General features: G+C 39.9%; 1 protein-coding gene across 2 annotated transcripts; it reads right to left on the reverse strand.

Annotated features, from left to right (window-relative positions):
* Window positions 1-18,961: 18,961 nt before the first annotated feature.
* On the reverse strand, window positions 18,962-116,610 carry LRGUK (leucine rich repeats and guanylate kinase domain containing). Of its 2 annotated transcripts, XM_019750963.2 has the most exons (20): window positions 116,319-116,610; window positions 109,297-109,404; window positions 104,960-105,041; window positions 101,808-101,908; window positions 98,171-98,252; window positions 90,372-90,496; window positions 86,005-86,148; window positions 80,896-80,976; window positions 79,148-79,234; window positions 77,700-77,806; window positions 72,679-72,798; window positions 66,477-66,573; window positions 62,519-62,632; window positions 60,234-60,435; window positions 59,802-59,897; window positions 40,084-40,223; window positions 30,530-30,618; window positions 29,225-29,347; window positions 23,542-23,690; window positions 18,962-19,218 (listed from the first exon to the last, which is right to left on the reverse strand). In XM_019750963.2, the coding sequence occupies exons 1-20, from the start codon at window positions 116,607-116,609 to the stop codon at window positions 19,076-19,078; spliced, it is 2,481 nt and encodes an 826-aa protein (XP_019606522.2). In that variant the 5' UTR covers window position 116,610; the 3' UTR covers window positions 18,962-19,075. The 2 variants fall into 2 exon arrangements, with proteins under 2 accessions (XP_019606522.2, XP_074171454.1); XM_074315353.1 differs by lacking the exons at window positions 18,962-19,218; window positions 23,542-23,690; window positions 29,225-29,347; window positions 30,530-30,618; window positions 40,084-40,223 and adding an exon at window positions 46,274-53,772.
* Window positions 116,611-126,069: the final 9,459 nt, after the last annotated feature.

Genomic DNA, 126,069 nt, shown 5'->3' on the forward strand with positions numbered 1-126,069 from the left:
AGGACACTAAAGAGGAAAAAAAAAAAAAAATAGAGGGAGAGGTTTTGCACTAAATATAACATAATTAAAATTCATCTCTTTAAAAATCGCAGCACAGCTTTATCGGTGTCCAACTCAAAAATGCTAAGAACCACATACCTAAACAAAGGAAAGGACCCTTTGGGAGACTAAGTCATGGTTTAGCTGAACTCTTTAGCGAATTGTATAACCTCATCAGTGAAGCAGTTTTCTACACGGTGCCCTGTGACTCCAGGGTTAGCTGCAAAACACAACTGCAGACAGCAGCATCTCGCCTGAGCTATCCCTCATTGATAAGGGCTCAATGTGGACATCAGAAACTACCCGCTTTCTTTGTCCCTGTCTTCCATTCAGCATTCAAGCAGTGATCAGACATGAGTACAGATCAGGGAATTGCGTGCGTATTAATGTCGCAAGTTCCCCTTAAATGAAAAAGGAACGCACATCTGGCTATGCAAGCATGTGTTAATAGTCAAAGCTTCGCAGTGATGTTCTTTATCGGCAAATTAACTTAATACAATCATCCCATCGTTAAAAGTATGTTATGTGCATGTCTGATTGTTTCTTAATCAGCACTTCAAGGATTTAGCATCTGGCTTCATTACTGCATGTGACTCCACGGGGCACAGATGCTTCCTAAAGCCAAGGAAGCTTAGATGGTAATGACTGGAGGTTTATTATGTCCTGTAATAGCTCCAAATGAAGTTGCCTGCATGCATCCATTCCTCTCATGAAGGCCACACCTCTGTATCGATTTCCCAGAATTTTTAACATTGTTAAAATTATTGCTTTCATTCCGGTAATTAAATGGAGAGGCATAGTAGTAATGGTGAACACATATTTACCATGGGTGAAACACTTTGCACGACTTATATATTCACGTATTTAATCCATAGGACAAATCAAAGTTGGAAAATTATCGTTCCACTGGTAAGGTGTTGGAACTGGGATTTGAACCCGTGGAGATGAAGACTGACTCCAGAATCTACACTCTCTTAATCACTGCACTTGGCTACCTCTGCAGTTTCAGTAAGAGACTGTACAATCTTCCTTTCCTCTGTCTCCCTGTTTGGAGTAGATCTCTGTATGCGAAATGTCAACAATTACTCTTGAATCTGTTTTTTTTCTATCATTATGTTAACCATGTGTCTTTGAATTCATACCATATTCTGTACCTTTCCTCTAAGAACTTAGGATCTGGTCTGTAGTACAGTACGAACAAGAAGAAAATGAAATCCAGAAAGTAGCAAACGGGACTCAGGAATAGTCCTGGTTCTTAAATGTTCACATCAGAACGTACCCATTATTCCTGGTATGTAAAGCACTTGACCTTCAGGTTAATGAACAGTAGCAAACATGCAGTTAATTAAATCACAAAGCCTTTAGGCAATTAAATCACAAAGCCTTTATCAGTGATTTGCTTAAGTAGCTGGGGTTTACAGAACGTTTAATGTATATGTTACGTTAACTGTTCTTTTTAGTTTCTGGATGATCTGGCTTAGAAAGCATTTAAATGACATTATCTCCTCTACCTGGATAAATGCCATCCCTGAATTATACTTTGATAAGAAACCTGCAACCATTATGCAAAGATCATTACAAGAGTTGTCGTTTTGAATGATTCAGTATCTGGCACAAATGGAATTTCATGCATTATCCATTATCCCCTGGATCTCCTCCTGATAGCCAGTGTATAATTGCCTGATGTCCCCCTTTCAAGCAAGAATCAATGCTATGGTGTTGCTCAAACTTTAGTTCTAGAAAATAGTTGTCTCTGCAGATTTGTTTACCTGTGTAATTTTGTCAGAAAATGAAAACGTAACTGTCGTCCCTTTGATACAAATTCATTAGGATTAGGTGTAACTGCATGTAATAGAAACCCAAACTACAGTAACTAAACCTAATGGTTTATTTTTCACAAGCGGTAGGCAGATTGGGGCTGGGTCAGCCATTCAAGGAAGTGATCCAGGAAAGTGAAAGCTGCTATGAATGGACACATCTGCAAAAGGCAACATGTCTGCCCACTGTCGCCAGAGGAGCAATTATATGGCTTCTGTTTCATTTCTACCTTCCATATCACATGAGTATGAGTCGTTAGAAGAAGCTATCCCTGAACGCTGGTGGAGAAGATTCTGGGGATTATAGATTCCAGGACTCAGAACTCTTTGGACTACTCAACAACAATATTTAACTCTCAAACAATTGGAGTTGAGGATTCTGACATAATTCTGTGACCAAATGTGTAGACCCTTCTGCCTTCTGCACTTTGGTGTCTGACCTATTCCAGTGACTAGGCTGTTTTGGATGTTAAACGCTGACTCTTATGTACTTGATGAACTATGGTCCCTATTTCACCACAAAACTTGTTTTACTAGTGTATTTTGCAGAATCCAAGGGAAACGGAGGTATTGGCCCCGGCCTTGTGACATCCCCTCTGCTGCTGACCATGTCTTATGACTGCAACTGTTGGCCATATCCTGTGACTACCTAGTAAGACAGTCAACCCAAATGAGCCATTGTTCTTATTTCAAAACCCCCTTGCCAACCCGAAAGTCCAGTTGCCCTCTCCAATCAGGAAATTAATGGTGTAAGTTATGGTCTTGTTTTCCTAGCAACCCATCCCTTTGATCATCAGCTCCTTACATCTTAGGTTTTTAAAACCCTAACCCAATAAAATCTTAAAAAACAAACAAACAAACAAACAAAACCCTTGCCTAATTGTTCCCACCTCAGAGCCCATTTTTGGTTCATTGCCGAAGGCTTCGTTCTCTGATTTGCAAATCATATCAGAATAAAATTCCCTTTAATTCCTCAGAAGAGTCCTGTGGAACTTTTGTTTACAGAGTAAAGCAGCAGCATGTTTCTGCCTCATACCATGTGATGTGACTGTTCGTCATGTAAATGAACATGCTACCATTCTTTCCCCTTAAGTCACCATATCCATCCCAAGTTCAATGGCAATTCCCCTTCGATATCCTGTAACCTGAAGCCAAAAATGAAAAGTTAACTACCACACATCTTATATAAAATGAAAAGGGCTGGGGGCGGGGGGGATTTGTTGCTGATAATCAAATTAATTTGCTAATGTTAATACACGAATACATTCATAACAATGCAAGGAGCAAAATATGTAGGCTTCTTGTAGCCCTCACTTTAGGGGCTGTTCATGAGGCCACAGTTGGTACTGATAACTTGCTTACTTTACTCCTCATGGTATGTTCCCTTTGCCCTCTGCCAGCTACTTGGCTGGTCAGGGTTCTTTACCTTGCAGGATAACCCAAACCTTATTCCTGAAGTACCTGAGCCTATTCCTGCCTGCACTGGTGCTGTGTCTTCCATTCACTTGGACCTGTGGACATGTGACTACTGAGAAATGTTCCCAGGGAAGGCTTTGAGTTTCACACACTCCTCGGGCCCTCGGCGTGGCAGGATCCCCGTTTCTCACTGATAATCAGGATCAGATGCCCCCATGACAGCAGAAGCAGCGATCCTTTTCTTGGCCTATTGCTTCAGTGGCACAAGGAGTCAAAAGTGACCAGGTGGCTGTCTCAGCTTCCTCCTCCGCTGAACTTTTGTTGCATTCCTTGGTGAAAGCCTTCCTCCCCTGGAATCTAACACTTCTAGACCAGCAGCATTTACAGTTGTAGGAACTAGGAACAAAATTTTGGCAATTGGGCTTTAGGGTTAATGGTATGAATCACTTCACATGTACCTCCGAATTCTTGGCCCCCTATTTTCTGGCTGTCGGTGAAAAGGGACTGTGCATTGGTTGCTGGTTCAAACAGGTCCTGCATCTTGTAGGACAGCAGATTTTAGCTGCTTTTCCAGTGCATGGCGACTGTGTCCATTTCCCCAGATCCTTTATTTCTGGCTGCCACACAAGCAGCCACTTCTCAGGGGTTTGTTACTGGTTTAGACCAATGTGAAACACGAAGAGTTGGCCCAGCTTCATGTATCTCTTCCGTCTTCCTGACACACATGCAAGCAAAACACACACACACATTTGCTGTGTTTCTGGTATAAACACTGAAAGCTCCTTCTTTTTTTTTTTCTTTTGAAGGCCCCCTAGTTCCTGCTGCCTCCACTCTCGTTCTTTAATGGGCCAATTTTAAATGTGTTAAATCTAGGGAAAGATGTCATCAAAAGGAGAAAAACAGGTGGGGGAAAAGAGATGAAAGCCCTCTTTGACAGCTCACTTCTGTTTTGCAGCTGTGAGGGACGCAGATTTGAATTGTTACCGCCCTCGACAAGCTAATTCATTCTTTTTTATGAAAAAAACAAAAAACAAAAAAACATACACACAGAAAAAGCTACATTTCCTTCCTTCAATCAGTGTCAACAGCCAATTACAACCTTTCATCACCCAAAGTGGAATAACACAAATGTTACTGAGGAAGAAAACAGTTGGACTGACAAGATTAGCAATTCACTTCTTCTTTCTTAATCTTGTAATCACATGATATACAGCAGTTTATAATAATACACACCCAAGTTTGCCAGGAAATTACCCCATAAGGGCCGTGTGTAAATGCCCCATCATGCCATGTCTACTTCTGGCACAGAAGCACGTGTCTTCCTGCAGGAAACACAGGATAAATTAAGATCTACTCCTTAGAGAGCTTTTTCCTCATCCATTAACCACTGCAGAAGGTTGGTAATTATGTAAGGAGGGGTGTACTTGGTAGAATATACAACCATGACTGGCATTTGGGGGCAACAGAAAACTGAGGCAGCTGCCAGTGCCAGAAGGTATTTCGCCAGCGCTAAGATTAGCACTTTGCTGTCATGTGCTGGAAGACAAATTCTTGCTTTATGGGCATCAAATATTTGTTGATATGATCTGAATTTTTTCCCTAATGTCTTTGGGAAGCTCAACTTTCTTATCAGTGCTCTAAAACCATACCCCCCACACCTCAGAGGGTGTGCGTGTAATGGGTATGACTTTTAGACCACGAACTGGATTGTGAAAGGAATGTCACATATAACGGATTTAAAAACAAACATGATTTAAAGGACTGATTCCCAGCCCCCACCTGCTGGGGCTCTCAAGCTCTGTCTTTGCCACCACTCCTGCCTTGCCCTGGGGTCAAACAAAGATCCAGGAGTCGTATGTGATGTTTAGAAAATGAATGAGGGGTTCTGCTTTTTTGTCCATTCTTGGTTATTGGGGTTCCTGAAGCCTGGTGACCCTGCAGCTCCAGTGTCTGCCCTGGAAACACTGTCTTGGTTTCCTCTTTGGTATGTTAGTCTTAGCATTTCCCTGGGTCCAAGTGCCTGGCTTAGCTCAGGGTCGGGAGCACAGAGGGCCTGGGGCGGTGGTGGGTGGCGGCGGGGGAGGAGACTTAAATCCAGGCAAAGGCTTTTAATGATGAGAAAGAAGAGGCTGATCCCTGCTCAGTGAAGCTGTAGATCTCATTTCTCCTGCCTTGGGGGGGAGGAAGGACTGGGGGCTTGGATTAGAGCCTCCTGCCTGCCTCGTATTCTTCTAGCTTCCAGGAGGACGTAACACCCCCATCACCTCCAGTCACACCCTTTACATACAAGATCAGATCTTGGCAGTCACTAGGTGATAGGACAAGCTCAGAATAGTTCTTCATGAAAACATGTCCCAAATTCCCGAATCATCCTTTTAAAAAAAATCTTTTTTATCTTCAGATGGGATTATTCTATTTTCTTTGTTTAAATAGTTTTATTAAATTTATTGGGGTAACATTGGTTAATAACACTATATAAATTTCAGGTGTACAACTTTATAATATGGCATCTGTATACTCTATTGTGTGCTCACCACCCAAAGTCTAGTCTCCTTCCGTCACCATGTACTTGACCCTTTCATCCTTCCCCTCCCCCTTTCCTCTCTGGTAACAAAGCTCACATCCAAGATATATAAAGAGTTCATATAATTCAACAACAATAGAAATCTGATAAAAAAATTGGGCAGAGGACCTGAATAGATACTTTTTCAAGGAAAACATACAGATGGCCAACAGATATATGAAAAGATGCTCAACGTCACTGTTATAAGGGAAATGCAAATCAAAACCACAATGAGATACCACCTCAGACCTGTTAGAATGGTTGTTATCAATAAGACAAGTAATAACAAGTGTTGATGAGGTTGCAAAGAAAACAGAACCCTGAAACACTGCTGTTGGGGATGTAAACTGGTGCAGCCATTATGGAAAACAGTATGGAGGTTCTGCAAACAATTAAGAATAGAATTACCACATGACCTAGTTACCCCTCTTCTGGAAGTATCTACCCCCAAATTTTGAAAACACTTATTCATAAAGATACATGTACCCCTATGTTCACTGCAGCATTATTCACAGTAGCTGAGACATGGAAACAATTTAAGTATTCTTAAAAAAATGATTGGATAAAGAAGATGTGGTACATATATACAATGGAATGCCACTCAGCCATAAAACATATTGTCATTTGTGACAACATGGATGGATCTTCAGAATATCATGTTAAGTGAAATAAGTCAGACAGAAAAGGACAAGAACCATATGATTTCACTCATATATGGGATATAAAACAGCAACAAATGAACAAACAAAACAATCAAAAAATAAATTCAGAAGTACAGACAACAAAATGGTGAATCATCCTTAATTAGCCAAAACGTAACAACCATAGGTCATTTATGGAAGACATTCGAAGCTCTGCAATGCTTAGTGCTTTGTACTTGACCACTCCCACCAAGAGTGAATAAAAATGTTTCAAATCAAACATAGACACTCTGCTGTAGACACTGCATATTGAGTTCATTTCACACATCTAAGGCATAGATTCCACAAATACATTTCATTGTGACAGGCTTCGGGCATTCAAAGGTACTGGTGAAAAGTATCATATGTGCCTCTGCCATTTCCAGTACCCAGAATGCCTTTGGCAGTTGTGGCTGGTGTGGGGTGCCAACCACCTGTTTTGTGAGCAGGAATATATGATAATAAATGAACTTTTAGAGTACATGATCAATAACAAGTGGTTGATAACAGGCTATGAAGCATTAGAATTCTTACTATGTTTAAGTATTTTTAAATTAATTCTAATTAATCATTGAGTATTACAATTCATAAGCACTGAGCGAAACTATACACATATCAAGCTAAAAAATCTTGGTACCAGTTTCAAGGTACTTACAGTTTAATGTGGTAAACATACTCATTGGTGATTCCTACCACCCAAAGACAACTACTGAAAAATCTTGGTGTATTTCTTTCCAGTTTTCTTGACGCCTACAAACTGTATACCAAAATTAGGATCAGGCTAAATATACAGTTCCATGTTCTGTTTTATTTACTGAACACTGTTTTGTATGCATTTCTTATATTCTTTGAAAACGTGAGTTTTAATGACTTCATGACATTCTATTCTGTGGATGTTCAATAATTGTTTGCACAAATTCATTATCGCTAAACATTTAACATTGAATGTTTCCAAACTTACTTTATTATAAACAGTGATCCTTGCATATAAACCTGTCTACGTTGATCAGATTTCTTTCTTAGAATACATCCCAAGAAGTAGATTTATTGGTCCATAGGCTATGAACAGTTTTAGATCCTTAAAGATATATGACCAATTTTTGTGGATCTATACTTCACACAATTCATTAGGAAAGTATTTTTTCATTCATTAGGCAAATATTTCAATTCATTAGGCAAGCTACGTTGTACTGAGTATGGTGCTCCAGCATTAGGAATAGTGGTGAGCAAAATCGACAAGGTCTCTATCTTTACAGAAGTTGTGGTCGACTAAAAGAGAATCTAGATCTAACCTGAGAATGGGAATCTTTGTAGATTTAATGTTAAATTTCATGCAGCGTTAAGAGCTTGGAGGGGGGAAAAATAAAATGAAGACTTTGACTCTCAGAATACCATTTAAACGAATAATTCCAAAAAATGGTATTAAAATTTGCTAAGCATTACAGCAGCTGTCAAAGTACCCATAAATTATGCAATTATCCATCAATTATATGTTCAGTTAGTTAAGGTTATGGAATATTAGAAATTGGTTTAACTCCAAATGGTACTCAGAGGGAAAAATAAAACAAAATAATTGTCTTATTTCCATAACTTAAAAATAAACAACTCAAATGTCAAAGCAGTTGCCTACTTTTTTCCCCCAAAAACTTACCTAGGAAAAAAATGCCAAAAATGCTAGAAATGGGAAAAAGTATGAGGAAGAGTTGATTGGGAATTTCTGTACAGTAATGTGATGATAGGTTGGGCTGAGGATGGATGGGTCCCCATCCTGTTCCAAACCCATAGATATCCTAGGGAGGGAGGGAGGAAGGAAGGCCAAAGGAGAAAAATTAAGCTACAAACTAGGAGAATGTATTTTAATATCCTGATAAAGAATTAATATCCAGCTTTTATAAAGAACTCCTAAAATCAATCAGGAAAATATAAACGACTGACTAGAACAGGCAAAAAAGACATGAACGGTATTTCACATAATAAAAACCACCCAACAGCTATGAGACATGAAGAATGCACAATCTCATTAATAATTCAGGAAATGAATGCTAAAACCACAGTGATGCATCATGTTACATGCATCAGCTAGGCCAACGTAAAAACTCAGAAAACAGCAAGCGTGCAGCACAAGGACGGTATGAACAGGAACTTTTTAAAAATACCTTTCTGGGGTGCAAACTAATACAGCCGATTTGGATGATAATTGGACATTATCTTTTAAAGCTGAAAACGTACCTATCCTGTGACCAGAAACCCCACTCCTGGCTAAACCCAAAGAGCAACTCTTGTCCATGTGTGGCAGCCGACATACCCAAGACTGTTCATAGAGTGCTGCTTGCTTTGGGAAAAACAAAAAATGGAAACGATCAAAACTGCCGTTGACAAGAAAATAGAAAAATGGAGAAGCAAGGAATGAACTATAGCGTCACCTGTCAACAAAGACACATCTCAAAAACCCTCTTGCTGAGTGTAAAAACTAAGTCTCAGAAGACAACAAACAGAATGACAGCATTTTCATAAAGCTCAAAAATGGTCACCATCAAATAATAATGTACTACTGAAAACACACACGGTAATGGCAAACTGAAAATTCAGAATTGCGTTGATCCCTGCCCTCCCTGGGCTTCCATTTTAATAAAGGGAAATACACAGTGAGCAGGGCAAATACTTAAAATAAATGCTAGATGGTGAAATGTGCTCTGGAGACCAATGAAGCAGGGAAAGGGGATGAGTATTGGGTAGAGTGCGATGGGTCTCTAGACAGATTTTAAATAGGATGATTAGGGAAGACCTGCGAGAGTGATGGAAAGCAAAGCCCTGGAAAGGTGAGGAAGTGAGCCATGTGTTATCTAGGGGCCAGAGTGTCTGGGACAGAGTTATAGGAAGTGGACATACTCTCACTGTAGCTTAATTTCGTATGTGAAAGTCACCTTAATAATGCTGGTGCATTGGGACCAACCAACATCCTTCAACTTCAAGTTACCTTGCATTTGTTTTTCTTTTTCCTTCTTTCATCTGACTTTCTGAATCATATATGAATTGGGTTTTCAAAGACTTGCCCCAAGTACAAGCAAGTGGAGTTATTATTTAGGTAAATGTAGTGGCCCAAGCAAATTCTTTATTTGGCAGAATTTCTAGTTAGATCAGGAATTTGGCTATAATTTCAAGCATCACAATTTCAGGAAAAATAGACTGTACCTCTGTTCCAAAGCTCAACGAGCCTGTAAATACCAAATTTAAATATTGCACAGTGGCAACTGAGAACATTTTTTACTTTACAATAGGTAGAAAGTATTATTTCCTGTTGGAGTTACACAATTAGAAGCGTGCATTAGGATAACAGAATTTTCAAGAGAACCTTATAAATTAAGACGAAAATGAGATTTGGGGCTTTAGTGTTGCGGATTCTAATTTAACATGTGGTGGAATTCACTTCATCAAATTACTAAACTCAACTATGGCATGCCATCAATTTTGAAATGTGCCCTGATTTTAAAGATATTAAAATGTGACTCTTAGAATTGATAAAATACTTTCTTTTTTCCCTTAAAATTTCCACCACTTATTAATTTTCTTCCAAGACCCACCATTGGGGGTTGGAGATGTGAGGCTGGAGACCTGCCAGCTACTGTTCAACCTGATTCATGACATACCCCCACCCACCCCACTCCCCACTCTCAGGTCTGTGAACCAACATCTCCCTCAGTTCCTTCATGGCTGAACCTCGCAGCTGAAGTAAGAAATAGGTGAGTAAATTTCCTAAGGTCAGCCTCCTGGCAAGTGGCTAAATCAGGATTTGAACTCAGAAATTCTCACAGCAGTCTCACACAGTTAATCATTATTTTCTAACATTTCCCTAAATATATTTAGACAGGACCTCTCAAAAACAATTTTAAGAGTGAGATAAACATTATGATCTTACATAATCTACGTTGAAGGATATTTCAAGAAATGACTGTATCAAACTCAAGACTGTATATATTGCCTGTAAGGTACTGGTCCACACGTTCGTACAGCGCCCCCTTTAGGAGAACTGGGAAAGAAATGTCCCCAAAAGTCTCCATCAAGAAAAGCTGTGCTCCTCCTGGGCCACTGTTTGACTTTATCTGAAAGTCACCATGAATCTTGAAACTGTGGAACTGATCATGTTTCCTTCTTTACTGTGACTACTGGGAAGCTTAATTTTGTGACTCACCTCTAACAATTAGGGCTTGCACTTCATAGATTAAACATGGTCTTTGCCCCAATATCCTTACTTCTTCATGTTTTATCTGATTGAATTGAATGCGCCACTGTAAGTGTCCTTGAACCTTTTGGAATGGAGAGGTATTTTATATATATTATATGCAGAGGGTGCCAAAGAAACGTATACACATTTTAAGAAAGGAAAAAACTGTATTAAAATTGTAGTACTCAATATATACCGATAACAAAAGATGAATACAAGTCCTGTGTATACATTGTTTTGGCACCCTGGAATATACCTTTATGAACTTCTGAAACGTTAGTGCTTTCTAGAAACTTAAATGCAGATGTCCCAACTTCCCATTCAATGAATTATGAAAGGCACTCCCCCCGCTTTATAAAATCCAAAGAAAACAACAAAAACAACTGGCACTAGAAATAAAATCTAAAGTGAAGTCCAGATGCCAAATCTTGGTATATCCACTGAGCACGGCATCCTGGGGAGAGCAGAAAGAAAATATATCCTGAAAATAGCAGAATATATGTTAAAAATATTAAAAAGTTCAGTCACCTCTCACCTTTTATCTCTCTTGCCAGAATAGAGAAATCAAACAGATTCCTCCATTACTGTCGAGCTATTTTCTGAAGGGCTCCCATTCCCTCCAGGTTTTTAGATTCCCAATTTGACAACGAGAAAGTAATCATATAAAATAATTGGTAGGAAACATTGAAACTACTGAGAAATAACAGAGCTACTGAATGTAAAGCCAAAACAGTCCCTGAAGATTTATTTGGAAAAAAAAAGGGGGGGGGTGAGAGTCTACGAACTGATTCTATAATGCCTAATTAAATTTATAATTTTGGGAACGGGAAAGTCAGGGAGAAATAAAAACATTGAAAATTTCATGATATACATCAGAATAGGGAAAAATATACCTTCCAAGTCACTATAAATGAAAAGAGCAACATATACAGCAAAACACATAAACCAGTAAGTGAAACGGCTGTGTTTTACGGTCTCAAACTCACCACAAAATATAAGACAAAGTGACAGAAATAGGACTGAACTCATCAGTATGAAAGAGAAATAAAAATAGTTTTGCTCCACAACTGAAATAGAAGGCAGAGATTTGGATTGAATTCAAGACTATCCAACTACGTTTCTTACAACACTGAGACCAAAATCAAATTACACAGAACGAATAAGATAAAAAGGATAGAACAAAATATAGCAGGCAAACAAAAATAAGCAGAGGTGGCACTGATATTATCACATTAAAGTTCAAAGCAAAAAGGAATCCATAAAACAAAAAGGACTTTTCTATACGGAAACAAAGTAAAATCCACAATTATAATAGTCCTGAACATTTATGAGCTGATTAATATGACATCAACATTTACACAGCAGAAAAACCATTTGCTATGTAAAAAGAAAGACACAGAAACACAACCATAGTGAGATACTAAAATACCAATCTCATCTATGACAGAACAAGTTGACAAAAATAAGAGGATATATCTAGGTATACCCTAGTTTAGGAAAATTGAATTAGTAGATGTATCAAATTTTTCTACCATAGACTTTCAATTCCACTGATGAGTTTTTTTTTAAAATTGAACATCTGCCAAGGCATAAAGAACATTAATAAAGCTTATGAAGTATAATTATATAAACCATATTTTCATTTCTTCATTATAATCCATCAAACCTAGAATTTATAAGAAAAAACTATGAAAACAACTGTCGGGCCAATAAAACGCCCCAACTATGATGATAAACCCCTTAGATTTGCACTGTCCCATATGGTAGCCCCAAGCCACATGTGGTTATTTACTCTAACTAAATTAAAATGGAAAACTCGGTTCCTCAATCACACGAGCCACATTTGAAGCATTCAATAGCCATGTGGAACTGGTGACCGCCAAGTGGACAATGCAGATATTTCTATGGATTTCCATCATCTATTGGGCAGAGCTGCTTTTAGGAAATAGAATTCATGATCACACATGGAGACCAAATAGTTAATGTTTAATACACACGGCTCTCACAAAAATATAGAACACTGATATCCCAGGACAAATATATAACAAAGACATGAACCCCCAATTCATAAGAAGGAAATACTAACAGAAAATCAGCAGGTGAAAAACGTTCAACCTAATCAATAGAAAATATTTTTCCACTATCAAATCAGTGATAACGTATTATAACATGCTTCACGCTAATGAGAGTGTGGTGAGATGGTCACTTATAAACCGCTGAAGGCAAATAATAAAAACTTGAGAAAATCATTCTGGATTGCTCCCACCTACCTGTCTAGCAGTGGTTCCCAAGTCTGGCTACACATGGATTCACTCGGGGAACTTTAAAACAATACAATGCCTGAGCCCCCGGCTCCACAGATCCTTACTTAATTGACTTGGCATGGAGCCCGGACTTTGGCATTGCCAAGCTTATGGGGATTCCAATGTGCAGACCAGGCTGAGAACCGCTATGTAACTTCAGGGTCTGGGGTACAACAGAAATCCCATCTGAGTGTGGGACTGGCAGAGCAAGGGCATTGGTTCCCATACAGAGCTCTACCTGGCAGCCTGTTCACCAGGTTTCCAGTATAACACGTGATGGGAAATCATCAGGGAAAGAAAACTGCAGGGATGAAGGCAGAGAGGGGCTCAGACACACCCTGGGCCCCAGAATGGCACAAGGGAGCAGCTGGTTTATCATCTGCTTTCATTGAAAAGAACCAGTTACATAAAAAGGAGGGTTGACCTACCTGGAGTGGTCAGAATGATGGGGATGCAGCAGCAGCTACAGGCATGGACCCTGGAGAGCAGGCAAGATCCAAGACTTTCTCATTAACACAGGAACCAGATGGCTCCTCCTGATGTCGTGGAACTCTGTAACCCCCCTGGAAGTTGGATGCGATCCCAGGTAAAAAGCAAGAGAGGAGAAACGGAACTGATTGAGATTGCACTGAATTGACTGACAATAAGATTAAGTTTCTTCTCCTTTGAGCTTACAATTAAGAGTTTGTGGTAGGAGGTATTCTTCCTCACTACACACGCATTATCTAGCTTAATCATCACATGACACCTTACAGGTACTCTGGTTAGAATCCCAATTTGATGGATGAGAGTGCTTTGATTTAGAAAGTAATTTACATTTCTAACGCTTTTTCAGATAGAAAGTAATTTACATTTCTGACACCTTTTGCTTTATATACTTTGATGTTACATGACTCAGTTCATAAGAGTTTAAACTCATAGATACAGACAACAGATTGGTAGTTACCAAAGGGGAAGTGTAGAGGGGGGAAGGTGAAATGGGTAAAGAGGGTCAAATGTATGGTGACGGATGGAAACTAGACTTTTGGTGGTGAGCACCTCTAGTGTATACAGATAACAAATGATAATGCTGTACACCTGAAAATTATATAATGTTATTAACCAATGTTACTACAATTTTTTAAAAAATTAGAAATAAAATAATTGCCAAATTAAAAAAATCTATAAGGGTTTGTGACTACTCTATCTTAGTAGTAATGGGATGCACCTGGCTTTATGTAAAAGGGTATTTTACGTATCATTCAATGATTTTTGTCTTGACCTCTTACTTTGATTCTAATATTGCTACTTGGTTTTTTATTTGTGTGATGCTACACTTGAGGTTTCTAGAAGCATTTCTGTTATGTATCACTACCTTTTCTACAGTCAGCAGATAATACAGGGAGGGAGAGAGGAAAAGAAACAGGGCTGGAGAGGAAGGAACAGAAACCCAATCACTGCGGGAGGTTTTTAACATGTTAGTACAAGTAGAAAAAAAAACAACAACAAAAAAACACAACTAAAAAGAAAATGGCTTGACTGATACAATTAATAGTATTAATACATACCTCAAATTTCTGTAACCCTACAAAGAAAACACCTTCTTTTCTATACTTATTCATGGTAAAACTCACTGTAAACCAGGAATTAAATGAAGCTTCTTTTTCCATAGTTTATCTGCTAAAAATCTACAGCAAACTGCACACTTCATAGGAAAGCATAAGAAATATTCTTTTTAAAATGAGAAGAGAATAAGGAGGCCCACTATTATTGCTTCTATTCTACATTGTATTGGAGGTTCTTTCCAGGGCAGGTTTTGAAAACAACAACAACAAAAATGAAATAAAATAAAAGAATAATAATAGGAATGGAAAGAAAGTAAAAATATTGTCATTTTTGATGATACTATCTGGATGGTAATCCTGAAATAAGCTACAAATATATTGTTAGAATTAACACACATGGTAGCTAGAGAAATTAATTGCATTTTATATGCCAATCCCAGAAAATATCATCTTAAAGAATATTCCATTTACAATAACCAAAATAAAAGGCACCTAGGCATAAATCTCACTAAAGATTCAGATGTCCTTCATAGAGAAAAGTATACCACTTTATTAAAGGAATTAAAGAAAATCGTTACAAATGAAGCGTGTTTATAGATAAGGGAGATCCAGTATCAAAAAGAAGACATGCTTCCCCAAAAGTATGAATTAAATTTTAATTCTAACCAACCACAAGTAAGAGATTTGTAAAGTTTGATAAATAAATTCTAAAATTACTTGAAAAAGCAAAATGTGAAGAATAGCCAAGATAATTTTAAAGAATATCAAAATGCATACTTGTCTTACCACATTCGATGTCTGCAGAGTCTGTAGTTTCATCCATTACTTCATTTCTAACATTGGTAATTGTGTCTTGTTTTTTCGTTTTGTTTGTTTTGTTTTGTTGTTTTTGTCAGTTTACCAAAGAGAAGTTGTCAATTTTATTGATCTTTTCAAAGAACTACCTTTTTGTTTCATTGATTTTTCTCTATTATTTTTCTGTTTTTATTTTTACTGATTTTTGCTCTCATCTTTATTAATTCCTTCTGCTTGTTTTGGGATTATTTTGTTGTTTTTCTAGGTTCTTACAAGAGTGAGGAGGTTAAGATTCTTCTCTTCTAAGGTATGCATGTAGTGATATAAGTTTCACTTTCAGCATCATTTTAGCTGCATCCCACAAATTTCGATATGGTATATTTTCATTTTTGTTCAGTTTGATATATTTTTAAATTCCCTTGAGACTTATAATAAGTGGATTGTAAATAAAACAGTAACATAGCCCAGAAGTAGAGTCAACCATTTATGGAAACAATATATGAGAGGAATGGTCTTATAGATTAGAGGGAAAAGGCATGAGACAATTAGGAAAACGTTTTACTCCTACCTCACACCATACAGAAAAGTCCATTCCAGGTATTGTATAGACCTAAATTAGAAAAGTATAACTATTTTTAAAGAGAGCATTTAGAAAAATATCTAGGACACTATATTTATGATTCATAGGACATAAAAAGTACAAACCGTAAAGGAAAAGACTGACAAATTTGGCCGTATTAAAAACTTTTATTCATTAATAGATAATATTTTAAAAGGTGAAAAGATAAGACACAGCCTTGGAAAAGACATCTGCAATACACATAGTTAACAAAGAATTAATAACCAAAATATACAAATAAATCCTGCAAATTGATTTAAAAAATCTAATTTAAAACAAGGTAAAACATAAATAGGCAAGACATAAGTGGCCAATAATCTTATAAAAAATTATTCAACTTTAGTAGTAATTGGAGAAATTCAAATTAAACACTACAATGAATTTACGTCAATAGTGATTGGATTAGCAATAAAAAGATTGCCAATTCCACTTGTTGGTGAAGATGTGGAAAAATGTTGGTGAGGGCATATTAGAGTAACCAACGTAGCAATATCGGCACAGTTAAGATTTGTGTACCTATAACACAGCAATTCAACTCCTACACAAGAATGTTTTTAGCTGTATCCTTCATAGTAGAAAAAAGAAAAACAAATTTAGCATTCATTAACAGGAAAGTGGATAAATTGTGGTATAGTATTATAGTAGCATATTATACAGCAGGGATAAATCTAAAACAAAAACAGCACAATCTACACGGATTAATCCCACAAATATAATGTTAAGAAAAAAGTTAATTGCTGAATATATACAGTACAGATGGTCCCCGACTTACCACGGTTTTTTGACTTACAATTTTTCAATCTTACGATGGTGCAAAAGTGACATGCATCCTGTAGAAACTGTCTAGGCTAAGCTATGATGTTCCATAGGACAGGGGTACTGAAAAATGCATTTTCAACTTACGATGTTTTCAACTTAAAATGGGTTTATCAGGATGCAACCCCATCCTAGGTTGAGGAGATCTGTATAATATGAAGTTGAAAATCATGGTGAACGAAAGTATATATTGTTTAGGGATAGAGGCATATGCATCAAAGTCTTTATCAAGTTGAGGAAGGTATCCTCTATGCCTAAATTTTTATCATAAATGGATGTTGGACTTTGTCAAATGCTTTTTCTGCATCGATTGATATGATCGATTTTTCTTGTTTGGCATGTTATTATGGTGGATAACATCGATTGATTTAAACTACTGAACCAACCTTGCATCCTTGGGTTAAACCCCACTTGGCCATGGAGTATAATTCTTCTTACATACTGCTGAATTTTATTTGCTTATATTTGTTAAGAATTTTTGCTTCTATACTCATGAGTAATAGTATTCTGCAGTTTTCTTTCTTTGGAAAGAAAGTCTGATTTTGGGATCAGGATAATATTGGCCTCATAAAATAATTTGGGAAGTATTCCTTCTGCTATTTTCTGGAAGAGACTACATAGAACTGATGTGAATTCTTCTGTAAACATTTGATAGAACTCTCCAGTGAAAGCATCTGGGCCTGGAGATTTGTTCTTCAGAATTCAATTATGAATTCTTTAATTCAACTTAATTCTTTAATTTCTTTAATATATTTATAAGGTTGTTACCTGTCCCATATTGGGTGAGTTGTGGTAGTGTGTGTTTTTGAGGAATTGGTCCATTTAATCAAAGTTGTCAAATTTATGTATGTAGAATTATTAGTAGTAGTCTCTGATTATCCTTTCGATGTCTGCAGAGTAGGTAGTTTCATCTATTACTTCATTTCTAACATTGGTAATTGTGTTTTTTCTTTTTTTCTTTTTTTTTTTATCAGCTTACCAAAGAGAAGTTGTCAATTTTATTGATCTTTTCAAAGAACTACCTTTTTGTTTTATTGATTTTTCTCTATTATTTTTGTTTTCATTTTTATTGGATTTTTTTCTCTCATCTTTATTAATTTCTTCTGCTTGTTTTGGGTTTATTTTGCTCTTTTTCTAGGTTCTTGAGTGAGGCGGTTAAGATCCGTCTCTTCTAATGTATGCACTTAGTGCTATAAGCTTCACTTTCAGTACCATTTTAGCTGCATCCCACAAATTTTGATATGGTATTTTCATTTTTGTTCCGTTCTATATATTTTTTAATTCCCTTGAGACTTCTTCACAGGCCCATGGATTATTCAGGAGTGTCTTGTTTAGTTTCCAGATGTTTTGGGACTTTCCTGTTATCTTTCCGCTATTCTAGTTTGATTACATTTTGGTCAGAGAACATACTTTGTATGATTTCAATTCTTTTAAATTTGTTAAGGTTTCTTTCATGGCCCAGGACATGGTCTGCCTTGGTAAATGTCCCATGAGCACTTGAAAAAAAACGTTTATTGGGCGGTTACTAGATAGAATGTTCTATAAAAGTCAATTAAATCCTATTGGTCGAGGATGTTGTTGAATTTTTCCAAATCCTGGCTGATTTTGACACTTTTTTTACAGGGTGGGAAAGGGGGAAACGATACCTTATTAATGCTGGGTGAGTGTGGAAATGGGGAAAAGTAAAAAATATCTGATACTCTTTAGCCTTCATACTGCTAAAGCTAGTCAAGAACCATGAAAAATTACATTAATTAATTCCCTTTGAGAGATGCAGTTGATACCATGTTGGTCACAGTCAAATGGAACTCTACAATCTTTTCAAAAGCAGAAGGATAAAATATTTCAATTCCCTAGGGTATACACTAAAGTTATATAAATGGACACACTGAAATTTCAAGAGCACGATTCCAGTTGGATATATCCAAAAATCACTAGGCACTTAGCAATGCAGAGATCCAGGCAGATTTTGTCATCTGATATTTCAGAGCAGGAAGCAGCTGGAAAAATCATTAACAGCTATGGGAAAAAATGAAATTGCATGTCTACAAGCTAAGAATAACCTACATAAAAAAGATACTATTCAGAGAATCACAAAAGAAATTGATTGAGAGAATTAAGGCATACAGAACTTTTTTTTTTTTTTTTTTTTTTTTTTTTTGCAGGTAGTTGATTGTGTGAGAAACAGCCCAGATCCATGGCCAGGTCAGACAGAGGCACTGCGCATGATCAGAGCGAGTTTTCCATGTTAAGATCAAATCTCAAACACTGTTATACTTGCGGCCCTGAGGGATTGGAGGAAGGGTGGGTTTGGTGTTGGAACCTGGGCTACTGACAACTGACATCTGGTGTCTTCTGTATTGGAGAGACCCTTTTGCAAATAGATGTGACGTTTTATGTGGTTCTATAAAACATTAAGAAAAAAAGATTCAGTACATACAGTTAGCCCCTTGCTACACTAAACTAAGACAATAAGCAGTGCATGATGTAAGCACCAGAATAATATTTAGAATTCATTCGTAATAAACTTTAAGGAATCAGTGACATCCAAACAAGACAAATAGGGGATGAGGTTCAGAATACGTTATATGACTGGTTGGACAAGGCTTGGTTTGTGTAGACCTATGCAATGACCAGAATGCTGTTACAGCAAGAAGTTCCCATGCTGCTCTTCTATAGTGTTCATACTTTCTGTAAAAATGCCTATATTCTTTCACAATCATACATAAGTACACTTAGTGTACACACACACACACACACACACACACACACACACACACGTACGTACCCTGAAGAGTCCTTACAAGAGAAATGTCATCTAATGCCTTCTAAGGTTGCTCTATTCAAACAGGATGAAGACACCCAGGACGGAGACATTCATGGAGCTAGGTTCCTCGGAGGACTATTTTAAGCAAGAGGAGTTTGGATAGAGACTGAAGGTAGAAGCATGGTGGTCATAGAGGGAGCTGAATTCTCACTGGGGAGAAAGCAGTGTAGTAGGGATTGGGAAAGTGAAGCAGAGGATTCTAACGGGAATGAGAAAAATGGAGTGACCTACATTATAAGCTCAGAAAGAATCCATCCATCTACTGGGCAAACTGAAGCAATCCAAAATGTTAAAGGCAAAAATGGATGTTTTTGGGCATATTCAGACAAAATGGCACACTCCTTGAGAAGATACCATGTTCACAGAGGATCAAAAAAAAAAAAAAAAAAAAAAAAACCAAGAAAAGAAAAAGCTCCTCCTTGTTTGCTTCTTTTTTTTTCACCACTGATGTATATTTTTTAAACTGGAAAGGGTAACAAAAGCATCTTAAGAGAATAAGGACCCTGATGAAGAAAGAAGAGAGAAGAAAGCTGGGCCTCCTTTCTCAATCAGTTCACGTTTCCACACCCCTGTAAGTTACATTCCAAGGTGCCTAACTAACAGAAATACTTTTAGAAAGTCTGGTCTTTGGGAATTCACTGACAGGGAGAAAAATACTGGAGACAAATGATATTGCCATTTAAAAAATGGCAATAAAGAATTACAAACCTGTACACCCGACTTTAAACCTTAGCAAATTCAAGTTTATTAAAGAAATGGTTTGTGTATTTAGAAAATACTGTAGTGAGGAATAAGTGTTGGGAAGGATTTGTGAAGAAAAAGTATTTCAAATTAATTTAATTTCCCTTTTACTTAGGCAGGGGTCAACAAACTGTAGCCCATAGGCCAAATCTGGTCTGCAGCCTGTTTTAGTAAGTTAAGTTTAATGAACCCAGCCCATGCCTCTTTATTTGTCTATTGTCTATGGCTGCTCTCACACTACCATGGTAAGGTTTGAGAAGTTGCAAGAGTCCATGTGACTCATAAAGCCAAATATAATTTACTGTCTGATCCTTTACAGACAGATTGCGGATCTCTGAGTCAGAAAATACCACTGGCATAATTTATTCTCGATTTCTATAAGGCACTTATCAAAGTTTGTCATGTAAACACACAGAGAGACATGAGTGGGAAATCACATACCAGGTAGATTTTCCCTGGAATTGAGTCTCCAGAGACTTGTCACAGGACGTTACTCTTGGCCAAATTCTGGGTCCTAGCGTTGACAGTGACCATGACAAAAATATAAGTGACATCCTTGCTAGTTTTATAGAGATCTATAAAGTTGTAAATATGGAAGATGAACCAACACCCAAAATGATCTAATCAAGCTAGAATGTCGGGTTGAAACCAAAATGATAAAAAGATGAAAATACAAATTTCATTTATATAAAAAAAAATCAAGTATTCATATATTGTATGACAGAAACCTGGTTTTTCAGTTCATGTGAAAAAGATATGGGAGTTTAACTGATCCAGAGCCAGCAGTGTTATGCAACTGATCAGAAAACCACAGAAGGATGTCAGCAAGGGGGCAGACTAGAAAGATCCAGGCCCCTGTTCCCCCCCAGACACATTAAACACAGAACTAGAGACTAGCCAAAATAACTTTATAGGCACTCTGAAAATCAGTCAAAGACCTACAGCAAGCAAGTGAATGCCCAATCAAAAGAAAGCCACATTAAAAACAATAGAAAATACCAAGTTGTTTTTACTCACTTATGCCTCACCTCCCACCTCTGGGGCAGCTTAGAGGAAAGGAGGCCTGGTCTCCAGTTCCCTCCTGTGAACCAGGGAGTAGAGCAATGTTCTCACCTGTCCGGGGGCTGCCTGATTGGTTTCTCTGTGATCTGGGTCCAGATGGCCAAAAGAGGCACAGCTGGGACTTCAGACTAGGGAAGCCACAGGGAGCAGTGGGCAGGGCTCATGAAAACCACAAGGGGGCGCCAGACGCACAGCCGCCTCTTAGGGAAATGAGGCTATTTTTAAAAAGCACCTGTGTATACTGAGAAATTGGAAAAAAGCACACACACACACACACAGGCCCTGGGAAAGTGCATGCCCAGAAAAGGACCGACAAGACCCTAAGCCGTCATGCTGGGCGGATCTTAGGCTCGGCACCTGCCCTGCTAAGTTGTCAAGGTCTTTCCCGGCACAGAGCCAGTCTGCAGACTTGGAGAGGGGGCTCCTTTTTCAAATGCCCAACTTTCAACAAAACATCACAAGGCATATAAAGAAACAAAAACACGGCCCATTCAAAGGAACAACACAAGTCTCCAGAATCCATCCCTGCAGGAACTCTCATTCTTCTGCTATGTGTATAAAGATGTACACTGATCATATCTAGTAGGGATCAATGTAGCACTTTATTTCTTAGTTACAGCATACTCATCTCGTCTGGTCCTATATTATTATGTTACATTATAATATACATGTATTACAGCATGATAGAGGAGAAAATAGAATATTACTATATTACTGTAGGGCAGATGTTATTATTCCCAAATCAGACATTAACTGATTTGCCCAACACTGGGCAGCCAGACAATAGTAGGAATGAAACCAGAACCCAGACCTTCTGATTTCCAATCCAGTGTTCCTTCCTCTGTACCGCCCCACAGGTAACAAGCCCGACTTGCTCTGGCCATACTATGTTCGGAATGCAGTTTTGACTTAGTACCCCACTTAAGGAAGGACACAGGCAGAGGAGAGAAAATGAGATGGGAAGGGTCTCGGCACATATGATGGGCCATGTTGACATGTCTTCTCTGGGCCCCTGGGTTCCCTCAGGCCCTAGAGTGGCACGTCATAGTCTTTAAGGGGTTCCTGGGATACTCCCCACTCCTGTAAGATGACATAAAGTGTCCACATGAGAATCTGGGCTTATCCCCTGGACCTTTGGTCTTGGGACTCTAATCTTTATTGCTTGTGTTCTCCCTCATGAGTAAAATCCTTGAAAATACCTTATCTCAGCCAGCTATTCTGAATATAACTACAGCTGAAGAGGGAGTCCACCTTTGAATGGGTTAGAAGATGGGCCTGCTTTAGAAACCTCTTCCTTCTGGAGATGCCATCCACTTGTCCTTGGCAACCTAACAAGTCTATATTCTCCTTCTGGTTCCCCTGGTCACGTGAGGAAGCAGGGCGGCCTCACGTCCGTTTTTGGGCTCAGGCAGAACATCCCGCCCCGCCTCAGGCTACAAATGGCGGCTCCCTCCTGGCCTCTGTGTCCTAGAGAATTCCCCCCAGTTTAGTCATTCCTCTATCAATTGCTCACAGAGCCCAACCTTCCATCCCAACACTGGGTAACTTTCTCCTTTGCTCACGTTCACTTCTAGTCCTTCAGTCTCTTCCCACTGGTCATGGTCTTTACTCACGGTCATTTCTGAACATTGCCACTGAGCCCAGAGACAAAAATGCAATGACTCTTCTTTCTGTGCCCGAAGATACGCATTCACACGTGTGCTGGGCAGCAGAGGACAAAAAGGGGGCACATTAGGGGGACTGTGGCCGATCCTTCAAACCTAACACCATCAAGATACTGCCAGACTCCCAGAGCAAGACTGGCCAGCGACCTGAAACCGTCTGTGCTTCTTTTCCATATAGGTCGTGGGGTCACGGGGGCAGAGCAGCAGAGTCCACTCTAAGTAGCTAAGTGACCCGGGGCACACTCCTGACCTTTCTGAACTTTGTTTCTCATCTATAACAGTGGGAGACAAATAGCCCACCCTTCCTACGAGGAGAGATTCTGACTTAAAACACTCATTTAGTTTAAAAAATCAGTAACAGAAAAACGATGGGCAATACATATAATTACAACATTGCTATTTATAGGAGAACCATATGTAAAACGACTCATACCTTTTAGGACCTGGTCCTCCCTACTGTCACTTATTTCTGATCCTGGGGATGAATAAATGCTGTGCTCTTGAGGTTTAAAAGGCAATTCATTTGGCCATAGACAAGTCTGAAACACTGCAGAATATTTCATAGGAACCTGGGAATCCAAGCTGCAGAAAATACAAAAATGAATAATATCTGTGAGATGCAGAACTACTAATGGTCATACGACCTATGCCTGTGACTTCAGTGGGTTATGTGAACACGTCTCTGTTGAGCTGAAGTTTTCATTAGTATTTGTAGCAAAACCTATAGAGCCACGGACATATTAAGTACCGTACATATGACCATAAACTTCTCATCCATTACACAAAACAACTGAATACTTACTAAGAGCAAGGTATCGTGAAAAGTAGGTGCTGGAGTGTAGAACAAGATGAGAAAGGCACAGGTTCTCATTTCTAGGACTCGAGAATCAAGTGCGATTTAGTAGGTTGGTGCAAAAGTAATTGCAGTTTTTGCAATTACTAACCTTTTAAACCACAATTACTTTTGCACCAACCTAATACTGTGTTTCCCTGAAAATAAGACCTAGCCAGACAATCAGCTCTAATGTGTCTTTTGGAGCAAAAATTAATATAACCAGTCTTATTGTACTATAATATAAGACCGGGTATAATATAATATAATATAATATAATATAATATAATATAATACTGGATCTTTCATTAATTTTTGCTCCAAAAGATGCATTAGAGCTGATTGTCCGGCTAGGTCTTATTTTCGGGGAAACACAGTATATACAGCCGTTCCTGCTATTATTTCAAGGAGAGAGAAAATGAAAGCATGTTAGGGGGCCTGATCTGGACCACACATTGGGAATGGGACTTCATCCCCCTTTTAGGATAATGTTGGGGCGCCTGAAGTTCCAGGGTCTGGGCCAGTATACCTCCTTCCTCCAGGTCGCTCTCCTCTGGGATTCACCTGCTTCCCACCTGGTAGCTCATCCTGAGAGCACCTAAGTAGCTGAGCTTTGGTCACAGCAAGATGGCACATCATTTCCTGTATTCATGAATTAGCTCTTCTCCCCTATTTTGTGAACTGTTTACATCATTTCCTCATTTACCTTCTGAGGATCTTCGTGTTTTCCACATCGATTTGTGTGAATGCTTTATAGGTGGCATGTCAACTCTTTTGCTGTATTTTAAAGAGCTTACTGTGTCCCTTTTAATTTTGTTTTGGACCTAGAGGAACTTCAAATACTTGTATCATCAAAATATATTTATCTTCCGTGATTTTTCTCATTTCTCCAAAAACATTTCATTAACACTTTAATCAATCTACAATATAAACGTAGTTAAAACTAAGTCATATTATACAGGAGCTTAAAATAAAAAGCAATAATCACCCCATTTTACTTTCCTGAGAGCCAACCATTTTTAATTATGTCTGTTTTAGATGGCCTGACAATAATCTTCTTATTTCTAAATAATATGCTACTGACGTTTATTGATTTATCAGCTTTAAACATATCTTTGATAGACATGGATTTCTGCTATGACTGGGAAGGATTTAGCTCACTTAATAACACTTCCCGTACTTTTCCTCCCCCCAAATAGCTTTATCACTATTTTCAGTTTCTCCATCTGTCAGATCTATATCTCCATGTATCATAGTTAAAATCTCCATTTCTTGTTCCATCAACAACAGATGATATATATTGACTTTCCACCTCCACCTCCTAAACGGTGTCGTTAGAGCTCTACTTTTCACTGTCAGTTTTAATTATATTAAGTTTTGGCCTCATAGTTATGTCTTTTCATGATCTAGCCAAAGATTGATTAAAAATGCTGAAAATTAATAGATAATTGTTTACTGCAGAGCCTGGGAGGTGGTTGTGATTATTCTTTCTTCTCTATAGTTCCATGCAATGATTCCTATCTCAGCCAAAAAAGAAAACAAACAAAAAAAATTTCTAGGGTCAAGTTAACTTGACCTTTAACTTGTTCCCATTCCACATGCAACTTAAATTCCTATTGGGCAGTAGCAAAGGCTGATGGAAACTGAGTCTATTCAAGACAAAGCCTGTCACTTAAATGAGGGTGTCTATGTCTACCAAGGTGCCATTGAGACTGAAGCTAAGATGAAAAGGGCAGAAGAAAGTCTTAATGACGTGTCCTCAGGAGTCCAGGGCTGTATCAATGGAAACACAGTCCAATTAGCTATCTGGGCCTGTCCGTGGCCCAGGAGGAAATGCAGTGGGTGGTACACGCAGGCTGAGGGTGACATGTCCAGTGTGGGCCCTAACGCAGTGTCAGTGTTCTCTTTGAATGGCAAACAGAGGCTGCAGCACTTGGGTGGCAGTTCATGGCTGGAATCCAGACCCGGCTCTGCAAAGCTCCCAAACAGCTGAGCGTGGACACCTGCCTCCCGCTGGACCTGAGCTTCCTATCAACTCTAGCAAGGGCTAGATGGCATTGACAGTCCCAGCCAGAGGGAGTCCAGCAGGGGCAACCTCCCTGCACTCCGTGTTCTGCTGAGAAGTTTTGACTCTTGTTATCAGCTGACAGACAAGTCGATTTGCTTGCTTGACGGAGGAGATCCCTCTTCCTTACCACCTTGGACTGAGTTCTTGAGTCTGTCTTTTTTTTCTAGACAACAGATTTTGGGAGCGCTCACAGAATGCTACCCCTTTCAGGTAGAATGCCCATGCTCCTAAAGACCTTGTTTCCCAATCTCTTCCTCCACCACAGAGGGTTACTGAGCTCGCCCAGAAAGCACTTCCTAGAGAAGTATAAACTGAGACCAAGGCTGCCCACATCTGGATTTTCCAGGGACTGAACAACTCTTCCCTCTACCCCCTGCAATGGAAAAGTGCCCTCATTAACCCAAGCTTGGGATCTTCTCTCTAGAAATAGAGCTAGATTGAGTCCCCCTAAATACAGTCTTAGATGTATTTAAGTTTTATGGGCTAGATCTTTTATTCCAAACTCTAGACGCATAAAGATGTTGTTCTTCCTTCTTTTAGTGAAAAACAGTAATCCAATAGATTTTCATGGCCAAATCTCCAGTGATATAAATATAGTATGTTGAAGGGAATACAGAAAAAAAATGGCAAGAAACATTTCAATGGGTTTTTGCTAATAGGTATTGTATTAATTTGCTAGGTTTGCCATAACAAAGTACCATGAGCTGAGTGGTTGCAACTTATTGTCTCACAGCTCTGGAGTCTCAGAGTCTGAGATCAGTGTGTCGGCAGGGTTGGTTCCTTCTGAGGGCTGAGAGAGAGAATCTGTTCCAGGCTTTTCCCCAGGCTTCTGGGGGTTTGCTGGCAATATTTGGTGTTCCTGGGCTTCTGGATCACCCCACGCTCTCTCCCTGTGTGTGTGTCTGTATCCAAATATCCCCTTTTTATATGGACACCAATCAAATTAAATTTGGGATTCACTCTACTCCAGCATGACCTCCTCTTAAATAATTACACCTCCGATGATCCTATTTCCAAATAAAGTCACATTCTTAGGGGATTGAGATTCCAATGTCGGAGGGACACAATTCAACTTGTTAACACATGTGTTTTGGTCTCGTATTTGGTCTCCGAATCTCAGACTTAGCTTCCAGAGCCATGAGAAATAATTGCCTGTTAGTGATGCCACTCAGCCTACAGTAATTTGTTAAAGGAGCCTGAACTAAGACAGGCTCTTTCTCACTGTGTTCCCATCAACCTACCTTACTGTACTACAAAGTCAGAGCTGGAAGAAATCCTCAGAGACCCACAGTTCTGACACTGTCACAGAACGCTAGTTAGCTCACCATGATGCTAGAGTCTATACTATCTAGTGAACTGTTCAGACTTGGATGGACCATCTAGAAGGGACAGCTATTTTTTATCATCAAATTGCTGAAGGAAACCCAAAGTGTTTCAACAATAAAACTCAGAAATGAAGGAAAGCATTAGTCATTTTTTAAATGGTCACTCTCATTATGACACATCAGCCTCATCAAATACCCCTTTGCTCTGGCAGACTTTTAAAATAACGTCTTCAAGTTACACTAATACTTCAAAAATCATAAAGTGCTTACTGCTGAAAATATGGGGAAGAACAAAGAACATTAAAATTGGCCATAATCCCATCACAAGAAGATAATAACTGATACAATTTTGGTATATTTCTTTTTAGTGTTTTATTTTTCTGTACATACACATGAATATTTTTAGACTTACATTATGCTGGACATACATTTGTATCTGACTTTTAATGCATTTGATCATAGGCCCTGATTTGAATTTAACTCTATAACTTATCTAAAAAAAATTGTAACATATAGAGTGATATGAGAAACTTCACTGTATCTAAAAGAAAACTTTTCCCCATTTTTTGAATATTTCATCAAATTTCCATGGATTTTTAATAGTCTTTTAAAATATAAAAATCAGAAATATACAGAGGGTGCCAAAAATGTATACACATTTTAGGAAAGGAAAAAACTGTATTAAAATTGTAATACTTAATACATACCGATAACAAAGGATGAATACAAGTCATATGTATAGATTTTTTTTGGCACCCCCAGTATAGCCTGTGTAGACAATTTAGAAGTTGCAGAAAATGATAAAGAAAAGTAACTGATAATTCTAGAAGAATATCCACTGTTAATTATTTAGTGTACTTTCTTCCATCACATTTCTGTCTATTAGGTTGCCATGTATTCAGACACTCCAGAGAGACTACCAAACTCACAGACCCCTTCTGAAGAGTTCTTTACTTGCTTCTCTGTCACTGCTCTGGCCACAGATGATTAGATAAAGGATGGGTACTTGACACAGAGGCAACCAATCTATAGACCAGCCTCTTACCTATGCAGAGATCTCCACTCACGAGTGGCACCCTATTAGTAGATGGCGATTGACCCAACCAGCCAGATATTTGCTTGGGAAGTGTGGATTCAAGGCCTGCAGAGAGATGGCCAACTGTGGCAGGCACAGCTGAAGTAGAAACAGACGTAGGAGAATGCCCGCAAAAGCCAAGCAGTAACATTAATAGTGGAGGGTCTACTGTGGCCTCTATGGAGTCCTCAACTTATACATATTCAGCTTCTGACCCACACTTCAACATCTTAAGCACTGGGACCCAGAAATGGCCTTTTATATATTGGACATCAGCTGGTACACTCTTTGAAATATAGCATCGTACTAATGAGATTGCAAATTACAGACACCAACTCGGGCTAATGTAAGTGTTAAAAAGGGAGTTATTGAAAAGCTATTGGTTAGTTAGTTTATAGACTTAATGGAAAACTAGAGAAGCAGGGTTAAGCTCTGGACAGGAAGAAAGGGAAGCTAGGCAGCAAGAACACAGCTGAGTCGTGATGCAGGAGAGACTGATAGACATCATTGCTTTCACTGCACAGTGGATTTCTGATCGTTTCACCACTGGTGACTTGAATCATTGCTAACTGCCCCTCAAGATTGAGAGTCCCAGAGGGAAGCTTCAGAATCCCAGAGAGAAGCTTCCAATTGTATGAACCTTGGTTATATGCCTGTGCCCTTTCCGGAGGGCCAGCATACTCCCTTCAAATTCAATGCTGGGAGATGGGGTTCTGCTTCCCAGTTTTAGGATTTGTCTGGAGCCCAAGGATGAGGGCTATGATCTTGACTAACCCGCAGAAAACAACCAATTTTATCCAACAAAATTCAACTCACCTCTTTTCAGAATATCTTCCAAAGGGAGTTTTAAAAGAATCTTCACAAAGCTCCAAACTTTTCTCTAGTTCTAAAGCTGTGAAATAATGTACCCCATTGATGATTGGTGCTGGTACTGCACCTCTGAAATTAGAAATAACAACAACAACAACAACAACAAAAATCCAAAGAATTTTGAAATAATACCAAGCACACACACATGCAATACCTAAATACTGAACATTACATCCCACATAAATACTAATGCCAATAAAATCTATTTGGAATAATGTACCCACTCATAAACATTCAACTCAGATCTTGTCTAAGACACTGGCATTATTACATTCTAATTCATAGATTAAGCAAATCTGTATTGTTGTAAGTGTTCCTTATCCATTAAACCATTAATATAGAGAAATTTCTTCCTACTGATTAGTATGTATTCTATTGTAAACTCTACTCCATTTGATATGTGAGTTCCAGCAATATATTAACTGCTACAAAAATTGAGATAGGTATTTTCCATTTTAAAATAATCGAATGTTTTGAAATAATACCAGAATAAAATATTTCTCAAAATTCTAATATTATACTTTCAACTGAACTTAAGTATGAAATATTCTTTTTTCATCCATACTAGCCTGTTTTCCCAGAGTGACTTGAAAGAATCATTAACTATTTTTAGCAAATGAATAAATCCTACAGGCTATTCACCCCAGACTTGCTAAATAGAGTTGCTATGTGCTAAGTAGCCCAGTTGCATATAAATGCATGCAAATTAAAAGCATCTATCTGTCCTATAGGACCCAGTTGGAGCTCATGTTTAAAACTGCTTAGGTTCTCTGTTTACAGTGTTTTAATAGGCATTGCTGGTCAGAGGTCACAAAGCCCCAGCTTTAGCTGCTTTGAGGGACACTGCATCTTTAGATTGATTTTCCAGTATCTCCTGGCCAAGAACCTTCCAGATCCTCCAGTAGAACTTTGTATGTACCATACAGCCTGTCTTACCACATCAGTCTATCCAAAGATCGCCTACCAATATGGGGACAATTAACCGCACCTTTTTTCACATATGGTAGACAAATAGACAAAACATTATTTACATAGGTTAAAGGTTTTCAACAGATAGCTTAAAATTACAGACAATAGAAAAGAACTGTAATGTAAAGCACTTTTAAATGGCTTTTTTTATTTTGAATCACTAGGCCCATTTTAGCACAGAGGTCCGTTTATGTTGATGATTTGGGATTCATCTGCTATATTTGGATACTGGAAAATCAATCTAAAGATGCTCAGCTATAAATAAATGTGATAAATCGCTACCTTTGGAACAGAAGTGCGTGATGAAGAGGTGTCTTTCCCATTAGGGCCTGTCGGGCTGTGTTATACTGCCTCTCCAAGGAATTTATTTCCTAGGCAAGAAATAGCACCAGAAAATTATACTGATGTTAAAAAGACGTCAGATGATTAAAATAGCTATAATCATTCTCTTCTTACTTGAGATTGCCAAATATGTGGGAAGAAAAAGGAAGAATATATAGGCCAAAAAAACAACTGCTATTTGTTCAGTGGAAACTTTATAAGCAAAATCAAAATACTTTTATGAAGACTGCAATTTAATACATAAATTTTATATGACATCTAAATAATAATGTGGCAATTTTTTATTAACCTTACATGTGTATATATATTTTTTATCTTTCTAATGAGAGTATCTCTCAAGGGTCCAGATTATTATCGTGTTTTTAGTCTTCCCAGATCTTCCCAGCACAGATAACCAACTGATTGAATATATCCAACAGTGTTTAAATATGATACTGAAATAAGTCAGACTAGGAGGTCTTTCTCTGGTGTTTCACCAATATCACTCTCACCGTCATTATATCCTTAGCAAGCATTTGATGGAGATACAAAGATTTAAAGACACAGTGTCTGCATTCAAAAGGTTTATAATCTGGTGGCAAAAGGTGATTTAAGAAGGAGAAAAAGCATAGCACATGCTGTTTATAAATAGTATAACATGTGTTTACACACATTCCCTGATGGACTGGGTCCTGTGTAGCAACTGCCCATGTCCTGGATTTCTTCACTGTAAGCCAACCTAATATCTAAAATTTTTACTTTACAGAAAACATAAACTGGCAAGGGTTTATTTATTTTACATAAAAGACTATTCATTGATAAAGGGGTTTATAATAACATTTAAATAAACAGCAAATGTATTTACAATACACTAACCTTTGCTTGCAGTAACTTAATCTGAACTAAACCTGACTGTTCTGATTTGAGCGTCATTACCAGGCTCCTCTATTAGTTGATATTCACTTAAAATCACACAGGAAATAACAAACAAGTACGCCAAAGAAAAGCTCCACGCCATAGCTATGGTGGTTGGCCCACAACTCCAGGCCAGCGTCGTTTCAAGAGTTGGCATGTCCTTTGGGAGACTTTTTTAAGAATCAAGTTTTAAGGATTAAGTTGATGTGATTCTAAAAACATTTTTGCAGTGCCAAAACTCAGCTGCAGGAATGGCCCTGCTCTGCAGTGATGGCGGGATTGGCACAGTGAGCTCTCTGGGAAACAAGTCATACCCTGGAGACCAGAAGTCCCTTTGGTCATTCCTTGTCCCCTGCACATGCACACACAACTCAGCACAAAGCAGCTAAGGGGTACTGTATAAACAGTGAATGATGTTTACTATTCTTCATACATCTGCACTAGAATTTGCGGTCAGTTGTGGCTAGCTTGAGAAATTCGAGGTCAAGCTTTTGAAATTGTCCCTTAGAAACCATGACCCATGAGAGCTGACACATGCACTCATTGAACACAGGCTCTCAGGCGGATATTTGATTGCTGAGACCATTATACTGGTTCCCTGACCATTAGGCTCTATGGTCTGGGTAAGCAGGAAGAGGAAACGTACCTGTTGGATGGGACAAAAAAGGAAGAAAGGTACAAACTCTTTAAATTTCACCATTTTAAAACTATACACTTCAATAACTCCATCTATACGTGTACATTGTTTCATATTACTATAAAATTACTACATATTGACCAAATTGGCTGTCCTATTCTCATGCTAATTTGTTATTTTTTTCTCGAATCACTCTATACTTGTATATATGTTGACTGTTATGATTTCGCGTTATACTGTCCTTATGTTTTTTCTTATACCGATGCTTGGTTTCAATTATATCATCACTGGGAAGATAAGAGAGGTAGTAGAAGCATAGTTTTTAGATCTTCCAGAATCCCCGCATAAAAACAGATATAGCAACTATATAGTAAAATAGAAGACATATCAAAACATTTATAAGAAAACTAGGTGACCAGGTATCCCCTCAAGCCCCCCAACACAGGTGATAATAGCCACAAAAGTGTCACGGTATCAGTTTTTAAGCAAGAGGAAGCGAAGGAAGCAACAGGGTGACTACAAGACCCGAGAACAGGAAAACCCCAAAACAGTTCTAAAGCATTCACTGGAAAGCAAAGCAGGACAATATGAGAACCACAGCTGAAATATGTGAGGGGCTGTCCCCACTCCAATAGTGGGTAGGAATAAGGGGTCCATAGTAAGTCCTGAAGAAGCTGGATCTACTGGGAATTCTTGAAACTGATCCAGTGGGGGTCCCTTCTAAGGCAGGGTCTCTCACTGAAGAAAAGCTGATGGGAGTACAATAAAAATTAATTAGGACAGAGTCAATAGAGACAAAGGAAAGAGAAAATGTAGTCCAAAGTGGGGGAGGGAAAAGAGTCAGGGAATCTCAAAAAGGAAGCTATTTTATATTTTAACACAATTTGAAGGAACCATGCTGCTTTCTATAAGCTTGAGAAAAATAATTTCACATAAAAATGAGAAATTTTCTGGTCAAACTCCATGCAAAGTTATTATGAGAAAAAAGAAAATAAGGAGAATAACACCTCTATATACAATGAAAGCTTGCTCATAGAACAGATAAAGTCTATAGTCCACTACTTAAAAATAAACTAAGACATTAAGAAAATGACACGAAACATTAAGGAACAAATAAATTACAATTTTACAAACTCAGAAATGAGGTGATAGAACTCAGCAAAGACTTAGCAATACAAGGGATAAAAATCACTTTAGAAACAAAAACCAAACTGGATGGACTACAAGAGTGAATAAATGAAACAAACAATGCCTTAAGATAAACAGAAAGTGAATGGAGGAAACATTCAAAACAGAAAGAAGAAAGAGGTTAAAAAGATTCAAGAGAGACCATGTTCTCAATCCGTTGAGATTTTGCTTCCCAACAATCGTAGTCAGTTTGGTTCAAAGAAACTCTTATAAGCTTTAAAAAACAAAACAAAATGAAACAAACAAACAAAAAAGATTCAAGAGAAAATAACAAATATTCAAGGTAGCCCAAGATCCAAAGTACAAATCCTTGACAAAGTATACCAAAATAAGGAAATAGGATGGATAATAAAAACTACAATTCAACTACAGAGTATAACAGTAAACCAGACTATTAATAACAGGTAAGAGTTCAGGAAATATTGTTCCCATAGCCCTTTCTGTATCTACTAGAGAATAAGCTTAGATAACAGAACAACTAGAGAGTTACACCTAATAATGAGTATTTAGTATCTACAGATTTGAAAAGTAAGACAAAGGAAGAGTTAAAAGGAAGGGTATATAATGACTATATGCTCTGACAGTGTAGCTATAATACAACCATAAATAATGGGGGAGAACATTTGCCCTCAGTTTTTTGAAAACTGTTTTCAGTTTTTATACAGGGTGCTGGTAATATTAGTATTGGTATTCGGAGACTTTTCTGTGGGTAATGTGATAAAACAAACGAGAAATTTAATGAGATATTGTTATTCTATCATCTCCTATGACTTTCAGAATCAGGATTCTCAGTGTGGAGGGAAAAATATGTAATAGAGAAGAAGCTGAGTAAAAAATCCCAAAGTCTTGTATCCGAATTGGAGATATTAACTTGAACTCATGAAACATTTCGTCTATCCACAGAAAAGGCGTAGAAACAATGATCTCCCCACTAGCAATGAGCTATCCTGGCAACGTGTGTTCTTGTGCTACTATCTCCCACTTAAAGAAAGAAGGCTTCTTGGAGAAAAGACTGATTTCCAGGTCTGGAAGGAAATGAACCAAAGAGCAAGGACTCTCGTCATACCAGACAGCAAGATGGCTATCAGAGGCTACACGGCTCATGCTAAAAGGACCTGGGAGCCACCTGAAGAGGCTCTCACTGGCGAAAGGGAGGCTGTTTCAATGAGGATAAAAAATGCAATGGGTGGATACCCTTCCATATGATATGCATAGATCAATATCATAAATGATATTTTAAAATTAATTGGTCACCTTCAGAGAATAATAGGAAACCAATGTATTATCTTGAAGAAGAAAAAAAAAAGCATTTAGACTGCTAATCTTATAGGAATTATACCACTTGGTAACCAGGTGGTAGAGGAGAGAAGCATCTCTTCACAGTATTATTCCAGCTAATAAATATGGTGCTGAACACCATGCACTGAAAAATGCACCTGAGTAGAAGAAAGTACTTTTCGTTTGGAGTCAAAATAGACACTGCAAAGCTGTGAAATCTTGGACAAGTTCCCTGTGCTGACTGTCTCCTAGTATTGAAAGGAAATAATAGGCAGTCCACGTAGGTGTCCAATATTTTATCACCACAGATCCACTTTCTCACTGCCTTTCACACACTTGGGTACTTTATAAAATCGTACCGGCCTTATCTGCTACACCCATACATTTGCTAAATTGGCTTGGAATGAATTGGTCATTCAGCAATTTTTTTCTAAAGAATTGGCTTTCAGTAACTTGGCCTGCTTCAGTAACTTGGTCCCCTAAGAAGGTCAGAGGAGCTTGTTGAGGAAAGAGATACAACTGAAATTCACACAATCAACCTTCTTCTAGAAAGCAAAGAATCTTCGCTGAGCCATTATAACCTTCCTGTGTGCTTTCCAGGGAGCCAGCCATGCAAAAGGGGGTTGGGTTGAAAGTGAAGCATAGTAATACCTGACAAGTAAAACACAACAACTTAGATTTCTGTAACCAATAGCATATGTGAGTGTCGTATAAATAAAAACTTCTCATTGGATAGTGTTCGTTATATACTTTTTTGATGGTAACAACAACAAAAAAAGGAGCTGTACACTATTTTTTTACTCAAACCTAAAAAGAAAATTGTGTGTAAGAAGTGAGGCTGATTAAAATTATATTTACAGTTCTCCAAGAGTCTTTTAGAGATGTTCAAATTAATGTGCTTCGGGAGTCATTCAGAAAAATACCTTTTAAGCTATGAAAACAGAAGAAATAAAGCAACAAAGGATTGTATAAGCAAGGAATGAGGAAATAAGAAAAATGAATATTTTATTAAATTATTTAAACCCATATTAATTATGGTCATATTCATAGAAACCATTGCATATTGATAAACTATTGGAGTAACAAGCAAGAAAAGTGTTGTTGCAGGTTTTCTTCAGACTTGAAGAGCAAAGAATAACATTCTTGGACATTTCGCCCTAACAAAGGCAAGTCAGCTGGGTCCTAGAGTAAATCCCCACTGACTTTAGGTAAGAGAAACGAAAACTAGCTCTCAGTATACGAGGAGTCAGTAATCCTGAGGGTCTCCATGCTCCATCAACCCATTTTCCACTTAAAGGAAGAGGCAGTAGAAGAGGGGCTACAGATACGCTGACCTCGCCCTGCCCATGAGAGGAAACCAGAGGGTGTCACGACCAGACCACACATTCCCTAAGGGCAGTGTCTAGAACAGGGGCTGTAAACCAATACCTGCTGCTCTATACTGAAAAGCAAATCTAGATCCCACATACATGGTAGGAATTCAACACATTCAGGATGGGTAGAGACAGATGACTGAGTGAGAGGAAAGGGAGGGGTGGGGGTCGGGGTAGCGGAGGGAATGGAAGAAGGGAAGGGACTATACTATCGCTGTTATATAAAAATCTAACTTATTTTTGAATATTGACATTGTATCTAATAACCCTGCCAAATGCACTTGTTTCCTAAATTTACACCAATCATTCCTTTGTTTTACTGAGATATACTTGACATATAACATTGTGTGTAAGTTTAAGGTGTACAGCTGAAGGCCTGAGCCCCTCTCCCCTCCCTGCCAGCCATCATCACCGTAACAACAACTAACATTTATTTTATGGTCAATCATTTTATAAAGATGTCCCATATGCATTTGATACAATAACTCTGTAAGGTAGATATTATTAGCTCCATTTCACATCTCATAGCAGATACGTGATTTTTACAAGATCACCCAGTAGGTGGCAAGACTGTCACAGGAACTCACTGTTGGTGCATTTTCTCTCAGGTCACGGAGTCCTGTAGACAGAAGCAAGCTAGACTAGAAATACACAGAGACCCAAACACACATGTAAATATACACTTACCCAACTAGTTATGACATGTGCACAGGTGACTACCAGGGAATAGAAATGGTTTCCTTAACACACACACAAATCCAACCTCATTATTTTGTAATGACACCTTGGCATACACATACTTGCAAACTACGCACACGGAAAGAGTAGGAGGCTAGAATGGACGGATTGGACGGCAAGACCTCATGGATACAGTGAGTTCCAAGGTGGGTCTGAGTGGAGAGGAAGTATGCAGTCTTCAGCGTAAGCGGGAAGGGCGCCTCAGAGAAACAGAAGCAAGAAAGCACTGACGATGGGAATTCCTACTATGTCCGACTGTCAAATGGCTCTCTGGATAGTTTCCAAAGGTAAATATGAACACATTCAATCTACAGTGAAGATACCAAAAATAACATAAAGATTTCCACTTTTTTTTTGGACAATTTAAGATACAGATTTTTGACAGAGAATGCAATTTCTTCAATCCACCGAAAAGTTCCAAAAACACATGGAAACTTATGTTGGGAAAGTAAAATGAAGAAAATATCTTCTCGTAAGGGGTGTAATGAGGGGTACATGACATAATTTACATGAAACCCCTTTCCAGATTATAGATGCTGTATAAAAGTTATCTGTGTTCTCTAACATAACACTGGAATATAAAGCTTCTGTTGTGGTGATCTTACAAGGGCAGGTTGCTCCTTTTGCAGTATTATAACAGCTATGCAAAAAGTTAATAGCTCATGAAATATCCTAAAATGTGATAAATACTTAAAATTTCAAAGTAACATTGAATTCATAATCTTTAAAAGAAAATGAGGCACTGAAAATAACTTAGGCAAATTCACCCCAGAAATACGACAGCAGCAATTTCGTATTACATTCGCATTCACTTCGGAAGCGTGAATCTGTTGGCTTTTCTATGACACTATTCTGTTCCACTCTCTCTCTACCGGCACCAACAGGCAATGGGACCAGAACTTCAAGGCTGCAAGGGGTTCGGGCATTACTGCCTTCACGCTCGGTCACTGCCAACCGCCTAACACGGGACAGAACAGGTGTGCTCGTCTCTAGGACGCCCTGGATTATGGGGCTGAACGATTTCTCAGGGCGGTGGCCTGTAGGAAAAGAGGGGCCCTCGGTGTGTAAAAGTTCAGGAAACTGTTTTGGACAACAGGTGGTCTGTAATACCGGCTCCCCTCACCGCCCACCCACCACCACCAAGGTGGCCCTTTCTACTCACATTGCCTTTTGATCACATTCTTCCCTCTCCAATTTCTCCATACTGTTCAATAATTTTACATTGGAATGTTACAGATGAATTCTTGTTAAGAACATAGGGTGCGACTTTTTTTTTTTTTCATTTCTGTTCCTCTGTTCCCACTCCTGGGTACCTGAGTACCCTTGACCAGAGAAAAACTGTCTTTAATCAGGTCCGGAAGTTTTCTAACAGGTAATATGAGGTTGGTCGCGTTGAAATAAATCATGACTACCCATTAACTGGCAGAGGGGTGCAAATCAACGGTGTGTGTTTCACATCAGCGTGTATGGGGCATGAGTTGGTTCCGGTGGTCAGGGCACAGACTTATCATTAAGGAATAAAGGTGGCTAAGGAGTTGGGTTCCGGAGTTTACATTCTGGATATGCCACGCCCTAGGGGAGATTAAAGAGGAGTTTATATCTGAAAGTCTACACTCCAAGAAGCATAAAGCCATACCATCCAAGAAGGACAGGACAAGTACAGAGAAAGCAGCAGACTAACCTGGGAAAGAGCTGAGTTTCCCAGGACTGGAGGGACAGACATTGATGGGTTCCTAATGCGTAGGGGGCCCCCCAGGGTATGGCAAGATCTCAGGGGGGTCAGTGCTAAGCAAACGGACCAGTAGTATGGAGGGAACATGGAGAATATCAGAGCCACCGGTCAGAATGAAACTGAGGGTGGTCTGGAGACACTCCCCCAATTTTCCAGCATAGTGTCAATTTCAGGATTCTTGGGCTTAATTATAAGAATGGGCACCATCCCCCTCCTACGGGCTGATATTTGATTTCCCACAGATCCTGGTGGATGGGAACGACTGCAGAATTCATTTATTTTGGTTAAATACGCACGCAAGTATCATGGTACAAATTCATACTATTTATAGATGTTTAGAGTCCACCCACTGCTCCTTCTAAGAAGCCATAATCTGTGCCAAGTGGCCCTGCCTTTGGCCTTGCCACAGAAAACTGGACAAGCAGTCTAACATGACCTGTGTGGTATGGCTTGGAAAGTCCAGCTGAGCCAATGAGATTCTCTTGCCTCCTGCAGTAGGAATTAAAGAGATGTTGCTGGGAATTGTGGGTACAGAGCCACGAGGTCATGGAGAGTTGGGGCTGGCGTGCATGACAGTGAGTTCAAATCATGTGGGAGGGGAGCCCAGGGAAGGGAAGAGGCCAGCCAGGACAGAGAGAAGACAACAAAATACATAAGAAAGAGAAGCAGGGGTGAAAGGAGCCTGACACCTCCGGGAGGCAGAGAAAGCACCTCAATCTCTAATCCTGGGCCCGTTTCTGAGCAGTCTGCACTTCATGACCATTCACGATACACTGTGAATCTACTCAGTGTACTTTTCATAATGGAACTACCTCTCACGTAGGCTGACTGGAATGGGTATCTGTTTCTTACACCTCGAACACCCCACTCTTAGGACTAAACCAGAGTAGAATGTATATGCTCGTATATACTGCTGCCCGAGACTTTGCGTCTGAAGTACCCAGTCTAATTCTTTTGACCATTGCCTATGGTTCTGACTTTAGAAGATGATGTGATTATTTGCTTAGAACAGGCTGGCCTTAAGGAAACACATCCAAGGAGAAAGTTCTAGTGCTTCTGCGACAATTGCAATGGTTTAGATCTCTTCATAGTCCCAGATCATCACGTTAAAAACTATTACAAATGGAAAATGAGCACGACTTGATTCGAATGCAGGGCCAAGTCTGTATTTAATACTCCTGCGCATACTGATGTCTGAGTTCTCAGAGAACTGAGTTTGGACTAAGCTATATGAACGGTTGAAATACTGTTATGTTATAAAACACGGATTTTTTGAATGGACTTACTTTGATGACTCAGCATAAGAACACTAAAAATGATACCCCAACAACAAAGCATGTTTTCCCTGGAAACACACATTTTACAGCATTAATTCCATTGTGCTTTGCTATCTTGATAAACGGAAGAGTTGAGTTTCAGAGTTTTGATGAGGAGCCTGGGGAAAAGGTACTCCAAAAATATCTAAACTGAATATTCTGTTTTTAGAACCCATTTCTATTCTCGGAGGTGTCGAAAGAGGTGAAGAAACTTGCCTTCAGATGACAACAGTCAGAGAAAAGTTTTGGTGAAACTTATTAGACTGAAAATATCAAACCACCTTTTCGTCTGACACTATGTAACCCTCAGCTCTGCCTTCACCCCATCTAGTCCTTACCACTGGTGTTTTCTTAGCTGAGAGTTTGGCGCATAACTTCACAAAGTAGTTTCTGTCTGTAGAATCCAGAAAATCACACGAACTTAAAAAACTAAGCTTCTTAGATGACTTTTCAAAATTCAGCTGAGATGCCTTAATATCTGGTAGGAAAAAAACACAAAAAAAATGAAACACCAACATTTAAAATAAAAGGCATAAAATAGGAGAAAGGCACTTTATGAAGTGAGAGAAATGTTTTATATCTGGATTTGTCCAAACACAACAAACTGTATATTTAAAGTCTGTGCATTTCAATTTGAAAGATAACTAAAAATATGTCTTAGAATAAGATAATTATTTTTGATAATAATAAAGTCAGCCCACAGCACCTGGTAGACACATCCTGGGAGTATACTTAGGGCTCAATCAATACAGGCTTATAAATGGAATTAAAGGAAGTAAAACTTGGCAAAAACAATGGCTTCCCAATACACGTACTTAACTGAAAAGTGACGCTTATAGTTATTTACCATTTGACAAAATTCTCCTATAAGGCTAAAAAGAAAATAAAACATGCAATACTAAGAAGAAACTTTAAAAAAGAATGAAATGGATAATGAGGTCACTGTCTAACAGACTTTATTAATAGATTATGTCTAATGTTTCCTGTAAAACATTAGAATGTCTAGAAACCTAAAGAATGTAATTTCTATTGCTTCTCATCTATAGAGGGCCCAGGTATAAATACCTTTGGATATATAAGAGCATTAAACCTTTCTGTAGCACTGCTTTAAAAATGCTAAAATAAATAATTTCCACATGTATCACCAGCCAATATGGCTGACTGAGCAGATGTGGGAAGCTATCCTCACCCAAAGGAAAAAGAAATACTGGATAATGTATAACAGAAGTTTTGTTTGTTTGTTTGTTTGTTTTTTAAATATATAGCAATGGTGAAACCAAGAAAAGCAACACTTTGAGGTGTTGGAAGTGAAGATTATAAGTCAGAGGAGTGGGAATTGATGCCAAGGGTCAGAGTGTATCAGGGCTGAGGCATCTGGACTGAGACAGGAGATCAGTCCCTGTGTGCTAATGTACAAGGCCTGGGCTCTTTGAGAAGGTGAGAAGTTGGAAAGGGAGTGTCTGGAAGTGTCAGCCCCAGACCTAAGGACTTTGCCTGGTCACAGAGTCTCACCCGGACTGAGTGTGGAAATACTTGTGGAAAACCAGGCCTCCAAACCTGTGCTGTGTGCTGGTATTGAATCTGAACTTGAACTCCCACCAAATTGGGTGGCAAACCTGAGCTTAAAAACACACACACACACACAAAAACACACACAAGGTGAAAGCTGTTGCAGATAAAAGTATTTAACCATGGTAGGGAAGTCTAAAGCTCCACAAACCCAGCACCTGTCTTGAGAAAGGGGGAGAGACTCAGAAGACGCAACAAATGGGCAGATAGACACCCAAGGAATTCCAGGTGATAGAGCAATCTGAAAAGGAATAGTAAAGTAACTATATTTATCACAATCACAGTGGTAAGAGGAGACATAGAAACATTCTTTGTTAAATCTTCATGATGGGAAAGCCATTCAACCCATATTGGTTGAGCACCTACTATGTGCCGGTGCTTTGGATGTTGGGGATATAGCAATAAATAAAAAGTCCTTGGCCTGTGGGAATTACATCCTAATGTTGGAGACAGACAAATAACACATCAGATAATGTCGGGTAGTGATAAGTGTGATGAAGGACCAGGAAGCCAGATAAGCGTACAGAGCGGGGGGGTGGCATGATGGTTAAAGGAAGTCCTGTCTAAGGTGGTGACAACTCGTCAGTGATCTAAAGTCATGAAGAAGAAAGGCATTCATATATCTGGGATAAAAGTTTATCAGGCAGTGAGAGTGGTTTTGTATAAGGACCCAGAAGCATGCTTAATTAACACAACTGAATTAAAGAATTCATCATGGCTGAAGTAAGGAGAAAAATTAGATGGAGGGGCCAGATCCTGTGCTCAATTTTTTTCCCCCCAAATACTTGTCCTCTTGATGGGAGTCTAAGAACAGAACATTGTGAAAAAGACCAGATAAGTTTGAAAAAAGTTGAGATAAAATTTAAAGACATAGAAGCTATATACATTGAATTAATTTCCATAAAATGATCATATGTCACATATATGTGATAATATATAACATTGATATGTCATATATATGATAATATTTGACACATATACATCATATATATGACATATATATGATATATATATGATATATATATATATAACAGGGTTGCTTTTTCTAGCTTTTTGAGATATAAGCCATTTGTACCATGATGTAAACAAGCCAAGTTCAATCTAATGAGACAATGCAGCTATAATTCCAATAATTTTTTTTTCCTTTTAATAACAGTGTGGATGTGGCTTCTCCTGTACGTCCTTAGTTATAGAACTTCTGTTCAGCCAGACTTTAGGCGATTCTCAATGATGGTTGTTCCGTAGTTTAGTTGAAATTTTGATGTGGTCATGAGAGGAGGAGGCCAGCACAGCGTTTACTTACTCCACCATCTCCACCAGAACTCGACAGTGTAATGTCTTAATGGTTTCTCAGCAACAAAACATTTTGAGTAAAGATAAGATATTTAGATTACTATTAAACTATATTGTAATGCCACCACTTGGACTCCTATAATAAACAGTTTCATGCAGTTCTTAATATAGTTTCTAATGTCTTACTACATCAATGGACAAGAGAATCTTCTTCTCAATTAAAAAAAAACATAAAATTACCAATGTTATAATATCCTGCAAATAGTTTCTTAATGTCATCTGATTCAAAATATCCAAATTAAAGTCAACCTTAAGGCAACATTAAAAAAAAAAAAAAATATATATATATATATATATATATATACACACACACACACACACACACACACACATATATATATATATAAATTACAGTCCATGAAAAGCACAAAGTTCTTCAGTATATAGGCCAGTTGAATTTATTTAAACACCTGTAATAAAGCATAAATTAATTTAATGATGCATGGTAGATTTTAAAGGTATTCTATGGATTAGTATCATTACCAAATAAAGGAAAATATAAATGAAATACCTGGAACAACTGGTACTACATCTCAAATTAAATCTGAATAGCTTAGACCTTTTATTTAGACTTACATCACTTTGCAGTCAAGTGAATTAAAATAATATTTATATAAAACATTTTAAAAGAAAAACACAGAATCCAATCTAAATTACAAATGCAGTAGAAGCCATGTACCTAGGCATAAAACATTAATGTGTGTATTTAATATCACATCATCATACAGACTAAACAGGGCCTTTTACTGCATACAAGGAGGAAATAAAAGATGTTGATTATCTCATTTATGGGCACACAGCCATATCAATAACTAGGAATAAAATTAGAATCTGGGGGTCAGATTGTGAATATGGTTGACCCTTGAAAAACATGGGTTTGAACTGCGCGGGTCCACTTATACATAGATTTTTTTCAATAAATATAGAAAATGTATTTTCCTTATGATTTTTAAAGACTTTTTTATATTAGTTTCAGGTGTAGAAAACAGCATAATGATTAGACATTTACGTACCTCACAAAGTGATAACCCCCCTCTAATCGCACATAGTTATTACAATACCATTGACTATATTCCCTGTATTGTACTTTACATTATGTGACGATATATATTTAATTATAGTTGACATACAATATTATTCTACATCAGCTTCAGTCATGGGGATGTGAAATACAGTATGGGGAATATAATCAATAATGTTGTATAGATTATGTAGGGTGCCAGATGGTTACTGGACTTATCGGGGGATCACTTCATAGATTGTGTAGACTCCTTATGATTTTCTTAACATTCAATTCTCTAGCTTACTTTACTATAAGAGTACAGTATATAATACACGTAACATACAAAATATATGTTAGCTGACTGTTTATGTTACCAGTAAAATTTCTAGTCAACAGTAGGTTATTAGTAGCAAAGTTTGTGGGGCATCAAAAGTTATACATAGATTTTCGATTGTGTGGGAGGCTGGTGTCCCTAATTTCCATGTTGTTCAAGGGTCAACTGTATTTTGAAAAATAAAAATCCCCATTTTAATAACCAATTTTTCTATATTAATGAGTGTATATACATATATATGTTTATATATATAAACAATTAAGTCACTCTCCTGTCCAAAAATGACTGAAGACTTTTAAATATAAATTTTTTAACATTTAAATAAAACCTTGCCAAAAAGATGAATCAACACTAGAGTTTGTTTCTCTTTGAAAACACTTGGAAATGTATGACTTGGAAACAGGCTTTAATTTTCAGACAAAAGTCCACAGAGAGCCAGATGATTTCAACATCGTTCATTTTCTACCCACTCAAATGGGGTTTAAAAAAAAACATGTTTATTTAGGTAATAATGAGGTAATAATAATATTAGGTAATAAAAAAGCTGTATACAATTTTTTTTACTAACAAGAGTAATTTATACCTATCATGATTAAATATATACACATATATAGAATGTAAATACCTATAAAATCTCTGCAAGTCTCAAAACTGAAATATGTAACCATACAAGGGGCCCCAAACAAATTAAGGCACAATAATCTACTATACAATTAAAAATATTGATTTATTTTTAATAGGAGAGTTACATAATTTGTAGTGGAAAATTAAGGGAAAAGCTCAATTCATTAGGAAGTGTTATCACAAAACTGAACGTGCCAAAAGAACCTATTTTTTCAGGACAGAATTAAATCTTAAAAGTCTTGTCTATCTGTGCTTAAAAGAAAGGAGTAATAGCAACTAGGAAAATAATCATTTCACATAATACCCATAATAATTTTCCATAGCAAAATGAGCTTTTACAGAAGAAAGCTACCATATAAATTCAAGGAAATATGGTAATAATGTTGATGTTATATATGGTAAAATGAATATACGTAAGAAACTATTCTAATGGTAAAGTGCTATAGTCTTGAGTGTCCAATCAAAGGAATAATCAGCCATTTAAACAGAGAACAGAGTGTACATCAGGACAAAGGAAAACATGTGAATATGTGTTCTTACACAGAAAGAATGAGGTACAAAAACATTTCTTTCCATTGAACATCAAACTTTGGAATGTCTTCAACAGAGTTGAACTAACGGGTTCAGTATTTGGACACTGTATGTGCTAATTAAAATATACAACAATGGGTCTCTGATTTTCCATTCCTTAAAATGGATGAGTTTATCATAAAGCAGTGAATGAACACTTTGAAGGAGATACCAGATAGGACAACTAAATTTCAAGAGCTGAAACTTGATACATAAGATGTGGATGTGTATAGAATTTGGGAAAGGGACAGGAGAAGAAAAGGGTAGCGATGACAGGCAGGAAGAAATAGGATAGAAACCTTCAGAGAGCTCGGATGCACGCTAAAAGTTTTCTCTCTCTTGAGCAATATGTTTGATAACTAGAGTTGTGATGTGATTTCCACCCAACCCTATTCCCCCACCTTTGATAAGTATGGTGTTTGCTTGCGAAGGGCTCATTTTTCAAGAACAATTTTTTCAAAGATATTGTTTCATTGGTCAATTATTCTAGGGAAGACTATTTTTTTGGCTTTCTTTGCTTTGCTTTTCTATCTTTGTCCTTATAAACTGAGGGTCTTTAGATCTGGTATCTTGTAGAAGCCAGTCTTTGTCTTCACCCACCACGAAAAGAAAACAATATGCCCACCATCTGGTAGTTTATTCTTGAGTAAGGTAGACTGACAGCATTTACCATTTATCCAATCTGAACAGAGAATATAAATGCCTTTGATTTTATCAATAATGAATTAATAGTAGTAAAAATAACATAACATTTATTGCTGATGTCCTATGTGCCAGGACATAAATTCACACATAAATTTCAATGTTGCCTATGAACACCAAGTAAGAATCTCTTGATCTAAGTTATATTTTGCTGACTTACAATTTCTTTCGAGTATTATTCTAATTCTGTTTAAACCTTTTACTTCAATCAAGGTTGGCAATATTTTTTAAAGGACTTTCAGAGAAGTGCATCTCATTTGCCAAATATTTCCACTTAGTTTGAACAGTTAATGATAAAATTCTATATAAATTTTTTTGAACAATTAATGATAAAATTCTATATATATATATATTTTTTTTTTTGCTGCTTATGTGTTAATACTAACAAACTCATGTTAGCACATACAATGGGTCAGACATTGTTCTGGGTGTTTTTCAATATATTAATCTATTTAAATCCTCACAATAATCTTGAGATAGCTAATATTATTATCTCTATTTTGTACATGAGAACTTTGTAACTTGCCCAAGGTCACACAGCTAGATTGTACTGGAACTGGAATTTCCATGAATTATTTTGAATTTTAGTGTTATTTGAAATCATGAACTTCAAAAGTTATAATCTTTAAAAAAAAAAAAAGATCTTCAGCTTTCCTAATCATGGCTATACTCTATCACCTCTAAGATTAAAGAGTTGGTCTTTTAACATTATTTATCTAGCATCAACACAAAGAAATAGTTAGGCTCTTCTTATCCTCTTCTCAGAATGCCTGGTCAATAAAGAAAAGTGATTTTTAGAGTTACGTCTTTCAAATTAAACTTTTATAGACATACTGTCCCAGACACTATATAAATAGTGCAATTATCTGAAGTGGAATTTGGAGGATCTTTGATAGTAACAGGATGATTTCAGGGTTGTCATGGAGCAAAAGGAAAGGGAAGTCAGCTAAGTACTTAGCGGTGAAAGCACTATTGATCAAGCTTTGTTTTGAAGGAGTTTTTTGCCTTAGATTTACATAAGAACATATTACTACGCATATGGATTTTGGATGTATCTTATTTGGAGCCCTCACACTGACAAAATGGGTAATTGGCACTATGCTGGAGTCTTGCTATTGGCCCAGGAAAGAATTCGGCATAAATCACGCCCACGCATCCCACCTCCCTTGAAGCCAATCAGAGCAGGGAAGAGTCTGGTCAGCAGGCCTCTAAGAACAGCACCCCACAGCAAAGCTCAGGGCAGGGTTTTTCACACTACAGGTTGCAAACTACATTGTGAAGTCCATTTAGTAAGTCACAACCAGCACTTGTAAAAATGCACATTGAGCAGAACAGGAAGTAATCACTGTATCGCCATAATAAGGGTGTTTTACGATACTTCTGTTTCCTACGTGTGCTTGTGTGTGGGTCACTATATTGTAAAATGTGTTCCTAGTTATAGATCTTGAACCAGGAAGTTTGAAAAGCCACTGACCTACTGAGTACTAACTGTGTATATTTTTCTAGTACTGAGCCATATATTTAATAAAACAGACGGCTGAATTCTTCCTAACCAGCAAGTAGAGTCAGTTGTAGTATTAATAAATGGATGAGAGGTCATGTAAGGAAACTTACATTTCATCCAGTCCCATCCAATCACCCAACACGCAGACTTTCTATAAGTTCCCGTCACACGGCATCTAAGTTCCGGAGAAGGTCTGTTTGCCCCTCTGTACATGACTTCTAACTCTTAGGAAGTTCTTCAGTATGCCAAATTGAAACAGAACATAAGGTCGCTGCTTTCACACACCAGCTTTTCATGTGTGTGAATTTAATTCTATATAACTTTTCCTGAATAAACACGGGTTTATTGTGGAAGATTTACAAAATACTAAAAAGCATAAATGAGAAAATAAAAATTACCCCAAATCTAATGACTGGAACTACCAACTAGAACCACAGTGACTATATATACCTCCTTAACCTGCCTTTTCCTTAATATGTTATAAATATCTTCCCTTCTCCATATTCTTCTATAGCATGAATCTAATGGCAACACAGCATTCTAACATATGGCTGTACCATAATTTTTTTTCCATCAGTTATTTTTAGAATCCCGTGAGATGGCCTGATTGTTTTCAGATTTTTATTATAAAGATATCAATAGGAACATAAATTATTTCCTTATGATAATTCTTGGACATAAATTATTTCCTTATGATAATTCTTGGATTAGAATCACTAGGTTAAAGATACGAAAATGTTTAAGGTTTTGACAGATGCTGTAAAACTGTCCCCAGAAAAGCTGTGCCAATTTACTTTTCAGTGATGACATGGCAAGTGCACTTATACTCAGCCTCACCAAGAACAGGTATTAATTTGTTTTCCATCTTTGCCAGTTTGGTACCCAAAAAGAGTCCATTCTGTTCTAACTCACAGTGAGGTTAATTATTTTTTTTGTCATATTTATTGGCCATTTTTATTTCCTCTTTTGTGAATTACCGAATCATGTCCTTTGTCCAATGATCTTTCGAAGCTTAAAAATAATTGATTTAGCACTTTAAATATTTAAAGAAGACTCTTATGTTCAGGGGAACTATTATCTCTGCTGATTTGAACACAGACTTCCTTTAAAATTTAAAGCTGAAGATTATATTAGCTAATAGGGTGACTAAAGTCCACAATTTTTCCCCCATAAAGATCACTTTGCTGAGAAACACAGCAAATGGAAGTGACAAGAACTTTGTCAATGTAGATAGGAAATGGCAACTTTTAAATATTTATATTCTAACAATTAAAAAGCATAAATTTCCCTTACACCAAGAAAATCGGTAATAGCAGTGAAAACCTCTCGCCAGAGAGGAGTTGGTGATCTTTTCTACTCCTTTCCTTGGGCCACAAACAAAAGGTTGTCCAGTTGCACTGAATATGAGAAATTTATACCACCAAAGAGAAGCATAAACAGAACAAAAAAATCTTGCATTATCATTGAACCCAGGAAAGGAAGTTAGAGCTTTCTCCAAATCAAATGAAGAGAAATTTGGCTTCTCACTTCCCATTAGTACCCTAGTGAAAACGCAACCCCAAATGCCTTAAGGAGCCTCAGACACAGTTGCCCAAAGAGGAAACCAAATAAATTTCTAAAGTTCTCCACCTAAGTGAGGTACTGATGCCTCTAAAACACCCGATAAACCGCTCATAAGAAATAGGTGGTTACCCTTATTTCTCTCTTGCACAGTCTATCTCCCCTCTCTCCCCTGCCCCCCTTCCCCACCATATCCAGTCCAAATCACTCTCAAATCTGTCCATTTCTGCCACATGCCTTATTTCAGGCCCTTGGCGTCTTGTCTGGACTATTGCAGTAGCTTGCCAGCCATTCTTCTTGCCTCCTTAAATTTATCCTCTACACTATCTCCAAACAGGTGCCTCTAGGATACAAATTTAACCACTCCTCATCTCCCCATTGTTAGAAGATCAAGTTTCCAAGTTCATTAGCTTAGCACAGAAGGCCCATTGCATTTACATACACCTAGAGCTCCTGACATTTGGGTCCCTCGAGTACATATGCCGTTCCCTCTTCTAAGAAAACTTCCCCTCTCTCCCTTCAGTCTGCTCATGGAGTCTGCAACCTGGGGACTGAGCAGAAGGATGAGCCCTGGGATGTGTTTCCTGATCCAATTTTCTCACCGTAGGCTGAGTTCAGCGTCCTTCTTTGGTACCCTTATGGCATTCTGGACAAGTGAATGAATAATTTTCTTGCCTATTTGACGCTACACTTAGCCTCGTGCACTGCAAGGTCTCCAGGTGCCCAAATGGCATGAGGTTGTGCCTTATCCATGTCCCCAGCTAAAGAGCGAGCGCCTTCAAGTGTCCTCAACATCTCACTACATGTAGCAACTGTCACATGTCTGGCACATGGGAGGAACTCAGTCAACGCTTGTTGTATGAACTAACTTCATAAAAGTGAGTTGCGTTTCAGAATTCACCTTATTCCATTCATCTTGGACAAGCCAGATAAATCAGAGGGTAATTACCAGTATAACATAGGCTTTTCATTTGACAAGAGGATCCTGCATCCTGGATTTTGAAAATATCAATTTCCTCTACTGCCTTTGAATTCACATTTGACATACATTCAATTTTGTGGACACACATCTTTTGTGTAAGACACATTTATACAGGCATTTAGCCATCAGTTATATTTTTTAAACACAGAACGCCAAACATAACATACATGCCACTGCATACGTCGTATAATAAGCATTCAATAAATTTCTTGTAACTTTTTAAGAGTTGAATCTTGGGTTGGCGGTTCTGCTCACAATTATTCTCTTCTCGGGGGAATGCAGACTCCATACATTCTAGAATTGGGCCCAGGACGTGCGTCTAAATGTGACCCTGTGCCAGCCAGAGTAGACTGGCTTAAGAAAGAGCACCGGACTCAAGCTGGGTCAGCCTTTCCTTGAACTTTTTTTTTTTAATCTTACGATTAAGGAACATTTGAGTTAATCCCTTTCTAGTAGTGGGAGCTGCCAGATATTAAATGAGATGTAAAACTTGAGAGCTGTTAGTGACCAAGTTCCCGGCCATGTGCAGAAACTGATACATAGTCCTTTGTAGAGGACAAAGCCAACACGCAGAGAGAGACAGAGATGAGAATTGATGGGCATCCAGGAGATGGTAATAGTCCAGGAGATGACAAGCATCCAGGAGATAACAAAAATACTGGAGAGGACAAGAGTACAGGTTATGTTCAATAACGGATCCCCATCTCTCCACACCTCTGCCTTCGCCATAGTTTGGTCCTGTGAGACATTTCACACCCTGATAGAGATTTGCATAAGCTGGCTCATGGTGGACTCCGGCCACTGGCCAGCAAAAGAATTCTGATGGGACAAATAAATAAATGAAAACCAATTCACTTGAATTTTCTCCCCACTGATTTGTTTAACTGATTCAACCAGATGGTTTTGCATAATGAAGCCATGAGCTAATTTCCATGAGGTTCCTATTCAGAGAGAAGGAAGGTATTCATTTTGAAATACATTTCAAACAAAGTAAGTTTCAAGTGATATCACCCAACGCCTATCTGAAGTGCTGGATCACAGAGTCCTGGTGAAAAGAACTTGTCCTCTTCCCTTCAGAAATTCCCACCAATCAATTGCAGATTTGGAATCTCTGTGGGAGAGACCAAGACCCACAAATTACAAAGGCTTCCTTTCCCGGAGTTCTTGTTTCTGGACCCCTTACTAATGCGAGAGGTATGAGAGAGTTTTCTAATGTAGAAGCCGATTTTTCTAATGAGCACAAAAACCATAATGGCAATACGGCACTGCTTCAGCCAGAGTTGGAACTCATGCTGGAGTTCGTATGCGTCTGGACACCAAGGCTCCTTGCTGACGCCAACCCTCGTGACGGGCTGTCTGTTGGCAGCGGGGCAGTACTGTGTGCCCCTCTACAGGGGCTGCTGTGCCAGGCTGAATGGCAAGAGGCAGAAGTGCAAAGGCTGGCTGCCTTCTCAGAACCCAAAGGCGGGCCCTCCCCTGCGCTGACTTGGGGTTGCAGACGTAAGTGGGTGTGGTGTGTAGACTCACAGCGCCCCGACCCCCACTTTCCATTCTGTGACAGCACTTCTTCCGGGGGCATCGATGCCGTACCTGCCGGCTCTGGGGATGGCTTAAACCTTCGTGCTCTGACTGCCTCTTGCTCTCAGCTTTCCTTTCCAGCTGCCCTGCTCCTCAGCAGACACCTGATTTTGGGGTGCTGCCGGGCTTTTTTCCTGTGGTGCTGCCCCATGTTTCCGGGGGCGTTTCTCTTTGCTTTGCTGCCTGGAAGCATTGTCCCCTTGGACAGGGCTCTCTCTGGTCTGACTGGTCTCTTTGGCAGGCGGCTGGGTTGGGGCCACATCATCCTGCTCTGGGACATCCGAAGCTGTCTGTCTCTTCTGAGACCTTCCCCTTTCAGGAACTCCTTCCTCTCTCCTTGGACGCTCCCTGGGAGCAGAAATCCCCGAGCTGGACTCTGCAGAGGTCTTTTCGTTCTGGAGAGGTCTCCTGTGTAAAACTGTACCCTCTGGAGTTGGCTGGTCACAGCTGAGGGTAGTTTTATTTTCTTGAAACAATCCTCCAGAATTCTCTCTCTTCAATGAGGGTCCTTTTTGGGATACTGCTACCTTTTGGACCGGGTCATCTGGGGGGAGCTTGGCATGAGCCTCTTTTCTGGAATAATGTACTCTTCCCCTTTCCTCTTCCTGTATGTGGGAATCTCTAGGCAATGGTTCACTGTGGGCTGGCTCGGGAATTTCTGGGGGCTGGACTTTGCTTCTCTGGTTCCTCTGAGGGCTCTGAGGAGGGCTGGGGTGAGGGTGGATGGACACCTTTGGGCGAGTCGACTTACTCTGGGATTCTGGCTGCAGGGCGGGCTGGTGGCCTCCAGGTGACACCTTTGTCAGGTGTGCTGGTCCTTTAGCTATCTCTTTTTGGGTAGGGAGTTTTTTTTTCCTAGCTCCCATCTGCTGCACTGGCTCTTGGTTTTGGGGTGAGGCCTGCATACCTGGAATCTTCTTGCCAGACGAGCGGCCTACTTTGGGCGCTCGCCTCTCCTTTGCAGGCCTTGAATCATGAGGAACCCCCATGTTTTGAGGCAGCTGCTGTTCCCTGGAGGGAGTGGGAATGTGAGGGAGCCTAACCCCCTGAGCCTCGTCTTCCTGGGGCGGATCGGGGGCGGGCTGTGCTGCATGCTCCTGGACAGGGGGACTGAGAAGAGGGAGCTTCACATCCTGGACTTTCTCTTCCTGGACTTGCTGAGGACTGTGGCCTGCATGGGGGCTCAGACGTTCTGACGGTTTGGGATGCGGAGGGCTGATGAGAGGCAGTTTACCGGGGTCTCCTTCCTGAGCTAGCGGAGGCCTGGGAGACGGAGGCAGGGTTTGATCTGAGGCTGTTCTTGAAGCCTCTTCCCTGCTGAGTGAGGGGAGTCTGGGTGTGGGCCTCCGACTCTGCAGGGGAGCGAGGACCCGAGGCTGGGGCAGCCTTGTGGGAGCCAGCTGGCTTCTGGGAAGCAAAGTCACTGGGTCTTCCCCATCCTGGGTCTGTTCGGTATTTATTGGGTCCTGGGGATGTGACACTCCTGGGAAAGGAGTGTGGACCCGGACAACTTCTGATTTTGGGGCTCCCTCCTCTAGAGGTTGTTGAGAATCTCCCTGAGATGGCTCAAGCATCTTGGCCCCATCCGGTTGGGAAGGCTGTCTTGGGGGATCGTGATGGGAATGGTGGAGTGGCAGACTGGCTGATTCAGTTTCCTCGTCCTGGGTTCTCTGCGGGCTGAGGGAGACTGGGCCAGGCCCCGGTGGAGCTTCAGATGGGGGAGGGCCAGTGGGGGTTACCTTGGCCTCATCCGATTCTTCATCTTGATCTGTCTGAGGGCCGGGGGCTGGAGGCGGGTCAGCGTGAGGAGCTCCCCGGGAAGAGGTGGTGGTAGGCAGCCCGACTTCACCCGCTTTTACCTCGGATGTCTGAGCCTCATTTTCAGGGAGATTTGTGGTTCCTATTTTCGAAGAAAGATCTGATTGTTGAACATCCCCGTCCTTCTGGTTTGGGGATAAGTCTTGGGCCTGCTGGGCAAGACCAAGTGCCGATGGGCTGGGCTGTGGAGGAACCTCAGCACTGATGTGCCCCTGGGGAGAAAGCTCGTTCTGAGGGGTTGCTCCCCCCCGGGTCAGCTCCTGGTTTTGGGAGGGAGCTACGTTCTGCTCTTCAGGGAGCTTTGCATGAACCTGCATTCCAGAGAGATGCTCTGCTGTCTGGCCATCTGCTTGCAGTTTTGCCAGGCGCCTTGGGGAAGGAACCAGGTGTGCTGGTATCCCCGAGGGAGTCTTCTTGTTAGAGGGAGCTCCTGCTTTGACATAAAAAGAAGTTAGCTAAAAGTATCTTAACAAAGACGACTATGTAACTTTAGAAACGAGTCACAACAAAAAAAAATCTTTCCCTTTTTTGAGGTGCGCAGGCCCTTGAGAAGAATAAAATTATACACGGAGAAGAATGTAACTGTCCCTTCTCTTTGGGGATACTAAGTGCCTAGAATTCTCTTATTTAGTGGAACTTAGAACCACCTTAGTCAACTGAAAACTTTAATGAATAAACAGCAAGAGGCAGAACCAAAATTCGTATCCAGGTCTGAGAGTGGCAAGAAAATGTTCCAAGTGAATGAGATTTAAATTTTCACCACCTTCAAGCTCACTGCTGCTTTCAATGGCAGAAACTAGAAGATGGACATCTAAGCCAGATGAAGTCCCGTCTGTCTGCTTGTGTAATGGCAGAACACTGAGAGATATTCTGAGCTCTGAGGAGTTCACCAGCACCCAGCAAGGGGCATGAAGCTCAGAAGGCAGTCAGTGAGTAAGATGAACGGAAGGAAGGACAGAGTAAACAGATCTGATGGAATCAGAAGGCACCATGGCACAGAGAAGCTGCTCCCAGGGACCCACCATCCAAGTTACTACCCCACCTCCACCCCCAGGGATGCCTGGGTCCCTCCAAGTCTACCCTGGCTTCAAAAATGGCTCTCTCAGGCCACTAACAATGGTGATGTGACAGAGGGGGATTGCTTCCTTTGCATGAGGGCAGGTTCCCAGCATGACTCTGGGCTCATGGACAGTCTCATGGACGCAATCTCCCACCAACCACTTGTTTATGACCGAAGCCTGGATATACTCTAGTGGCCCATGTATCACCTTCACCCAGGCTGAAGGACATGGCTGTGACATGCTAGTGTTCACAGCAGGCACACCAGTCTGGGACAGCCTTGAAGAAACCTGTCTCAGCTCACTTTGGGGGGACCTGATACTCAGAGGCTCCAAACCAGATCAGACTTCTGAGGTAATCCCAGGGTGATCCACCCCCAGACACAAGCCAGGCTCTGGCCACCGTTCCCTCTCTCACAAAGCAGGATGACCTTGTACTACTCCAGATTCTCACTGAAACGCCCAGTCTGGGTATGTCCCCTTTGCCTCAGTCACACCAGATGTCTCTGGGACCAGAGTGGGGACAAGGGAAACTTGCCGCTTGGTGGGGTTTCTGAGGAGATGCCCCGTTCATCATTCTTCTCTCCTTAGTGTACAACAGTTATAAATTAAAATTTAATTTCAGTCAAGAAACAAGGTTAAAATAAAATATCAGAACAGCAGAAACATCTAGAATAGGCAAATTCAGAGAGACAGAAAATAGATGAGAGGTTATCCGGGGCAGGGGAGGAATTGTTGCTTAATGCGTACAGAGTTTTTGTTTGGGGTGATGAAAAATTTTGGAAATAGGTAGTGGTGATGCTTAGGCAACATTTTGAGTGTAATGCCACTAAGTTGTACATTTATAATGGTTAAAATGGCAAATTTTGTTATTTTTTTCCACAATAAGAAAGTAATTTTAAAAAACGCAGAAAAACATAAAGACAGTAAAACCCAATGTTGAAGGTTCTTTACATTTTTAAGTCCTCCTGATTTCCTATAATCAGACATACAGGGATTTCTCCTCCCCTCCCCACTTTCACAATTTAACAATTCATGTGAGTTGGCAAATGATACCGTGCCCTTTATTAGAGATAAAGGTACCACTTTATGGACTATTAAATTGATCAATTTTCAGGTTTGACTCATTATCATCACCATCATTTCCCCCTATCATTAGTGAGAATTCTGAATAATGGTTTGCAAGTATAATTTTATTTTATGATCTCTACGGCAAGAACTCAGGATAGAAGTTGGATCAGCTTTTTAAAAGCTTTACGGGAAGCACCGACTATTCCAGAAATAGGTTGTACAGAGACAAATGGGAGGTGAAGACATCCCTTATATTGAGTTGTAAACATAGTGAGTTTTCCCTTATTTTATAGAAACTATAATGTTTATTCAGGCTTTTTTTTCAGACTTCATGTTTTAGAAATGACTATTACCTGCATTGCTATAGGGGAAAAAATAATAAGACAATTCTGTACCTTAATTGATCCACATTTTTAATTAATGGCATATCCAAAGATCTCTAGGGTTTATAATCGCTCTGCACCTAAAGTTACTATTTTATAAAGGCATTAAATGAGAATTCAGTTCATCTCTCCCCTACGGAAGGTTTATATTTCTGGGTCCAGGCTCGGGGACCTGCTATACTCGGAACTCATAACCTTGGCCTTGCTTTTACCACTTTGTGCCACTCTCATCATTAAAGCTTAGAAATTAAAATTGTGTGCTCAGTTACAAATTAGCAACACAAAACTACTGAAGAGAAAGCCATCTGTTATTACTTCAAATATTTGGGAATAATTTTCAATTTGCATTGATATAGGATCCCTGCTCCTAAGAAAACAGTGCCGTTGGTTACTAGATTTCCGCTGGTTCTGAATCCTAACGCACAGATGGTCTAATCCAGTTGGGAAAACCTCAGCTCTGGAAGACCAGATTCCAACAGTGGTCCATAATATTATACATAGTTGATTTTTTTTAAAGAAATAGGAATTAAAGTGATTTCTCTAAAGTAATGATGATTGGTGACACTGAGAATACAAAATTAAGGCTTCCTATATCCAATTCAGTTTTCTAATTGCTCAGACAAAACGGTCTTTCATAGAGCCTGAAATATGTTTTAATTTCTTACCTTTGACAGCTCAGTTATATATATATATATATAATAGTCCACTGTACTGAAATGATTGATTGTTTTTTCTAGGGGTCCCACTTAGGCTAAGTAATATAAGTATTTATACAAATATACCTAACCTACAGAAATTGAAATCAGAGTGACCCAGCTCAGAGCTGAGGCAAAGAAGTGAGAGCCAGTAAGACCTGTGGTGATCCCGTTGGGAGTCACGACATTCATTTTGAGGTGATTATTGAGGGGGGCCAGAATGAGGGGAGGAGGCTCCCCTACAGCGAACCTGTAAACACCTGGCCCACAGTCCCTGGCACCTACTTCACAGCTCTGAAACTCAGAGAAGTCACCTGCTTTACTCTCGGGCCACTAGAGACACTGTAAAAGCTTACTAATAAGGACTGTGTTAATTAGAATTTTTAAATACTCACTTGAAAAATGTCTAGCCTCTGCAAAGTCACTTCATATGCAAGTTTACCCTTAAACCATCAACAGAAAAGAAAGTAACTTCCACCCCAGATTAACTGTATAAATAAGACAAAGTGTTTGGCTTCTTAAGAAAAACATTATTTTCTAAAATACTAACCCTGTCAGAAAAACAGGGGCTGTTGAGGCCAGTGATTTGATGTCTTAAATACAAACCCACCCACCTACACTTTTTTGAAAGCTGGAATTCTATTAGTTAATAACTGGATGGCCCAGTTTCAGTTATTAAATGATCTGAGATTTTACAAGTTCTATAATTCATACTCTTCATTAAACCAGACAGGCCTAACCTAATAAGTCCAAATAAATGAAGTTTTATTATACCTTTTAAAATGGGAGTCCATTTTCCTGTGCACACATTACCTGGTCTATTAATTTCCCAAATGGCACCTGCACCCAACAGTCAGTGCTTCTGACGGCTGTAGAATAAGGAAAGATGGAGAGATGGAGCCCCGCTGGCTGTGGAGGCAGAACCCTGCTCCAGCGCCACCATTCAGGGGTATCCCCAGAGCTCCTGATTCAGAAACATGCTTTTCTCAGCTACTTAGAACTGGTCAGGCTCAGGGGACGGCCGCGTGTTTATCCAAACCCACAAGGGGCTGATTTAAAAGCCAGAACACCAATTTATTAATTTACAGTGGGAGATGGGCCTGGCTCAGGGACCAGGGCAGGGTGTTCTAACGTAAGGGACAGCCCCACAGGGACGGGTCCACCCGAGGGACCAAATTAAAGCTCAGACGGTTGCTGGGTTAGCAAAGATGTAAAGCAAAGGGAGCCAGAGTTCCTCAAGAGAAACTTCCATCAAGCTATGGACACCTCATTGGGTAAACTGTGCTACTTGGCAGACACAGCTTCCTCAAGAACCGACGCCTGATGTGGAGAATCAGAGCGGAGCCGGTCAACACACCGACAGGCTCCTAATCTAACGTCCCTGAATTGTAGATGGAGCACAGACCTTTACCCCTCCATTAGTGCCTATTTTCAGACAGGGTGCACTTTTCTTCAGGTACTTTCCAGGCAGTAGGTTGTAGCCTGGCCCCTGGTTTCCTATGAGACAGACGTAGAAGGAAAACCTTAGTCATTATCTGTGGGTTATTCCCAGTTTCACATGCCCCCATTCCAGAATTCCAGGGGGCACCTGATCTGGGAAAAGTGCGTGAAATTGCAAAACAGCACAATTAGTCTGAACTCTGGAGAAATCACAACCCGGCCTGCCTCAGTCTGCTCAGGAGGCAACCTGGCAAGCAAAAACCTGGTCGGAGTCACGGAGGCTATAAACTCCATGCGCACACAAAGCTGTGGGACATCTGTACAGCAGCAAGAATCTCGAGTTAACACTTTACCATATGGAACATGTGAACGTGGTTCCGCCCATTGAGAGACCTGTTTTCCTTATTATGGTGGTAAAATACACACCACATAAGATTTACCATCTTAACCATTTTTAAAATGTACGGTTCAGTGGCATTAAGTACATTCAGATTATGGTGCAACCATCACCACCATCCAGCCATCTGCAGACCTCTTTTCATCTTGTAAAAATGAAACTCTGCCCCCATTAAACAATGACTCCCCACATTCCACTCTCCCTCCAGACCCTGGCAACCACCATTCTACTTTCCGTCTCTATGAGGTTGAGTACTCTAGATATCTCATATATATGGAATTATACAGTATTTGTGGTTTTGCAACTGGTTTATGTCACTTAGCATAATGTCCTCAAGGTTTGTCCATGTTGCAGCATGAGTCAGAATGTTTTTAAGGTTGAATAATATTCCATTGTATGAATATACCAATTTTGTTTATTCATTCATCCTTCAATGGACACTTGGGTTTCTTCCACCTTTTGGCTTTTGTCAATAATGCTGCTATGAACATAGGTATACAAACATCTGTTCAAGTCCCTGCTTTCAATTCTTTGGGGTACCCAGAAGTGGAATTGCTGGATCAGATGGTAATTCTACTTTTAATTTTTGAGGAGCCACCATATTGTTTTCCAGAGCAGCTACACCATTTTACATTCCCAATTTCTCTACATCCTTGCCAACACTTGTCATTTTCTTTTGATTTGTTTTGGGGTCTTTTTAATAGTAGCCATCCTGATGGGTGTGAGGTGGATTTGGGGGAGTCTTTTAAATACATTTCAAATTACTCATGTACCGAAATTCTAAGTTACGGCTTTAGGATCCTAGACTTTAAGGAGCCCTCATATACCCTACATTCTTGCTGCTCATGACCCATGAGGCAGGTGGGGGGCCTTACTCCATTTAGCAGGACAGTACACTGAAGCTCTGAACAGCTATGCAGCTTGCCCAAAGGAGCAGCGGGGCCAGGAGCAGGCCCCTTGCTCTGACCAGCGCTGTTCTGCTATACTCTGCAGTGCAACCTCTTGAGAACTGGGGCAGTGCGAGGAAAAGAGGGAAGAAATCTCTGGGACTGAAACGATGCTCAATAGAAACCTGCCCAGCAGAACACCACCTCAAGGGACCCTCAGGGAGCCAAGCTTCTAGAAGGCTGAGCTCTGACCTACTGCCAGTCTCCGAGGCACTGCCTGGCATGTCCATCTGAAGGGCAGTCCCCTGAGTTCCATCATGATCTCAAGACAAGCAAAGGTGCAGACAGGTCCAGAGGGCTGACTTAGTGCAGCTCACTGTGGGGACGATTGCCCCAGAGGAAGGGTGGGGAGTAAAGAGTTAGAACCAGCTTTAGCCTGGCTGGTGAGGATCCAAATGACAGCTCACAGATTTGTTTTCCTTTCTGCACACCCACAAAAATGCTGGCACGAAAGGGCTGGGACAGTACCTGCAGTTGGAGCCAAACTCTCAGCAGTTTCCTTGGATAATCCCAGGTATTCTCTAACGAGCTGACTCATCTGTTGGTAGGCAGTATCCAGGTCATCTGAGGAAAATGACACAGTGTGCTTTCAAGCAACAGAGTCACATCCAAATACCGTCAGTTTGCAACTGTTGGTGGCAGTGATTTTTTTAACTACAGCTCATTTTATGGATGTTGTGGTAGGCAGAGCTCTAAGATGAACCCAGCACATGGACAGGACCTGGGGCCAGCCCAGGGGACAGAGGGTCACCCCTGGCAGAGAGCCAACAAGAAAGCAGGGGCCTCCATCTTATGAGCACAAGAAACTGCATTCTGCCAACAAAAACAATATACTTGGAAGAGGATTTTCCCCAAGTGACCTCACACTTCAAAAAGTAAACTTTGCTGACAGTTACTAACCTGCATTGATCACTGCGTCAAAATAGCCTGGAAGTGTTTGATTAATCTCAACATAAAGGTCCACTGTGGAGACAGCAAATTCAATCTCTGCACGACTGAATAATCCTTTTCTCCGCAAGTACCCCTCGTATTTTTTCTTGTTCATGGGTACTACCAGGATGTATCGAGGCTCAAAATAGGAATTTTTCAAACTCCTTACACCCTTTCAAGAAAAGATTAACACATGAGAAATGGATACATGATTGAGAAATCATTTTGGAGCTGTCTGACAACATAAGGTATAACAAGTAGTATTACGTTGAAGAATTTATCTGCATAATTAGCTATTATTTTCCTATAAATATCTCAAGGTTGGATTACTTCTCCCTGTTCATCAAATACTAAATTATCATTTAGCATTGGATAAATCATTTAGTATTGAAATATAATAATTCATTCTACTCAGTATCCTCTAACTAATCATTCTAATGAACATGACTGTCAAAAAAAGAAAATTACTACATACAAATAGGTACACTCGCAGCAGTACTGCACCTTTATTACAGAAAAGTAATTTTGATTTCTTCATCTCCAAGGGCACACCTGCAGCATCAGGAGAGAGAGGTCTTACCAGAGAGAAAAGACTCCTCTGTTACCACTTTGTCATTTCCTTGGGACACTTCCTGTTCCTAAATCCGCCACCTGGTTGGCTGATTCCTATTACACCTCACAGACTCGACCCAGAGCAGGAGAAGGTCAAGATCATGATAGCCCCACACCAGGAGCTCACAGCGGGAAGCAGTGGTCAGAGCAGGAGGGCTGGGTCATGACTGCAGCTCTCCAGCTACTCTCGACTCCGCGCAAACCCCTGAAGCTCTCCAAGCACCAGTTTCCTCGTGGGAGAAAACGAGTTATTCCAAGTGGCGGACTCGACAGTTCCTTCCAGGACAATCCTGTCATCAACAGTTTAACTCAATGTTCAAAACCTTTGTTTTAAAAATTCCGGGAAAGCAATACAGGCTCTTTTTAAAGCCAATTTCGAAGAGTCAAGACCAAGAGCAGTTTGGAAAAATGCTTTCGCTGGGGACAATTGGGGAATAAAGCCTGATTTATAGGCTCAACCTCTTGGAAATGAGTAAGAGGAAGAGGAACAAAGGGAAACAGGGGCCGGCACTGAGCGAGTAGCTGAGTTGGAAAGAAGAGGACACAGGGAGAGTTTGTGCACTAGAAGATGCAGAATTTCTGTTTCTTCTTGTCCAAGGAAGACATTTTTGGGAAAAGACCTTTTTTTTTTTGGCTTCTTTTCCTTAAAGGTGCAAAACCAATCAAGTGCAGAAAGGTAAGAATGGCAGCATTTCCAGTCAGCAAAGGTAAAGAGCTGGAAGAAACGTGACCAGTTTCACTGACATCAAGGAATATTGACACCACACAAGGAGCCAAAAAGGGATCCCAGTTTTCTGCTGTCAAGTCACTGAGGAAAAAGGTCTTAAGAAAGATTTATTTAGCCCATAGTAAAGGAATACAAGATGTGCCCAGATTTGGTTTTCTTAAGTTTGGGCTCATGGGATCCTTTTTATTATTATTTGTTTTCTGACTACAAAAGTATTATACTGTTCAGTGAAGGTAACTTGAAAAAAAGAATCAAGTGTCTTTGAAGCTTTGCTTATTTAATAAAGCTATATATTTTTTAAAAAACAAATGAGTGGGATATTCGTGCTTTCATTTTGGAGAAACTTTTGTATAATCTAATACAGAAGAAGACTGGGACTGGGGTGATATTGGGACAGAGAGGAAAATCTACCGAAATCTGCAAGTCTAATTCGCTAAAAGAACGAAAATATTGCAACCAGTGAACAACTGGAGTCAAACGACACCATAGCCCGAACATTGCTCATGAAGAATGAAGGAACAAGGTCAACTGCACGGAGCTGCCATCATCCTGCGGGGTAGGGAACCAGTTCCACAACCTGTAAGAATCAGGCTTTACCTAATTTATCACTCCATGTAAACAGAGACCATGCTTTGCAAAGAAAAAGGACAATTTCGCGAGGAATTAGCTTAGCAGATAAATCTTGAATGGTAGTTTTACTCATAATAAATTGTGGTTTCTTGTATTATAATCTAATTCCTGTCATTCAATTTTTCATGTGTCTTGCCTCCCACATACTAATTATACATTTAAAATCTCACACTTTTGTATGCATTTCCCTTGCGCCTGGCAGTGTGCTACTGTCCCACCCCAAATACACACACACACACACACACACACACACACGTTAAAAATAAGTCGATTGAAAAACACTTACTTCTATTTCCATATGAACACAGCTTGCTAAACCATCTCTTGCGATGCCTTCTATGGTGTCCCTATTTAATCCATAACTGTGATTACCATAATTAAATGTTAGAATGAATTTCCCCTGAAATTTGAGAAGTACAAAGATTTTCATATAATTGCTGCCATAATGAAATTTAATATAAAGAAAATTATTCGATGCCTTACTTTCATATGAGTCCATAAAATGTACCAATGGAGGCAATTATGTAAGAACAACCATGGAGCTATGAACATAAAATCAAACTATGATAGAGAAATTGATTCGGCATTCTCAGCTGGCAAAAAAATTCTGCTGATCAAATGTTAGAGGCGAGTGAAGGCACTGAAGCCGTGGTAGAGCAGATCATTTTGCTTACTTACTCGCTTCCTGCCCAGTCTGCACCATAAACCATCATTATTGAATGATGGTTCAATAATGAGAGAGCAAAACAAATAGTTCGCCCTTTGCCTCAGCCATTTCGGCTGGGCCAGCACAGCAGGTAGGCCCAGAAAGCTTCCACCCTCCAAAGCCTTGTACTCCCCGATAAGCCTGAAGGCCGTGAATTACAGGCACATCTAAAGCCTTTGCATTCTGAGATAAGCCATGAAAAACAGAGTCATCCTGCTTTTCCTTATAAATGTAGCCTTTTATGGACACTGCCTGCAGAACTGTGGGACCCATCGTGATTTGAAGCATAAACACTGCCGTCTGTCTGTGTGTTCTGGAAGCCCAGTTCTTCCCAAGTTGGACGCCCTTGCAACACGAACGTAGGTAAAAACACGATTCTCCAAATTGTCTGACTTTTTCTTTGACAGTATTATATTGATGAAACTACTAGGTCTAATTTAAATTGGGAGGCTGAGAACAGTGGAAAGAATAAGAATGTGGACAACCTTGGCAACTCTTGCCTCTTCACATGCAGGATTTTGAAATAAAGAATGAAGTGAAACTTTGAAGGCTGAATCCTATCGAATGGCAACATCCTCAACAAGAACAGTAGAAAAAGGAGTCCTTTGCGTTACCCCGCCCTTCCTGAACCCTGAGGTCCTGGATCTGTGGGGGTGGGGGGAGCCATCTGTCGGGGGGCAGTGTTGGAAGGCCAGGAGACAGGGTATCTCTCAGGGTGCAATGGGTCTCTGGGGCGGGGGGAGGGGGACTGCTGCACATGATGAAGAAAATCCACACTCCACCTCCCTCATAATCAAAAGAAGTTTATATCATGCTTTCTAAAAGTTAAAAAGTCAGTAATAAGTATCCGTACTATTTCGCTCAAAGTCATACCCTCTTTGTTCTGCGGAACAAATATTGTAACTACTTTTCTATTAATAGATAGATAGGTAGATAGATAGATACCTGAATCTTCAGTCAGGTGTGTATTTTATTGTGTTTACTGTGACTCACCCTCTTTGCAAAATGTACACTTGAAGCCTTTTTCAGATCTATACTATGAGTTTGTTTACTTGTGTGTACAAGCACCTCTCTCTTTGGATCCCAAATACATTTTCTGGAAGGATGTAGAGTTGGGAGGACTCTTGTATGCTATTCCCGTGCATAAAACAGGCCCTGTTAAACTGTTTATTTAAAGAATTTAGATTAAGTGATCTTCCAGCTTCTGGCCGGTAATACTCGCTTTGTTTTCCCCTGCCTATGGATTTCTTAATAAACAGCAATAATCGTATTTCAGAAGCCTCCAGATCTGGGGTCTTATTTCCACAAGCAAGAAATAATTCTGTAGGTGACTATGTGTGTCCTTCAAAAGGGCTTGTTTGTCTGTGGGCATGTTGGGGGGTGATCTGCGTGTTAGGGAGGGGTGCGTAACTGGGTCTTGGGTGAACCTGTCTGAGTGGGTAGGTGTGACTGCCCACAGCACCTCTGTGGGGATGGGGTACGCCAGGTTGTCTGTCATGGGGTGGGGGCTGAGCATGGAGGGGGAGCAGGACGTTTGGGAGGTGCTCTGTGTACAGAAGGCCAAGGGTTTGGGCATGAATGGCAAAGCTGAAAACGTGTCACAAGTCTATACTCTCCAGGTTGGTCTCTCTTCATAAAAGAGTCTCGAGCTCACTTTAAAGAAAAGAGAAGGATCAGAAGCAAAATTCAAGTGGAAGGAAATGGCGTCATCCTGAAGTACTATATGTTAGCAGTACTTCTCAAACACAGGAGGATTTTAGTAGCGGGAATAAAGCTGGAAGACTAAACGTAGTACAGAAGCACAGTGATGTCTGTGACGAGGAACTGAAGCAGACTTCCTTGGTTACAGATATGACAAGGTGTGGAACAGCAGACGAGCATATGGGTACTGACAACAGATGCGCTGAACCGAGAAAAAAATGCCTCAGACTCTAACAAGAGAAATGAACTTGAATTTTGGGAACTAGTTGTCTTTCAACCCAAAGAATCCTTAGATAATGCTTCTTACTATAACCAGATAACTCCTCACATCCCCATTAAAACTTCCAGAAGGATGAAGTTCCAGAATACTCTTCATACATTAAACAGAACTGTCCAAAATTAACCTTAGGAGAGAAACTTATAAAGAATTTCCAAGATGTGCTTTTGACAAGGTTAGAGGGGAAGTGGCCTAGGGATTGTAAGACTTTCTCACTGGGGCGTCTCCGTAAATGTCAGAAAACATGCACATCGTGTAAAGTTGGTCATTGAAACTTAAACTTGTAGAAACTGTGGAGCCTATGCTTAAATGTTCCATGTTCTGCGCACTGAGGTGAAGGCCAGCTTCGTGATTTGGCGGTGGGGAGCAGAGACAGGAGGAAAGAAGGAGAAGGGGAGAGCGGGAGGGGCCATGTAACTAACTATAAGAGCATCACTAATTGGGTGATCTTTCCAAAGCACAAGTATAGACTAATCCTTAACCCGGTCCTTTGGTAGGCGCTTCAGGGCGAAAACAGTGGTGTAGAATTCATTTGGTGATAGAAAAAAATGGTAACACAGACCACATTAAGGCCCAGGGTGAAGAGAAAATAAAAGGATACAGATTCATTGGCAGTGAGGAAGATATGAGATACACTTTCTGTTACACTGAAGTCATGGGTGGCTATGTATTGACATTATTAGCATATACCTTTGATAGATGAAACCAACTGGGGTTGTGAGGGTCCCTTTGCAGGAGAAGGCTAAGACAGAACGAATAAATTCTCTTGAAGAAAATGAACTCCGAGACAAGGGTGCCGTGAATTACTACCAATTAGATGATCAGGGTTTCAGGAAAAATATCTTACATTGAGTAAGACGGCCCAGGGCTCCTATGAAACAGACTAATGCAGGAGAGTTACCCTCACTTTGTAAAGACACAGGCCTCAGAGAAATTCGGAATATTCTTCCGTCTAACAGGAAGGGCTTCCAGCTGTATCAGTGAACTGCCTGGACTCCAAGTCTCAGAACTTGTCATATGGGGATGATACAGAGGACGGTCAGGGCTGTATAAGTAAGTCCAGGACAGGCCAGCTGAATGGGACACACTGCGATGAAACGGTAACTATTAGAAAGCACCAGTGGTACAGCAAACAGAATGAGTGGTCTCCAGACAGAGCATACCAATCCCTAGAATGTTCGTTCTGCAAGCTTCGTGCATCATATCAGTTCCGTGGGCACTGTCTCTCTTGAGTAAAATCTGAGTAATAACAGCAGCACCTGATAAATGCAGATCACAAGAATTTCCCGCAGTGCTTTTACTTCTACTTTCCTAAAATGTTTACTCATTCCATCTTACTGAAAATTTACAATATTTTCTCCAAGATCAGAACATAAAGCAGCACATGAACAGCAATGTGTTAAGAGGAGTAAGGAAAAAACAACCTGGTAAGAACACATCTCTCATAACAGACCAAATGTAATTGTTTGCTTTTTTTTAAATCACTATTTGCTAACATTTCTACCAGGGAACGTGTACAAGTATTTTGTGTGCAGCAAAAACAAAGGAGAACAGGCTTACCATGTTTACCATTTCATTAAACACTTCTTCGGAGATGAAATGATAATCAACTCGATCCCCTTCTCCAAAGTAAGGGGGTCTCGTGGTGTGACAGGCCCTGAAAACATAGAATAGATAACCAGGTCTATATCTAGTAACTTGCAATTCAACATGGAAATGAGTTCAGTATGAAGTATACTTTAAAAAACTGAAATTGATCCAGGAACCATCAAGTAACACACTGGTGAGACCCCTGTGAGGCCCCTGTGGTTTTGAGGCGAGACTATATTCAGCCACTAGACTCTAGAGGGATGCTAAAACATTCCGATGAGCAACACCAAACTCTTACTCGTTGTTATTTATGGTCTTCTGAACCCCCTCCTCGGCCATCACATAATCCTTTAGGAAGTCTAACAATATTTATTACTCATGTATTTTCCACCCGTGTGTGTTCGTGTTCTCTCTGACCTGTGGGCATTTCCTGCATGCTCCTCTCCTCATCCCTCCATCCGGCTAGCCCATGTGTCCCTCAGGACTCAGTTTACGTGTCACCCCCTCCCCGCCAACAACAACAAAAGCCTTTCTTGACCCCCTATTGCTGGGTTCTGCACCTTTTCTTTATACGGCCATCACCTCAGTGCCTGCTGCCAGTTGCACCCCCGTTCCCTGTTCCGGACCCCATCTCCTCCTGAGGGCAGATCCTTCCGCTGAGCCAGGGGTCTGGTCATAAAGGGTCTCTAAGCAGGACAGTGTCATTGACGCAGCTAATGCAGCTGACACTCTTTCTAATACATGACACTGCCCTGCTTAGAGTCCCTTTATGACCAGACCCCTGCCATCTCCTGAGGGCAGACGTGAGCTCTTTCCGCTGAGCTGTCAGCACCTAGCAGCTCTGGGCACTGCCTCCTCTGGGAATCCATGGGTCCAGTGCTACGTGGGCTTCTGAGCTCCACCAGAAAGGCCTTCTGAGCACAGCCCAAAATGACCTCTGTCCTCCACACCCCCAATTACTCTTTATCACCAGAACTACCTTCTTGTCTCTGTGTATCTGGTTTTCTCCTGTCTCCCCCAGCAGGACCTCTGAATTACAAGAGGAGCACTGTATCGTGTTCATCTTGTTTGCATTGCATTCCAAGGGCATAGGAGGCACTTGCTAAATATTTGTAACATGAATGAAAACATGAAACATGTGAAGTGGTCAACAGCTGCGATGAGCTCCATTTCACAGGTGACTATAAAAATGACTGGTCTGAGGCCACAGAGCAGGCCAGTGTCGGTCCCAGAGCTAAACCATGGGGGTCCCAGCTAGCCCAGGACGCTTGACTACACAGCATTCTCAGTCTTCAATGTTAAGGTCTGGGAATGCAAACTCATTTTTTGTTTTAAAATAGGAGATGGGAATGGGTACGCACTTGACATGCTATTTCATTTATTCCTGAAAAATACATGAGGTGGACGTTATTGTTTTCATTTGCTAGATGATGAAACTGAGGCATAGCAATTAAGTAATGTGACAAAGTGGCAAGGCCATGGTGACCCCACAGAGGGCAGAGTCACAACCTCAAAAGTCCCTCCATTACAAAGACAAATAAAGTTTTCATAATTCATACCACTGTTCAGCTTCCATGATGACCAAGAATTAACTATACTAGTACATTCTGAGGTCTCAATGTCACACTTGAATTGCGTGCTCAGGAAAGAGAGGACACTCTAGAAGACTGTCAAATCGTCATGACATCTACTTTGCTGTTTGAACACACTGGTATTTCTTCCCACACTTTGGCAGGGACCCTCAGCCTCCTGGGGTCCTCGATAGTCATGAATGATCAATCAGTGACTCGGCAGTGGACCCTCAGTGTGGCTTTTACTTTGTTGCATTTCCCAACGGAGACACTGAGCGGCAGGAATTGTTTCAGGATTTCTACAGGGAAGACAGAGCAAAAAAGCAATTTGAAGCTTCTAGGCAGAGAGACAAAGAGATGGCTTCACCGATGGGGAGAACGCTGATGACAGAACCGGCATCCACTGCGGAGTGCTCTCTATTAAGAAGGACCTCAGATGACCTGAGGTTTTTTGAATCTGTCATCCAGTTTTCACATATGCAGAAACACCTGCTGTGAAGTATGCCGCCCCAAGATGAACATCTTAAAAAGGAAATACTTCAGAGTGAAGGCAGCGTTTCACTAAATTTACTTAGGAAAAACTACTGCCAAATTTTAGACAAAGAAATGTGCGTTGGCTATCACCTTCCACAGCCTTCCTCTCCCCTGGAAATGTAATTTCAGCTATAATTTAAATTTCCATGAGTTTATCATAAATCATGGTAAATTAGTTAAATCATGGCTTGCAATGGGAATCTTACTCCCCACTAGTTTCACCTAACAGACAAAGGAACTGAGTTGGAGATTGACCCCAGGCAACACTAGTCCTAAAGGTCTAAGGGTGAGTTAGATAGTCTAAAGGTGAATTCATTGGCCAGCTGTCAGAAAGGATCCTAACAAGCCAAGTCCACAGAGAGGAGGAGAGGATCAGGAGGGAAAGGAATCCAGACGGCCAGGCCAAATGATGGACTGTTCAAATATCCAAGGAAATGCAATAGGAAGCAAAAGATAATCTAAGCAGAGCTAGCAGGTGGATGGGGAAGTAGCAATTTTTTCAGTGTGATGCGGAAGCAGGCAGATTTAGAATCTCGATTCTACACCAGATTGCCTCAGGAAATAATAAACTTCCTGTTACTGAAAATATTTAGGCAGAGCCTTGGCTGCGAGTGCATCTAAATTCAAGCAGATCCTAGCACACCATGTTGTTAGTAAGCAAACTCTTTCAAGGGGTATCCACGAAAGTGCAGGTATTCCTAGGGTATTTGGGAGGCAGATTAAAATGGCCCTCATGTTCAACGCAAATTATATGTCAATAAACTGCTGGGCACAATTTAAGAAATCATCAACCTAGAAGATTCCACCACATACTGTGTCTGAGTACCAAACTCCAGGAAGCCACTACTCTGCCGACTTTCCAGTAAGTACACACCACATCCTAAGTCACACCATTGTCACCTGTCACTGTTCCCTATCTGGTCTCCTCTTCCCAGCCTTCCTCCCCAAGTGCTCTCCCAAACTGCCCACAGGGTGGTGCACTTTCTAAAACGCAGCTGACACTCTAATACACGACACTGTCCTGCTTAGAGACCCTTTATGACCAGAACCCTGACTATCTTTTCAGTCTCGTCTTCTGCCTTCTCCATTCATGTGTCAAGCTCAGCTTTACTACAGAGGGTACTTTCAGTTCTTTCGGTCTGAAATGCATCACCCCGAGCCCCGCTCAAGCCCCACCTCCCACTCCTCTTTTAGTTCTGCCACAGAGAAGCCTGACTTCCCTCATCACAGCATCCATCAAACTGGTACCTTGTTAGACGGCATACCTGTCTAAATCCCATACCAGACTGTAAGCTGCCAGGGGGCCAGGACCCATGTCTGTTTGCTGTACAGTTTTATCGCTGGCACGTGGCACATGGATGGCACTCAATAAATACTGACTGAATGACTCCGTGAACCATTCTACTAGTCTGTTGCATTTGTATAAGCAACATTTAGGTAGCTGCAGCTCACATCATCTCATTTAGTTGAAGAGCTGTGGTCTTCTATTTTGCTGTATTACAGTGTTAAAAGGAAAATATATTTAGCAGTCAACATCGTGAAAAATGTTCACAATAGGGAGTGCTATAAAACAGAGATCTAAGGAAGGAGAATCAAGTTTTCTTTCATGACTGTTCAGATCACTTAAACGGCCTTAAATCTGGAAGACGAATAGGCATGTGGTACATTGTTTTGTGTTTCCCTCACTACTCTATCACTCTTCCAGGAAGCCACTGATTTGTGTCGTTAATATAAAGGTTGGACATAAGAGAGACTTTGAGGGCAGTTAATCCCTATTTCCAGGCCACTAATAATTCATGTAAAGAAAGACCATCCAACCTACTTGAAAAACCAAGAAGAAATAGTAAAATCAAACCTAAGACGAGAGCGCAATCTCTCAGCCACACCAATATTTCTTATATTACTGAGTTTTGAATATTTATGTATCTGGATACACCACTCAGCATGTGAAAATTTCGTTGACTGTGTCTTGGTCTTGAGGCTCAGCGTAATTTCAAAAGGAAGACAAAATACCAGGAGAAATGGAAATAAATATGAGGGAAAGAAAAAGATTCAAGCAAATGACAGAGAAAGTGCCTTCGTAAATGTTTCTTTAATTAAAAAATCAATAAAATTTATGTTGGAGAGAGAATACAATTAAAAGAAAATCTGAACAAGAGCCATGACCTGCCCCCGAGGATGTGCTTGGGTTTTCTCATTCATTTTAACGAGAAAGTTGTGGCATATAATAGCAGCCATTATTTTACTTTCTCAATGGATGAAATTAAGAGCTATCTAATACCCTCTTTTACCCAAGGACATGGTCTTTGATTCATTACTTGATGGAATTCTTCGAGTGATTTACCATTGAACAAGCCCTGATCTCTGCATCATTGCACATGCTAGTAGACAGTTAGCTGCCGCTCTGAACCTGTGAGGGAGGCGGGTATGTGAGTGTTAGTTGGTAGTGGGCAGTTCGGAGTGGCTTTCAACTTGCCACTAATTCCATCAGTAACAGTAACAGTAGAGAAGCATGAAGAAGACATCGGGATTTTTTGTTTCGCCATCTTCTGCCTCCACACAAGTTGCACATGACACTCCTATATAAGGTCTGATTTCCCCACTAGATCACAAACTTCATTAATGCAAAGATCTTACCAATCTGTTCCTACTGTATCTTCAGGGCCTAACACATAGGAGGCACTCAAAAAAAATATTTATTGAAGAATGGAGGAACAAATGAATGAATCCTTCCATCTATCTCTCCAGATATCCATCAGTGAAGTTTGGGGAAAATCACCTATGCTTTTCATCACAGTAATTTCCCATTCAGTATTGCAGACAATGTTATTAATTCATTCATCGACTCACTCGCTCAGTCATTCACTTAATAGATATTTATCACGCATGTAGAAAGTGCCTGACCATCTGCTGAGCACTGAGAACTGAATGGTGAGCAAAGCTGACACTGTCCCTACCCCCACTTTGGCTTGCTACAAGGTGCCAGGTTTACATATTAGCACAACCGTCAGGATACACCCTTTTGCCCGAGTTTGACCTTCCACTCCTTGTGTTCCACTTATCTTGCAAAACAGGTTCAGTACCACTAGATGAGCATAATGGCATTCTATACTTTTTTATCCTAATGTTAAGTTTTAATTTATTTTTGTTACTCCAGGGTGCTTAAAATATATTAATGAATAAATTATTCTGTAGTATTTGTATCCTAGGGTTGTTCAAATGAGGGGTGTAATTTTAGATATCTAAATAAATGGACCTGCTTAAAAGAGTATTTACATTGTTTGAACACATGTCGCTTAAGGGAAGAAACGTTCCTGTATTAGCATCAGAAAATAATTTGCATTTATTTTTCTTGCTGTCCTATACATCTTTGCAGTCACAGCCTCAGCTCACTGACAAACTCCACTAACCTAAAAGTAATTTCATTGCTATACAGAAAAAAGTAAAAGAGGAAACCAGTTTAAAAGACCACAGTGAGCATTCTGAATCCAATGTAAAGAAATGTCTTCAAAAACCTTTTGAAGGTTTCTTATGGATAGCTCTAGTGTTTTGGGTATTTTAACTGGGTCATTAGGGAATCACGCAGCACGATATTTGCTCCAGAAAACTGAGTGTATTGAATGCTAACCTGAGGGGAAGGAAAGGAAAGACTGTTGCTGCCCCTTCTCTCTCCTTCCTCCTGAGATATGCCTCCAACGAGGAAGACCAGTGTGGAGACAAAAAAGCTGAAGTGCTGTCAGCGTGAGTTCCAGGAGAGGCTGTGTTACCAGTGCATGGATCTGCCCATCACACATCACAGCACTGGCCTTCTTACTGTCACATCACGTTCTTAATTAAAAACACATGTATCTCCAAACCTTGAAGAGTGACTTTGGCTGTCGCTGAATTAAAGTTAAACATTTGGAGGATTAAAGCGAAAAAAAAAAATACGGTGTCGATCGCAGTGCAATAAATGGTAAAGAAGCTGACAAGCCTTCTAGGCACATTTTTGAATTTGCTTAAAATTAATAGCTGAAATTAGTCATATCCAACCGTCTACAGTCTTACCAGCCAATAAACAGACTTACCCATATCTGAAGTAAGTGCTAAACTGCCTGCAGAGGCGGTGGGCGAGTTCCCGTTTTCCACAAGCTTGAGGACCAGCTAACACCAACATGGGATAAGGGGCATCCAGACTAGGAAGAGTGCTGTAACACAGGGCAGAGTCAGTGAGAGGCCTGTTTTCATCACGTACGCAGCGTGCCAACCACATCCAGCATGGAGAGTGTCTGTGCCACTAACACAATTAATCCAGTAGTCCAGCACTTGCTATACTTGTACTGTGTTTCCCCGAATAAGACTTGGCCAGACCATCAGCTCTAATGCGTCTTTTGCAGCAAAAATTAATATAAGACCCTGTAGTATAGTATAGTATAGTATAGTATAGTATAGTATAGTATAGTATAGTATAGTATAGTATAGTATATAAGACCGGGTATTATATTATCGTAAAATAAGACCAGGTCTTATATTAACTTTTGCTCCAAAAGATGCATTAGAGCTGATGGTCCAGCTAGGTCTTATTTTCGGGGAAACACGGTATATAGACAGTGTACAGAAGGCAGGTCTTACTTTCCAGAAGCAGGGGGATTACCACACGACACCAAAAATAATATTCAAAGCACAGATAACATGTAAACTCCAAATATATGGAAATTCACTTTAATGTTTTCAAACAGAACCGTATGGTAAGATATAATGAATTCTTGGTTGCTAAAGTACTCCCTCAAGAACTTCAGAAGGAAAGAAGTAAGGCTGCCCTCTGAGAGTTTAACTTTAACATGCATACCTGTTGAATTACAACACCGATATGCAAAGCAAACAGCCGTAAGTAAAATTTACCTGAGCGACTATGTGCCAGGCACTGCTCTAGGAGTCTTACATGCGTTGCCTCATTTATTATCACAGGAAGCTAATGGAGATGTTGCTATCGTTATCCCCATTTAACACATGAAGACTGAAGTACAGAGAGGTTAATTCACTTGCTCAAAGTAACAGCTCATAAATAAGAGCTAATACAGGAAGCTAGGCGTAGCTTTCAGTCCTGAAAGGCTGGACTAAAGAATGAGCTTATTATTAAAATCTCCTGCCACATGTTGAGCCGCAGTGTTGGAGTCCACTCATGACACAGATTATAGAATACAATATAATATTTAAAAAGAATACATGGCTGAGTTGCGGTTCGATAGAGAATTGGGGTGGTGGCAGCATAATTTTCCAGTCTCTCTGAATACCCACAGGAAAACAGAAAAACATAAGAGCAAAGGCCCATGGAAAGGGTGTGTAATGAACCAGATGAAAGGGGAACTCCACGAGCCACAAAACCATAAGATCTTCGGAGTGCTGGAATCTGTGCAGTAGGAACCGATGGGGTAGCATCTGATAGACCTGAGATCAAGGGAATCCCCCAAACAGCCAGTGGTGCCCCCTGGAAAGCAGGCAGGCTGAAACTGCACACCTACGAAAACTTGCACGTGAACGGTCACAGCGGCTGTCGCTGTAATAGCCAAAAACTGGAATCAGCCCACAGTTAGTTTCATCAGCCACATGAAACTAACTGTGGTGCATCCAAACCAACGACTACTACTCAGCAATATAAAGGAATGAACTAGTGATGCACCCAACAATTTGGATGGATTGCCAGGGAATAAGGCAAACAAACAAACGAACAAAAGTGCCAATCCCAAAGGTATATACTATTCGATTCCATTTATATAATCTTCTTGAAATTAAAAAACCATACAGATAGGGAGCAGATTATTGGTTGTCAGAGGTTAGGGAAGATGAGAAGGAGGGAGCTGACTGTGGCTATAACAGAGGCACAGGCATCCTTGTGATAACACTCTTCTGTATCGTGACTGTGGTGCTGCGCATATGCATCTACACATGTGATAGAATCACATAGAACTAAATGCACACATGAGTATGTGCGAAACTGGGGAGGTCTGATAAGGTTGGTGGATTGCATCGATGGCCACTTTCCTGCTTTTGATACTCTGCTGTCACTGTGCAAGGTACTACCATTAGGAGGGGAACCGGGAAAGATATACAGAATTTCTCTGCATTATTTCTCCCAAATGCATGTGAATCTAAAAGTATCTCAAAATAATTTCTTAATGATTAAAGAGAAGAAAAATTTGAGAGAAAGTGACAAACATTGAAGACAGGCAAAGGAGATCTTCTTCAGGAAGACCACCAAAGCAAAGACTGTAATTTAAGAAAACTTTCCTGAAACAAAAAAAATGAAACTACACGTTGTGAAAGAGCACACAACAGGCCTCAGAATATTAGCCCAGAATGACTAAAATCAAGACACAGTCGAGTAAAATTACTAGACTTTAAAGAAAATGAAAAGAAAAATGGTCAACTAGAAGAAGAGAACGCGTGATTTACGAGTATAAGGGAAAGAAAATAAAAAAATCAAATTGCCATCAGATTTTTGACAACAATGTTTTGCACCAAAAGAAAATGGACTAACTTCTTTAATACATTCAAGGAAAAAACTGTAAGCAGTGGATTTTATATTTTATAGCAAAAATGACTGTCGAAAGGGCAGAGAATATTATCAACATGCAAGTGTTCAGGGGATACTGATCCAACAGAACTTGCTAAGGAATCTACTAGAGAACAAGCTTCATACAACCACAATGACTCAAGAGACATCAATACAAGGTCTGGAAGTGAGCAATAAATATGCAGGTATCCACAGAACCAAGGCTAAGTGACAGCTAAGGAGAACATGTAGTATGTGATGGATATATGCTCTGACAATACAAATATAGTGCACTATTTTTAAAACGGGGTGATCGACACTTATATAAAATATATACAATGGGAAAATTCATAGAGACAGAAAGTAGATTAGAAGTTACCAGGGAGTGGGAGTAGCAGGGAATGGCGAGGTAACGTAAAGAGTTTCTGTTTGGTGTTATGAGAAAGTTTTGGAAGTAGATGGTGGTGATCATTGCATGACATTGTGAATACAATTAATGCCACTGAACCGTACACTTTAACATGGTTAGAATGGCAAATTTTACGTTATATATATTTTATTATAATAAGAAAATGGGGAGTGGTAATGGGAAGAGCATAGGCAAAATATGCTTTCGATGTTTTCAGTAAACATATTGGTAGTGATATTAGTTTTGGTATGCTGATACTGTTGTGCCATGTGGGATTTTTTAAAAAAAAAGAGTAATTATGAGATATCTTAATTCCATCCTCTGCGTCCTTGGTGTGGGAGAAAGGAGATACGATGTCAGAGAGAGAAGGTTATGTAAAGGCTCAACTGTAGTCTTGAAATTGAATTGTAGGTATAAATATAAATTTAGGAGGTATTTTAGATTGATACAGATAGAAATATCTAGATATGGATTAGATAGATACAAACAGGTTGGATAGATACAGGTAGATAGGTACAAATATTAATAGATAGGATAGAAGAAAAGAAGGGAGGGAGGGAGAGAGGGAGACACGCAGGGAGGGAGGGAGGAAGGAAATAAATGCATTCCTACTTTTGTCCACTAAAAGGTCTAGAAATAATGACCAACCCAATAGCAATGATTATCTCCAACACCCACACTGTGATTGGGAAACACCACTTCTCACTAAAACAAACCAGGGTTTCTTGGAGAAATGGCTGATTTCAGAATTGGGACAGGATTTGTACAAGATGAGCCTGGGGAGCCTTGTCACACTAGAGAGCAAGAAGCTATCAGTGATCACCAGACCAGAGTCAAGTTTCTGCTGTGTCATTTTAATATTGTACCCTCACCTCGATCGTGGCAGGAGAGGGGACCATCATTCCCCCAAAAATGCAGCATCAAAATCCCAAGGTTAAAAGTCAGGGTTCCTCTTTTGGGGGTGTCCGAGAGCTTTGCACTGACCCAGAGCAGGCAGGGCAATGACAGGCCTTGCTCCTGCCGTGGGGAGTCTCTCCCAGTGGGAACCGCTCTATCTGGGGGCATTCGGGCTGCTTGGCCATTGGCTCGTATCTACTCGAAAGCCAGGAATGACCACAAGATACTGTGTTTATCAGACACTGCTGTAAATTTCTTTGATATATATTTTTACATAAATGTACCCTAAAGCATGAAACACCAGGCAAGCTTCATAAACTAGCAAAGAAATACAGTGAGGACATAAATGCCCTTTTTTAAAAAAACCAAATATGCTTTTCCAGATGTATGCAAATAAATGATAAATCATTTCACCTAGAGGGCTGCCATAAATATATAAAACTGCCAATGTCTACATTATTATATCACACATAAAAAAACATGTCCTCGATGCAAAGTAAACCATTGTACTCTCTGTGGGAAACCGACCATGTGAAACACAGGAGCGAACATGAAGAGGAGAAGCCATTTATAACCAGGACCTCTTACACGTCTTTTTCAAATGCCTTTGGGTACGCATAGAATTTCTGCATTATACTTATAGTAGAAATGGCCATCTGTTCCGACAGATTGTTTAAAACGAGAAGGAGAAGCCGTGGTAAATCTGTCTTTGAACTTAGAGGTGAGAGACTCTTCATGTGTTCAACCAAACTGAGCGACTACTCCCTGCAGAGTTGATGGCAACTCAATGCAATCAGTAGACAGACTCTTTCAGGTCTCCCTCGGGCTGGCTGGGCTTCCTTCCAGGGACTCTCTAATAATCTGCATTGATGGGCTATGCTCCGGCAGGGGTAGCGAGCATTCACTCACAGCAAAGGAAACATTTACAACTGTCTGTGGTTCTGTCCTATGGTACATTGATTGGCAAACTTTTTTTCAGTATTATTTCACTGCCCAGTGGCAAGGGCTAGCCACCACTCAGGGGCCAGATGAAAGAGGGAGGATGAATCCACTCATCACTACACTTGGGAAAACACCCAGAGAGCCCCTATTCAAGCCTGTGATGATGAGACGCAGCAACTGAGACAACACAGCCTAGCAAATAAAGACCTGGTCCCCTTCCCTCAGAGGAGGTGAGAAAGGAATGGGTCACAAAACAGAGGGCGAGGGGAAATGAGGAGGTGGTCCTGTGCCAACCCCCTAGAGAATACCTGTCAAAGATCCTCTGTGGTTGCAAGAGGCTGTTGACGACATGAGTCATGTGATCTTGGGCTGCGACCACTTCCGGGGGAGGGTTGTATCTATTCACTGCGGCAACCTTTTCCAGAATTAGAAATGCAACAAGGAAAGAGATTTCACTTCTATAAAGATGACAAGGCTTAGATTTTCTTTAACGAAACGCTCTAGACATGCAACCCGGTAGAGAAAATAATTTAAAGCATGCTCATGAACCTTTGTGTTCTGTCTTCCTGCCTGTCCTAAAAACTACGTGATGATAATTATTTTAAAATTGAGTGGGAGTCCATTGGTCCCCTCCCTCTTTATGCTTCCTGGTTTGGGAGGGAAAAAGCAAAAACAATAACACAAAACCTCCAAAGTCCATGATTACTTCTAATACAGTAAACACTGCAACTTTTAGTATAAGAAGGATCCCAGGTAGGTGACACGGCAGCATTTTCTTCTCATGTCATCTCACCAAGAGCTATTCTGATTACCTCAAATTTTACCCAAACCTCCTCCTTTTTTAATGTTACTTTTTCTGTTCAAAGATACAGGCCTTTTCTTTGTAACGCACATTATTCTACCTACCTGTCTTTGTCATCTCTCTAAGTACATCAGCCTGGTCTACTACACCTTTACTTAATACACAGTTTTAAATTTTATTCCCTTCGCCAAACATTGAAGGGAGAGAGAAATCTATTAAGTGTCTTTGAGTGTGAGAATAATAACAGACTGGCATGTGTAACTATTTTTAACTAAGATTTCAGAAATACATTTATGAAACAGAATATCTGCCTCTCTGCAGATTTAGACCTGATTTCATTCCCATTTCAAACTTGCGGCCAGTGTAACAAATCCCTCATTTGTGGAGATGTCAGCTGTCACCAGTCACCAAAGCAAGACAAAGCAGCTAGCTGGCAAAGCTATGGTGGAGGGGAGGCAGGTGATGCTAGCATTCGGGGTCTGGCTACTCTGGAACTGCGTGTCCAGAAGAATCATTATCTTAAAGCACAGAATTAAGGATAGAGAAGATCAGTGTACTGATACATTGGAGTAGTACCATGTGAGTATATGGCAGAACGACAGACATTACAATGCATTTCATTGTTAAATGAATTTTTCGAGTGACACAGGAAGAACCACATCCCCTCCAAATATGACAGTTATCTAAATGAACAGTGTGCCGCAACGCTGCTGCTGTTTCCCTCTGCCCCTCTTCTCACTGCACCCAGCAGGGCTTCCGCTGCATTTGGGCTGATGCTCCACTCTGCAGGGGGTTACCCAGATCCTGGGACAAGGAAACCCTCCCTAAATAATTAATTCACATGTTGTAAATTAATGATGTGGATCATTTATTGAGTATATTGGCCCTGCAGCAGGCAGCGTAAGATTTTCAGCTTATTAACTCGTAAACATATGATGTGATATGATTACATACCTTTTCTTCCACTTTAATCTTCTTCTGATCTAATTCTGTTAATTGCGGTAGCATAAAAATCACGAACAACCAATATTCAGATTTTTCCTATTCAAAATATCAAGAGGATTATTCAATTGCCTTCCTTTCCCCAAATTAATAGGCATGGGCATCCGACTGCCATGGCACAGGTCTGTCACCTACCACCTAACCGGTCACTCACACCTCCACCCCTCCCCCACTCCCGACAGGTCTCTAGGTTTTCATGTTTACCATCCCCATTATATTAATAACTCAAAAGCATACTGTGACTTGTAACTGATAAAGTTCTTCAAATGTGGGATCTTGCTAATCTCGCTTTGAGATAAGTAGGACAGATAAGATGATTTTCCTGTCTAAACAGAAAAACAGCTAAGCCTCAGTGAGGTAAAGCATTTCATCTAAGGTTGGATGGCCAGTGACTCAAACCCTACCTTCTAATTCCCAAGTTTCATTACTGCAATCAGTGACACATGATTTATATTATTGCTTTATTATTACTCATCATGACTTTGTATTCTTTTGTATTAATTTGGATAATTTATTACACATTTGTTTTACAATAACAAAGTGGTATTCATTCATGGAATAAATTCCTTGTTACTCCCTACCATGTGCTGTGTTAGAATTATCTATCTGCCTTTTAAAAACATAATGAAAGGTGTTTTTTTTTGTACTAGAAGTTACATCTCTTTGAAGGGAAAGATATCAGTGGACGATACTTTTTTTATAGATGAGCATATACATGAAATGAATATACAGAGGTATCTTTTTTTGTGTAAATGGGAGGGGGAGTTTGTGTATATAAATGAGCTAACATGTGAAGGGGTTTGTGCTGGTCACTGATGCAGACGCACAAACACTCTTCCTGCATCTGAAACTAGGGGGTGATGGCCACCGTAAGCCCTGCTGCTTTCTTTCCCAGAGATGTTTTTAAATTGTCTGCCACCATCCCCATACCAAGGATTGTTTTTAGGTGTAAATCTTATGTTTCACTTTTTATTTTATTATTATTTTGCCCGCTGGACTCGTTCATCAAGATACACACAAAAAGAAAGGTACTCGGAGATACAAATTCAAGAGACTATAGAAAGGTAAGTGAAGAGTGTAGGTAGAAAAGTGGAATGAAAGAAAAGTAGGTAGAAAAGACAAATGGACAAAGAAGGAGGGACAACAGCCAGGAGAAAGGATCTATCAATGGAAACAAAGAGAGGGCCTGAAAAAGTCATGGGTCTTTGAATCCCAGAGGTGAAGAGCCCGTGGGAAATAGTATTTTTTCTATAATCAGTTTACAACACCACTGATTTCACAGCTATCCCCAGACAACTCACTTTAGTATCTAATCTTGGATTTCTTTCCCGTTATAAAACGGGAACCGAACTCTGGCCACATCTCCAGCAGGGTGCCTTCTCTAAGGTAAAAGGACACTGCTCCCCAAGCTCAGTAACTGGGATCTTTATTACCACCTGGATGAGTCACCAATGAGCCCACAGAATAGAAAATTTCAGGCTTTATGTTCATCAACAACGGTGCATAGGGTGCTACCTCGCTTAACCCTTCTACTTGTTCCCTAAGACATAGACAAGGAAGATAAGCACACTGTATTCATGACCCCGATTTCTTTATCAAAAGTACTTCTTGAAGAAGAGTTCCAAGAAAGCCTTCATCCCCCTCCCTCATATAAATGGTCTTTTACCTGGAGTTCTCCGCTGATATAAATGATCTCCTACCTGAACTGGATTTCTTAGAAGATTGAGAACTCGAAGGAGATGTAGATTTTCAAGGTATTCTATTTCACCCAGCTCAGAAATCTGTTTAATCAAAGAAACAAAATTCTATCAATAGACTGCCCAAAGATAATAGACAGCATAATATTTGAGGAGCTACTTTGGAGCCTGTATATTCAACTTATTTTAAATTTGCTCTGTTGAATATCCAGCTTCTTCATGTGAATTCCACAAAGCTACACAGAACCAGGGGCTCATTGCATGTCCCTTCACGAATGTGAACACACACAGGCATGTTTCCTTTTTTCCTTTCTGGCTAGAGATCAGGGAGGTGCTCCTCATCTCAGCCATGTTTATTTTAAGGCAGTAATAAAATGGAACGTCGAATCAGTACAACAAATGCATGCAGTGGCTATCGGTTCTCCACACCCTCCCCCACCCCTTCCAGCCCTCCAGTTCTCCAATCTCTCGCCCTCGCACTGCTTACTGGCCTAGTTATTTGTGATCGATGAAGCCTTCTTATTGCACGCACACCTGTAGCTCTACCATTTTTCAATAAGATTATTATTTCAAGGAAAGACGAAAACAGGATATTGTATGACATTTCTTGATGTGGGTGTTCACCTTAAAAACATTGTCAAAGTTTACATTTATGTTGTATACTCTCTTTGTGTAGGTTATGTTTCACAACTTTTAAAAGTAAGGGGGAAAAAAGGTCCCTTAATTTGACTAAGGCTAGAGCTTAGGTCGCTACATGCCTGAATTTTCCACTAAACCAAAGACAAACACTTTTATTTACATTTCCTGTAATTGACATAATGATAATTTTATTTCAAACACAGATATTGAACTTTTGCAAACAACTAATAATCACTTTTCATTTCAATTTCTCCCCAAGTCATTTCTGCAGGCACTGTCAAAGCACTCCAGCAGCCGTCACTGATAATTCCTGATTGATCAAATCACAAAATGCAGCGAAAATGCAAACTATTCCCAAAGCTCAATCAGGGGAAGAACATATGTGCCACGTTTAAAGGATGCCATTTTCAAAGCTATAATACCAAAGGCAAATTTCAAGATACAATATACAACCTGCACACCTTCATCTGGTTATAGTAACGTTGTGCTATTATGCACAGCTTTTTCCATAAGCTGACTAACTAGGCTGCTCATTGGACTGCCATTTTGATCTTCTACAAGATAAAAGGATCAATTTTTTTATATTGCATTATTCAGGAAAGTGGAAAAGTGAACTTGGTCCACACTGCTCAGTCAGACTTTCAAACAACAGGCTGGTTTCCCTCTAGCATATAGCTCTTGGGCGTGGATCTAATGCCAATGTTAGGAGATGTTTTCCTGCCGTCAACATGTCTCACCAACAAGTCTTGGCCACGTTCACTCACAGACAGTGCTGATGGGAGTGGAAATTTTTTCTAAAGGGCAATCCTATGTCTCATATGTGCATAAGCCATGAACCCGCTATCCCACTTCAAGAAGCTTATACTGAAGAGATCATCAGACAGGCAAGAATTAGATACGACCATGCTCAGTTTAATGTTTTTAGTAAAAGCTAAAAATGCCCTAAATTCCTAAAAACTCCATCATTATGCGATAAAATGAGTCATGGTACCATCCCATAATAGGAACACTGTGCACCCAATTTAGAAGATGGTGACATCTATGGTGAATGAGATGGAAACATCTAGAAACGTCACAAACATGAACTAAGTGACCATGGAATCCATAACATTATATTACCACTAATTTGTCAGCTGGGATCACTGATCTTTCGACAGTCAACTGAGCGGGATCCAGCTTCCTTCCAGTCCTTGCAAAGGTAGGAAGAGGCTGGTAAGGGCAGAGGGCAGCCAATGTAGAGTAGCCTGGCTTCCAGTTCCCACCACGTCTGCTGAATGTGCGACCGGTACATATGTTCTCCCTCTCTTGTACACCTTGCCTCACAGCAGACCCACCCTCATGTCTTCTCCCCTCAAATGCCAAGACCCAAGGCTGTATGTGCCACAGAAAATTATAGAAGGTGTTGGGATGGAGCACCTCAAATAACCTAGAATGAAATAGTGCCAGAAAGGCTATATTCTTAAAGGAACTTCAGCCTTCTGCTGCTAAGAATGTCACACCAGCACAGCGGACCCCAGAGTCCAGTCTGCTCCTCTTCTAGAACCTACTCTGCTTCTGCTGGCCACTCCCCACCCTCCGGAAGCTGTCAACTCCAACTTCGTAGAGAGAGCAGTTTAGTTGACTCCTTTTTTGCCATTTTCTTCTTGGCCATGTTCTCTAAGCCTCACCATCCAGACCTAACAGGGCCTGTGGATGCTTTTCCTTCAGGTAGATAGACAGATTTGTGAAAAAATGACACTGAGGCTCAGAAAAGTAAAACGGCATTGTCTAAGTAACTCCCAGACCAATATCTTACTTCTAGAAGAAAGGAACGAGGTTACAATAGAGTTAACATTTTGGGGATACGTTTTAAGTGTTAGAAACATCAAAGCTAACAAGGACGGTAGCGTAGAAAGTGACAAACGGCCCCCAAATCCCCAGTTGATGACAAACATTTGCAAAGGAACTTAAAAGAGAGATGTTTAAATGATCACGTGAAAATACAGTGATGTTTCAACCGCTAAAACCAAATAAATGATACCGATGAAAGTGCTTCCAATAAAATAACATTCTTGACATTAAATTAATCATTTGAGAAGCAACAGCTATGTTATGTTTCTTTTACAAGAGAAATTTTCCATCCCTGATACACGGCATTCTCCATGGTACTGGAGAAACCTCTGAGGAAATATTTGGATGGCTCAAAGAATATTTCAAAGTACTGTTGTTTGCTCCCCGACCTGCCCACTGGGGAGCCAGGGAATTATGTTATTGTTACAAACCTAATCGTTGCCAAAGACCCCCCCTGGGGACATGTGGCCATTTTTTTTAATGGGGTCTCTTTAATATTTGAAAATTATAAACTCCTTTCTTTACTTAATGATATCCCTTTGTTCCTTAAACTTATTCAAATGTAATTTGAAAAGTCTTTTGAAATGGAAGAGAACAACATAGTAGGCGTGAAGTCTTTCTAGACCAGCAAGCGCTATCCAGTGTGGTCATTAACAGCCACACGTGGCTACATAGCACTTGGAATGTGGGTAAGGTGAATAGAAATGCACTGTCAGTGTTAAAATACACACCAGGTGTCAGAACCTTAGTACGAAGCAACAGAATATAAAATATCTCATCGATATTTTTTTAATGTAGATTACATATTGAAATGGTAATATTTTGGATGTACTGGGCTACATAAAGTATATCATTAAAGTTAATTTCACCAGTTTCTTTTTACTTTATTGCGGCTACTAGAACATTTAAAATTGCCTATGTGGCTCACATTTATACTTCGCAGTGTATTTTTCTCAGAAAGCTCTCTTCTAGAACGTTACGTCATACTCTTTTCTGAAGGGGAGGGCCCCTGGCATCTCATCTACTGTATTATCTATCCTGCGGGGGTTATGACCATTGACACTGGAGGCAAAGGACTCTGTACTTGAAGCCTGGCTCTGCTATTTGCTTGATAAAGAGCTTTGGGCAAGTTGCTTAACCTCTTTATGCCCCAGTTTCTCCATCTGTAAACAGTGATGATAACAGGGTTATAATGAGGATTAGCTGAGATATATGTAAAGTGAGATATAGCACAGTGCCTTGTGCACAAGTATTAAATGAATATCACAATTATTTTATGACTATAACTGTTAGTGTTACCATTACTGCTTTTCCTGAATCCTGAGTTAGGATTTAATGAGTGCTTTCCACCTTTCCAACACTCCTTTATACACATGAGAATCATGTTAATGGCAATTTCATGAAAAGGACAGGAAAACCACATGTAAGAGAGGTTATGCTGACTTGGTAAGACAGATGGCGCAGTGAACAAAAGTTGTCCATTAGAATCAACTTTAGAAGCTGACAAAACAACTTAACATACAAATCAAATGAAAATGAGGACAAACAGTTTCGTCTGCGATTAAATACCCACTTCTTCCCAGACCTAAAGACGGCCGTTCCTTGAATTTGAGAAACCTAACAGATGATAGAAGTTCACTGGAGAGTCATCAGACACAACTGAGAAGCACCATCACAGCTGAACAGAGAAATGTCTCCCCAGCATCACATTTCACCTAATTAGGATCAATGTCTCCTTCAGAGTCAGCCAAACATTTGATTTTCAAGAAGAAATAAGCATTCAAGTTCCTTATGAAATCTTTTCCAAAAATGTGATAAAGTACTCAATATGAAAAACATCACAATATAGATCTTATTGCAGAAGAAGTCACCTATAGGTACCGACTTAATATGCTGTGATTAGGAGTACAAATGCTTTATTAAAAATAAAGGGTAAGTGGGGGTGGTAGACGAGGGTAAAGGGGGTCAAACAAATATATGGTGATGGAAGGAGAACTGACTTTGGGAGGTGAGCACACAATGCAACATACAGATGATGCATTATAGAATTGTATACTTGAAACCTATATAATATTACTAACAATGTCACCCCAATAAATTTAATAAAAAAGGGTAGTTAAGAGTGAAAGCCAATTTATATACTTTGTGAAGGAATATATGTACATATGGAAATTTGAGTAAGTCCAATCCCCAACTCACAGCGATTGGTAACATACACTGTTGTTCCCACTGGGATGTAAGAATTCATTTCCTGTGCGTCTTCTCTGCAATTGGTAGGCATGGGCAATACCAGCCCAAAGTTATTCTCAGGTCTGCAATTTCCCTGCACTGACATTTCAGATATTCCTAATGCTATCTGTCTTCACAAAATTTCATAGGAACATATTTACTTCAGAAAGTCACGTGCACTTGGTTGCAGTTCAAACTTTTAAAACAATGTATTTAGGAATCATCAAATTTTTGAAAACTAAGAATTGTAAGTATTTTAAAAAAAATAGTCCTTCTTCAGCTATTGCTGTAGGAGTATGAGATTTCTAAGCTGGCATTTGATGTGACAGCCCTTGCGAAACCAAGAATGGGTCCTACCTAATATGTCCTCTTAACGTAGACATTGAAACCAAGACATATAAAGTATGACATTACCTCATTGTCCTCTAGGTTGATTTCTTCCAAGAAGTCATGATTCTCCAAGCCTTGGAAGCTACTGATCTGATTATGGGACAGATCGACCATCTGCAGAGCTTTCAGGTCATCCAAACCTGTGATCCTCTCAATCTGGTTATGGCTCTAAAATTGATAACACACACTCAATGTCTCTAGTAGGAAGAAGTAATAACAAGGGTTCATTCTGGACACTGCCCCGAATCTCTTAAAATCAGTAAGCCATTCATGTCTGTCCTGCCCCCCATGTCCATCATTTCCCTCCCTAAACACAAACACCCCAGAAAGAAATCCTCATTTTTCAGCTGGAAGACTCAGAATATTTTCACTATTGTTAAAGCAAGATAAACATTCAAATCAGTAGGATAGACAAAAGTTACGTAGTATAAGCTTTTCATATTCCATAACCTGAAGCCGAATGACAGCATAACTCCATGTTTATCTTTCAAAATAAAATGTAATGCAGTTCTTTCATCAGCATCAAAATGAACCATGTGAATATTATAATTTCCCACATACACTCTGTTTTCAGAAACATTCTAACTATAATCGCTTTGTATCATGAGGGCTATAGTTGTCTGATACACCCCCCCCCCCCCCCAATTATTCATGCTCTCGTGCAGTTCCCTCATCATGCAACGAGCTGGACCTCTGACTTGCCTTAACGCAAAGCATATGGCAGAAATGTGTCAGTTCCAAGTCTAAGAATTAAGAAGGCCTGACAGCTTCTCCTTTTGTGTCTTGGAACCCTGAGCTGCAATATAAGAACTCTAGTTACTCTACTGGAGAGAATTCAGGGGAGGTCACATGGGGAAGGAGAGACTACCTGGAAAGACTCCCTGAGACTAAATAGAGAAGAAAAACCCAGCCATTCCAGCATCCCAGCTGAGCACAGCGGCCACCAATCTGCCAGCACCAGCCAATAAAATTTCTCCATGCCACTACATTTGGGGTGGCTTGTTACGCAACAATAGGTAACCAAATGAAGTTCTTTAATAATTGGCACACAAGCATCTTCTCAGACAATGAGCATAAAACAAAGAAAGTTTCAAGACTCAAATGTTGTCCTCTTTCCCAACCCCTACGTACCCATAACAACAAATTATGGTGATAACAATAATTTGCATTCTCTTGTACATTTTCCAACATATTCATAGTCCCATGGGTTCCTTAACCTTGAGGTATAAGAATACATCACAGCAAATTGAACTTGTCGTTTAAGTTGTGAATCATAATAAAGAGAATTTTGAGGTTTCATTTAATGCTATGTTATGCCCATCTTTAAACTTTTAAAATTTACAATAAGCACTTGAGAACTAAAATATTAAATGGTAGTAGTCTCTTCCATCTGAAATATATTTCCTGGTACATTGCATGGCAAGAACTCATTTTCATCCTATTTTTCATACGATTTTACTTCAATAATGAGCAAGGCTTGCATTCATTAGTATAATTTACGGCTGTTTAAAAGATATTAATAGAATGTTGGTAATCTATAAAGCTGGGTGATAGTACATGGGGGCTCATTAAACCACTTTCTTTATGTTTGAGAAATTCCATAAGAAGAAGGAAAAAATAGTCATAACCCCATTTACCTAAGTTGAGTCAAATTTCATACTATTCAGAGTGCAGAAAAGTTCTAAAAAGTGTAATAGAAAAGAAAAAATGACACTGAACTTAACATAATATCCACATTAATTTAACTTATTGAAATAAGACCTCGATACCCTATTTAAAATGTGCCCACACATCAAATTTATACACAATATACTTCTTCCCAAAGAACTTTGAAGTGTTGAAGTTGTGGAAGATAGTCTGTAATAATTCTTTCCAGTGTCTCTGATGGCTTTCAAGGTGGTAGATGCATAAGAGTAGAGTGAGGCATAGAAAAGTTAAATTAGATGCCCTGTGCTCATAAAAAAAAAAAGCAGAATCGAGAAATATTCAGAATCACAGACTTTGAGTTGAAAGTCATCTAGTCCAACCCTTTATCCAGTTCTGAGAAACTGATATATCGCCCCTCAAAGCAGACATCAGTTTCTCCATGAACAGTGTTCTTTCTTGTTTTGTCATCACTGGTAGGGGAGTCATGACAGACTCCCTTTAGAGAGAAGACACTTTATTAAATAAAGGAAATGAGAAATAGTCTTCATCTCCCAATTTGGGAGGGCAAAAATGACAAATTGTTCTTATCAAGACAAAATAAATTCTAAAATTTGAAATGCATTGTCCTTACTTGCCAAGGGAGGTGGTGGCCACAATAGCCCAAAAGTGAATGACATTTTCCCCTTAATCATAAAAGTTGATAGTAGACAATTAACTATTAGTGTGCACAGTGAATTGTTTTTTTCCCCTCTAAATTGTAAAATGAATTATTTTCAAGACTAAAGCAACTGGTTTTCTGATTCCACAAATTAAAAAAAGAAAACCATGACTCTGGGTGGTGAACACACAATGGGATTTATAGATGATGTAATACAGAATTGTACACCTGAAATCTATGTAATTTTACTAACAATTGTCACCCCAATAAATTTAAAAAATAAATTAAAAACAATTGAAAAAAAAAAAGAAAACCATAAAAAACTATTAAAACAAACGTGTATCACTTTACTTATTATATTTTATTAACATGGAAAAGAAAACCCTTCTAGTCTCAAAAATTTTAAGGACAATGAATGATGGCACATTCTGTATTTTCTAGTTCAGCTCACGTGGTAGGGGAAGGGATTAAGAACAATCCACCTAACCTATTTGTAGAAAAAAAAATAAGTCTTTTATGCTTTTTCTAAAAGCTACTTGATACATGAATCTGTCAACATGGATGATTTATTCAGTTATTGAAACGAACTCTTGGGGTGACAGTGCTGTGTTGTTTTTCTTAATAATGAATTCAATTCTCGTTCCCTTAAGCATAGCCCCATACTCCTTTCCACAGGCCGTGCTCCACTTAAAATTAATAGGGATGCTGACCGAGAAAAAATAGGTAAAGAAAAGGACAAGATTCTAACAAGTTACAAACGGAATAGTACATACTGCCCATAAGCCTCCAAATTATCATCATTTTAAAATGTGGTTTTATCACTTTCAAATGTTAAAATGAAAACTTATAAAATTCAACTTATAAAATTCCAACTTATAAAATTCACTCCAACTTATAAAATTCATTTTCATTTATGCTTTGCTAACATGGCCTTAGTGAGCAGAAAGCAGGAAACCTCAGGGAAATTATGAAACCTTTCCATGCCTCATTTCCATCCCAGTCCTGGAAACCAATCCTTGACCCCCACCGAAGTCACTGCAAGAAATGAAGGGTCTTAAAAAAAAAAGCACTTCCAGCTCCAAGCTGCGAGGGAAAAAATTAACACATAGCGAACCTTCAGCTATCTGTGATTAAATAAGGCAGGAATAGTATATTGTATGTGTTAAAATTCTGCAGACAACCCAAGATGTCACTTCAAACAACAGTGTAGTGCTCTCCTCTGGGACAGTTCACACAGGTGAATAATCAGCTACCAGCCTCCTGGCTTGAAATGCTCCCTGTCCACCTTGTGGCAGATCTAATAAGAACAGCAAAGCCGTGCAAGGTTAAGAAGAGGACAGGAAGAGGAAAGAAGCCTGGGTAATCCACAAACTACATTATCAGCCCTCGAATTGATGAGCGATGCTGTTATTTCAAAAATACTATGTATGTGGGACTATTATGATCCTGCTTTTTTGGTAAATTATCTGCATTTTCCTTGAATCACAGTCACACAGCATGTCACACAGTTTAAGAAGAGTGCTCTCTATGGGAAATAATAAACAAGTTTAAACTCTCTGGTGGTAACTGTTCCTTTATTCTCAGCACTAATTCTGGTTTGCTAGAATTGGAGACGAGCATATATTAATACGAAAGGGCTGCCAAAATGCAGTGCCCAGAGAACATATTATGGTTCATATGAAAGCAAAGGTGTTAATATCAATAAATAGAATGCTAAATATGTGTAAATGTTATTTCACCAATAAGACGTTATAAAATCTATTTTTAAATAATTGTTAAAAGTATACCTTTCCAATTGTAAAAAGTTAATTTAAAAAAAAAGAATTTGGATAACAAATTAGAACTCTCTCTCTCTCTCTTTCACACACACACACACAGACACACACACACAGACACACACACACACACACACACACACACACACACACACACCCCCGATAGGGAAAGGAACAAACAAAACTGAAGACAATAACATTTCGTTAAGGAATTATCTCTCTGTAAAACAGAAGATTCCTAATTATAATTCATACATCTACTAAAATATTAACCAGCACTTCTAAAGAAGAACATTTTTTGGTAGACTTACCAGACAGAGAATTTTGATTGGTAACATGCCTAAGCTGTGAATCGTTGTGATCTTGTTTTTGGCCAAACTAAGGTGAGTCAGATTGCTGCACAGCTCTAATCCACAGATTTCTTTTATCTCGTTGCCTATATACCATGACTATGTTTAAGGAAAATGTTGTTAGAAACATTTTGAAGAAAGAAAGATCAGTGTTAAATAGAATAATAGCATACATAGAGCAGTATAATATGCCCGCTAAATCTTGAAACAGCTTTTCATATCGAGGTTAATATTTGCATCGCTTAAAATTGATTGTTTTAAAGGCATGGTTTTGGAGTGTGGTCAGTTGCATTTGCATTTAGGTGTGACTCATTTAACTGGCAAGAAAAGAAATTTCAGAGAGGATCATAGCTGTCTCCTTGGCAGTGTCCTTTCTCTTGGTTACAGATGCTATTTCCCAGGCTGTTGGAAACTCAGGTGCTTCCCACAGGCAGGACCTCTGAATCCAGGGTCACCCTGGGGAGGTAACATGCAGTGAGCTTTATCCCATCCTCCAATCTGGGGCAACAGCCTGGGAAATGGCATCTGTAGCAAATGAGTGGTCAAGAAAATCCAATACCCTGATAATAGAGAGAAACAGCCCTTTCTTTCTATCTATATTGGCTTCTCTTCTCACTTGAAAAGAAATGAGGCCTAAACTCGCCCTTCATGTCCTCATCCATTTATTGAGTTTCTATTCACTGCTAAAATTTTAACATCTTGCTCCTGTGTTCCATCCTTGTATTCACCTAAGACTCTGATCTCAAAGTCACGCATTCTACTCAGCTTTCTCTGTCCTCATTCTCTTTGGAAGATTTTCAGGATCTGATATCATTTCCCACCAAGGCTCCGTTTTCCCTTCCAAGTAGCCTAAGACATCGTGGTTTTCTCAGCTACTTACAATCTTCAGGAAGTCCAACCCACCAGTCACCAAAACCTGGCATTTTTGCTTTAAAACATCTCTTTAATTATTCCCTTCCTTTCCATTTACTACTCTGCCAACTTGGTTCAGCTTCAGCAACCATGGAGACCTTTAACATCCAGTCCTCAAGTCACTTTCCACACTGCAGTCAGGTTAATATTTCCAAAGTATTAATTGGATATCATGCTTCAGTTGAAAAAAAATCTCCCCAGATAAATTCCAAATCTCTCACTCTGGCATTCAAGGCCCTCGACTTGAAGGAAACCTATTTATCCAATTTCATCCCCATTATAATCCAGTGGGAATTCTCTAATTCTGCCTATCTTCTCTGAACTATCTTCTCAATAGTTCTGGAATGTACCAAGAACTTTCTTACTTGGCAGTGTGTCTTTTTTTTACACTGCTTTCCTTACTCTTTTCTAATCCCTGCACATTCTTCACAATTTCAAATTCTACTTTCTTTTCAAAAGAAAAGAAACATTCTGTAACATTCACATTAAAGCAACATCTTAAGTACTTCTTTTTCACAGATAACCTCATTTTCTCTTTTTTCTTTTTCATCACATAAGTACAAATGATAGATTTGAAGAGCCTACAACATATATAGTTGACAAAGGATTACTATCTAGAATACATAAAGTATGACATGAACTAATAGAAGAAAACAAAGACAACCCAATAGAAAATGCAGGAGGAATGTGTCCAGGATATTCTCAGGAAATGTCCAGAAGGGCAAATCGAAGTGGCTAATAACCACATGAAAAGACACTCTGCTTCACCTGTAGTCAGAGAATACGGATCAAGACAAGATTCCATTCTTTCCCCACCAGCTTAGCAAACACTGAGAGGTTCTAAAGAACAGATACGTTCACGCTACTGGATAAGTAGGTTCATTATGATATAGCCACTTTGGAGGCATTTTGGCAGCATTTATTATAACTGCAAATATATCACAGCAATTCCACTTGTTGGTATCCACTCTAGACAAACCATTTCTTCCTCAAGGCCTTTTCTGGTCAATTTTATACCCACCAGCTATCTCCTTCCATAAATCATAGACTCAACAATTTTTTTAAAAAAAAAGTAATTAAGGAATCGTAAGCATCACCAAAACATATATTTTGCCTCATAATTATTTGTAGTTATTCTAACTGTACTACTTGCTAGTTATGTGACTTCTCTCTGCTCAGATGTTTCATTTGTAAAATGAAGATAACATCAGGTAGCCATGAAGGCCAAAAGTAAGATCATGAATTTAGAAAATGGGGTAGGAAAGCGTTGCATGAGCCGTACAGAACTTAACAGTTATAAGGCATCATTATCATTAGGAAATTACACGCACATGAGGCCGAGGAATCTCATCCTCTACCACTTGGCCAACAGCACAAAATGGAAAATTGAAGATCAGGAATGATTCTGAAAAGATCTCGGCCACAGGAAGAGGTAACTAAGGAAACTAGATGCAATGATGAGAAAATATTGCCTAATGAACCAGAAATTCACAGATCTTTTTCATTAGTCTGAATTTCAGTGGTTGGGCAGAAGCATAGCTCCGCTGTGGTCTATACACATTTTCAAATCTACTTTCATAAAGCTTCCTGCCAGAATAGCTCTACAAATAGATATTTGTGCTCACAACCATGGTGCTTCTTTTTGCTTCCACTTTCTTTGGGCTATTTCATCATTCTGTAACTACACCAAAGACTAGATGTTTGCAGATACCGATGGTAACAAAGGATGTGAAATGCAGGACATAGGAAATTAAACTCTCACACAGCCCTAGATGAAATAAAATATCCTCTGAGCAGGCAATCTTTGGCAAGAAAAACTTCACATGGCCATCTGTCTCAGTTTAGCAGAGGGAGCAATAGTCTGTAAGTCCTTTTTCAGGAGCACTAGTGTCCTGGTAACTCTGCTCCTGATGAAGTGAAGATACACTGAATTATGACAGAGTTTAACGAATGCCTGTGGGTAGCTGAGCCAGGAAGCATTCCCATGGGAAGCAGGCAAGGATCAGAAGACTGGAAAACAGGAATCCTGAAACTATGGAGAGATAATGGAATGAAAAGGAAAGCTTGCTTACTATGTGCACAGTAATTGTCTAAGACATCAGAGGCGAACCACGGTTTCCTGGGACACCCCGCTAACTAGTACGGCAAGTCATGTTCTACAGAATTAGTATCGCGAGGGCCAAAAGGAGGAGGAATACAGATGTGTCACTGCAATCGCAGTCACGGCTTCTGCAGCGTCCACTGTCGTCACTCACACCATCCGGGCTAAGGGCGAAGAACTGAACGAACATCTCTGTTGAAAAAGAGGTTCATTTCAGAAAAAACTGTCTCCTGTTGCCCAACTGTTCACTTTCCTTTACATTTCCAAGAATTTCAGGCAGAAAAGTATTCTTTACTCAAAGTAAAGAGTACTTTTCTTATTGAGTAAAGAGTACTTTTTATAGTGGCACAGCTTTCTGCCCCTAATGAGTCCCACAGTCACGTCCTATGTGACCGCCAGCAATGGTAATGGTCCATATGGGTCACTATGCAGGACTGGTCCCTACAAAGCCCTGAGTTTGCAGCTTGCTTTCAGGAACACCTTTATCTCCCCAATCTCCCGTTTTCTTATTTTAAGAACCTTCACGAAATGTTACCTGCCCTGCCTCCTAACATTATTCTTTCATGATCTTTCTCAGGTCTTGGTACTTTTGGATAAGAAGAAGTACAATCTGATAAGTCACTAAACTATTACAATGAATTAGTTTACTGGGTTAATCCTCTTAGGTGTATTTTAATTTTAAAAGGCCACTATCAGGAGAAAGAGACTCAAAGAACACCAAATTATCATACTGCATTCCAGCTCTAAAGCTTTTCATTCTGTGAATAAATCTTTTACAGTGGAATTTTAGGTCCTATGGAAACTGAGTGAAAGAACCCAGTGGCACATAAGCATAACTTTACAGCTAGGGAAAAGCCCAACAATATATTTTTACATTTTGGCGATGCTGTCAGCAGTTCACAGCGCTTGACATGAATTATTCACTAGTTCAGTATTCGCTCTAATTCATTTGTCTCCGATTATAAAATATGGTTCGGGCGTATAGAAAACAGTTACTGAGAAATAGGTAGGAAATCCATCACAATTCTCTTAGTGGAGAGAACCGCAATGATGGCTTTAATCAAAACCAATCCTGAAAGATCTATATCACCTTTCCAGTGAAAAATGTTCTTCACCATAGGAGTGAAACTCTGAGAAATGAAGCACACATACACTTTAAATGGCGATGTGATAAAAGTAGTAATTACTCAATGAATTGCAACATGGGAAAAACAATGGGATTCAGAAGACTAGTCTCAGTTCAATCATTTACCAAACAATCTTGGACAAGTCACTGAATGTTGCTCGGTCTCTGGCTCCTCGTCCATAAAATAACAGCAGTAGGATATCTCTAAAGTCCTGCCTGGATTTAAAAAAATCTATGAATCACTGTTTTTAATTCCGTGATTCTATAATCATAAAATAAATTCCAATGAACAACCCGTCAGTATTTACAGATAAGAATGCCTCCTTTCTCAAGATTAAATAAATTTACATACCCTTGGCTAAATTTATCATCTTGCAATTTAGGATTATCAATTAATCATCAGTTATCCACATATGGAAGAACAAAAGAGCATAGCAAAATAAATTATAAAGTTGGTATAGTTAATTCATTCTGGGGTATTAATATAATCTACTACTCACGATGTCAGTATTACTAGCTTGATTAACTAATTTGTTTTTATTTAATTGTTCTGTTTTGGTTTTTTATATTGATAATTACCTTTTATTTTACTTTATTTTAAAGAAAAGTGCACTTTTTTTTTTCTCAAGTAGAAAAATCACGTATGCCCACTAAGGAAAGCTTGAACAAATATAAAGAATATTAAAAGGATAACTGTCAAATTTCTGAAGCATTCAAAAAAGGAACCCTCATGCATTGTCGGTGGGAATGCAGACTGGTGCAGCTGCTATGGAAGGCAGTGTGGAGGTTCCTCAAAAAATTAAGAATAGAATTACCATATGGCCCAGCAATCCCTCTCCTGGGTATATACCCCCAAAATCTGAAAACATTTATCCGTCAAGATATATGTACTCTGATGTTCATTGCAGCATTATTTATGGTTGCCAAGACATGGGAAACAACCAAAGTGTCCTTTGATAGATGACTGGATAAAGAAGATGTGGTACATATACACAATGGAATACTTCTCTGCCATAAGATGAAATCATGCCATTTGCAACAATATGGATGGATTTTGAGATTATTACACTAAGCGAAATAAGTCAAACAGAAGAATTAGAGAACCATATGATTTCACTCATACATGGGATATAAAATTGAAAGCAACAAAGGAACAAGACAAACAAATAAACAAAAACTCATAGACACAGAGAACAGTTTAGTGGTTATCAGAGGGTTAAGGGGGAGGGAGACGGTAGAAGACGGTAAAAGGGGATCAAATATATGGTGATGGAAGGAGAACTGACTCTGGGTGGAGAATACACAATGTGATATATAGATGACATGTTACAGAATTGTACACCTGAAACCTATATCGCTTTACTAACCATTGTCACTCCAATACATTAAGAAAAAAGGGCCAAGTGGAGGGTATCAAATTAGGAAAGCATGGCTTGCAAAGTGTAACAGAGGACTGATTCGCTTAGAGCTGAGGCTCTCAAAGTGTGGTCCCAGCAACATCAGCGTTACCTGAGAACTTGTGAAACATGCCTGGTACCACCCCAGACCTGCGCAATCAGAACCGCTGAGGATGAGGGCCAGCAACAGGTGTTCTAACAAGTCCTCCAGGGGTGCTGACTCCGCTGAAGTTTGGAGTTTGGGAAATCATTGCTTACAAAGAAATTAATTCCTAATTTTCAGACTTTTAAATTTTTTAATGGACACAGATACATCATTTGACCATACATGACCTGCTTTTTAATTATTTTTAAAAATATAATGAAGACTCTTGAAACACCAGCAGCAATCACTTCTATCTGTCTCTGCACACCTCTGCTGTGATATCCTGCTGTCACCTCTCGGAGGTAACCACTATGCGGAGTCGTCTATTTGCTCTTCTCTTTCCACCCTGGTTTTATACCTAAATAATATTAAGTTTATTAAGATCCCTCCTTATTGCTGCATGGAAATATGTTTCACTCATTTTCACTACTGTGTGATATGCTGTTGTGTGAGTATTCCATAATTTATGCTTTATTGGTGAGTACCCTGTTTCTCTGAAAATAAGACGGAGCCGGGCAGTCAGCTCTAATGCGTCTTTTGGAGCAAAAATTAATATAAGACCAGGTCTTATTTTACTATAATATAAGACCGGGTCTTATATAATATATATAATATAATACAATATAATATAACGTAACTTAATATAACATAATACCAGGTCTTATTTTGCTGTAATATAAGACCGGGTCTAATATAATATAATATAATATAATATAATATAATATAATATAACATAACATAATAATAACACAATATGATACCAGGTCTTATATTAATTTTTGCTCCAAAAGACTCATTAGAGCTGATGGTCTGGCTAGGTCTTATTTTTGGGGAAACACGGCATTTGGGCTATTCCCATGTTTTGCTATTACAGGCAATGCTACTATGAGCGTTCTTAATTCTTATACAAGCCTCCAGGTACACATATGCTAAACTTCCCATAATAAAAATGAAAATGCTAGGTCATAGGGAATTTGCATATTCAACTTTCCAAGATTGGATAAAACTGTTTGCTAAAGTGGTTGAACGAATTACATCCCCATAAGCAAGATAAAAAGAGTTCCCCTTGATTTACATGTTCTCCAATTCTTGATATTTTGAGATTTCTTAAATTTTGTACACTACTTGCTCACATTCACACACAAGTTCTAAAGGGTGTGACACTATGTTCTAAGCTTACCGTCATGTGCAAATAAAGGTTTTTGTTTGTTTGTTTTTTGTTTTTAAAATGTGTGTCTTCAAGAAAATGTACCTTGCATTCTCCCCACATCTCAGCCTTATTACAAATGGAGTGTGTGCCAGCTGCTGCCACCTGGAATGAGGTCCCAGGGGCAGTCAACCCTTTCTCCACTGCCCTGCAAATCCTCAGGTGGGAAGGAAGATACTTACCAAGAAAGAGAAGGCACTGCTCCCTTACCACCCTGAGAACTTCAGTCTCTGGTGTAAAGAAGAGACTAAAGCTCATTAAACTCACAGGTCCTCAATTAACCCCTTAGGCTCTAGAAGCTGGAGCATGCCTACTTTAGAGTAGGTGCTGTTTGCCTGGGAGCCTGAGTCATCCAATGGATCTATTCCTGAAGTTGGATGCCAATGAAGCTTTTTTGTTTGTTTGTTTTTAATGAAAGCATATTTTAAATACACTACAGAACCTTGCTATTTAAAGGGGGCCTAGTATGAATTCTTTTGTAAAATAAGTAATCACTAATTGTCCTCATGGTCACATCTGATTTTCAAATCCTGAATTTATATAAAAACAGGGTGTAAGTTTATTTGAAGAAAGTAGTCAGTTTAAAACAGAATTTATTTCATTCTAGAAAGAATTAAAAATAAGGCTATGTTTATCAGAATGACGGTCTTACTTAGCTTTTCAGGTGTAAGATGCTCTTGGTAAGCTTTGACTTACAGTCTTATTCCTTGGTAAACACAATATCTTTCCTTGTTTTATGAATATCAATTCTTAATCATTTAAATGAGTCACACATCTGTGGCAAATAGCTTATCTGGTACTATTTCATGTCATCTGGTACACATTTACTAATGGGTCTACTAACCAAATTTTCCCCTTTACTCAAAGGATACTGTCCAAAATCAGTTTAGTGAGAGCCTTGTATGACGACAAATCACACATTTGAGAAATTTGGTTGCAGGAAAAATCCACCTTCTGGTGAGAAAAAGAGAACGATAAGTCATTCTTTATTTTTCATTCATCATAATCACAATAATTAAATGCACAAGAAGAATGTGTTTCTGGTGTAGAGTTAGAATTCATGATTGAAAACTCACTAAGTCTAAAATATTTACCCATATTTCATCACTTTCTGAGATACTGTCTGTCCACTTTGAGAGACCCTGTGAAGAAGACCCCCTTCCTTGTGGTCAGAGCAGACATGCCCATGACCTAAACACTCAATCCCTGCAGCTACCTTCTCCAATTCAGCATTTGTTTTAAACTTTCTTGATCTTCCTTCAGGATTTACCTCAATTTCCCCATTATTTACCACCATTTCTTCCAGATTCTCTAATGTCTGGTAAATTGTATTCTCTTAGTTTATATGCATGTCTTGTTTCTCTTTTCTATTTCTGTCTCAATAGATTCTCCGATGTCACGCCCTAAATGCCAGAAATGTCTTTCTTACTCATCCCTCAGGCCATATCTCTTCAACTTAACACCCTTTCTCAAAATGGACGATTTTGGGAAAGCATTTTCAGCAGCATCTGTTGTTCCTAGTCAGAAACATGAGACTAAAAAAATACAGCATTAAATAACTTCATTTAATTATCTACCTACTGGCAAAGGACAAACAAAAATAATTTTTAAAAAAAGCAATGAAAATCTCAACTTTTTGTAACACTGCATTGATAATTTGCTGGTTATTTTCTGCAAAACTACCAAGCAATTATATAAGAAGCACTATTCTTATCTTCTTGTACCTTTTAAAGTAGTGATTCCACCCCTCAAAAGTACTAACCTTATTTTACTAATGCATTAAATACTAAATACTTAAAATACTAACAACTTTAAATACTAAATTCTAAAAAAAGAAAAAAAAAAATGGAAACAACTGAAGTGCCAAGGGTAGAAAATTGCTTAGATTGATTATAATATAGCAATGACACTATGTACAACGTCAGGAAAATCCAAGTGTGTGAACCACATGAAGAAATGGAAATGTGCAAACACTGTTAAGGAAAAAAGAAATCAGAACACAAAACTTAATGCGTACAGAGACAGCAACTATGTAGAATGCATATCATGACTGAAATAAGAAGTCAGTATGGCATGACATAAATGGAGTTTCGTGTTGTTGTTGTTTTCTATATAATAATGATAGCGTAGAAATAAACTGCTAATTATCTGAGCTTACTTACACATCATCATCTTTCATTCATGTGCCATAGCAAGTGCCATTCTGATACCTATCCAACTATACCCCTGTCAGGACTATGTGCCAATACTATGCCCCCATGAACCTATTATATTTGTTGACAGACGTTAAAAGCGTTGTGACCTTGCTCTGACTCCCCCTGGGAGTTCCACTGGATCCCAGAGTTAGTAGGAAGAACCCGTCAAATCAAACGAACCTTCTTCACCTACTAGGAGCAAAAGCATTCTAGGAAATACAAAGAGAGTGGAATTACAAGCTCCTGCTCTTTACGGAAAATATGTCCTCTCTGGTTTGTGGCACAAGGCTCATAGGTAATAAATAAAAAGGAAGCAGAGCTTCCCAAGAGGGTGAGATACTATACATAAGTCTGATTTCCTGGGAAGATATGGGCTTTTGGTCTCAGATATCAGGTTCAATCCCAGCCCTGTTACCTCCCAGTAAAGATGAGCCACTTAGCCTTCCTGTACTTCAGTGTCCTCATCTGTAAAATGGGACCGTTCCAGTGGCCTCATAGCTTTGCTGGGAGGATTACATAAAGTAATACACTGGAAATGCCAGGTGGCCTCAATCATTCCCTTCTGAGGTTCCCACGGAGTTCTCCTAGCTCCTCACGGGGGCAGTCTGGCACCAGGCACACCCTTCTCTAAAGTTACTGGCATATTTGCTCTTAATTCTCAGACCTTAAAGATGGAGTGTCTGCCATAATGTTGGATAGATGTCATGACAGGTTTGTGCAAACTCCTAGTACGCACAGCACTAAGAGGGAACCCTAATGTAAACTATGGTCTTTGGGTGACAACTACGTCAGTGTGGGTTCACCCGTCGTAACAAATGGACCCCTCTGGTGGGGGTGTTGATCCTGCAGGAGCTGTGTGTGTGCGGGGGCAGGAGGCATATGGGAAATCCTTATGCCTTCCGTCAATTGTGCTGTGAACCTAAAACTGCTCTTAAAAAAAGGTGGGGTACCCGATATGTTCCTGTTCATTTGTGGCATCCTTTTGAGTGTGAGATAAGGGTATGAATGGAAGAAACTCCAAGGAACTTTTTCCCAGGGAAGAGGTCACGCCACTGCTGTGACGGGTTTCCCTGGGGCTTAGGGCAAAGCAGAATTCGAAAGCAAAGGAGGGAGAATGGAAACAGCTCTGTAAATACAATTCCTGATAAGCTGGAGACCATGCGTCCGCACATCGAGCATCCATAGGCACCTTGTACAGCCTACCTGGACAAAAACAATATCACCCTGGCAACAACTATAATTTCAAAAGGGGAAAAATACCCACTACTGATAAAAATAGAGAGATGTGAAACAACAGAAGAAAAATTAAGAAGGGTGTCTCACTGGCAGTATGAGGGATGTCAGATTCTTGACTCCATGCTTGTGCAAACACCGGCAGAATACGTTGGATCTAAGTTAATTTGGTTTGTAAATAAAATAATACCAGCTAATAAAAGGCAATAGCTGAAATCCGTTCCTACAAGTAACTTTGAGATTAAATATGTGAGTCCAAGAGAAGAACACTCTGTAGCACTGTTTCCCAAAACTGTCAGCACATTACAGCCACCCTGGGGTTCTTCAAAAAAGGCCAAAGCCCGTCATTATCCTGGACCACGAGAATGAGGGTCTCTGGCAGTGGGCTCCAGGCCTCAGTGGTTTTTAAAACTCCACAGGTGATTGCAGGGTGCAGAAAAGTTTGGGAACCACTACTGCATGACGTCCATGGACCAGCAGCCATAGCATCCCCAGGAAGGTTGCTCAAAACCACAGTCCCAGGCCCCAGCCCAGACCGACAGGGTCAGTATGTCATTTCCTCAAGAACCCTGGGTGATTTCTGGGCACATTAAAGCACAAGACACGGCGCTTGACAGCAGAGTAAGCTACTCCACCAACCACACTGCAGAGTTTTATTCTGCCCCTGAAATGCAAAACGCGGGTGCAGAGAGGCAAGAATGAAGATCTGAGGTCTTAGCTTTCTAACAAAGTAAAGGGTGCGTCATTAAGACGGGCAAAGTTGGAGCCCCCAGGAAATTTTTACAGATTTTCCTGGGTATAAAATTGTCCTGCTATAATAACAATATACAAATAATAACTAGCATTTAAATGAGGGAGAGAGAACAGATGGAAGTCAGTTCTCGGGTTTGAACACTAGGTTTTAGTAGCTTCCTAAAAAAGATTATCCACTGACAGACCATCTCCATTTTCGAAAATGAGACACTTACCATTAGTGAAACCTCCATCTTTATTCCCTCTGAATTTTCTATTTTAGTGCTGTTTTGCCTATTGATGTACTTAGCAAACCAGTTAACGTATGTAATTGGCATTATTGATCTACCTTGAGATTTTGGGGTGGCTTGAAATGGAAGAATGTAGTCAGTTTATTTTGAGAAGCATTAAGTTCTAGAAGATAAGGCATAGAGCTCACGCAAGACAAATCTGGGGGGAAAAATAAATACAGAATAAAGTCAGCCAATAAAATAAAAATTAAAGTCATTAAAAACAGCATATGTTACATCGGAACATTTTTTAATTATGCCGGAGGCAAGCACATCTTAATTATACCAGAGGAGTGAAAGGAATAGTGTGTGAAACGCACACACACACACACACACACACAGTGTGGAAAAGTCTCCACGAGCCAGTAGTTGAACCTTCTCCCCCAGGCCTCCCCACCTCTTCTATCCCCTCTTTCCAGGAAGGCCAACAGGTCACAGAGGCCTCCTCGCTTTCCCAGCTCACTCTCCCACAAGCTGCTAACAGTCAAATGCTTCCAAAACTGCCAGCCCTGGAGGAAAGGACAAGAAACTAAAGCTTTAGATAATCCTCTCGATAATTAGCCCTTAAATAACTGAATTAGGTCTTTTCAAAAGGACTGAAAATGCCACAATTAGAGAAGTTTCTCTGCTATAAATTTAATTTTCTTTTAGTTGGACTCAATCCTAAATCTCATTAACTATTAATATTTGAAGCGATTTAAATTACTGCTCTTATTTTACTTTGACTCCAGATTGGTTCAAATGTATGTCTGAGTTTTACATTTTATCCCAAGCAAATATTCTGGCTCTTGAATACAAAGTAAAGGACTACAGTGCTAATATTCACCCCTAATGAAATTACATGTAAAACATAAAAATGGCGAACTATTATCTTGTCTCTCCACGTCACTTTACAGCAGAAGCACTTCAGGACGGGAGGATGAGGAAGAAAAAGGCTCAGGAAGAATTGCATACAAGGATGCACTACCCTGTCTGTACCAGTCATGTCATTTGTTTCTCCACCTGAAAATGGTAATAACATCTCCCTCTCTTCTCACTCTAGATCCTAGAACCAGCGGTTACTGGTTCTGAAGCCAGAAGATCTCCACCAATTTCTACTTCATTTCCCAGGTCTAAACCACACCCTTCTTTAGCCTGTCTTTGTTAATGAAATTTTTCTAGGAGGGACAATACATGGAAACATCCACCCTTCTGTGGGAGTTCATAAGCGAATCAAGGAAGGCTGCCTGTGAGGGGAAACCTATGGAGAAACGGTCACTGCTTTACAAGTGTTGCTTATTTGTCCATTCTGAGCTCAGCTCCGAGTCTGTCAGCAGTGCTCTCAACTCTATTAAATACCACTGGCCCCTCTCCCCACCTCCCAAGAACTGATCTTTCTGTGGGCAGGTAAGGGCTATCCACGGAGTTCTGTCTTGAAGCAGAAGCAGCAGTTACCACTTACACGGCGATAAAGAGATGGCAAGTACATTTCATACTTTGTAGATGGCCAGTGCCCTTGAATCACTGACAGAAAAAAAAATCCATGGTCTGGGCGGCTGGGCTTCTAACGCGGGCAGACCCGTTCATTCCCTATGTGGTGTAGTGACGGCCATGTCCACCAGATGGCAGGAGCACCTCACGTCTACATCCCTGGTTCTCAAAGTCTGGTCCAGGCCTGGTAGCATCAGCTTCACCCAGGAACTAACTAGAAATGCAAATTCTCAATTCCCACCCCAGATCTGCGAAACAGAAACTCTGAGGGTTGGGGCACAGCCATCGCCTCTCCCCACACACATCCAGGCGATTCTGATACAAAGTGAGATCTGGTCTACATCTGGTCATCAAAAAAGTTGTTTTCACAAACAGAGATATATACTGTACCTTACACACAGTAGGTTCTCAAACACTTGATGAGTTCATAAAATGGGCCATAAAAGATTAAAGAAGACTGATCTGAAGAGGAAAGCTTCATTCGCAGCTCTGGACTCAACAAGCGATAAGGGTATGAAGCCACGTCTGTTTTCTTTTCTAGCACAGCATAACTGAAGCATCTCACAGCTCTGCAATTCCTTACCCAGTAAATGAAACCAACCTTGGAGGGCTGGGGTGTGGGGAGAGCTCCTGCCAGTAACACTAAAGACGTCTTTCCAATGATATGATATCTGGGATTTGCTTTAAAATAATCCTGGGGAGGGGAGCAGGGAGGTGTAGATGAAGCAAGTGAGGCCATGGGCTGATAACTGTGGAACCTGAATGTTCATTACAATAGTCTCTCTATTTGTGCATGTTTGTAATTTTTCATAGTAGAGTTTTATAAAACTAGGAAAAAATATTCTTTCAAAATAATAGTATGTTAAGAATATGCTAGACTATTTCTTAGCCATTGGAATGAAAGTAGATTTTAATTACGGCGGTCTTATGGGGGACAGAGAGGACCATATCAGCAACACTTAATTGTCATAAAAAAGACAGACTAAAGAAAAGACTATCAGTGAGGAGAGCAGGGTAGAAATAAGGATTTGCTTCCTTCCCTAGAAGTCTAAAGAAAAGAAATTGTGCACTTTAACTTCAAATAAGATATGAAAATTAGAAACAAGCATCAAGCTTTGATGAAAATGTGACTAATTTCATGTAATGTGAGCTAGATGTCACAATACATAGAGGATACAGAATTACAAATGGCAAAGTTAGAGTTTAAAGACCCAACTAAATATACGGCAGCAGCAAAAGGAAAGGAAAAAATGAATCTGTGAATCTTTGGTGCTCACGTAAGAAGAGAAGTAGCTGGGCAGGATTAAAATGTTGATACAAATGCAAAATAAAGAAAAGAGTCCATTAAAGGAAAAAAAAAAGAAAATGAATTCATCTACACTGAATAAACTAATAGAGGGAAAGAAAAGGGAGTCATCAAATATTCAGGAAGTATGAAAGAAGTAATGATCCATCTCTTAACAGGACTAAAGTAAACATTCCAATGTACACTTTTCAATAGCATCAAGTGCCTTTGGGCCATAGCATAATACGGCATGTTTGCTGAGTTTGACTTTTGCTTTAGTCATCAGTTATCGGTGCCTTTTTTCCATTGGAAAGCGGAGGATCGATATGTAAATTGATTCACAATAGCACGCATGTCAAGTTTTGTAGCATTCAACTATATTACAGTAATACTGCAAAGCTAAAATTTTGAAATGATTCAGTGATCCGTCAATTTACAAGAATGACAATCACATACCTTCAATTTTATTTACTGAGAGATCCAACTTCTGTAGGTGAACATATCCACAGAGAATGCTAACGTCAATTAGATCACGACCCTGAGAAGACAAAAGGTACAAGACTTTAATGTTGCTTTAACAGGTTAGTACTTGGCCTTCTCGCAACATCTGGAAATAACAGTTGACAGAAGAAACCCAGAATTTCTTGATTCAAAAGTAGAGTAGAAGTAAGAAGAGAAAATCTGAAGATTACTACTAGTAGGATCTCAAAACAGACTATGTCGCATTAAAAAATGCATTCCTCTGAAAAAATAATAATAGCTTAGGAAATTAGTGGTGTTAGCAAGAACAATACACGTGAAAAGGCAAATTAAAGCATTGTCACGAAGACCTTCAGCGCAGTTTTACATTTAAAACAAAAAGAAAACTCCAAGTAATAGGTGCTCGCTTCGGCAGCACATATTCTAAACTCCAAGTAATAGTGATAAAGCAAAAGCCTTTACCTAATAGAGGAAAAGAAAAAGCTAATGCCTGGAATTTAAATGAAATGTTAAAGAGAGTTCACACCCAATCGGGAGAGCATTAATAACACCCCCACCTACATTTTCCCAAGGTTCATTTTCAAATCTCTCCCACAATAATCTCATCTGATCAAACAAAGGTGTGAGATCCCCAGGGCTGATTATTCCCAATTTAGAGATAAGAAATATGAGGGACAGAAAGGTATGTACATTGCCTAAAATCACACGGCAAGTTAGTGACAGAGAAGCAGAACCAAGTCTCCTGAATCCTTGTCCAAGATTCTTTCTATGAAATCTTGTTTGTAGTGAACCTCAAGAAGGGTTGGATGGTTTATTCTTGTATATGGCCTAAGAAGGTGGTCCAGTTTCATCTTTTTGCATGTATCTGTCCACTTTTCCCAGAATAGACTGTCTTTACCCCAGTGTAAATTCTTGCTTCCTTTGTCATAGATTAAATGACCATATAGGCATGGATTTATTTCTGGGCTCTCTCTTCTGTTCCATTGATCTATTCGTCTGTTTTTATGCCAATACCATGCTGTTTTGATTACTATAGGCTTGTAGTCACACTATTTGATATCAGGTAGCATGACATCAGAATTGCCATGGCTATTTGGGGTCTTTTATGGTTCCATATAAAGTTTAGGATTATTTGTTCTAGTTCTGTGAAAAAAGCCAGTGGTATTTTGATAGGGATTGCATTGAATCTATAGATGGCTTTGGGTAATATGGACATTTTAACTATATTAATTCTTCCTATTCATGAGCATGGTATATGTTTCCATTGATTTGTTCTTTAATTTCTCTCTTCAAAATGGATTAAAAACTTAAATGTAAGACCTGAAAACATAAAACTCCTAGAAGAAAATAGAGCAAGTAAATTCTCAGGTGTTACCCTCAGTAATATTTTTACTGATATATCTCCTTGGGCAAGGGAAACAAAAGAAAAAATAAATAAATGGGACTACTTCACACTAAAAAGTTTTTGCACAGCAAAGGAAACCATCAACACAATGGAAAGACATCCTACAAAATGGGAGAAGATATTTGCCAATGAATGATACATTGATAAGGAGTTAATATGCAAAATTTATAAAAACTCATACAACTCAAACCTAAAAAAACAAACAATCCAATTTAAAAATGGGCAGAGGACCTGAATAGACATTTCTCTAAAGAGGACATACAGGTGGCCAATAGACATATGAAAAACTGCTCAATGTCACTAATCAGCAGAGAAATAGAAATAAAAACCACATGAGATATCATCTCACACCTGTCATACTAGCTGTCATCAATAAATCAACAAACAACAAATGTTGGCAAGAATGCGGGCAAAAGGGAAACCTCGGGCACTGTTGGTGGGATTACAAATTGGTGCAGCCACTATGGAAGACAGTATGGAGTGTCCTCAAAAAAATTAAAAGTAGAACTACCTTATGACCCAGCAATTCCACTTCTGGGTATTTATCAAAAAAAATCCAAAACACTGATTCGAAAAGATATATGCACCCCTAAGTTTACTGCAGTGCTATTTATAATAGCTAAGATATGGAAACAACTGATATGTCCATCAATAGACAATTGGATAAAGAAATTGGGGTACATATATACAATGAAGTATTACTCTGCCATAAAAAAGAATGAAATTTAACCATTTGCAACAACATGGATGGACCTAGAGGGTATTACGCTAAGTGAAATATAGTTAAGTCAGGCTGAGAAAGACAAATACCATACCGTCTCACTTATATGTGGCATCTAAAGAACAGAATAAATGAAGGAAGCAGAAATAGACTCATAGATACAGAGAATAAACTGATGGTTGCTAGATGAGAGGAGGGTTGGGGGGTGGGGGAAAGGTGAAGGGATTAGGAAGTACAGATTGGTAGTCACAAAATAGTCACAGGGATGTGAAATACAGTACGGGGAATATAGTCAACAATGTTGTAAAAATGATGTATGCTGTCAGATGGGTACTAGACTTATGGGGAAATCACTTCATAAATTATATAAATGCCTAACCACTAAGCTGTATACCTGAAACTAATATAAAATAATATTGAATGTCAACTATAATTTAAAAAATACACAGTCACAGAATATAAAGTACAGTATAAGGAATATAATCAATGGTATTGCAATAGCTGTGTATGGTGTCAGATGGGTAGTAGACTTATTGGGACTTTGTGAGGTGTGTAAATGTCTAATCACTATGTTGTTTTGCACACCTGAAGCTAATAATAAAACATTTATTAATTAATTAAAAAAATAAAAGAGAGGTTGGAACAAAGACTCCTATCAATGGTTTATGTTGTGATGTCAGAATCAGAAAAAGCCAACCAATGAAATGTCATTATAAGCAAGTTCTCAAATATAATAATGATAAGAGTGTTTAATGAAAGGCCATTGGCACAGTAATAAATACTGAACACCTACTATGCATAAAGCATTGTGCTGGGCATGATGAGAAATACAATAATGAAAGGGAGCCATATTGTGCCCTTAAGAAACTTATGACTTTGGCAGGAGAGAAGATACGTACGCAAGTAAAAAGAGAAAGTAAATAAACAACGTGTAACATAACTAAGATATAAGGGGAAAAAATATCACTAAACCAGGCAACCCTAAGAAAGTGTATCCAGTAAGACAGGTTATGAAGGCGAAGTAATTTAATGTATAATATCTCAAATGTAAGGAGGTCAGTGGCAAAATAAGTTAACCTTCAGACCATCTAGCTGAAATAAGATTTAAAAGATTGCTTTTTTTTTTTTTTTTGTAGATCAATTTAATCATAGCATTATGTACATAAGTAGACTCGATTAAAAGGGTCTTGTGTTGGGATGTGTTGACGGCTGGAATTATCGACCATTTCAATGCCTAATGTAGTGCAATTCACACAGGGTACTCACTGTATGTTATTGCCTGACAGGCTGAGTCATCTGTAAAATGTTATAAAGTGAAAATAGTAAAAGATTAGAGCTTTAATAGGCTGTCCTCAAAGCACATGCCACGGAACCAGCATGGGAGAAAAGACCTTAACATTTCTTAGATCGTTTACTCGTTCAAATCCAAGACAGAACAGCCTTGCTGTCAATTTTGTACACTTGAGTCAAATTATGGTGCTATAGCAAAATTTTTGTGTGCTTTTTTTTCACCGATATATCTGCATTTACTCTGTGGATCTCCAAGGACTATGAAATGCTTTACAATGTAAGGAAGCAAAAAGAGTTAAATTGTTTTTCTAGGACCATAGAGAAACAAAATAGGAAAAAGAAGCTGAGTATTCTGCTCTTACAAGCCTCTCTTATGATAAAATTGGAGCCAAGATTCTGTGAGACACTATGAATAATAATACTTTTTTTCCCCATTAATAATAGGTATCTTTTGGAAAGTGAGAGATAGCTCAAAGCTACTTATTTCTTGACAGACTTGGTGGGGGTTGGGGGGAGTCGATACCAAAATCTTTTGTTCCCTTGGATTCAGACATAAATTTTTGTCCTGGCAGTGATCAGAGAGAAAATTCTTCAAGAGTTTTTGATTGGATTTACAGAATCAAATTCAACCTTCTGGAAAGAAGGCATTGATTACTATAATATAGACGAATAAGATGAAAGAAATAGATTGTGAAGGGAATGAAAACAATGAAATTTGAGGAGCTGATTAATGGAATGGCCAGGGCTCTTTGATATCTAACATTTACATAAATTACTCTTATCACGAGTGTCCATCAAATGCAAGACTCTGAGATTCGGGGCCACAAGAGCTATTAATATGAGTACCAGAGAAAACACTAGATATGGTCCTACCCATGGTGACCGTGGCGTACTCACTGATAAAGTCAGACTGAGGTAGACCTGCTCGGTCCCAGACCCCGAACGCCCCAACTGGTAGAGTGCCTCCGCCACGACCTCCTCTCTCAGGACCCCATCAAATTCCTCCTGCAAAAAAATATCAGAAAAGTGGACAAAGAGAGGACTTTCATTACAAAACAAACATCCACCGTATCATACCCAGCACTTACTTAATCTATTACATATCCAGGAGTTGAGCCCTCCACAATTTACAAACCCCAAAGAAAATTCTGTGTTGAAACTTCTGTGTTTAATCATAATATGGATGATTAAAGAAAAATATCTATCAAATCAAAGTTTCTATTGCTACCAAATTTTCAGGTGGTCACTTGTATTAAGTATTCACAGTGGAATTCACACAAGGACATAGCAGTAGGGACGTCAGCATTAGTGGCGATAGTTAACACTGATTAAGTGTGTTTCCTTTCCAGGCACATGCTAAGGGCTCTCAATGGATCAACTCATGTCATCCTCCTCATGACCTTCAGTAGGTGATCCGAGCTCCATTTTACAGATGAAGAAATTAAGGCTTACAGATGTTCACTTGCTTGAAACCACACAGCGAGTATGTGACAGAGCCAGAACACAAATCCGAATCTTTGTAACCCTAGAGCAGTTCTAATGCTTGGCTGCTTGCCCACACCCCAAAGGTGGCTACACGAAATGGAGGCGATTACTTCTGTAATCTGGTATTCTTGCTGGAGAAAACAGGTCCTCAGTTTGCTTCCTATTGGCTAATTTTGCTGGATTTATATATCTTATAACATTTAAAAAGGTAATCATCGTTTCCATAAGGAGGCAGGCCCTTGGTCTACAGACACTGAGGGACCGGTAGTGGCCCAACATGCTCTTTCTTCAATCATGACAGACAGAAGAGATAGCAGGTGGGTCAGTGCTATGTTCATGCTGCTTTTAACTCCGTAACCACCAACACATTCGCAGTTCCATCGGTATGAGGACACAAAATGCAGTAAGCATCTCAGTTACACCAGCATGACTAGCGAGGGCTAGCACGTGGACGACGACAGCAAAATCCCTTTGCCAGATCTTCTCTGTTAATTCAGGAGCTAATAATGCTGCCCAGGCTGCTGGGATATAGGCTTGTGCTAGTGTAGAGACTGTCTTTCTCCCCAGATTTCCACTGGCCCAGGGAAGCAAACACAGCTCACGTGGCGAGGCACTGGGGCTGGGCCGGCTTGGTGTGAACCCCAGGTCTGCCATTTTGGAAATACAACTTTGGGCAGGTAAAGTTTTCTCTGAGTCTCAGAGTCTTCGTCTATAAATAAGAAATGTTACTACCTTTTCTTAATGTTTGAGGAGAATGGAAAAAAATAGTGTATATAAAGCTCTTAGCCCAGCGCCTAGAATACAGCAAGTGTGCTCAATAAATGACAGCTGTTACTACTAATTAAAGAAGTCGGAAATTCCACATCTTAATCTTTCATTCACCCACACCAATCAACCTGTTCACAAAATGGGGGAAAGATATTTATTTTTCTAAATAAAGTTCCAATTTCTTATATGAGGCCTGGGAAGAAATAGAGCTAGGTTTCCCTCCAAAACCTTCCACTTAAACCTCTGAAGTTAAGCTGAGCCACCCCCTCCATTTCTTGGACATGGGAAGATACTGCCCCCCTTATAGTAGGTGGATGTGTTTTTCACCGTCATCACTGATATGGAGACCAGCCACACTGTCCGCATTTGCCAAGGTCCCCAACGCAAGACTCCTCACACCTTCTTTGAGGTGCCTGCCATTTGTCAGCAGCTGCCTTTCCCCCCGGGTCTTTGGTTATTTTCAGACCTTTTCAGCTCTGTTTTTATCTAGGGGGACTTCAGAATCTCCAAGGACGGTCATTCAACACCCTTACTACTTCAAGCACATGTGCATACACGTGTTTCTTTACTTTCTCCGCCCTGGACGCCTTAGAATTGATCTCTGCGCAGCCTCTGCCACTCACTCCCATGGCCTGGACATGGTCATCAGGCTAAACTGCTGCACCCTAGAAACCTCAGACCCAGGGATTCCATTCCTCTCTAATCCCGCAACTGCCTACACCCCAACTTTTCCAACACCTACTGAACTTGTTCTCTGACCACAACAGAACCCCCTGTCTGCTCATCCTTCCCTTTTTCAGAGTCTGTCTGTCCCCTCCTGTCTCTACTTCTTTCCCTGTTGGGAAGCCCATGAGCAATTTCAATGTCTCTCTACCCTCAAGTCTCTGACTGCTTGTGCCCCGATTGCAACTACCACATACATACCCAAACCTGAATCAAGTTCACAGTCAACTACTGTGCTGAGGCAGGGACAGTGTCATGTTCATCATTCACATGGGATGAAAATCTTTATAGCACATGCCAGACAAGTACATAAGCGATTTCAGGAGTGTGAGAAATACTACAAAAGAGGTGAGCAGGATGCTTTGACTAGAAGCAGGGTGCCCCTTTTCCATCAGTTCTAGTGGGGAACAAAAGGAGAAAGGTCAGAAAAGAGGGCCAGAAGGGTATTGCAGGCCAAAGAGGAAACGTGCACAAAATCTCAAAGGCAAACTTGAGCCTGGCCCATTGGGGGAACTACAAAGAGTTCAAAACAGCTGAAGCATAAAGTGGGAAGGGAGGAAATTCAGTGTCTGGCACATGGTAGGCGTTCAAACATGGGTTGAATGAATGAAAGAACCTATTCCTCCCCTGGAACTGCTTAGCGGGGTGGAAAAGGCCGCCCACACATGCATCCTGGTGGCACTCTAAAGTCGACTGTTAGCTGGGCTTCAGCGCTGTTAGTCTCTGGCTCCTCGTCAGCTGCCTTCCACCTCCCACTGAGGCTGCTCAGCTCCTCGTGGCTGTCCTCAAGCTGTCCAGGGCCTCCACGCCTTCGTCCTCCCTCTCAGCAGATGCCTTTCTCTTCTACTTTTGAGGCGAAGTAGAAACAATCAGACGTGAACCCCCTCGACACTGCACACCTGGCCTAATGCTTCTCGCTTGGGTCTCAGAGGTAACCTTCTTCTCCACACTCAGGTGCCACTCGCTCTGCTTCTTCAGGGACCTTGCTCAGGAGCCATCAGGTCTGCTCCCCTTTGCCTGGGATTTCAACCAGTCACTGTCCACTGTCATTCTCCAATGTGTTGCTTCTCCAGCTCTGTGGGTAGGTCCTAAAAGGGCTCTCCTCGGTCCTGCCTGTTCCTTCAGCCATAGCTGTTGTCTCCTTTATAACCAAGCTCTTCTGGAGTTGCTTCCTGATCCTTTAGTTCCCCTTCCTCACCTCCCATTCACTCTTCAACTCACTGCAGTTAGGCTTCTGCCTTCGCCACATCACAAAACCACAAGGGCCAAGGTCTCCAAAGACCCTCAGCAAAGCTAATGAGCACTTTTAGGCCTTTTCCCACTCACCATATTGGCAGCAAAAGTATTCCCATGTTCTCAAGACTCTTTCTTGCCGTGGCTTCCCTGTCACACAGCTCTCCTTTCTTCTCCTATTTCTCTGACCAGGGCTTTCCAGTTTCCTTCCCTGACTCTTCCTCATCTGCCCGCCACTTAAATGCCTGGACCCCAGGGTTCAATGCTTGGCCCTCCTCTTCTCTTCTCTGTTTTCTTCCTGGCTGACTGCACAGACTCCAATGCTGATGATTCCCAGGTCTCCTACTCTGAGCCCCTTCCCCTGATTTCCAGAGTCACATGATTCATATAGCCAGCTCCTTAATACACAGCTGCCCCTGTCCATTTCCTATTGCAGTTAATGGCCTAATATCCCTCCCTCCCCAGAAGACCACTCTATACACCTACCAGTCCTCCCAGACTTCTAATATTCAATTAGGAACTGTCCCATGTCAGATAGTTTAAATGTTTTCATCTTTAGCCTCCTTCCCATTTCCACTTCTGCTGCCTTAATTGGCTCTTGTCTCTCCCCCTAGATATTGTTAGGGTCTCACTCATCTCTGTGCCTCGCATTTAATCCCTACTCAGCTACCAGAGCAGTTCCCCACTGGTTAGAAACCCAAGACCACAGTCCACACAACAGCACGAAGCCCTGCCCTACCTGGCCCTGCTTTTCTGCTCTCACCTATTACTGGAAAAGCTGCCTTCTGCCTGCCCACGCACCACCTCTCCACCCAGACAAGAGACTACTTTCCTGAATGTCTTCCGCGATCCCTGCAATACAGCTGTCAACGGTACATGGATGGCTGTGTATATATATACTTCACATGCTGAATAGCTATGATTTACTCCCATTGAGAGCAGGGCCCGTGTATGTCCTCAATCCCGTTGTCATTATCTTCTAGCATTACTGTTGCTATCATGCATCACATCTACAATTTTTTGAGAGCCGAGTGTGTATCAGATACTATATTAAGAATGTTCACATAGCTTCTCATTACATGTGATGGTTCTAACCGTCTAATGCGTAGGCATTATTATTCACATTCGGTTACTGGCAAAGAGTGGTTTTCATGCATCAGACCCATATAATGAGCCCAGACACTTCTTTTGCCCTATATACAGAGGGTGCCAAAAAATGTATACACATTTAAGGAAAGGAAGAAACTGTATTAAAATTGTAATACTCAATATATACCGATAACAAAAGATGAACACAAGTCATGTATATACCCCTTTTTTTGGCACCCCCAGTAGTTAGAGTGCTTTCTACATAGCAATCACTCAATGAATGTTCAATAGAGGCTAAATTAATTAAATCACTTAATGGGCTGTGGTTAGTAGATAAAAACATGTAAGTTATTATTTGTATTAGTAACAGTACAAATAATTTATTATGCTAAGTATTTTATATATACAATCTTATTTAATTCTCAGAACTCTCCTATCAGATAGGTATTATTATAATTCCCATAGTACAGATGAGACAGAGAGGTGAAGAAACTTGCTCAAAATCTCACAACTAACAAAAGGCTTTCCATGAGCCCAGGGCAGTATTCTGAATAACTGGTCTGTACTACCTCCCTTAAGTTCATAAGGGCTGCTGAGGTCTGAGGCCAATTGTATCACAGCCACTCTGTAATCATTGTGACCATATCATGGCATTATAAATCTTAACTAGGCTGAGACATGGAAAGTAAATCACTGAACAGAAAAGCCCAAATGTTTCCTTTGAAACTTTGCAGTTTATTCAGTACATTGAAACTTATGAGATACTATAAAAAGCTAACATAGAATGTGAGAACACAAAATAAATATTACTATTCAGAATGAAAAAGAACTAATAAACTTTTCCCACATATATCCTAGAAGCCAAAAAGGAATACTAACCAGTTCAAGTCAACCCCCCCATGGTTTGTTCCTGGCATACTCAAGACAGATTAACTATGGCACTAATGAACCCCATAACTGATGAGCATGCATTAATTACAATAATAAAGTGAACTGGTGATTCATTTGTGAATTCCTCTGGGGTAGAAGCTGGTGGAAACCACATAAACATCTTGAACTTGTAAAAACAATGCTACAGGTTTGCAGTCGTCACTGTTAAGGGTGGTAAAGTAAATCAACAAAAGATGAACAAAGAAGTCCTAATTTCCTAAGGTCGACTTTAAGCAAAACTAGTGTGTAACTAGCCCATGCAGAAGGAGGCAGAAGAGGAAAGATGAAATGAGGGTGGGGTGTGGGGGGGTGGTGGACAAAATGGGCCCAATGTTGAAAGTGAACAAAAGGACATTACAAAACAAGGGAAGCCAAGTGGGGGGAAAGTGTTAAGGGGTTAATGGTGGACTCAGAGGAACAGAAGACATTGCAAGTTAGGGAGGAGAGAATGAGAAGAAATAAGACTACTGGGAATAAGGAAAAGCATGTGTGACAGAGAATGGGCAAAACAAAAAGAAATGTATTTGGCCTCAAGGCAGAAAGGTGACCAGGGAAAGGAGAAAGATGCAAAGAGGGGAAGCCAGAATGTCACAGATCTGGGACATTAGAAACATTCTGTTTCTCTGTGTCACATCTACTTCTGAAAAGAATCTGCAGCAATCTGTACTACGAAGGAAGGGGGAAGGGGAGAGAAAAACCTAGTCTAAAGAAAAACGACTGAAATTAAGAAAAATATTGATTTGAGTTTCCCGGCAGCCAAAGCGGAAAACCTAACAGGTTGTTGAAAGGCATCAAATCAATTTATGCTTTTGGAAGAAAACAAATAATATACTAGAAGCCAAGAGAAGGGAGTGATGTGATGAGAAGTGGAAAGGGGCAGGGAGACAGGTAATTGGCTAAGAAAGGAACAGGATGATACTAAGTGTAAGAAAGAAGTAGAATTGGGTGGTGGTTAGAAGAGGTCCTGTAGAACAGAGGGAATTTGTATTAATACAAAAGGCAAAGCCACCACCCCGGGCAATATACATGGGGATGTCGGGAACATTCTCCACATCCTAAAATACTCCACAGTAAGTGTGTGTGTGTGTGTGTGAGTGTGTGCGTAGCGTGTGTGTGTTGCTTGTATAATGCATCATAAGCCCCTGACAGAAGTCATATATTAAACTTTTAAGTCACTTAATGTTTGAGGAAGCAGTTATCAGATTATTTCAAACAAGTAATTTTTTTCCCCTAGAGGAAGAAGGATGAAGGGACTAGAAGTGGGGGAGAGTGTTGGAGTATTTCACACTCACAGGGGAAAGGAGCAGAGGATGCCAGACAAAGAAGAACTCTCCCTATTCACACTACTGTCAAGGTTTAATTCTGACAAAGCCGTAACTCCCATACAAACGGATATTTTCTCATAACAACGCTGTGTAACTTGACCAAGAAACTAAATGTGCTAATGAAAAATAAAGACAACGTGGAGACATTTCAACAAGGGGTGAGGAAACTAGGTAACAGAAATGAGGAAAAAGAGGGAGAGCCTCGGAGTGGTCAGGAAGAGCAACTCCTGGAGGCAAAAGCCCAGGGAACCGGCTGGCTAACCCGCGGCCTGGAGAGCCGTGTGTCGGGGAGCTGCTGCTGAAGTAGCCAAGTAGCAGGGCCCCAAGACTGCAGAAAGGAGTGAGGGTGGGGGAGGGCAGGCACACCTCCAAATTCTGCATCTCTGACTCTGAGGACTCCTCGGATTCCACTTCTTCCTCGTCCTCGCTCTTGTCTCCGTCTGCGTCTGACTCCTGATATCTGTGGATGAGCTGCTGGAGCAGGTAGGAGGAGGCTCTGAAGTGAGGACCTTTCAGTCTCTGCCCCATGGGAAAAGAAGACCTGCGCTCTTTTTCTGAGCGCAACATCATCGACTGGGCTCCAGTTCGTGAATTGCCCAAGCTTCCCTGGAGAGAGGAAGGCTTCGGCCACTGGGAATTGCTCCCGGAGGTCGCCATCTTGTTTACCTTGGTTGCCTAGGAGACTGAAACCCTGTGGGGAAGGTGCCGCAAGGGATTCTGGGGGCTGTAGTCTCCGCCCCTTCGCGCGTCCTCTCTCTTAGTCAGCACCTTGGCAGGCAGGTGACTTTCCCTTTTTGTCTGCCTCTTCTGTACTTTTTATTTCTCCTTAGTCTATTCAATTTCCGGCTTTCTTTTCCTTTGTCTTTCTTGTTTTCATCTTTTCTCTTTGCATCTATTTTCTTTGTGTCCAAATGTCTGTTTTCTCCCGAACTTGAGGCCTTCTTAGAGATTTTTCATCCCACCCTAAGGTCACCGTCTGCCCCCCACATCCTGTTTCATTCAGGAAGGCTCTTTTCCCCGAGTTGTACTTTGGAAGTGTTAGCTGTTTCTCTAGTATTCTCTGTTGGTAAGCTAATAACGCTGAAATTTTACTCTACACAGAGTGCGGTGTTAGGAGAGGAGTGTGTGCATAAATAAAAGCCATGGCTCCTGACCTTATGGCTTAATTGTAGATAATAAGCTTAATTGTAGATAAGAAACTACCACACAAGGACTGAGAGCCGATTTGCAATGAATTTACATTCCTCCCCTCCTCCCCCATGATAAGCCATGTCCTTGGGGAGAAAAACTAGCAGTGGTCGAACAATCCAAACAAAGAGGAAGAAATGACTGTCAAACTGACACTGAAAAGCTATTAGCATCCCATAAATAATGGTATTAGTCAAGTGACCTGCATTGGTAATTCTTTTTACCTTTTTGCATAGGTTCTCTTTGCAGTTTCATGAAATACTCTTATAAGATTGCAACGCACGCTTTTAGGCTAGTGTGACTTGATGTGGCCCAGATCCCATAGCCTTATGCTCCACTAAGTAGACAGACACTGTACAGAAAAGCAGAATGAACATTACAGTAACTCTTATTGCCATAGTGATGACGACAGAGATCCTTGCCCGGAAGTCACCCTCATTCTCCTGCGTTACAGGGCCTTTTCTCCATGCTTCAGTGATAGCAGTTAACAAATACAAAATGATCCTGTCAATGGTTGTCAGGGGAGAAGGAGAAAAACTCCTGTGGACACCGTCCATTCTTTCTCAGTGCTTTAGGGACCATTAAAACTGACATAAAGCTTTCAGAATTACCTTTCTTATCTTACTAGTCATAAATGTAAAGGCCACAGTGAAAGTATCTGTCTGCCAGACTCATCTTGCTACTTGCTTATCTTTTTCCAGTGGGTAGACATTCCTCCAAGGGCTATTTCCCCACCTTCATCCCCATAGGACCTGGCTCCAGCTAACTGACATAGGGAAGAATGGGGCAGAAAATATAAAAATGGAAACCTAGTATGCTTTTTTTGTTGTTGTTGTTTTTCCCCAATAACTTAATCAGCATTTCTAGCAAAGCAAGTTTTGCCAATGTCAAAACTTGGAAAAGTGTCTTAAGACAGTCGGTTAGGATCTTTCAAAGGATAATTTTCAAAAAGTTAAATACATGATTCTCATACAAAAACTAGACTGAAACACATGTGATTTAATTCCACCCATCAGTTAATTAGGGAACCAGTAAGATGGTAACAAGGTACTCACAGTCCACAAAGAAAGACATTCTGACATCAATTCACTAAGTTAATGAACTTATTGCTCTTCAGGACATTAAACTATACAGTTTCTGGAGTTATATATTTCTAAGTGTCTTGTCTCTTTTCATTGTCACATCTATCCTTTGTCTATCCCCATTTGACAGAGGAGGTCACTGAGACCCAGAGAAGTTAAATAACTGGCCCAAAGTCAAGTGATGGTGCTAAAATCCAAACTCAGGGTGACCAACTCCACAATCTGCCTTCGACTACTGCTATTGCAGGTGGAAAATGTGAGTCAAGAAAAACATACACAAGAATTCTCAGGAGGCATATACAAATGTATAAATACATATTTAAATACACATAGAAAAATACATATAGTTAAGCTTCTTAAGTATCAATAAAAGAATTCAGAGAATGACCCTTCATACAGATTCACAGCATATCAGAACTAGAAAGAACTTAAGAGCCCATCTTATCCCAACTCCTCCTTTTATAGAAAAAGAAACTGATGGCCCTCCAGGGACAATGACCACCCTTCACCCCCAAATTGCCTGACTTGTTAGCAGCTGAGCAGGAATCAGAGTCTAGATCTCTCATTGTTCACTCTTCACTCTTGTCAGCTCACCAAAATGCTACCTAGGCTGAAATTCTATCAATAGAATTCCTACTTCGGGATTCTGGGCATCAAACTCAAAGGTATGTCACTATAAAAGTTATTTTACCAGATAGACAAGACAGAATTAGGAAAAGGGAGAGGGGATGATGGGAGGGAATATTTTGTCTAAACTCTTTCCATTTAGCACAAAACAGTAATAATCATTTCTATTTGTTCATTGCTGTGAACTGAGCTATGCTCAGTGCTGTATGCATAGCTCAGTTAATTATTCTAACTGCTCTCTGAAATAGGAACTGATGTCCCCATTTTACAAAAAAGAAGAATGATGCACAGAAATGCTAAGCAAGTTGCCATGTCCAAACCAAAAGTTGGGTCCAAACCAAAACTCCAACTCAGGTTTCCCTGGATCCAAAGCCCTTAATCTTAACCATTAATACTCTACTTTCTCCAGGAGTAAGAATTAGTTTCTCAGAAAATAATTGTGAGGTTGTGAGGCATGGAGAGCCTGGTCCTGGTGAGATACTTAAAATGAATGAGAGAGAGAGAGAGAGAGAGAACACATGCACACTGGGGGCCAGGCAGGAACACCCCCCGGTTTCTGGAGCCAGGGAAGTGGATAGTGGGGTGGGCAAAGGCAGTGGGTCTTCTGTGACAGCTCTGCATTCTTACCCACTTGGGTGACAGGAAGGAGAAAGTGGAAGAGTGTCACCACAGATGTCCTGGCTCAACAATCAGACAAGCAGAGTTCCCTCTTACTTAGTCTTTTGTTCTATTCAGATCTTCAATTGATTGGATGAGGCCCACCCATGTTAGGGAGGATGATTTGTTTTAATCAGTGTACCGATTCAAACGTTCATCTCATCCAGAAACATTTATAAATGCACCCAGAATAATATTTGACCAGTGTCGGGGCATCCCAGGGTCCAGCCAAGTAGACACAAAAAAATTAACCCTCACAGAAGGTGACACTAATGGGTGGTTTGTAAGCAAGGGGTGGAAAGAAAGTCCTTTGCAATCTGTGAAAAGGAAAAAGAACAAATCTCCTATCTTTTACTGCCTTTGTACCAGCCATCCTGTCCAACCTAGGGGGCCTCCTGGGTGCTCTGCTTGAACCTCATTCTCCATTTCATGCCCTACTGGGGGGCACTCTTGCCTCCCGTAAAGTCTGCGATGATGCAAACCACTAAGAGTATTAAAAGGTCTAGGATGCACATAGAAAAAGTAATAATAAAAACAATAATAATAATAATAGAGCCACACACATGAAAAACTGCAAGTAGACAAGCTTTGGAATTCTTTTCCCTTCAAATGAAACAATATATAATTCAGAAGTGGGAAGAGGATGGTAAAGAGAGAAATCGGACCTTGAGTCATGTCACAGGGCCTTTTTGTCAGTCCTGGGCCACTGGCAACGCACACATCTGGATAACAAAATTCAGTAACCGTCAGAAGAATAGGCTAGAATCCTGAACTTTGGTCTCTTACTGCCCTCAGGTACCCAGGTGGGCAAATCTCCTTGAATTATTTATCTGCTTTGTAAAGAGTTTTGAAGATACAAACAGCTCTGAATATGCATAGTATTTTCATTATAAATAAAGAGAGGCTTAGGGCATTTTTCAAAGTTCATTAATTATTGAGGTCCCCTCAAGCAGCTCTCACTCTGTCATGTTTTGATTTTTGTTCCTGACCAAATCAAGTGACTCAAGAGTCCATCTTGATTATGAATTCATTCAGAAAGCAACTTATAGCTTTTATAACGTTATGTTGAATAAAAAATCAGGTTGGAGAAATGTGATTTTAACTGCTGAGGTACTGAATTGCTCTTTATACTACAGCTTTCTAAAAAAATTGTGGCAAAATACGTATAACACAAAATTTACCATCATAGGCATTTTTAAGTGTACAGTTTGGTGGCATGAAGTATATTCACATTGCTGTGCAACCGTCACCACCCCAGAATTCTTTTCATTGTGAAAAACTGAAACTCTGTACCCATCAAACAATAATTCCACATTCACCTTCCACCCCAGTCCCCAGCATCTGCCATTCTATCTTCTGCCTCTTTGAGCTTGAGCAGTCTAGATACCCCATGTAAGTGGAATCAATCAGTCTTTGTTTTTTTGTGACTGGTTTATGTCACATAGCACAATGGCCGAATGGTTTATCCATGCTGCCCCATGTGTCAGAAAACTTCCTTCCTTTTTAAGGCTGTATGTATAGACCACATTTTGCTTATCCATATATCTTCAGTGGACACTTGGGTTGCTTCTATCTTTTGTCTACTTTGAAGAATGCTGCTGTGAACGTGGGTGTACAGAGACTCTGCTTTCAATTCTTCTGAGTCTATACCTAGAAGAGGATTTGCTGGATCCTATGATGATTCTATTTTTAATATTTTACAGAACGGTCATACTGTTTTCCATAGCAGCTGCATCATTTTACATTCCCACCAACAGTGCACAAGGGTTCCAATATTTCCACATCATCACCAATACTTGTTATTTTCTGAGGTCTTTTTGACAGTAGTTATTCTAGTGGATGTGAGGTTATAGCTCTGGTTTTGGTTTGCATTTTTCTAATGATTAGTGGTGTTGAGCATTTTTTCATGTGCCTATTGGCCATTTGTGTATCTTCTTCCGAGAAATGTCTATTCCACTCCTTTGCCCATTTCTATGGGGTCACTTGCTCTTGTGTGTGTATGTTTGTGTGTGGTGTGTGTGTAGTTGTTGAGTTGTGAGCATTCTTTATATATTCTGGATATTAATTTTGATCAGAAATATGATTTGCAAATATTTTCTCCCATAACCCTGGGTTGTGTTTTCACTCTGTTGATTGCATGCTTTGATGCACAGAAATATTTCATTTTGATTTAGCCCAATTTATTTGTACTTCTGTTTCCTGTGCTTTTGGGGTCATACCTGAGAAATCAGTGCCAAATCCAATGGCATGTGGCTATTCTCCTGTTTTCTTCTAGGAGTTTTATAGTTTTAGCTCTATGTTTAGGTCTTCGATCCATTTTGAGTTAATTTTTATATCTGATTGAAGGCAAAGATCCAACTTCATTCTTTTGCAGGTGGACGTCCAGTTTTCCCAGCATCACTTGTTGAAAAGACACCACTACTTTCTCCAAAGTTTAAAATTCTCAGAAGAAACTAAGATTGTCTCTTTAGGCAGAGAATGTTAACAAGATGAGACTAATTACAGGCAGATACTCCGAGTACTTCACCAGTATTAACTCAATAATCTGTAAGGTATAGGCACTGGCGGTCTCCACGTCTCCCCTGCGCCATCTGTTCCCTTCCAGTCTCTGTATCCCTGGAGGGGCTGACCCTGCAGACAGTATCACCTGGCTCCCCTGCCTTCTGTCTTTTGATTGATTTTGGCCAATGGGAGGCAGGAGATAGGAGGGTAGGCAAAAGAATGGTCAGTGTTTCCCTTGCACCTCCCGCATCCCTCTGTGTCTATGGTTCCTATCTGGAGCCCCCTAACATAGCGTCGGCCCTCATCAGGCTCTGGGACACTGTTTCCCTTGATCCTTCAGTTCCTGCTGTGGCCCTGAGTATCTCAGCATCCTGTGCTGGTTTCCTTAACTCTGCCCATCCCTGTGTAAAGAGCCCCTTTATGAAATTCCCTTCAGAATCCTGCCTGAGTGGGCCTAATATCTCCTGCTGGGTCCCTGACTGATGAGAATGGTAAGTGAACATGAAGACACCATTTGAAAGGAGCGAATGAAACTGATTAGTCTAGTAAGATTTTCACCCTGATACTTACATTCTATTCGTAAGTTGAAGGTTGGGTGAGAGAGGCCCAGGAGTTGGCCCTCCTCTCTCCTCTCTCCTCTCTCCCCTCTCCCCTCTCCCCTCTCTCCTCTCTCCTCTCTCTCTCTCTCTCTCTCTCTCCTCTCTCTCTCTCTCCTCTCTCTCTCTCTCTCTCTCTCTCTCTCAGTGGGGGACGGGCGGGGTAGTATAGGGGAAGGGAAGGGAAACTCTGAAGTTACTTTTTTAAAGGGTAAGCTTCCAGAGGGAAAACAATGTAAACAATTGCCATGGGGATATGAAGGATAGTTTGGGGAATATAATCAATAATGTAAAGATTTTGTAGGGTGTCAGATGGGCACATGTCTTATTAGGGAGACCACTTCATGGACGGTGTAGATGCCTGACCACTGCACTGTACACCTGAAGCTGAAGCTGAATAATATTGTATGTCAACTACAATTTAATATATAAACTCATGGGATATGGAGTACAGCATAGGGAATAGAGTCAATGGAATTGTAATGGGTATATACCATGTCAGAGGGGTAACAGATTGGGGGAGGAGGGTTATCACTGTGTGAGGGGTGAAATGTCTAACTACTGCATTGTTTTCTACACTTGAAACTAAAAATAAAACAAAATAAAATAAACAGTGTAATAGATCAATATTCCTTGTCAAGTACTGAAGATGGCTATTCTAAGCAGACCACTAGTAGGATTTTACACCACTAGCAGCTTAAAGCTGCCAGAAGGGTTTCTCCAGTCTCCCCAAACCTAGTCAAGAAGTGAAGCATTATTTATATACCACTCAGCCATAGAAATATGTTTATAATTTGGGCATTAGAAGTAAGCCCAGGGCGGGAGTACATTAAGCAATAACTTATATCAGAAGTGAATGAGAGAGATAGCACAAATCTAGGATTACACAAGAATTCTATTTCTTTCAGTCTTGCTCCTTTAGTCATCTCTCAAAGGAAATGTATCTCCTCTTGGCTCATTTCTCTCCAATGCATTTGAACCTAATAGATGGGCAAACACCATCCACACCCACATCCACCTCAGTTATTGAATGTGATTGTATCTGGAAGGTACTTCTACCATCTAGCTGGACTTAAACCATTCTGTAAACTACACCCAGAATTTTGTACCCTCGGGGCAAAAACTTGGCACAGGTCTAGTCAGAATTACAGCACTTCCTACACCTGCCAGCCACCCACATTGCTGATTCACTCTGTAAGACGATGCTTCTGTACTCACAAATGTCCCCGACTTCCTCCCAATAGCAGCTCTCAGAATCGCAGGCTTACACCTCGGAAGGGAATAATCAATGCACTACTTGTGGGATAGTTTGTAAACCCAACCTATTCCTAGGATGACAGTCGTCACAATTTACAAGACGTTCCATTGGCTAATTCCTAGTCCTTTGCCATCTCAAAAATTACCGTGTAAGTTAAAATTTAAAAGAAATAAATGTATATGGATCATAGTTAAAAATATAGAGATACTCTCCATGCCAAGTTAACTCATCGTATTCAAACAATGACTAGGAGGCTGGGAAAGAGGATTTCCAAATTCGATTCATATCTCCCCATCCAAACATTTCTCAAAGTAGTTGCCAAGTCTTCTTAGATAAATCCTAAACAATATCTTATATTTTCATTATGCTTATTTTTAAAAATGAAAGTAAAAAGACAAAGTATTTTTCGCCCTGACAATAAACCTGTACAGGCTGCTTTAGAAGTAGCCACATTATTTAACTGATGAATTAGTAGGAATATGTGGAAGAGAAGGTAGGATTTTAAAGTTAAAACTGAATAACAATTAGGTTTTATTGTCATTAAAATTCCACTTTCAGCTGCTAGTAATTTTCTTTTGACTACAAAAAACATTAGTTTTTCTGAGTAAAGAGGAAAAAGATCTACATTGTTTTACAACAGCACCCACTGAAGAGGCTGCCACTGTAGTAAGAGGTTGTCATTTGAATCGCGTAGACAGTGTGAAAATGAATAAAGGAAAACCTCATTCAAAATGGACTCTGGAAGCCACAAAGGAAGGATTCTCAGACACATGTCATTCATTACAGCTTACTTTACACACTCCAGAAGGAAGAAGCTTACTTTACACACCCTGGCAGGAAGAAGGAAGATTTTCTCCTTGCCCAGCAACAACCCAGCCAATAAGAAGCCACCAAAACCTTGAACTCTCACTCTCTTCCAATCAACTTTCGTTCAAAACTGCCCCTCCAAACTCCTCCCTTTCTCTATAAAAGCACGCTCCTCTCCTTTGTTTTCTGGACTTGCCTATGGTCCGCCATAGTTTGCATGTCTCAAATTGTGATTCCTCTGTGATTGCCAAATAAACTCAATGTTCCTGGCCAAACTGCTTACCTTTTGTTTTAAAGGTTGACAACAGGAAGAGAGGAATAGGAGAGAGGAAGATTGGTAAAGAAAGAATGCCCTGGGGTGCATGTGAGAACCCTGAAAGCATGAGCAAACTCACATAGGAAACAGTAACACTGTTTCCAGTGGTAGGAAAAATGATGAGGGAGTGTAGGAGGTGATAGCAGAAGCCAGCATCTGGACCCCTGTCTTCATACAGGGCACAGAGCACTGGACATCAAGCTGTCCATTATCGAGTAAACAATCAGGTGCTTTGAATGGGAAGGTTGGGGGTGTCATGCAAGGCCAAAGAGAAGTCCACTTAACTGCAAATAATAGTATTGGTTTTAAGACTTTAGCAAATTTCCATCAAGATACTGGTTGGTATATGGAATTTATTTGAGGAGAACTTGGGTTTGCAGCATGACTATGCCTTACTTCCTCTCCCTTCCCTCCCCCAAACAAATACTGGTCTACTATGAATGTCACCCAAACTATCCACCCACCTAATTCCTGATTAGAGTAATAAATATGGAACCTGAATACATTTTATGGTTAAGCAGGTCCATCCATGAATTGAGAGCAAAAGAGCATATGCATTTAAAATATGTGACAAACTATAGAATATGAGCTGTAGGCTATCAAAGCTACAATTCTGAGTTCAACCACTCAAAAACTGAACTATCTAAGGTGAGGAAAAACCACAGCAAGAGTGATGTGTGTAAATTGAAAATAGGGCCACCACTGCTAAACCTCAAGACGTCTTAGAAAATTAGATATTAATTAAAGTGAGTCTGGCAAACACCAACTCTTGGAGAAAAGCAGCAGATTGAAGAAAGCTGATTCCATAAATTCTGGAAGCTTCTGAGAATGGTTACTCTACTAGAATGGAGGAACAAGAAGTCCATCGCAAGGAGCAACAGTTAAAAACAGAGCTGCCAAGAAAGGAATGACTCAGCAAGAAGACAGCAGCCCCTTAAAAATGAAATGTGGGTCAGAGCCTCAGCCCTCCCTAGCTTTCCTAATGGCTCCTCTGAGGGTAGTTCTGTTAACATCGCTGTCTATCCCTTAAAAAGGAAAACGAACAGCCCATGATCTCATCACAGCACTAAAAGGGGTCACATTT

Source organism: Rhinolophus sinicus, linkage group LG11, assembly GCF_036562045.2.
Source record: "Rhinolophus sinicus isolate RSC01 linkage group LG11, ASM3656204v1, whole genome shotgun sequence".
Taxonomy (NCBI): domain Eukaryota; kingdom Metazoa; phylum Chordata; class Mammalia; order Chiroptera; family Rhinolophidae; genus Rhinolophus; species Rhinolophus sinicus.

What these genes read in the sequence shown, in the direction of transcription:
- LRGUK (XM_074315353.1), bottom strand. Translation starts at nt 116,609, where the DNA reads ATGGCGACCTCCGGGAGCAATTCCCAGTGGCCGAAGCCTTCCTCTCTC. An exon ending in CCACAGAGGATCTTTGACAG is followed by an intron (nt 72,799 to 77,699) that starts GTATTCTCTAGG and finishes CCTGTGTTACAG; the next exon opens with CACTCTTCCTAGTCTGGATG. An exon ending in GAGTTTGGCTCCAACTGCAG is followed by an intron (nt 53,773 to 59,801) that starts GTACTGTCCCAG and finishes ATGTCAAAGCAG; the next exon opens with GAGCTCCCTCTAACAAGAAG.